We start from the raw sequence: 144,179 nt of genomic DNA, 5'->3' as shown, positions 1-144,179 counted from the left end.
TCCACCTTTCCTTTTCTGTGGAAGTTTGCCAACTGAATAGCTGACAATTGGTGCACTCAGTTATATCATCTATACCGGGAGAGAATAACCTGTATATAAAATCAGCCTCCTAACAAACCAAGGTAACATTGTTAAATCAAATCATCCCCCACCAGCTAGAAAGAACAATAAACTAATGAGTAAAATAATAGGTTATTCAAATTGAGGTTCAAATTCATAAAATCTGTTTCTGCAAAAAGCAGAATAATTTATAGAAAATCCCAATAGATGCATGGAACTAGGCAGTTTTACGTATCATTTGTGATGTTTAATGTCCATTTTTATTTGTTAAAGAATCATATTCAAAGAATCATTCTCCAGACCTTTCTGGTACAAACCCAACAACTGGAAAATGTAAAATATGCATCAAATTCTGAAACAAATCAAGATCTTCAAATCACCTACAATGACTGAATGGATAATATACCCCACGAGAAGAGCACCATTGTGAAGATATGACAGAGGCCAGTGTACACAACTAATTAACAGAAGAAAAGACATGCTATCCAAAGAGTTATCTATCCTGTGTCTGGCAGAGGGCTGGCTCAGATTACATCGTTAGCCACTAGCAACTGTTGCTATGTAAGCCAGTCTTTTTTTCATCTGAGCTAGTTTCTCTCTATTCTCAGCTCCTTGGAAACCACAGGGTTGTCATGGTAGCTGTTCTCAAGGAGAATGGAGTGAAAGGATGCTGGTAACACCCTGTTTCTTTTTTTTTTTTTTTTTTAATGAGGTGTAAGGCTAGGTGCTCCCTCTGTCTACACAGACACTATGCTCCTTTTTGCTATAAGTAAGTTTGGCTAAGTTAGGGCTTAAATAGGCCTTCGCCATTGGGGTCAGTGCTCTCTTTCTATAGGTGAAAGATCCTTGCTTTGACCCCCTTTCCCAGCTGCCATAGGTAGATTTGGGCAAATGCTTTTATTGTTTTACTGGCCTTCTTCTTCCTCCTCCTCCTCTTCCTCTTCCTCCTCCTCCTTTTCTTCTTCTTCTTCTTCTTCTTCTTCTTCTTCTTCTTCTTCTTCTTCTTCTTCTTCTTCTTCTTCTGTCTTCAGTGGTAATAGGTAGAAAAGACTGAGTTCTCTGTTTTGCACATCAAGGAGAATATATTTTGTCCCTATAGTGGCAATGGGGCCAGGTACATTCCTTCTATCTGCCTGATCATCTTTCTTTCCATTCTGTTTCCATAAGTGGAAGTGCTCTTTGAGAAGAAAACACTCCCTGGTCCTCAAGAGATGCTTGAAAGTTGAATTAGAGCCTTCATTTCTTTGTGATTTACAGTTGGGGGGTCACCATCTTAAGCATTTCCCATTTCTAACAGGAACCAGTTGTGAAGCAAAATGACTAAAAAGGTACATAAGATGGGAGAGTCCACAGAGAGACATCAATCACAAGACTGTCCTTTCTTGTTACACTCATCAAGTAAGAAGAGGGCCAGTCAGTGGCAAAGGCAAAGAGTTAACATGGGAGATGCATCAATGTAGGCTGTGTGGTTAGAGCCTCGCTATTAGAGAAAGGGAAATTTCTACAGGCAATCAGAACTTGGTGCCTCGGCCCATGAGTTTAAGGACGGCAAAGTTGTAAGTGGCAGCGATCATGAAGGTGAGCTGTAGGGAACAGACAAGAGAATAGGAGTGAGAGTAGAAAAGGAAGGTCTCTCCTTCCAACCATTTTGGGAAAAAAGAAAATACAAAGTAAAATTATAGCTAAATAAAGGAAAAACCTGTGTTTTATAAAAACCAGCATGTCCCAGGCTTTCCTTCCAATGGCCCCAGAGAACCAATTTGACAGGATTTATTCCATACTTGTGCTTGGCCTTGCATTGAGTTTTCCTTAGGAAAGTGAACAATTCATGTGCTCTGCCATCATCCTACCCACATGTCTGAGTGACCTGGAATCATAGGGTGCTTGCTGCAGCCACACCATGCCATATGGATCTCCAGTGCTTACTGCAGCAATTTATTTTACAAAATGAGAAACAACCAGACTTTATAAAAATATCAGCAGTAGGGGCCAGGAGTTCCATGAACTTATTCTTGAACATAACCACTTATTCAATGACTTCAGATTAAGTGCTTCAGCCTCCATTGCCCTGGGTGTTTAATGTGAACAATGAATGTGCTACATTGATACTGTGCTGTATAATATGACTTGAGACATAGAATTACATTATAGTAATAATAATTTTCATACTGTTAGGAGGCTCTTCTTTTATTTTTAGAAGAATAACTAAAACCCTTGGAAAGTGTCCAAGATGGAGTCAGAGTTACAGTATATAATATTCTAGACTTTGGAACAGTATGTTTAGTAATGTTTCAATTGTTTCTGACACTGATCTGACCAGAATGTGTTGGGAATTAACTGCAATGCATGACTACAAAGCATTTGGCAATACTGCATGCTCTGTAAATGCTAAATATTATCATTCTTGACTATGAATCTCTTACCTCTTTTCCTTCACGTCAATTTTCTTCTTCCTGTCTAATTTCTGAAGATTTTATGCCTTGCTAACCCAAAGTATGCAGTTTCTAAACTTCGCTGTCGCTTTCCAGTAGCTTCTCTCCACATTTTAAGGTAAGAAAGAGTCTATCTTTTTTACTTCCAGCATAGCTGGACCCCAGCTACCTCAGGACCATTTATTTGCCAAGATCATTTAAAGATACTCACCAGTGAAACCAGTGTGGCTGCAGCCCCCACAAATGCAGCAATAAACAGATGGAAGGTCATTTGGAACTGTGAGAAAATATAAAAAGAAGAACTGTTTCTTACAACAGCAAAAATATGTTCTGCTGTAGATCATGAATGCAGCTTCCTGAATATGTGTTTATATCTTTCTGTGTGTTAATTCTGCATCTCTTAATTGTCACTTCCCTGAGTGGAGGTCTTCCCTTCCATTCTTCAGTGTACATCAAAATACCTAACCCCATAGCACCGAGAACACAGAATACTCATGAAATACTCAAAATATTTTAATCGACTCTTGCATTAAAATTGTGCCCTGGATCCCAAAATTTAAAATCAACATTTTGTTTTCAAGTAAATTATTCCCTCCCTTCTTCCTCAGAATTACTTTTATTTCTCTCCTTTATTTGTGTATAATATCTATTCTTAATACAGTGTTTTCTTTTCTCAAATGTACAGTTTTTACTTCTCCTTAGAGATTGAGAAGTTCCAAACAGAAAATATGTTGTAAAACCTATAAATATCTCTATGCATTACCCATTTTCTTCATAAGGTTTTTAAATAAAAGAACACTTTAATTTGGGAGATTTTATCATTAAGCTCTATACCTAAAGCTACAAATTTCTCTTTTATGGCAGGAAGTCTTGGAATGGAAGGTTTTCAATGCAGTTCTAGGTAACAGATATTTTACCATCTACCATATTTCCCCATGTATAAGGTGCACCTTTATTCAAAATATGTAGGGTCTAAAAACTGGATGCATCTTATACAGTGGTTGTAGATTTTTTTACTTGCATTTCCCACTTTTTCATGCTTGTTTTTATGCTCATTGTTGAAGACAGTTGATTCGCCATCAGACACAAATGAGGACAAGCTAATGGATGGGAATTTTGACAGTAATGAGGAGTTGTATGAATTTTATAATGAATAACACTTGAGTTCAATAACGTTATGTAATACTTTTTTTCTTCTTCAAATTTCAGCCCCCAAAATTAAGGTGCGTATTATACATGGGAGCGTCTTAATCATAGGGGAATATGGTATGGTCACTGGCTCAGGCATACTAACACAATATTTTATGGAAGACAATCTGTTAACTCAAAATCCAGCAAAGATAAACTGCGATCCTTAAAATTAAAGGCCATGAGTACAAATTTGTTTTTTACTAGCCATTCCACTTTAAGGTAACCCAGAAGGCCTACTCACCTCAGCTGTTTTGCAGATGGACAGAAGGTTAGAGCCACACACCTTGCCAGGGAAAGCATTCCATGGAAGAACACCTAAGTAAGACACACAAGTCAACCAAAATGAGCTTCACAGAGTGAAGGGATTACATGGAGACTTTTCTTCAGAGCCCTTCTTCCATATTTAATCATCCTGGCTGAAGATTTAGATCCTATTAACAATCAGAACCCTCTTTTCTAAAGATTTACCAAAAAATAGAAGGTGGTATTGAGCACTTGTGAAATCTCGTGTTTGTTATTGAAATGTACTGCTTCTGGGTTGAAAACAGCAGTCAAATAAAGTAGAGCAGTGTGTACAGCCAAGAAATCTCCCCCCACTTCCAAGAAGTTTCCTTTCAAAAGAAGAAGTCTCTCCATTTTAAGTGGAGCAGAATTAACAAACTATGATCCACGCATCCCTTTTATTTTCCCCCGCAAATTACCACCCTCCTTACCCTAAGTAACAACCAAATTTATAGTGCTTCCATAAGAGGGTTGAAGATTCAAGACACCCATGCACTAACTCACCATACATTCTGGCATCAGCACAGAGGCTGCCTATACTGGCAGAGGTCTTGCTGGGGAAGGCAATGGACTGGCAAGTGGTCCAGGTGTTGAAGTAAATGTATACAGGCACAGCAGAACAGGCAAACACCAAAAGCCACACAATGGTCAGGGCATAGGTGATGCCCACAAACTAAAACAATTGACATGGAGGGGTTAGAAATGAACATTACTAGCTTGTACACATTGAAACACAACTGGGAGATCCTGGAGTGGCATGTGCCAGAAATGGAACCAGATTCCAGGGCTCTCCACCAAATGAAATTAGTAAGCAGGGCATTTCTGCCAAATGTCATTGGCAGTATCTACTAGAGAACTGGCCCTGAGTGTAACGGAGGGTGGCAGGAATGGGTTGGGGTTGGAGTGAGAAGGATCCCTGGGTTAGAGAGGCTTCAGGAGAATTGTTGGGCAGATAAGGTGTGAAGAAATCAAAATTGATCTTGAAAGAAAGTCGTGCCATTTCGTGCCTTAGGCTGAGCTTAGACAATGTTTCCTGTCATGGGACTTTTGATCTCTAGTCATTGAACAAAGCCAATAATTTAAATTTTAGATTATAAAAAAAACTTTTCTAAGCCAAATGTTGGCCACAACAGACAGCCATCAAAGGACCTTTAACTCTAAATACTGAAAACCAATATGTGCCTCAGCATAAGCATGGATAACCCTCAATCAAATATGAAGTATTAAACATCCAGATTTACCTTAGTTCCCTCTGGGACCTCCAAAGTGTAGGATCCCAGAATATTGTGGATTCAGCCTTGGACTCAATTATTTAATTGCCATGATGATCCACCCTCTTTCTCAGATAAACTACCTATGTCTCAGTCCCATAGGTAGCATTTTAGACTCTTGGGCAGTCAGATATATTCTTGTTGTGGTCCCTCCCAGGAAGGGAGTAAAGGGATACCAACAGATGGCTTAGAAAAAGTCTGTACAAAGCATCCCACAAAACTCATGCTTTTCATTTTGAGATGAAAATTTCTAGGAAACTTTTCAAAGATAAGGCTAAGCCGGCTGGGCACCACGTTCTTCCTGACCTCGTTCGGCTGTAGCCATCACTTCCTCACTAAAAGGCCAGGCACCTGGAAAGGACCCAGCCTTAGGTGAGGGTGAGGCCACAGACTCACGCCCAATTGTCCCCCACCCCTTGTTATTGCCACAAAATCCTGAGGATGATCACCTTGTCGGGATGTCCTAGCCATTTTCCCAAACAATGACACACCCGCTCCAAAGAATGAGCTTGATGTTGGCCTCTGGAACCCCTCCCCTTCTGGCCCCCTGTTACCGTTGCGCTCAGGCCCTTGCCGCAGATGGTGGTCTTGTAGTCGCCAAAGATCTGCCTGACTGCACCGGTGGTGTAGAAGCCCTCAGCCAGCAGGAGGGCCCCATAAAGGAAGAAGAAAGAGGCAGTTCCATAGATGACATACTGGAAGGCATGGATCCTGCATTACAGACAAATGAGACCACAGAAGCTTATTAATTGAGGAACCAGTTCCCTTCTTGCATAAGTGAGGTGAACACTTGAGTGGGCATCTGAACAAAGCTAGGGAATGTTTAGCAGGATCGCTAGGCTCCACCTCTGTGCTTCCATCTTATCTGAATTGAAGTAAAAGAAGACAGGGAGTATGTGGCCAGAAGCACATTCTGCTCCACCCAAACTTTGCCTACCCTTTGACCTGAACAACCATATTCTCTTCTGCCTGACCTCAGAGATGCTCCGTCAGAAGAGAGAGGAGTGAGGAGCTGGACAAGAAGAAGGATAAAAGAACAGTAGTCTAACTAGCTCTAAATATAGGAGAAGTTAGTACAGAGCTTGAGCAGACTTGAGTGGCAGTTCAAACCAAGAGCAGTGGCCCTACTCTATTCAATCATTATGCCTCCCCTGAGTTCTCTATACCTACTACTTCAGAGGCTCCAACTCAGTGAATGTTAACCCAACTGAACAAAAGTTAGAACGCATGGGAGAAAACAAGGGTTGGGGAAGTGGGTTGGGAGGCAGGCTTTGTACTTTCCCCTTATTTAGGGGTTCAGATGTGGCATAGGTGGAATCTGCTCAAAGCAAAGACTCAGGAATCTTTTATGGTGCTATACCAATCCCTTACTTGTCATTAAGGGATTTATGAGTTCCGTATCTCCAAGATGGAAAGAAGGAAAAGAGAGGGGTTTGTGTGGGATGACAAGGACTTACACATTGATGAGATACTCATAGTCCTGGTAGTTTTTGGAGAAATAAGTCTCAATTAGTTTTTCTGTACCAGTGAGGGCTTCATGTCCACAACCACAGAACAGTGCCACTCCAAAGAAACACAATCCAGTGGCCACCAAGGAGGCAAAGGGGGCCCCTACAAGACATCTTGCACAGCACTCTAACAAACCTGGGGAAGAAGGAAGGGAAACAATCAGGGGTGTACAACGGAAAAGTCATGCTACTCATACCTCTTGGCCAGTCCAATCAGGCTCCAGGCTCGTATGAATGGATGAAGTGTCACCCCAGAGTCCAACGTAGGAAAGTCTAAAGCTTTAGGCTTTTGAAATGTGAGATAGACTCCCAAACTAGATATTTTTTCCATTCTTGAAAATAAATCCTTACCTTTAATTCCCAAAATTTATAGCGTTTTTTAAACAACAAATAATTCAAGTAGCAAGCCAGAGAGATTACGCAATCATTTTCTCCTGTCTTATCATTCTGATTTATTTGCTTTAGTCATTCATCGACTCTTATGCAGTACTTAGTATGTGCTTAATATTGTGTTAAGTGTTACATGAGATGTGAAGACATAAAAGATTCAGCCACATGAGAATCTTGTTTACTGAGGAAGAATAAGTTAGGTATATCTAATATTTTCAACTAACAATTCCACACAAAGAAGTGGTCACAAATGGTTAATGTACTTAGAGTTCCAAGAAGAAACAAATGCAGTGCAGATATATCAGTCGTATCAGACAAGATTTGGGCCTTGAAGAGCATTCCACTTTGGGGAGCTTGGAAATTGCATGCTCTTGAATATTCCTGAATATTGTGTGAATGTGCTGCATGTAATGTTTGATTATTCTTAGTCTAGATATGTAGAGAGCAGTTTAAAGGAATAAAAGGAAATGACAGATGATATGAGATGGTAATAGGAGGATTACTATTATTATTCCCAGTAATAAAAATGCCTAATGATGTTTAGTATTTTCAATGGCTGATTTGTCCCCAACCTCAGTCTAACACTACACTTCTGTCAAAACAGCTACAGAGACTTTGTATAAGTCAGCAAAGCATGAAACGTCTTTCTGGAGTGACAAAAACACACCACAGCCTGGGAGCACAGGTGTCTTAAAGTGCTAACAGTCTCTGAGATCCGCAGACCTGCTGGGAAACAAGAAAGATGCACAAGAAGTCACAGGCTCTGAGAGCAGTTGTGCCCCAAGTACTAGGACTACACACTCTAAGGTGCACGTGGAATAAAACTCAACAGATTTCAAGTAGATAGAGAAAGGATGGCTCCCTCTGACCATCTTTTATATATTTCTTTATATAATTATATATATAAATTTTATATATATACACATATACAAATATACACATTGATTTTAAATATCTATTCATATATAATATATAGATACGATATATGAATTGTTCTGTATCTTTGTACATTACTATAGGTATGTATGAATTATCTATATACACACAAATAATCAGCAAGTGTGCTGAAAAACTGATATTTTTGAAGATCATGTTGAGACTTCCTATAAAAAGAAAATATATTGTATATATTATTTTTAGTTTTGGATTTTTATACAAAGCTCACTTGTCTATCCCAGGGTACCAGGGACTGGGGGAGTCCTTTGCCTAACTCTTTTAATAGTAGTATTGTTTCTTTTTAGTCCTGAGTGCTTGACCATCTGGTGATTTGCATGGCTCAATTTCATCAATGTGAGCAGATTCTGAAAGACAAAATCATTTCTATCATGGGAAAGTTGAGATAGAGGCATTTGTCTCTTTCCCAGAGCCACAGAATGAATGAGTTCTATACCCACCATACCTTAAAATGACAACCTTTCCTTGGTCCTCAAAGAACTTCTTCCTCAATGATTCTTATATATCACAACAGAGATTAGGCTTGGAAGTCTAAGCCAAGCAAAGTAAGTAGTTTACATTTGTAGCTAAACAAAATTTCTTTTCTTTTCCAAGAATTGAAGCACTGCTTTCAGAAAACATGGCCTCTATTGGAAGCAATTTGTGGCTGTGCTGCCATAAGTGAAGGCAGAGTTTACTCAGCACGAACTTGGCAATAGTGCTTGGTAATGGTGTCTCATTAGAGCTGGCCCATGTGGTGTGTGTGTGCGCGTTTGTGTGCATGTGTGTGTGTGTGTGTGTGTTCATGGGTGTAAACACATGCATGTATATACCAGAGAGAAAAACATAGCATTTGAAATTGATCATTATTCTCAGGAAACACTCCAGAAATTGATCTTCCTGTTTCACAACAGTTTAAGATACTGGATGCATCCTGTAAGTCAAGAAAAGGAGCTTGGAAATAAACAGTGATGCTATTTTCCTTCTCTGCTTGTCCAACTCTTCCCCACCCCCAAACTCTTAGGCTCTTGTAGTAAAGAAGGTCTCTGAAGTTTGGGGGTGGGAGAGGGAAAGGCCAGTGACCCCACTGTTCCCTCTCTCCCTACCAGAGGGTCAGGGCTTGGACAGAGCCCTCCATAGCTTTCCTAGACAAAGAAGCCTTGTTTTTCCCAGAGATCTCAGGAGCCTCATTGATATTCTGCAGGGGCCCACAGGCCTGGGGATAGGGAGGGGGTCAGACTGAGGGAACAATGACCAAACTGTTTGTTTAGAGTAAGGAGAACCATCCACCCTGGCAAGTGACTATCCTGTGCCCACTCACTCACCCTAGCTTTTTCTTCCTAGGAAAGGCTAAATGGTGGTTCAGGTGTGATCAGGAATGGAGGAATTTGAACTCTTGTCAGCCAGAGAATTCCACTCTTAAGTTTCAGCTGATGCCCCTCGAGGGTTGTAAAGATGAAGGAAAATCCTCTTTAGTGTATCTAATCCCTTGATCATCATACACATAACCAGGGAGTGTAATCTGTATGGTTCTTACTATGTGATAAAGGGCTAAACCTTGGGAGCAACTCTGAGTCACCAATTGCTATTCTTCCTTTCTACATCCATTTTTACTCCATTTTCTTAGAGCTCAAATAACTTAGCAAGTCCTTTTCTGGTCTACTGCCACTCAAAGCAGGGGGGAGGGAGGGTATAGGCTTTAATGAATCTCTAACATGAAGTCAGAAATAAATAGCTCCAGATAAATCTATCACTGCTGAACTATAAACAGTTCAACAATATCAGCATAAACATCAGAGGTCCATCTCTTCACAATTGAAATAAAATGTTTGTTCTAGGGGCATTTATGTTCATCAGAAGTGAAGACTCTGTCGATCTGTCCAAGTAAAAAATCAAATTTTGTGTTACACTTGGGAAAAACACAGAACATGCAAGAAATTGCATTTTCATCAAAGTAGCTGACAAGCAAAACATTCTTAGAAAGTTCCACTGGGTTCACTTTCATTTTTCACAGCTCCCCAAAAATGTCTATGGGAATTTGGGAACAAGAGCTTAAAGCCACAGGTTCGCCATTTCAGAATCCTTCATGGTTAGAAGGGTACTGGTGTGATTCAGGAAGGCTGTGAGGGATTCTGGAGAGTTCTTTGTCTCTCTCAAGAGGCAGTTTCACATTTTCCAGGCTAAGTACTGCCTGCAACATAGTAAGGCTGACATTAAAAAAAAATACTATAATATATAGTAATAATATTACCCAATGCAACTCAGTTGGATTAAACTTATTAACTTTGATGAAAGGTCATGAGAAAAATAATCACCCTTCCCAATGTTTTCTTTTCATTTTTGTTTATATGGATTCAGTACAGTTATTAAGCACATTAGCAGTAACCTAGATCCTATGAGAAAGAAAAGGAAATTATAATGCCCAGTCCCTTTCTTCAAAGACCTTTCAGTCTTGCTGGGAAAAACAAACTTATGTATGGTAATTAAAAATCAAAACTATCTATCACCTTGTGTTAAAATGTATATAACAAAGTCCTGCAGACAAAATGTAAGCAAGGGGGAAAATATTCAGTGTTGGCTAGATTTAGCTACAAACTCCCAAAACTAGTCTAATCAATCTGTGGTTGAACTTCAAGCCCTTCTCACCAATGGTCTTCACAGGAGTCTGACAAAGATTGACAGGACTGTTGTAACTCTTATCCAGAACCATGTCCATCCAAGAGATTGTGTTGATTCTGATGCTGTCTCTTTAAGCAAGCACCAAGAGCTCCCAAACCCTCCTTCCTTTCTCATGCCTGGGCACGCCTCAAGGACCAGTTCTATGATGGAAATTCAGTGTGAATCTGGGAACTTATCAAAGGGAGGAGAGGAAGGGCTTCATCGAAAAGGATGGTAGAAAGAGACCAATTGTGCCTTGTACAATTCCCACCCTGTCCTTTCAATCCAACTGACAAAGGGAGAGATAGAATCCTATACAATAGAGCTAAACAACAGGCAGGCTCATTGAGTAAAAAACTGGCCCTATCTTTCTCAGTCTCTAATCTGCACTACAGTCTTACCCTCCTCTCAGAACCCACCCCTTAACCTCACCCCATGAACAGAGGCTTCCTTGATCAGGGCCCATAAGCAGTTGACAGGGCCAAGATGCTAGAACAGCCGTGACTGGTACTGGAGATGGAGGAGGATCAGTGGGTGGGTTCTAGGAGTAAAACAACAACCATCAGGAGGTACCAGCGACAAAGACTTTTGCTTCTGTCTTTACCCTCATCAGACAAAGCCCTGTTTATAATCTTATCTTTCCTACATGAAATCAGCCCTTATACCACATTCAAAGGCTGGAAAGGGGCCCTGCAGCCACTGAGGCATAGAAATCCAAGCCCACTGAATAGACAAATCATGTGGACAGAGTTAAATCAAAAAAGAATCTCAGCCTCTTATTTGAACAGGTATTACTATTACCATGGCAACAGCAGCTGGACCAGCTTGTTTCCTATACTCTCTGTTCCTCTCCAATACACACACAGAGAGAGAGAGAGAGAGAGAGAGAGAGAGAGAGAGAGAGAGAGAGAGAGAGAGAATTTATTCCCAAACATTAGGAAGCTGGGGTAAAAACTTGATTGTTACACTCTATCCATGATACACTGTCCACCTTGCCCTCATATGGGAAGGTGAAAAACAAGCAACTTACATTAAGCTAAGAGACAACAGCTTCCATACCTTATCCCTTAAGTCAGTCTCCTACCAATTTCTCCTCTCTTTTTGGTTGAACTGTACAGCTGTTCTGAGGAACTTCGTTGTCTTCCTTGGGTTATCACTAATTCTTTTTCAGAATCTTGCCTGGCATAGAGCTCAAAGGCCAGCACAGAGCTGAGAGATCACCTTTAGGACCATTTAAAAGTAGCCAGGGAAGAATTAATCCATCAGTACTCACTGAGTTTTCAGTGTAAGTTTGACACTGGGTAGGCCCTGAGAATGGGAAAGGAAGGAAAGACCTCTCTGTTTGCCAGTCATGGCTGATGTGACCCTTCCTGATCACCTTACCCTGACTAGATCTTCCCTGAACTTGAATTTCTGTGGGCAAGGAGGGCATTTCTACTGTTGCTTTCTTTAAAGACTAGGAACTATACCCTGATGATGGTTTTCAGGGCTTCAGGATAACACACAAGAAAAGCAGCAAGAAAAAAAATAAAAAAGATGCCACTGGCTGGGGTTCAGCCTTGATGTGTTTGAAGACTATTATTTTCCCTCCCACCCATCTCCCAGGGGTTTCTTGAGCTTTGTTACTACTTAGATAGCTTTGAGAAAGTAGTTCCAGTTGTCAGACTATTGAGTAAACTGGCTTTCTTAGCAGAGCCAGAATGAAAGCCTCTTGAAGCAGAGCAGATTTTTACTTGCTGGCTCTCCAAGAGCTTCTCTAACTCTACAAGTCCAGGGTGAAGAGTGGGGTGCAGAATATATAGTACATGATCATTTCAGTAACTGTCTCTAAGAAGATTAAGTGAATGTGCTGATTTGGATACGGTTTCTTTTTAGCTCCTGGCATTCTTGCAGCAATCTTGGCAATCAGGGTGGGATTCAGTTAGTCCTCAGGCATTTTGTAAAACTGGACCCCTTTTCTGCCTCCACACTTTTCACTTGGGTTCACTTACTCTTAGCCAGCCAAAACTATACTGCTTGGCAAACAGCCACCTTTGGAGGGAAACATCACATTCTGGTTACTAGGGTAACAGCCACTGTTCTCAGACACCAGGCTTACAGGAGCCAACATTTTGCTGTTTCGTAATGACATTGTGTTACTGAGCAGAAAATAATCAGCTACTGCTTTTTGGCTTTTTTCCGGTTCCATTGTTATACCAAAGACTCATTCGGAACATTGTCCTCCCAAGTCAGGACAAGGTTTAAAGAACTATCATTTTTCTCATAAATATTTTGTGCAGACACTATGAATTCAGTGTTTCTCTTTACTTCAAATCCTACAGGATTCTATATGGTTGAAGTAATGAGCTCCCTGTTCCTGGAGGTGACTAAGAACAAGCTATAGGAACATTTAATTAGCTATTGTAACAGAGACTAACGTATTAGATTTGGTTCACACAGCCTCTAAAGTTTCTTCCAACAACAGATTCCATGATATAATTTGTCCACTTCAATTGTTAAACAGCCACACACTTTCATCCCCTGAAGAAGCAATATTCAGCATTCTTCTTTACTCCCTCTCCATTTTTAAATCACAACCTACCCAAATAGCTGCTCTGACATCAGGTATGTTTTCTAATGAAACCTTGGTCAGGAATTGAGTTTCTCCAACATTCACCTCTCACCTGGCCACACTCAATTAGTCAAATGATTCTTTCGCAAGTACACAAAGTACAGACAGAGAAAATCCAATCACTTTGGAAAAAATAAGAGTCAGCTTATACATGAGTAATTGTATAATAATTGGTATTATCATGATTTATTGGTTATAGAGCTTGGCCATTTTCAAAGGACTTTCACACCATTATTATTTAATTTTCACAACCTTGAAAGTAGACAAAACAGTTATTATGATCTCCATCTTCCAGATGAAGAAGTGATAATTCACAATGACCTCCCCAAGGTTACAAAGTTCATATATGGCAGATCTGGGATTTAAACTTGATTGTATTGACTTCTAATTCAGTGCTCTGCCCTATTAATTATCCTACCTGAATACATGCTGAAAAGAGCTCTCTCAATGTTTCAGGATAAAACAACCTAAGGGCTGACACCAGCTTAATAGAGTTGAAAACCTATTTTCCTGGATGCTACTGGAGTCTTCTAGGTACTACATTTGATGGTGAATACACAGAACAATTGATTCTCATTTTATTTAACATGCATTCAAGCTGTTACTCTTGTTTTGCCACATGTGAGCAATGTCTACATGTCTCTGTGGCATCCTGTATAGACAAAGACCTTTGTACTCTACACACCTTGCTCTGAGTAGACACTACCAAAGACCATACCTCATATTTCTCTCTTTGTTCATGGAACCTGGAGAAGCCCTCAGTACTCAAACAAGTCAACAAGAGACCTCTGGTTCCAGCAGCATCTTTGTCATAACAGGGATTTAGAGTTTGGGCTATGCCTTCAGGAAGGCTAAGTCTGGTATTTGCTAGATATGGCCACCCATACATGTACACACACACACACACACACACACACACACACCTACTTATATGCATTCGTTACGGTAAAACCATTGAAGACTTTATCTTCACTTTCTGAACTCAAGATTGGCTTCCTTGGCCATGTCCAAGCCTGAGTCCATCTTGCCTAATTTCTCAATTTTCTACTGTTGTCAAACAGGGTCCAGATTTTGTATCAAGCAATCAGTTATTTAGTACATCTGAGGAGTACCCAACAATCAGTTGCCTCCAGCAGAACCAGGAATGTCAGCTGACCTGGCCATTACCAGGGCCTGGGAACCAGAGGAGAAGAGAAGGTAGAAGAAAGTGAGTGCGTAGGAAGACACATGACCACAACCAGCTTACTGGACACTCTCACCAAGGACCTGTAGGATTCTCCACATGCTGTTGGAATTCTTTGGCAATAAAGCATCGATCTCAATACAGCATAGAAGGAGTTAATTTAATTGAGTTCTAAGGAATTAAAAAGAAAACAAGTGCCAAAACACAACTTTATTTAAACCATTGAAAACCCAAACCCCAAAGTTGGAAAATCTCTTCACATTCCTGTGCCTGTTTAAATCTTATGTGCTAAAGTTTTGAAACTCACCCATGTCTTTGGGACTCTGACTCCAACTGTAGCCGGCTGGCTAGTCTGCTTTGCGGCTAACTTTGTTCAGCTGGAAGGATCCTGGTCTCTCCAGTCTCCTTCTTCGGTCCTTTACTTTTTCTCTCTGAGTATCTTTGTCCTCTTCTCCAGCAATGAAAAGGGCTTTCTGATTGACAGCCAACCCCCTTAAAGGGACAGGCCCGCTTTCCTCCTCCTCTCCTCCTCCCCTTCTCCTCCCCTTGTCCCCACCTCCTCAGGGATACTCCCTTCTCTAAGGACTTCATCTTCTCTTTTCTGCCTTTCACTGACAATATTTTTTCTGTTTTTCTAAGACTTGCCTATGTAGAATTTCATTTTGCTGTAGAGACATCTGGAAATATGGTTTGAGGTTGGAATTGAAAAACAAAGTTCCTGGAAGCCTTCAACTGTACTTGGATCTAGTAGGTATAGGATGTGGCTACACAAATGTCAAAAATCCATGGAAGTGGTAGCTCTGAGGAGGGGGTCAAGGTCAAGACCTAATGTTATCTTACAGAGCCTTTCCAACTCTGTCCCCAACCCCAACCGCCATGTACAGCTGTCCCTTGGCCTTGTCCACCTTTCCCCTTATCCACTCCTTGGCAAATAAGCACTTTCTCCTACCCAGCTTCAGAAACACAAAAGAGAAAAAAAAAACTTGTCTTTTAAAATAATATCCTCTAAATCCTCCAACTGAATGAAGACAAAATACAAGTTGTTGATTCCATGAACAGATTGTGTCCAAGCAAGGTGAGGCTAGCATTGTATAATTTTATCAAGAGGATAACAAAGACCCAGGAAGGGGGTGAAGGTTCACCAAAGACACTAAAGAAAAGATCAGAGCAAGGAATGTAGGTGATTTCCAAGGAAGATAATTCACTTTGAGACAAGTCAAGAATATGATCTGGGAATCAGGTAGTCAATATCCCATCCTAAGAATGTAGTATCATCAGAGAACTAAGGTTAGGCTGGTGAGAGGCAGGGAGGACATGGGTTGGGTTGAAGCAGCGGATGCCAGTGACGATGGAGAGAAGGAGGAAGGAAATACAGTGCTTGCCTCAGAGAAAGAAACACTAAGAAAAAAATGGCCAACCATCAAAAATATGAGACTAATATATGAAATCTGCCTTACCAATAATAGTTGTTTCTAAAGATTGTGTGGATACTTGAGTGCCAAGAAAGATTAGCCAAGGAAGGTTTTATAAAAGAGGTGAATCTTAACCAGTGTTTATCTAGGCACCTTGTTATTGTTCTTTACCCTTTCAGGAGCCTCAGAAAGGCATAGCTCTCTTGAACTTGCAGCCCACAGCCTCCCATGGATGGCCTGTAAGGAAGCAGTTTGGTATATACCTGTTGGAAGATTCTGGGGAAAGAAGGTATGGGCCCCATAATTTTTCCTATGGCATCTGCCTTGGGGTCAGAAAGAAGAGGAAGGAGGTACTGAGCAAAGTCTAGACTCTTCTTGTGGAGGGAAAGATGCAAGATTGTGTCTTACAGTTTTCTCTTTGAAATGTGACCTTGAACTTGTTTCTGGCTTGGGCTCTGCTGTCAGGAAAGCAATGAGTGTTCTAAAGATGCCTTTGTGGGTCTACCAGGGTCCTGCATCCTGCAGAAGTTTGTGCAGAGTCTTAGAACTCTAGATCCTTTGCTCTTATACCAGCTCCAAGGAGAAAGGATCCTTGTAAATGCTGCCCCTATTGCAGAACGGTATAAAAGTAGTTTTCCAGAGCAGACCACACTAAGGCTATATGACAGGATAGAGAGTCCCAGGACCTCTGATCTCATCAGCCCTGCTTTCCAGCCATAGACTCTGCCTGCTGAAAAAGCTGAGTTGTAGGTTTGTGCCAACAATTAACTTCTGATGGTTCTTGTCATAATGGCCCTGAGGAGAGAGGGGAGCAAGAGCAAGAAGTCCCCAAATGTTTGCCGTCAGCTCACCAGACGACAAAAGGAACTGATCCAAACTCTGGGGACTCTGATTTAAGAATGAGAGAGATGGTTTTTCACAGCGTGAATGGGTGAGATAGCCCTGCATGCAAAGGATGTTGTCCAATCTGAGCCCTCTCATAAATTTGCCCCTGGATTCTCAGCAACAGTTATAGGGACTGACTGCTAGGCTACTCAGAAGGAAAGATGTGTTCCCAATAAATTCAGAGATACCAAATTTTCAATCACATTTGCCTAACACACATTTCTCTTCTCTTTTTCTCCATTTTTATTGCTTTACTATGCATTTTATCTTCTCTGCAAGTTTCAATCTCTCTGTGTCTCTGGTTTTCTGTCTCCATCTCTGTTTCTCTTCCTACATCTGTTTCTCTCTTTCTTTTTCTCTCTCTACATTCCTTGATGGAGTATATCTTTTTGTCTCCACCTTGTTCTTATGTCAAGGGATGGGAAAGGAGGACGGCCAGGTGTCTGTGTCATGCTCATTGTCCCCAGTGCCTTCAAGTTCCTAGCTCCCCACAATCTGGTGCATTGCAGTCACTCTGTAGTCCTAACACTCCGCCTTAGCACTCACTAACCACCCCTCTATTGACCCTTTCTCACATCCTTCACAGGGTTTCTTTCCAGGCCCCCAAGGTTTTTTTTTTTTTTTTTTATCCACCCACTCCCACCTATTTCTGTGAATCTGCTTCCAATGGTTCTGTTGGGTGCCCTTGGCAAAGTGCTACCTGGCAGTGCCCAAGGATTCCTCAAGAGGGCACTGCCAGCTTTCTTGGATGCAACTTGCTGCCTGCATTTTGTGCCTGTGGGAACAATGCAGGATTGTATGAGACTTGTAAACAGTTTGCTTCTTGCAATTCTGATGGTACCTCAGAGTTATGACTCCCTTGATCATTACTTGCTTTGGTTTTGCAGCTTTCTTGCAGATGGCTGTGAAATACTTAGCTCTGTGATCCTACAGTATCTAATTACTGAAGGCCACAGGGCAAATGGGTTGGTTCTCTTTGCTTTATTATATAGACTGAATTCTGAAACTCAGGGAATTCCAGTGAATTTCTCCTAGAAAAGTAAATAAGGGCTCAAGTGCCCAATTTTACAGTCCACTTCCCCATGTCCACATAGAAGATCATAAAGGGAAACAGAGAATGTTTCACATGGTACCAGAGAAAGTCAGGGGTCACCTGCTAGCATTTGGGCTTCTGGAGCTGAGGCTTTGCTTGTTATCCACAAGGTAAGGTCCTCTTAGAACAAATTTAGAAAAGCAAGTGGCTTCTTCTTACAGATTTTCTAGGCCTGGGATAGAAGGCTGGCTGCTTGGCAAACAAGCAATATATTATGTCCCGTGTAATTGCCAATAGAACTTCCACACACAACCCCATTCTGACTGGCTTGACCATGTCTTTTTGGCCAAGAGAACTGAGGGCTAAGGGCCAGAGATGTCACATACTTTGGGTTGGCATGGGCGGGGGTGCAGGAGGGGAGGCTGCCCTTCTTCCTCTCCTGAACTTTCAGGGAGTAGTGCAAGGGTGGATGGAGGCAAATTATGAGATGAATGTGTATTTGGGAGGGGGAGATGCCCATGGCTTCTGGTAGCATGAAGGGCAAAGTGGAATGCAAAACAATTAGATTAATAAACTCAGGGAAGGAGTGTCTCGGTAGCACCAACAGCTACTAGCAACATCATGAAATCAGATGTCCACATAAACCACCATCACCAAAATGAAAGCTCAGCTAACTTTAGCACAGTGGCCATGCAGAGAGGTAGCATGTTTGATACAATCTCTGAGCACAGTAGAAATACTATTACTATCTTTGGCTGTCAAATACTCACTTAACTCCTGAAGACCAAAGTTATATGTTCCATATTTTTATGGAGTACAGCGACAGATTTCCCATGCCACCCAGCAGGCAAGGGATGGGACCACCTCTAGAGTTGCTTGGAAGATGGTTCTGCTTCAAAAGAATGTTTGAACAGAGAACCTCTTCCCTGAACCAGAAGAACCAGGGATGGGATGGACAGGCGTCAGGCTGCTGTGACCTGAGTTTCCAACTCTCTGCACTTCTCAAGCTAAGCAGGAGGCCACGTTAGAAATCCAGGCAGGGCAAGTTGCATGCAGTTTTTAGGATCAATAGGATTCAAAATCAGTCAGTGTGCATCAGATAATACTAGGACTTTGTTATAATTGCTAAGTATGGTATTATCATGGTGATTATTGTTTTTAAAAAGTTCTTTTATCAGTTACACATGTACAGAGAAATATTTGTAGGTGAAATGTCATGATGCCTGAGAATTTTTTCCTCTCCAGAAAATTCTAGTAACAAGGTTTGATAAAATAACATTGGTCAAACATTGAAAAATTTTAAGGTTTGTTGATGAGTTCATAGAGTTTTATTATATTACGTCCTCGTCTCTATTTTGTGTATGGCTAAACTCGAAGTCAGAAAGGAGAGGTCATGACAGTTAAGATTGAAACTAGCCCAGGAGAGAGAGAGAGAGAGAGAGAGAGAGAGAGAGAGAGAGAGAGAGAAAAGAACATTTCCAAGAGATATTTCTGGGAGGTTGCATACAGCCTGGTAGGAATGGTGTTTCTGAGGAAAGGGACTGGTATCTTGGAGTGGGAGGGAGACTTCATTCCCTGCCCTTTAGTAAAGTGTGGATTTGTAATTTTATGCATTTCTTACATTTTCTATGGGAAAATGCCATTTGAAAAATCCTTCAGGCAGCAGTCCACAGGCACTTGGGCTTTGCTTCACTGTGGCAAGTAAATCATGAGAGGGAAGTCCTCACCATGGCAGGTTGACCAGTCCACACTCCCCAGCACACACACCACCCAAACTACCTGTATCCTTCTTCTGCCTGTGTCTCTGAAACACTGACCTATTTCAAAACATGCTCTATCTCCAACCATAGGAGAGGACTCCTAAGACCCCTTTGCAAGGCACAACTGGATGGGAAAGTGGGATTGCTCTTGGCCTGTTCCCCATAGTAGGAGAACTCATGAACCTTTGAAAGCAAGAAAGGTCCCCAGCTCAAGAGGTCACTCCCTCTGCCTTCCTCACTACTCTTCTGTTGACCCTACAAACAGTGCAGGCTACGTCTGCCACTAACAGGACTTGCTTGGGTAGCTGCTCAGGCCTCCTCTTTTCAAAGCCATTGCCCAGGACCGCTTTTTCAGAGATGTAATTTTACCCTCTCTAAATCACCATCATTGTCAAAGTGTGTTGTCTTTTTCAGAGTAGCCGGGCCAACTCCTTCATCTCTGGCTGCTTGGCTGAAAAGGAGTCACTGTAGTCTGTGCGGAACCCTTCAACCTAAAGCTAAGCTCCTAATGCAACAATTGTCTAATGCAGTCAGGGTACCTTCCTTGGGAAACTGTGCCGGCAACCAGGTTGGAGAAGAAGTTCTCCTTGCTTAGAGATGTGAACTCCAGTAAGCACAGATCATGGTGCCAGGACTTAGAGCAAATGCCCTTAAGGAGATCCATCTTTTCGCTAAGGTAATCATCCTCTCCCACCCTGGCCAAGCCCAGGAGGAGGCATGGATTCCTCCTGTCACTAAGTAAGATAGGGTAGTAGGATGGGGAGCCCCCTCCCTCTAACTATTCCTCCCTTAGGTGCTTCATTGCTATAGGACTTCTCTGTGATAGCCAGGAGGTCATGAGCGGTGCTGGGCCCTGGAGTTGAGGCTGTCGGTAGGCTTCTTCGAGTTACTGTCTCCTCCAGCCTCCAAAGCACAGAAGAGTGACTGCATTTCTTCATTTTGGCCTGCTCCTTCCTAAACTACAGATATCTTGGCCCTCAAAGGAAAATGGGTTCTTTTATTTTATTAGCACAATTATTCCTGAACCATAAAGTCTAAGAAGCTGTTCCCCCGAGGACTCTTCAAAGATGGTTTAACATGTTCCTTGGATTATCCTTGAAATTCTTTCAACATTTCTAAAATATTGCCATTATCTCCACAGGTTGAATCTAGCAGTGTTGTGAAAGGTTTCAAAGGGTAGAGGGGCAGCGGCTCCCCTTAGCCTTCGTTCCCTCCACACAGCAGAAACAGTCAGAAAAAGAAAGAAATCTTCACTTAGCCATAAGCCTAAGTGGCAATCTTAAAGAGCCAGTAAGGCTCTCCATTCTGGGTCAAGGGCTACCCAGCTGTCTTCAAATTTCTTCAAAAGGGGAGACATGGGGGTGGCTGGTGGATGCTGGGGTGGATTGCCATCCCACTTAAAGCTGGGTTTGGAAAGAGTAGCTAGTCTTTGGTTTCCTGGGAATAGCCAGCCATTCTCTCTCTGCTGATAACTAAGCAAGAGGGAAGTCATTAGAATTGCAGCATGAAGAATTTTAGCTAGATATTAAGTAGGACTTCCAGATGATCAAGGCTTTCTATGAGCAGTGGAGTACAGTGATTAAGAACATAAACTCTGAAGTCAGACATCTAGGCTACCAAATACCAGCTCTGTTACTATGGGTAATTCAACTTTTCTTAGTCTCCATTTTTCATTCCTAAAAAAGTGTTAGTAATAGTAGTGATCTCATAGGGTATTGAGATGATTACACAAGATAATGAACATAATATACTTAGCAAAATCCCTATGCTAAGGTACAATAACAACAAAAATAATAACAATAACCAGGTGAAGTGACAGCGTATCTTTAGAAATGTTACATTTAACAAAAGAGACTGAACTTTAATGATCTATAGAAGCAACATCTTTGAAATCCAGGATTCCTAGACTTCTCCAGAACCTGTCTGTTTTAAACGGCCCCAAGGAAATGTGCTTAGAAATATTGAGATTCTCTGAGACTTGCCTAGCTATTAGTCACGTAGTTGTCTTCTGGCATCTCTAGCTCCTCTATGTATGTCTCTCATTAGAGTAATCAACCACCCCAACTTGCCAAGGTTTCCCGATGTGGAAATTTCAGTGTTAAAACTGGTTAAGTCCCAGGAAAACCAAGACAGGTTGGTAACTCTGTATCAGCACTCTAGTGCAGCCAGAAGCACTGCGCTTGAAGCAATTTCGTCAAGGTCTGCTGAAAAAAAAGCAGGGAAATTCTAAAAGACCCCATTTCTCACTCTCTGAAATAGTGTCAGATAAAATACACAATGCCCAATTAAATTTAAATTTCAGCTAAACAACAAATAATTGTTTATGATAAGTATTGTCCCAAATACTGCACAAAATATACTTATACTAAAAAATTACTTACTATTTATCAGAAAGTCAACTTTAACTGGGAACCCTGTATTTTTATTTGCTAATTATAGCAACCCTAAAAGCAAAGGAGTCTTCCTGATAAGCCAAGCTGGCTTCTGGGAAGGGAGCCAGGGGAAATGCTAGGGCAAATCTCAGACAAGAAATTATGGTCCCTCATGGACACACCTTCTATTCTGCATCTTGGCCATGAATTCCTTCATCTTGTGAGCCTTGGAGGGGGGAGAAAGAGCCACACCTAGCTCCAAGAAAGATCATTTGGGGTAAGGCAAGATGCCATGGGCCCTGAGGCAGGCTGCATAATGCAGTGCTTAGGGGTTCACGTTTTGTAGCAAGTCAGATTGGATTCAAAACACACCCCAGTCCACGACATAGTGGCAACTGTTGCTAATATTTAGAGCTTGATCTTTCCCCTGTTTATTTTCTCTCTTCTTTTCGAATCCTGCATCTAGCACTTTGTTGGGTTTTGAGGGGAATAGAGAGAAATGAGAGTATTTCTGGACACAGCCTTTCCTGGGGGGCTTTATAGCTTCTTCTGGGATATATATTGGAGACATTAACCAAATGAAGACTCAGACAAACATTGAGTGCTTACCTGTGTTTGGCCCACCCTATGTGCATATGTAAGCCAGGTGTCAGCAGAGAACCAGCCTGTCCTTTCAAAGTCATATAAACTGGCTCAAGTCCTGATGCCACCCCCTGTCAGGGAAGTCCATTGTCTTCCTCAAGATTTCTAAAAATTTTGAGAGAGCTCAAAATCCCATGACTAATTCTGGTTCTGAATTTGTGCTCTTAATAACTTTTGATTCGCACGTAATTCGTCTTCCATGGCCACTATGTTCTTTCTACCTTTTCCCCACATCAGATTGGGAATGGTGTTTTTCTTCCTGGATTTCTATTTAAAAACACTCACATGGCCTGACCTGTGGTGGCGCAGTGGATAAAGCGTCAACCTGGAAACACTGAGGTCGCCAGTTCAAAACCCTGGACTTGCCTGGTCAAGGCACATATGGGAGTTGATGCTTCCTGCTCCTCCCCCTTCTCTCTCTCTCTCTCCCTCCCCCCCTTCTCTCCCCTCTCTATAATGAATAAATAAAATCTTTAAAAAAATTTAAAAATAAAAAATAAAAACACTCACATGAAGGATTTGTGCAAGTAACAGAATTAATCAAGATTTGGGTTGATGTAGGGGACATACATATGTTATAGCAACACAATTAAAAATGAATCACTGGACATTCTGTATTTAAAAGTTCTTGGCCACATTACTTCTTGGAATCTGTCTGAAAATTCCATCTTCTTGCTTGTTTCTTTCTCCCTTCTCCCATTTCATCTTTTTCTTCTCTTTTTCATCCCAATATCATGTTTATTTCTTATGAAGAGCAGCAGTACAGCTACATATGTGACATCTTCCAATTCTTCCCATCAGAGCTTCTCCTTCCCAAAACTTGCTTATCAGAGTATTTTCCTTTAAAAAGACTGACCCCCTTCTTAATAGAAACTTTGATGTCAACTAAGAAATCATTTTATCACCCCCTTCTCTTGTACAAACACAATCTCTGTTAATCTCACAACACATGAGGTAGAGTTGTTATAACTATTTTACATATGAGCAAATTGACGCTAATGAAGCCCACAGCTAGCACTGGAAGAGCTAGGATTCAAATCTAGTTCTTCTAAGTCTGACTCTAGTGTTCTTCCCATTACTCAGGGTGTTATTGCAGAGAGAATATATCAGAACCTGCTAAATTGAGTATACAAACAATTAGAAAACAAATATACCAGAGATGGTGTGATTTGATGCCTTTAGCAAACTATTTTGGTTTGTTTCTTATAATTCAAACTATCTAAATTTCCTACATTTGCTTTATGAATTAAATAACTTACCAGTTTCCACCTGACCAGGTAGTGGTACAGTGGACTGGGAGCGTTGGACTGGGACATGGAGCACCCAGGTTCAAAACACCAAAGTCGCTGGCTTGAGTGCAGACTCATCTGGCTTGAGCGGAGGCTCTCCAGCTTGAACAAGGGGTCGCTGGCTAGAGCGTGGGATCATAGACATGACCCTATGGTCGCTGGCTTGAGCCTAAAGGTCACTGGCTTGAAGATCAAGGTTGCTGGCTTGAGCAAGAGGTCACTCGCTCTGTTGTAGCCTTCCACCCCTGGTCAAAGCTCATATGAGAAAGCAATCACTGAACAACTAAGGAGCTGCAATAAAGAATTGATGCTTCTCATCTCTCTCCCTTCCTGTCTATCTGTCCTCTCTCTCACTGTCTCTGTCGAAAAAAAAACTTACCAGTTTCCATAACTTGTTAAAATTAAATGTATAAAAGTACATTCAGCTAAATAAAATGATAATGAATACCTTTTCAAAAGTTTAATTTTATGAAATTATTTAAATGCTATAAATCATAAGAATTCCGTGTTAGATAAGTTGTAATTTCCAGATTCTTAACTAGCTTTAATATCTTAGACCTAAAGCTAATTATAAATAATCTTTGGATGTCTAGGCAGTTCCAAAAAGAAATAAATAAACCAAATACAAAAATAGTTTTATTCTTATTTTTTAAATGGCAATCAACTAACAAAATAGGAAAAAAACTTTGATGGTATTTTACATATTTTTTGCTTCCTAAAACTGTTAAGATGATATAGAATAATTGGTTATGGAAAAATATAGCTAAACAATTCTTTATTTTCTGTTCTCTTATGTTTGAAGGAAGAAAAAAATTGGTTACCTTGATTTAAGATAAGAATTAATACAAAAGATTAGTTACACTTGGTACAATAATTACAGAGAAATATGTATACAAGATAATGACTATTCAGTTTGCTTATTTAAAAACTTGTCGGCCCTGGCCGGTTGGCTCAGTGGTAGAGCATCGGCCTGGCGTGCAGAAGTCCCAGGTTCGATTCCCGGCCAGGGCACACAGGAGAAGCGCCCATCTGCTTCTCCACCCCTCCCCCTCTCCTTCCTCTTTGTCTCTCTCTTCACCTCCCGCAGCCAGCTAAGGCTCCATTGGAGCAAAGATGGCCCGGGCGCTGGGGATGGGTCCTTGGCCTCTGCCCCAGGCACTAGAGTGGCTCTGGTCGCAACAGAGTAATGCCCCAGAGGGGCAGAGCATCGCCCCCTGGTGGGCAGAGCGTCGCCCCCTGGTGGGCGTGCCGGGTGGATCCCAGTCGGGCTCATGCGGGAGTCTGTCTGACTGTCTCTCCCCGTTTCCAGCTTCATAAAAATACAAAAAAAAAAAAGTTGTCATAGTTTAGGAATATGATTAATTTAATATAATATTGAATATATACTATATTTAATATACTAATTAGTTAATTTTATTTAAAGCTATAGTTAAAAGCTTGAGGTTATTACCTGTTTTCATATTTATAAATCTATGTGTACATAAACATATATATTAATAAATCCTTTACTATAATTCGTTACATGATTAATGTAGCAATTCTAAATTTGGGTTTGGTTTTTTGTTTGTTTGTTTTTAGTGAGAGAAGGGGAGATAGTGAGACAGATTCCTTCATGTGTCCCAACCAGGATCCACCGGGCTACCCCCCTCTGGGACCAATGCTTGAATCAGCCGAGTTATCCTCAGTGCCTGAGGCCAACACTCAGGCCTCAGTGAGCCCCTGGCTGTGAGAGGGGAAGAGAGAGAGAAGGGGGTGAGACAGGTGAAGAGAAGCAAATGGTCACTTCTCCTGTGTGCCCTGATCAGGGACTGAACTCCGGATAGCCACAGGCCAGGCCGATGCTCTATCTACTGAGCCAGCTGACCAGGGCCTAGAATTTGGATGTTTTTTCTACAAAATGACTAAGTTATTGTATGCTCAGATTAGTAGAGGTTCCTTTTTGTCACCAAATTATTCTGTTAACTCTCAAATATTGTGACATATTCCAAAATTATTGGGTTTTTTTTTTATTTTAGTGAGAGAGAGGAGGGAAGTAGAGGGGGCAGACAGGGACAGATAGACAGGAAGGGTGAGAGATGAGAAGCATCAACTCATTGTTGCGGCACATTAGTTGCTCATTGATTGCTTTCTCATATGTGCCTTGATGGGGGGGGGGGGGCTCCAGCCAAGCCAGTAACCTTGGGCTCAAGCCAGCAATCTTGAATTTTAAGCCAGTGACCATGGGGTCATGTCTATGATACCACAGTCAAGCCGGTGACTCTGGGCTCAAGCCGCTGAGCCCACACTCAAGCCAGTGACCTTGGGGTTTCAAACCTGGGTCCTCAGCATCACAGATCGATGCTCTATACACTGCGACACCACCTGCTCAGGCCCAAAATAGTTTTGTTTGTTTTTTAATATTCCTTACTTTAAAAAAAGTAAATTCTCTGACAATGTTGTTTAGTGTTGGGTAATTTTGCAATGTTAACTAAATATTCCTTGCTTGAGGTATTTATGACTTACATCTTCTCTCTTCTAACAACTATTCTTAATTTTACTTTTCCTATATGAATTATTATAAAACTATTAAGATCTTTTTTATGCCTGAATAAACTTTAAGTTTCCTAAAATGGTCATTAGGTAACACAAAAATTTGCCCTTATACAAGACTGTAAGAGTAATTAGGTTTGTATAAATGTCTCTAACTTTTAATTAAGCCAGACTGTTATGAAACTTTGCCTACCAAACCTAGTGTTAAAATAATCTGAATAATAATAATTAATAACATTGATAATAATCATTTGACAAATTATGCCTTGAGCGCAGGTGACTAGGTGTGCCCTCAGGGGTTGGAGGCGGGATGGGGGAAACCAGAGAGCGGAGTGAGAACGCAGGACTCTTCAGGAGACAAGGGGGCGAGGAACAGCCTAGCTGCCCCTGCTTCCACCGCCTGGGAAGGGGAACTGAAGAGCCCACATCCTGGCGCAGCAGGGTCAGGCAGAGGGAGAGGGAGCAGCGGCCAAGGGGACTCCAGAGGAGCCCCAACAGCAGTCCCCTGAGGAGGCTGCAGCGGCGCCTAGGGGACCACTAGCAGCCATGAGTTGAGGGGAGGACGGGACTGGTGCCGCCGCTGTGTCCCGTCAGAGGAAGGCCGAGCATCCCCGCCGGTGGAAGAGCAGCACCAGAGCCAGGCCTCGGTACACCCCAGAGCTGCAGTCCCAGGCCGGGAAGCCCCCACCCACATCCCGTCTCCAGCTCAAGGCAAGAAGAGTCTCAACCCAACCTGTATGGGCAGAAAAAGTAACAACAGACAAAGAACCATTTGACACTTGAAGCAGAAATCCCTGGTAAAAGAAAAAACGAAGCAGAGGAAACCTAAGGTCCTGACTAGGGAAACACATATTCATCCAATAAGAATCAAAAACCCCTAAGAAACATCCATCTCTACATGAGTACCTAACGTTATCTTCACGCTGAGATAATACGGAGTGAACAAAAACTTCTCATAAGAAAGGAATTAGTTGCCTGATCAGGTGATGGCACAGTGGACAGAGCATCAGACTGGGACATAGATGACCCAAGTTCCAAACCCTGAGGTTGCCAGTTTGAGGCGGGCTCATCTGGCCTGAGTGAGAGCTCACCAGCTTGAGCACAGGGTCACTGGCTTGAGCATGGGATCATAGACATGACCCGAAGGTTGCTGGCTTGAGCAAGGGGTCACTCGGTCTGCTGTAGCCCCCCAGTCAAGGCACATATGAGAAAGCAATCAACAAACAACTAAGGTGCCACAAGGAAAAATTGATGCTTCTCATCACACACACACACACACACACACACACACACACACACACACATACACACAGGAATTAGCTCTGATTTATACTCTCTGACCTTTTAAGCCCAAGAAGGATCAATCTCTTCTCAATTAAATCTAGCCAGATTGTTCTAACTGCATCCAAAGACCCCTTTAGCTTCAGTGCAGTTAATTCCCATACAGGTAACTGTGACTTAATCTTCTGCCTGCTTACCTCATTAAATATGACTTGCTTCTTTGGTCCTAGTTAAACCTGTGTCCTGACTTCTTATTGACTGTTTTTATTCGTTGTTTTGCCTCTATGAGAATTTCTAAACTCTATTTTCTTTATTTTGACTCCTAAACTCTAAACTCTAGCATCAGTTATCTATTGCTATATAACAAACCATCTAAAAATTTTATGGTTTAAAATATAAAAGTTTGTTACTTTCTAGTTGGGCTGTTTCCTTTTCTTGTTGGTCTTTTTATTTTTTTAAGACGTAATTTCTATTTTTATTTTGCCTTTGCTCCTGGGCTTATATTGAAGAGTATTTTATAATTTCCCAATGGTTAAAATTTTTATTTGTTTTCTTTTATCTATTCGTTGGGAATATTATCTTGTTGGTCTTTCAATCCAGATCCTTGCATGTCATGATGGTCTGAGAGTAATGTTCCAAAGGCTAAAGGTAAAAGCTGCAAGGCATCTTGAAGTCCCACCTACATGATACAATATTCACATAAAAAAGTCAATTGTGTCTGTATATTGGCATCAAAACATTGAAATTATAAAAGTTTAAAATACCATTAAAATATTGATAGTATCAAAAATATGAACTACTTAGGGGTGAGTCTGACAAATATGTGAAAGACTCATACACTGAAAGTATAAAACATTGCTGAGTAAAAATAAAGACCTAAATAAACAGAGCAGCCTGACCTGTGGTGGTGCAATGGATAAAGCGTCGACCTGGAAATGCTGAGGTTGCCGGTTCGAAACCCTGGCCTCGCCTAGTCAAGGCACATATGGGAGTTGATGCTTCCAGCTCCTCCCCCTTGTCTCTCTCTCCTCTCTGTCTCTCTCTCTCTCCTCTCTAAAATGAATAAATAAAAATAAAATAAATTTTTTAAATAAACAGAGCAATGTACTTCGTTCATGGGTTTTAAGGCTCAGTGTTACGTGGTGTTGGGAAAACTGGACCACTCTTTTACATCATTTACAAAAATAAACTCAAAATGGTTTAAATATTAAATGTAAGGCCTGAAACCATAAGACTCGTAAAAGAAAACAGGAAGTAAATTTTGACATCAGTCTGGGTAATAGCTATTTGGATACATCCTTTTGAGCAAGGGAAACAAAAACAAAAGTGAACAAATGAGACTATATCAAACTAAGAAGCTTCTGCACAGCAAAGGAAGCCTTCAACAAAGCAAAAAGACAACCAACTGAATGGGAGATTTTATTTGCAAAACATATCTGATAAGGGGTTGGTATCCAAAATATATAAGAAACTCATACGACTCAAAAACAAAAAGATAATCTGATCAAAAATAGTCACAAAACATGAAAGGACATTTAAAAACATTTCTTCAAAGAAGACATTTTAATGGCCAAGAAACATGAAAAGATGCTCAATATCACTAATCATCAGGAAAATGCAAATCCAAACCACAATGAGATATTATCTCATACCACTCAGAATGGCTGCTATCAAATAGTTGATAAATAACGTGTTGGCAAGAATATAAAGAAAAGGGAACCCTTGTGCACTGTTGGTGGGACTGCAAACTGGTGCAGTTCCTATGGAAAGATAATGTAGAGGTTCATCAGAATAAAAATAGATATACCGTAGGACTCAGCAATTCCACTTCTGAATATCCAAAGGAAATAAAAACACTAATTTGAAAAGATACATGCATCCTTATGTTCATTTCAAGCATTGTTTACAATACTAAGATATAGAAGCAACCCACCTGTCCACTGATAAATGAATCGATAAAGAAGATGCGATACATATAAATATCTACATACAATGGAATATTATGCAGCAATAAAAAATAATGAAATCTCCCATTTGCAACAACATAGATGAATCTAGAGGGCATTATGCTACATGAAATAAGTCAGGCAGAGAAAAATAAATACTGTATGGTTTCACTTATATGTGAAATCGAAAAACCAAACCAAACAGACTCAGAGAAACAGAGACCAAAGGGATGGTTATCAGAAGGGAAGGAATGGAGGATGAGTAAAAAGAGGAAGGGAAATATAGTTAATGATACTGTGATAAGTTTACACAGTGATGGATAAACTAGAATTAATAGGGTGATTATAGTTTAAGGTATAAAAATATTGAATTGCTGTGTTATACATCTGAAGTTAATATAAGCACTATAAGATTGCATATCAACTACACTTAAATTATATTTTTTAATTAAATTTTTTTCTAATTAATTCATTTTCTATTTAAAAAAGCTATTTCTCTCCATATTGACCTATACAATTTAATCAAAATCTCAACAGGTTTTTTTTTTTTAATTTAAATTTACTTGTTCTTTATTTTTTCATTTTTTTATTTTTTAAAATAATTTTATTTTTTTAATGGGGCGACATCAATAAATCAGGATACATATATTCAAAGATAACATATCCAAGTTATCTTGTCGTTCAATTATGTTGCATACCCATCACCCAAAGTCAGATTGTCCTCTGTCACCTTCTATCTAGTTTTTTGTGTGCCCCTCCCCCTCCCCCTTTCCCTCTTCCTCTCCCTCCTCCCCCCTTAACCACCACACTCTTATCAATGTCTTTTAGTCTCACTTTAATGTCCCACCTATGTATGGAATCATGCAGTTCCTGTTTTTCTCTGATTGACTTATTTCACTTTGTATAATGTTATCAAGATCCCACCATTTTGCTGTAAATGATCCAATGTCATCATTTCTTATGGCTGAGTAATATTCCATAGTGTATATGTGCCACATCTTCTTTATCCAGTCATCTATTGACGGACTTTTTGGTTTCAACAGGTTTTTTTCTGGAGAGTTTTAACCTTGAAAATGTGAAAAGTTCTTGGACTATACAGACTATACTTTGAAAATCATTAACTCCCACTAATCAGGAAACTCCCTTCTTGCAAAGAGTGGGATTGAGTCTTTAAGGAAAGAGGAAGAGGTGGAGAGCTATTTGGGGGGCATCCAAGCATGACTACTACACATGTGTATTTCATAATTTAATCATACCCGATTGAAGGACATTTGATATGTCAGTATTTTTTCTGAGATTACAGGTGATTTTTTAAAAGAAAATTTATTAAGATATTCAAAAGTGCAATTATCATAAATGTACAGATTTGTGAATGTTCACAAGGTGAGCCTAGTCATAGAACCATCACCTAGCTCAAGAAAAAGAACATAAACATCATTTTGACTTTCAAGAGCAAAAATTCATTTTGCCAGTTTTTAAATTTTATATAAGTGAAATAGTACAGTATGTACTCTGGTATAGAGTTTCATTACATCACAATCTTTTATGTTGTCTTTGTTATAGGTTATTTTCATTGCTGTATATTGCTCCATTGAGGGAATATATCAGTGTCTATTTTACTGTTTCTGGATACTTGGGTAGCTTTTAGTTATTGGCCTTTCTGACTAGTGCTGTGATGCATATTTTATTATTACAACCTTATTGAGACATAATTTATGTACCATAAAATTTGCCCATTTAATGTATATAATTCTATATATAGATTTGCATTTTCTATACATTTTATAAATGGACTTGTACATACCAAATCAATCAATAAATAAAATAACCTGACAAATTAAAAATGGAGTTTATATATATGTATATATAGATATCTTTCCATGTTTAATACCTTTGAAATGAAAAGAAACATACTTGCATTTATGCACAAAGAGGGATAAAATAGCTATATACCAAAAGATTTTTCCAGAGTTCTTGATTCACAAAGTATTTTTCCTTTTTTGTTTATAGAGTTTTTGGATAGACACTAGGGGCACTAACTTAATTACACAGAATGGTCAGAGGTATATTGCTTATTTCTTTTATTATAACCAGTAGCTAAGACATAGCACTTTGTCTAAGAGTTATGACAGCAATAGAAAAAAAAACATGTAAAAACTTGAATTAGCTTAGTTCTAGATCTTCACTAACCTCAATGGTTCCTGATGCTGTGCAAATTCTTTCATTGACAAAAAACACTTACCACTTTTTAGCTAGTGGCCTAACCCCTAGGAAACATTGCTTTGCCCTTCACACTGTCAGTTGCTGTGTGACACTAGAACCCAGTCAGGTTTCTCCATTTACTGAAGAAGGGAAAACCTACAATTGCTTCCTCCCTTTGGGAAATTTTTCATGTCTCGTAGAGACTTCAGAGACACTTCAGCTTGATTTGTAAGAACTGTAACTTGATTCAAAACACTCTGGTAAGTTAGAATAACACAAAATGGGCTCACTGCTATTGTCACAAATGACACTTTTGCTCCCAATGCAGTCTGTGCCCCACTGAGGTACTTACTACTCCATATGTAGACATCAGACATCAATGTCACACACTAACTTATCCTGCATATTTAGGATCATTTTTAGAGACTTTCAGGTGTTTAAAATTACTACTTTTTGAGAGGATCATGTTTCTCTTGAAATAATTTTTAAATTACCCAAAATTATTCAATTACCTCCAAAACATAAGATACTCAGAGAACTCCCAGAAAGAATAACTGATTACCTCTTCATGTATATATATTATCAGAGCTGTTAGTCTCACTAGTAGGAATGATACTGCTGGCAAAGATGGCCAAAAACTTGTTTCTGACTCTAGAAAAAGTCATAAGTAACAAAACCTTTATTCTGAAGCCCAGCACTAGTCTAAATTCAGTAAGCAGGGCTGTTACAGACAATCACATTTTCCTTGATTTCCTCTCAACTAGTCAAGGGGAATTTTATGCTGTGGTAAATAACTTCTTGCTATGCTTATATATTACAAGATAAGTAAAACAGCTGAAAGGGAAAAGTCACTTGTTTCCTTAACTAATCATCACTTTGTTTCTAATAATTGTTAGTGTAACAGTACCCTATTTCATGTTTCAAATGCTACTGCCCAACCATTGTACCTCAAAAAAATTCAGCAATTCATCCTGAAATATAATGAGCAGAACAGACTAACCCTAGTCCTACTTTAGTCTACATCCGCCAAGAAACCTCTTGATCAGCAGAATCTTAGCAATGGTGAAAATCTGGACATCATTGATTAATGTCCTGCAGCTTGACTTTGTCTACCCTTGCCATATGGGAGGCACTAAGAAAGAAACAAGCAGTGCCTGACAGCTAAAATCTGGCGTGGTACTATCAGTTGGACCTTGCTTTTATCCTGCTAAAGTTTCACAGAATGTAACATTAGACACGGCCACTCTGACCATAATAGATCAAGACCAAAAAGTACCACTGTTGGAGCTGAAATACCTCATCAGGTGGGAGAGTGTCAGACAGAAAAAAAAATCACTGTGTAATCAGATCTGAACACAGACAAGACAAGACATGAGCATTATCTAAACCAGGGGTCCCCAAACGTTTTACACAGGGGGCCAATTCACTGTCCTTCAGACCGTTGGAGGGCCGGACTATAAAAGAAGAAACTATGAACAAATCCCTATGCACACTGCACATATCTTATTTTAAAGTAAAAAAACAAAATGGGAACAAATACAATATTTAAAATAAAGAACAAGTAAATTTAAATCAACAAACTGACCAGTATTTCAATGGGAACTATGCTCCTCTCACTGACCACCAATGAGAGGTGCCCCTTCCAGAAGTGCGGCAGGGGCCGGATAAATGGCCTCAGGGGGCTGCATGTGGCCCACGGGCCATAGTTTGGGGACCTCTGATCTAAACCATAGATATGAGTGACAACTCTTCCTTTAATTAAATCTTTATCTTTGCTTTAATCTTCCTTCTTTTTACGTAATAGTTATTGAGATACCCAATTATAAGATTACTCCTGGTTTTTGACAACATCCAATCCAGCACAAAGCCCAACTTCTTTAAACCCTCTCCAAAATCATTTAAGTTGAAATGCTGAAGTGCTCCATGATCCGCACAGTGTGCATGCTCCCTCACTTAAGTGAGTAAGACATACATTACTTCATTTTTATCCCACAAAGAAGAAATTATAATCATCACCATTTTACAAATAATGAAACTGAAACTCTAAAATGTTAAATAACTTTTCCAAGTCTACCTAGCTAGTAAGCATAAAAGAGTGCCTAAAGGAAGGTGCTATTAGATTCCTGGCAATTCCTCTGTAGGAAATTCTGTTTTCCAATACGTTGGACCTCACTCTTAGTTGATACATTGGTGTATCATCCCCATTGATTATTCTATCCATGAGAAGTTGTTCATTAAGTTGTGTGTGTGCTTGTGTATGTGAGAATGGCAGTGGTTTGGTTGTGATGTATAGCAGTTCCCCCTTATCTGAAGCTTCTCTTTCCACAGTTTCAGTTAGCCAAGTTCAAAATATTAAATGGAAAATTCCAGAAATAAACAATTCATAAGTTTTAAATTGAATGCTGTTCTGAGCACATGATGAAATCTCATGCCATCCTACTCTGTCTTGACCGGGATGTGAATCATATATTTGTCCAATGTCTCCACACTCTAGATGCTCCCAGCCCCTTAGCCACTTAACAGCCATCTGGGTTATCAGATCAACTGTCAAGGTATAGCACACAGTGCTTATTCAAGTAACCCTTAATTTTACTTAATAATGGCCCCCAAAGCACAGGAGTAGTGATGCTGGCAACTGAAATATGTCAAAGAGAAGTCATAAAGTGCTTCCTTTGAGTGAAAAGGTGTGTGTGTGTGTGTGTGTGTGTGTATATATGTGTGTGTGTGTGTATGTGTGTGTGTGTGTGTGTGTGTGTGTATGTGTGTATATATATGGTTCAGTACTAGCCACAATTTCAGGCATCCACTGGATGTCTTGGAACATATTCCCTCCAGATAATGGAGAACTACCATATGTTGATGTGTTTTGTGATTTGTCTTGAGGTCTGCACCTAGTAACTAGAATCGTCTGGCCATATCTGGTATATAACAAAACCAGGCAAACCTCTTTTCTTCAAGTCTCTTCCAGGATGAGATGCTGAGGCCTGGTGAGGCTGCTCGCTCAGTCCCCAGATTGAGAGGGAGCATGAAGGGAGGAGCCAGAGCTGCCAACTGAAGAGCTTCTGCCTAGTGCTGACAGCAGAGAATGGGCCATCAGTCAGTCAGCAAGAGATGAAGTGAAGTCTTACTGCTGTCAACTTCCTGCCCACCTTGTGCTGGGCACAACAGTACAAGGAGGGGATTCAAAAAGAGTGTAAGGAATGGCTTCTGTTCTGAGGAACTTTCTTTAGCCTCCTCATATGAGACTGCCTCCTGCCTTCTCTTCTTTCCCTTCCATCTAGTTCCTTGCATTGAGATGCTAAAGGAAGCACTCTTGGGGGCAGGGGCAGAAGTGTTGGCTGATGTGGGAATGAGACACAACCCTGAGAGCCCTCTGATGAAGAAGAGGAAACATTCATTGACCTAAGTATGTCTGTTCTCAGATAACTGCCAGATAAGAATGTCTCAAGCAGTGGTGAGGAGAGAGAAAATGAGGAAAACCAAGATTGCAAGCCTGTGTATGCAGCAGGGCTTTAAGGACGGTGATCTGAAATGCTAAGGGACAAGGGGAATTTGGCTGGAGGCTCCATCTGCTTAAGGGTACTTTTAGATTATGCTTTCATTTAGGGTGGCTTGGTGAGCAGGTGGCAGTTTACAGCAGAGCTAAAACTGCTTTTAGCCACCCCTACTTTCAGGTGTGGTGAGAGGGGTTTCTTCCCTGGGCCAAGCAGGCAACAGAGGGAGCAAGAGAGATGGAACCAAAGAAAGGGCTGGTGGGGGGGGGGCGAACTATTTCAGATAGCGTTCTATTAAGGTGACCAACTTTTTTACAATGAAAATGAGGACAAAAATAAATTAAATGAAACAATATGGTAAATAAAATAAACATTTTATTCATTGTAACAATAATACAATATAATATGATAAATGCAAAATAAAATATTTGTAATACTTTATATTGTAATTATGCTTACATGCCTATTAATTTTTAATAATAACTGTAAGAAAAAAGTACTCATTTTGATACAAATACGTCACATCACATGCAATAGATCGACTCTGCATCGATCGAATATGGACATTTACAGATTAGTCTTCCAATATCAAAAAGGAGGACATGTAGGAGGACACTTTTCAAGGGAGGACAGAACTTACAAAAGAAGGACTGTCCTCCCTAAAGGAGGATGATTGGTCACCTTAGTTCTATAAACTTCCCAAGACCACATACAGGCCTTTCCTACAAGAGCACTGTGGCTGGCAGGGGCAGAGGGTGTGCTAGCTGGAGAGGAAAGACCAGCTATCCTCTCCCCACAAAGACCTAGCCTACTTTGTTTGTGGCTGGGCTTTGATAGCTCATCAGAGAACATTTTTCCATCTCTACTCAAAGATTTGTGAGGGGAATAGAATCATTGGAATGATCCATGGTATTCTTGACATTTGATCTTCCCAACTTTGATCTGGAAGGTTAGAGTGGAGAGTTGACTTGGTCCATCTGGACTTTCATCCTCTTGTTTATCTCACAGCCACCAGAGCCACCAGCCAAGTTTCTGCTCCTCTTAGAAAGCCCCAACGTCAACAAAGACACAATGACTCTTTTCCTGTCCCCAGCAGCCAGCTGACACGGGCTGGCATTTTAAAGAATAACCCCCCTCCATCCCTCTTCCAAATAAGAGATAATGAATTGGAAAGAAAGCATTTATAACATCAAAATGAAAACATCTCCAAAGAACTGACACATTTTATTAGACTCCCTCACTGGAAGGAGAGAGGAGTTTCCCAAAGCATGTTTCAGAAGGTTCCAGTCCCACTGGATGTTGAAAGGTGTAATGTAAGAGAGAAGGCTCTGTGGGCAAATATGTTTGGGAAAGGATGAATTAATCAAAATTAAAAATAAAGTGTTTCTACTTTGAGATTTCTCAGAACCTCCAATATGCTAATGTGTATCCTGGTCTCTAAAAGATGGAGGGAATTAAATATGTGGTAAGATGTCATTTATAAAGCACTTACTGTGTTCTAGGCTCTGGGCTAAGTGATTCACATGTATTAATGCTCATGTAATCTTCATTACATAAGGTAGATGCTACTGTTCTCTTCAATCTATACATGAAGAAATGAAGGCAAAAAAAAGGTTAAGTATCCCATCTAAGGTCACAAGCTAGTAGTCAGCATAGTGGACACTTTGGGGGACTGCACTCCAGAGTATAAGGTCAGAGTTGCAAAGACCATATAGATGCTCACTGAACCCATTTCCTCTTTTCACAGGGCCCACCATGAACATACATTTCCCGGACTCCCTTGGAATGAAATGATCAGTTCTTATTTTTGGAATGTGAGCAGAAATCATGTGTGTACTGTTCAGGCTGAGGCAATTAAAAAATGAGTGTGCCCTCTCTATTTACTTTCTTTTTCCCTTCACCTATTAGCAGAGTGCAAAGAATCCCAATGAAAGGTGGTTAAGTCATGCTGTGAAATTAGCTTGGGACCCTGGATGACTGTGCAGATCACAGCCCACGAGCCCAGTCTACCTTGACTCTTTCTAAGCAGTACGGGACTGTGATATGGATAAAAAAGAATCATTGATTGCATTAAAACCACTGGGCTGTGGAAGCTATTTGTTACAATATTTACCTTATCCTATCCTGACTAATATATTCAAGAAATTCTTTTTTCCTAGAACAAAATCTTTTCTTAAGACAAAGATTCAGAGAGTTTACACTGAGGAATGGCTATGTAGTCTGAGCACCAACTCCCAAGTTAGTCAGAACTAGATTCAATCTCAGTTCTGTACCAGCTGTGCAACTTTGGGTAAGTCATTTAGCTCTTATGACTTTCTGTTGCCAAACTTAAAAGTAAAGATAATAATGCCAAACTCAGACAGTAGTTGTGAAGAGTAAATGAGGTCATGTACAGAAGGTGCCTGACACATAGTAAGTACTCATTAAAAAGTAGCCATTATTATTCCAAGAAAGCACAGGCACTCTGCCTGACACATAATCATAAGAACCTAATAAATAGTAGTTCTCTTTCTTTAATTCCAGCCCGCATCCCCAGAGCCTAAGGACTGGTTGGACTTGGCAAGTACCTTGTCTGGATTTCCAGCTTCCCATCTCCCTCCCAGCCAGTGTCCTTTACCTCATCATCAGGAGCTGGTCCATGCTTCAAACTCATCCTAACCCAGACAAACGCCAAAGCCCCAAGTGAAGCAATTCTCTACTTAAGACTTTCCTCTTTAAAGGGCTTGGTAGGGTGAAAAATGTCCCTCTTCAGACTCAAGCCCTCAGCTCTAACCTCTTCTGGAGTCTGAGCTGACTTCATCACTGAGATGGGCCAGGGCTATGCTGCTGCTATCCACCATCTAATGCTAATTTCAGTATGTAGGGACCAAGTGTAGATTCTTCAAGTGTCAGCCAACATGGTGTTACTGAATCTTGCAAAAGGGAATGCCCAAGCCTTGGGAAGACCAGAAGTTGCATCAGCTGGGGGTAGAGGGCTGGTACGAGGCAGAAGGGTGTGGCCACTGCAAAGAGAATTCTGGTGGCAAACAAATCCTTGATGTGTGGTGCTAGGTGACTACTTCTGGCAGTGATCCAGAAAATAATTCACATGCACTCACCTCTTTCTGTAGCAGGAAGAAAAAATGTTTCTTGCATCCTGTCCAGCTCCAACACCCTTCTCAATGCCCCACCACCACCAAAAGAAAAAGAAAAGAAAAGCTCAGTTATTTTTTAAATCTGTTTCTTCAAAGTTGGCCTGGATCTCTCAACTGTTTGTCCTCTTCCTTCTGTGCTCGAGCTTTCATTGATTTGAGACTTTCTTATTCCCTTTGGCTGATCAACCTTCCACGGAAACCTCTACAAAGGGTTGCACTAATGGGTATCAGTGGGGAGAATGCTCTAGTTGGGGTCATAGAAGACCTTCCTTCCACTGTTCATTTCTGCTCTGTCATTTCCTGCTGTTCTTGACTAGGATGCTCATGGGCACCTACCTCCAGAATGTAAACGATTTTCTCCTGTGTGTGAAGTAGGCCTTAAACCCTCAAAGAATGACAATGTTGGAGCTAACTTAGGCAGCACTTCTAGAGGTCTTCAAGACTTCAGGTCTGATTATCCTGGGCTGAGACTGAGCCAAATATCACTGGAGAGAAATTGTCACAGCCACTCATCAGGGCAGGTGTCTAATAATGACACCTGGCATCTTGGGAGTTGGGAACAAAATTCTCCTGCCTGTCCTCTAGAAGACAAACTAAAATAACATCAATAGTAATTGGATGTTGGTGCAGCAGACAACACATTCCAAGGCAAGCTCCAGCCTTGGGAAAGTATGGTTAGCCAAGGGATTGTTTATGATCCTCATCTTGCTTTGACTATGGGTGGGCAATGGGAGAGGGAAATAATCAATACAGCTCATAGTTGCTGAGTGCTTAGTGTATGTCCAGCACTGTTCTAACTACATCATAGACAATAATGTGTTGAATTTGTAACATACCACTATAACGAAGGTATTGTCATCATTCCCATTTTAGGAGCAAGGCAATAGTGTACCTCTGTGTAGATGAGCCTTCTTCCCTGCCCTCGACCTCCTGATTTAGCCCTCTCCACTCAAGACTTTCTTTCCTATGCTTGGGGTTTCCATCTACTTCAGAGGCAATCCTAATGTTTTGCCATAGTAAGGCCTTGGGCCAGTGTGGTCTTAGATCACAGAGCAGGGAGCCCTTCCTAAGAATTCTAGGAGCACCAGAAAAAGAAAGCAGGGAAGGTTGCTAAATCAGATGTATGGAGGAGGAGACAGCTAGTAATGTAAATGGAAGGGGAGAGAATCACCTCCCCTCACCAAACAATGCAACTGCTCCCCTGCGCCCCCCCCACACTCATACATCCTACTTCTGTGCTCAATTGTTCCAGCAGTAGGGCAGAACAGGGCTGCCAAAGAAGAGATTGCTTGTGAGTGAGGGAGACTGGCAAATGTGCCCTTCAGCTCTGCTGTTGAAAGCTGCCAGAGCATTGGGGGTTGAGCAACCCGCAGAACTCCTGAGGCTTAGTGAGTGAGGAAAGATGTTAAAAAGACACTGGCTGTTCTGCAGGATTGGCTTATTGAAGATTCAGTGAACAAAGATTTGTGGCTACCCTCCCGGACTCCCAATTAAATCCTAAGGCTCCATTCTAGAACCTTCCTAAGGCAGACTGAACAGAGATATCCAGAGGCAGCTTCATTTCCTTTGGATTCTACTTACTCTGCAGAACTCATCCATCTTCTCAACCAGGTGGCTGGCTACCTAAAGAGGACACTCAGGTTCTGTCAGCTCCCTAGGCTTTGATGCCTCTGCATAACAGTACAGTCCTGGTGACTGACCCCTCAGTTTCCCGAGAATGAGCTTGCTAAACATCAAGCAAAGCCTTCCCATGGTGCTTCTTTCTCTGGATCACCATCCTCTCATTAGAACCTGTCCACCTCACAGAATCCCACATCTCTGCAGATGCCATCGACTCTTCTACTTTTACAGGCACATGGTCTGATGTGTACTGATATGACTCCGTTTATTCATCTGTAAAATAAAGATGATACTTCCCTGTGTCTTTCCCAGAAGTTTTGAAAATTTGATGAGCTAAAGTTCTGAATGCCCTTGTAGTGTCCACAAAGTGCTACATGTGCTAGGAGACTCATAAACTGGTGTGTGTTCTATTCCTCATCCCCCCCACCATGGGGGAATGCTTTTTTGTTCTTTCATATGCCCTAACCCATTTGATCTTCATGATAATCCCAGGAGTTGGGCAGGACAAGGACTGGTGTTCTCACTCTCTGCCAGAGGAAAGTGAGGTCCAGAGAGGTTTTTGAATCAATAGCCACAAATATTAGTGGCAGTGGCAGAAAATAACCCAGTGTTCCTGACAAAGGGACTGAATAGTTAAGGGCACCACAGCTGCAGTCAGAAAAACCTGGCTTTGACTCTTAGCTCCATAGATTACTGTTCGAGATCTTAAAGAAGTTATGTATCTTATTTGGGCCTTAGTGTTCTTGACTATATGCTGGGGAATGATAATAGTACTAACCTCAAAGGCACATAGTAAGTATTCCATAACTCTTTGTGATTCTTCCTTTCTCTCTGAACCCTCCCACTAACCTTAGTGCCTCTCTTTTCAGAAAGAGTCCAGTGGGAGGAGGGGGGGTGGCAGATGATAGCCAAAGCTGAGAGAGTGGGCTTTGGAACACATGACCATCAGTGTTCCCCTATCACCTGGCCCAGCTTCTCCTCCCTCCCTCATTCCCCAAGGACACTAGACAAAAGAGTACTCAAAGCTGACTGGCACTCCCTATGCCATTTCTGTTCCTGGGCAGGCAGCCTGCAAAGTCTTTAAATACAAAGTTTTGGAAAACTAATAAATCAGCAAATCCCAATTGCCTGACCTTGGAAGCAAAGAGACAGACAGATAGACAACAGATGTAGAGGAATGAGCCAGGAGGACTGAGAGCATCACAGCTTAGGTTTGGGGGAGGAGATGGAGCTGAAGATAAAATGAAGGCAAGGCAATAACTATGCATAAATATGAATGCTCACCTCGTGCCTGAGTCCCTTTTCCCCCAGACAGACAGCCAAGCAGCTTTGTGGCTTGATAAGACCAAGCCTCCATCTCCCTTAGCACCACAAAAACCAAGGTTAATGTCAAGTCCTGACACTGGCTCAATGGGAATCCCAGCAAGCAGGAGTTAGGTTCAACAGAGGAGAGTAAATAGTAGACAATGGCTCTTTTGTGAAGCCCACACCCCTTATGCCCCCCCATGTCTAATTGTTCCTTTCCCTTCCATACCGTTTACCTGGTACTTAGAACACTGGCCTGGTTCTGTCTTGGGACTTCTATAAGGGAATGTTATCGCTCAGCTACAAAATAGGTCAGAGCCAGACTGGAGATTTGAGACAATCCTGTCTGGTTGCCTCCATTGTCACGTCTCAAGTCTCATAGATTGCTCTTCCTAAACGATGCCCTTGGGAGTAAGTCTTTTCCCACTCCTTCTCTCACTTTTCTTCTTTGGCAGCAGGTCCATAAATGCTACTGTCTCCAGAGCTGGCCCTGTTCAGGCTGAGCTGGGCTACAGAGTTAAACTGATCAGCCTCCAGAAGAAATCAAGGTTGAGGCAAGTGAAAAGCAGGTTTTCTGAACACCTCCCTGCTAGATAGCCTTCAGCTCAGTGTGTAGGCTGTCTCTTCAACAGTATCACTGCCTTGGGCTTTATTCTCTCTGTCCCTATACTGGGAGGGCGGTTTCCTTAAACCAGCTGTCAGATATCTTGGTCCTTGGGTTCCTGAGCTATGAAGCCCATTTCTCAGAGCAGCCAGGGGGTCTCTAGGCAGGTGTAATGTTGGCTCATTCAGGAGAAGAGGTAAATCTCACCACCCCTGAGCAAACAAGGAAGCTAGTCTCATTGGATCTAGGACTGCCGGGCTGGCAAGCTTACTAATTGGGATTCTTGGGTCAAGTTCTCAATACAAGGATTTGGGATGGGGGACATAAGAACATGTATTTGGCTTCTGGGGTTTTTGAACTTCCTACTCACCGCCACTTTCCTCTCAAGGAAGAATAAAGATGAAACAGAAAAGAGGAAATTCACATTTTCTTTGCCAGAAACTGTCTTGGACACTATCTTCTCCCCTCCCTCCCTCCCTCCCTCCCTCCCTCCCTCCCTCCCTCCCTCCCTCCCTCCCTCCCTTCCTTCCTTCCTTCCTTCCTTCCTTCCCTCCCTCCCCCTTCCTTCCTTCCTTCCTTCCTTCCTTCCTTCCTTCCTTCCTTCCTTCCTTCCTTCCTTCTTTCCTTTCCTTGAACACTATCTCCTCCCATTTCTTCCTTCCCTCCTTCCTTCCTTCCTTCCTTCCTTCCTTCCTTCCTTCCTTCCTTCCTTCCTTCCTTCCTTCCTTCCTTCCTTCCTTCCCTTCCCTTCCCTTCCCTTCCCTTTCCTTTCTTTTCCTTTCCTTTTTCTTTCCTTTCTTTTTCTGAACAGAGTGGGGAGTTTGTGGTTCAAATGCAAAGAATGACATTGACTGGAATTCTGTTATAGTCACACTGTCATTTATGTGTGGCCCACTTTATTTTATTTCTATTTGTATTCATCTTATTTTATTTCTTTCCCTTTTTAACATAGTTTCTAGTCCTATCTCCTTTCCTAGTGGATACCCACTCCTGCATACTAGATAAGTGATATTATTCTGTACATCCTTTTCTGCTTCATTTTTCATGCAGCATCACAATTACAGAGAGCTAACTATGTTGATGTGTATGGATGTAGTGTGTTCATTTTGACTACTGCATAGTATTCCATGATTTGCGTATTTTTCATTTTATCCATTCCCCTGTTGATAGCCAGTTAGATTGTTTCCAACTCCCTTTTTCCCAACATTGCAATGAGCATTTTCATAAAAGCCACTTTGTGTACCTGTAAGAGTAGTTCTTGGAAGACTTATACTCAGAAATGGAATTGCTCTGTCATAGGATATGCACGAAATTAAATTTTCTAAATACTTCCAAATTCCTCTTCAAAGTGGCTGTATCCATTCCCATAATTTTTAGCAATGTATGAAGATCCCTGTTTTCCTACATTGTTACCAACACTTGTTATTACTCTTTTTTAATGTATTGCTAGTCTGGTGGGTGTAAAAGAGTATCTTCCTGCTATTTTACTTGTTTTTTTCCTAATTATAATGAGGTTGAACATTCCCTCGGATGCTTATAATTTGCATATTTGAGTTACCCCTTCTATAAGTTGCTTATAGTATATTTGCTGTTTTTCCATCAGAGTTCCATTCACTTTCTTGCCATGCATATTCTGGATATTAATCTTTTTTGTTCTATACAGTACAAATATTTTCTCCAAGTCTGTTATCTCTCTTTTTGATTTGCCCATTGTATCTTCTGAAGAAAAAGACATCTTCATTTTTGCCAAACTTTAATAAAATCCAGTCACTTTTGCTTTTATGATTTGTGCTCTACACATCTTAAGAAAACCTTCCTATCCCAGTGATGCAAAAATATAATCTATATTTTTTAATGAGCTGTATTGTTTTGTCTTTTATATCTGTCTTTACTATCTCTAGTTTATTTCTGTATATGACATGAGATAAGCATTTAATTTTATTTTTTTCTATATAATAACCAGTTTTTTTCCTGCTATCACTATATTATTTGGGTTTTATATCACATTACATCTTGTGACCTTCAGTTCTTGAGCAGTAAGTCAAGGTCTATTTATCAAGTTCTTACTGTGGTCAAAAATCCTGAAAAACTGAGTCTAGTGGAGTTTGTGACACAGAACCTTCTTTCAGGAAACATACCATCTGCTGGAAGAATAAAACATGAGACAAGGACGTGAGAGTACAGAATACACAAAGCAATGCTTAACTGAGGACAAATAAAGAACTCATAAGCTGAGAATTTTGGAGAGTCAAAAAGGGAGCAAGGTCTCTATTCCCAGGTTAGAATGGGTAAAAGTTTGGACTAGGGGTTCAGGGACAACATTTGATACCTTCACTCTGAGATGTTCATCCAATCAAGCTAGTTTTATGCAGTTACCACAGAATGGAAAAGGAAATAGGAACCACTGAAACTTCCCCATTTGTCATAATCTGGGCTTGCTGGTGCATTTAGTGTTTTCTTCCTATGTTTTTCTCCCTTCATATGGCTTCTCAGCCCCAGGGATACCAATTAAGAGAGAAGCAAAGCCATTTCTTTCTTTCTTTCTTTTTTTTTTTTTGTATTTTTCTGAAGTGAGAAGCAGGGAGGCAGAGAGACAGACTCCCACATGTGCCAGACCAGGATTCACATGGCAAACCCACTAGAGGGCAATTCTCTGCCCATCTGGGCTGTTGCTTCTTTGTAACTGGAGCCATTCTAGCGCCTGAGGCAGAGGCCATGGAGCCATCCTCAGTGCCCAGGCCAACTTTGCTCCAATGGAGCCTTGGCTGTGGGAGGGGAAGAGAGAGACAGAGAGAAAGGACAGAGGGAAGGGTGGAGAAGCAGATGGGCACTTCTCCTGTGTGCCCTGACTGGGAATTGAACCCAGGACTTCCACATGCTGGGCTGATTTTCTACCACTGAGCCAACCAGCCATGGCCATGGCCATTTCTGACAGGAGTCCAGGCACCTAGTCAACAAAATCTCTCTGAATCAGCTGTCTCCCTTTTCCGAGCCATGGATTTAATTGAATGGAACTATTTATAAGATGATGATGATGATAATAATAATATAATACCGTCAATGCCTTTCTGGAACACATTTTCTCCACAAATACACTATACCTTGGTTACCAGTGGGAAGAGAGGCAGACAATGGAGGAAGATTTGTGGACTAGATGTCTGGACTCTAGTCTAAAAGACCTTGGGGTGTGGGAAACACAAGACAGGAGTTCCCTGACCTCCAAAAAGGAAAAACTATCGAGGTTTCAGAGAGCTTCAGTGAACCCTTCTCTTCCATCAGTCCCACTCTGCCTTAAGATGCTGTACCACACCACAAAGGTATAACATCTTATGTTTCAAAATTGGCCTTCCCAAGACTGCATTGCACAATACATGCCAATTATCCTCAGCAGAGCAGCCTGTATTTGGTATAGCCCACATCAGGAGCTGATTTCACTTCTAGTAATCTGCTTCTGCTTTAGTGATTTGAGACTATGGAAGGGTGAGTGGGAGGGGAACAGAGGAAGCTGGGTAAGGAAAGAAAAGCAAACAAAACTTACCAAAACCAACAACAACAAAAACCCTCAAGCTCCCAGCGCCTTAATTCTCTCAGGGCCTACTCTTCACCATGGCAACCAGGAAGCCTCCAGGCTTTCTCAGTCTTCAATTCAGTTGTTAGTGAAGAGTGGAGGTTGGTTGCTTTGCCTGAGATTATTTCAATACTAGGCAAATTAAACTGGCCCTAGGAAGATGTAGACGTTGAAAGAGGTGGAAGTGTCAGAGAGGAAAGGAAATGCTGAGGTGAGGAATGGAGGTTTCCGTTAGGCAATATCTCTCAAGAACTCTCTTGAAAAGGTGGGGAAGACATCCAGTGCCAACTTGTATCAACCCTCAAAGGTCCTGTTGAAGGTTAGTCCTCTCACTCTCTTCCCTATTCCCCTCAGGCAAGCCTCTGCGATCTAAGAGATCCTTCAGGGTACGGGGGAACTAGTCAGCTCTTTGCAGCCCAAAGTGATTTGCTCTTTCTTTGGCCAAAGGCAGAAAGAGGAGACAGAATGTAAAAGTCAGCAGGGTATCCACGTTCCCCGTTCACCTCACCCATGAGCCAGCTGGTCATTGGTGAGAATGCAACTCTCCAAAGAAACCGGGGACATGCTCTTTAGGAAACGTTCCTGACAACTCAGCTCCTCTGACCTCCGACTCTGCCTTGCAAGGCCTTCCGATGGCACCACTGCCACAGCCCCCATTTGTTTCATTCTGTCTAGTAAAGATGACTCAGCCCCATGCATGGACAGCCAACTGGCAAGGTGGGCATCCTTTCAGGTCATATAAAAGGCTCTAAAATTCCCACTGGCAAGTGCTTTGGCCACTATCCTACTTAAGAAATTGAGGCTGGAACTGGGTGTGGGACTGGACCAGAGTCACTGACCCACATAATAAGCTGGGCTTTGACTCAAAAATCAGACCCAGGGCTGGTCCCCATGCAGCTCACTCTGGCTCTGCACCACAGCAGTGGGGATTAATTCTTAGGGCCTTTCTTTTTTTTTTTTTTTTTTTTAAATTATTTTATTTATTCATTTTTAGAGAGGACAGAGAGAGGGAGAGAGAGACAGAGAGGGAGAGAGAGGAGAGAGAGAGAGAGAAGGGGGGTGGAGCTGGAAGCATCAACTCCCATATGTGCCTTGACCAGGCAAGCCCAGGGTTTCGAACTGGCGACCTCAGCATTTCCAGGTCGACGCTTTATCCACTGCGCCACTGCAGGTCAGGCCTTAGGGCCTTTCTTAATGCACGTTTTGACAAGGAAAGGGAAGCAATAAGTTAGAAAGGAAAGAATGGGGGGGGCGTGAGATTTTTGCTCATGTCTATGGCTAGCTACTTGCTCAGTTTGTTCTTAGTGGGTTTGGTTTCCCGATTGAAAAGGGAACTAGCTACTTTTTCCTCCTTAAATACACTACTTTCCTTTCTCTGTATGTTCCTTTGTGCTTGACACCATCTGAACACTCTTCCCATTACCTTACTGAGAAATTGAGTCCCAGACTCTACAGAACTAATCATGTCCCTTTCAGCTTTAACCTCCAAGACCTTAATAACTAAGAGTTATTGATTTCTGAGCCAAGGTAGAGTCTTACCTTCACTCACTGAACATATATTGCAAGTTACTAGACTAAATAAAGAACAGTAAGGCAGGTGTCATATCTGATTTGTTCAACATTGCAGTTCTAGTTCCTGCAGGGCATGCAGTAGGTATTCGGTGAAGATTTTTTTTTAATGAAGCCTACAATCAGAGTCTATTGATCATACCAAATAACAGCAGCATCTAAAGCTTCCCTTTATTCAACAACTATTATGTGCTAGGGCCCATATTAAGTACTTTATATATACACTCTAATGTAAACCTTATGATAACACTGAGGGGTAAAAACTATTATTTAATTTAATTCCATAGATGATAGTAATGAGGCTCAAGGACATTAATTAATTTTTACAAACACACATGGTTATTAATGGTGGAGCCTAGTACCAAACCCAGGTCCATTGGACTTCAAAGCCTGCCTCCCTATAAATCTGGTGTTAGGAAAGTGACATTGAGATTAAAGTCACAATTCACTATTCAGCTCCCCAAAATGCTAGTTAGCCTTTTTTTTTTTCTTTAACAGAGACAGAGAGAGAGTCAGAGAGAGGGATAGACAAGGACAGACAGACAGGAATGGAGAGAGATGAGAAGCATCAATCATTAGTTTTTCATTGCGCATTGCAACACCTTAATTGTTCATTGATTGCTTTCTCATATGTGCCTTGACCGCAGGCCTTCAGCAGACCGAGTAACCCCTTGCTCGAGCCAGCAACACTGGGCTCAAGCTGGTGAGCTTGCTGGCGACCTCGGGGTCTCGAACCTGGGTCTTCCGCATTCCAGTCCAACGCTCTATCCACTGTGCCACCGCCCGGTCAGGCTAGTTAGCTTTTCATAGTACCCTGGCTACATACTTTATCCAAACTGGCAAGTCAGTCTGTCTCCAGGGACCCAGGTGAGAGAGTATGGGTCGCTAAATGTGTCTTTCTACTTATCAGTGTTCCTCACACAGGTACAAAGGTTTACAGTTTACAAAACGCTTATCTCTCCTATAGTCCTCACAGAAATCGTAAGGAGTTCTGTTACCAATATCCACTTTAGAGAAAAGGACACTGAGGTACAAGGAGTTGATACAAATTGCTGAGGTCACACATTCAGGAAGTAGCAGAGCTGGGAATAAAATCCACTCTCTTCTGACTCTCAAACCACAGAACATAATACACTGTGTTTCCTTGGCAATGAAAGCATGGGAAACCTTGCTTTGGGTCATGTGCCAGTTCTCACTAATGAACTGCTGCCTTCTATTCAGACAAGGATAAGGCCCTGGTGCTGTGTCCCAAATTGCCAACTGGGAAGAAACTTGGCATTTTTCATGCTCTATTGGAAGTATAAACATATCACCTTGCAGAAAAAGTGTTTGATGTTTTCTCCTCGAAGGCTCTACCTGAGAATTAGACTCCTCCCCCACTCCCCCATCACCCTAAAGTACGTAAGGATATGTGCTCAGATGTAATGCAAGCTGGCAAGGGCTTCTGTGAGTTTGTTCTTTTCCCCTGGCACCTAAATGAGGACCAGGAATGCATGTCACTCCTTTCCTCCATCTGTTCTCTTTCTCCTCTGAGCACTCCAAATCATTTTTAAAGTCCAATGAATACAGAAAGCAGGCCACCACTGACCCGTAGAAGTCAGCATTGGTCATAAAGACATCACGGCTTTATGGGGCAAAAGTCAACAGTTCAATGGGGATTGGCACCAGCCTAAGTAGCTTTAAGTCCTAAAAGGTAAAATGGCTTTAACAAAAATCCCTCAGAATTCTGTTTGTGACTTCTGTGTAGTTTTCCTCCTCTTCCTTTTTTGTACCCCTGTCATCTCACCCTTCATTTGTGCCATAATAAGATTCAGTCTTTCTCTGCCTCTCCCACTGTCAAGAGACTCTTCTCTGAAGGAATAACATTTCCTAGGCTTCTTTCACTGAATTATTCATCTTTGCTGCCTGGGCATGACAAGACTTCTCATTAAAAGCCCTGGATGGGAATGACCTACCCAGCCCTAGCACCCACTACTAGCTGGAGGGAAAGCCAAGGGGAGGAGAGGTGCAGCTGCAGGAGTAAGAGATTTTTTCCAAGGGCCTGTGAGAGACAGTCCCTGAGATCCACATTATAGAGGAATGATGGGAGGCTCTTGTCTGCAGGGTGATCATGGTGGTGTTTGGCTGTGACAGACTTCTCAACAGCTTTGGACATACACAGAATGCCTAATCTCGTCATGATTCCCAGCCTTCCAGTGCTGAGCAAAGAAAACCCAGTCATGGGATTGAAGCAACCTCAATCTCTGTCTATGCATTTGGGACTCTGCTTGGTGGTTAAAGTAGGACAAGTTATCCTATTGTAGCTAGAGGGATGGGGCCACAGAGAGAAGAGAGCCAGTGTGGGATAAGAGACCAAATTTCTGGCTGCAGGTCTGATGTGAGCTAGCTGTGTAACCATGGGCACAGTGCTTGGACTCTCTGTGTCTCAGTCTTTACTTGTACAAGGGAGGTGGAGATTCAGGGCATGGGGTTTGGAGCCAGGCTGCCTGGGTTCACATCCCAGATCTGCCTCTTCCAAGTAAGTGACCATGAAAACTGGTTAGCCCAGGGGTCGGGAACCTTTTTGGCTGAGAGAGCCATGAATACCACATATTTTAAAATGTAATTCCCTGAGAGGCACACAATATGTTTAACACTAAATATACATACAAGTAAATGTATGCATTTTATGTAAGACCAACACTTTTAAAGTACAATAAGTCTCTGAATTCTTTTTAATAACGTTGTTAAGCTGTTGCTAACCAATGATGAATAAAGTACTTCTTACCATTGATGCGACTTCTGGTGCTGCTTGGTTTTGCTGATAGCTTTGTAGTCTGGTTGATACGTGGTGAGGTTAAGCTTCATGCAGGCGTTGAGACTTCCATTCGTTAAACATGATCGTAGGTTGGTCTTAACGTTCTTTAGATGTGAGAAAGACTGCTCACATACATACGTAGAGCCAAATATTGTCAGTACAGCAATACTCACAGGCTGCAGTGTGTGGTATGTGATGGGAAGCACGTTCCAGATTTTGACAATCAGCTGGTCTGTGGGTTGAAGTATTTTCATTCCTCCCCACTTGTGTTTGCTCGCCAATTCTGCTTGCTGTCGTGCAAGTCTTTATAAATCTTCATTCAGTGACTTGAACTTATTCACCCACATGTCTGAGGCCTTCAGGTCAGCAGCTTGTAGCTCAAAATCTCTGACGGAGACACTGGGGATGTAACTCAGGTTGGCGCTGGCCACTGCACACTTGTGTGGATGGGTGATGAACTTAAAAAGAAGACTGTGCTCACGAAATGACTGCAGGAGATTAGATGTGAAGCCCGCTAGCTGCTGGAGATCAAGATGTTGAACAGGGTCACTTGCTGTGCATGCATCTTTAATCTCTCCTAGTTTTTCAAAGTGTAGTAAACAACCTGTTTCAATGTCGGAGATGAAGAGTTCCAGCTTGTTTTCAAATGCAAACACTGCTTTTCGAACGGATAAGACTGTATTTCCAACGCCTTGCATTTTCACATTGAGCCGGTTCAGATGTTCAGTCATGCCCACGAGATAGTAGAACTTCAGGAGCCACTCAGTGTTAGCTAACTCAGGATGCTCGACGTTTTTCATTTCAAGAAAAGTCCAGATTTTGCTCAGACAAGCCACAAAATGGCTGAGCACCCTCCCTCTTGACAACCAACCCACATTGCTGTGCAGAGGTAGACCAAGATAATTATTCCCAACTTCATCCAGCAGTGTTTTAAACTGGTGATCATTTAAAGCTCGGGCAACAATAAAGTTGACCACCTGAATGACCAGCGACATCACCTCACCAAGCTGCTCCCCACACATCTGAGCACAAAGCAACTCCTGATGTAGGATGCAGTGAAAACTTAGGATGGGTCTCTTTTCATGTTCATAAAGAAGCGCTACAAATCCCCCGTTTTTCCCCACCATGCATGGAGCTCCATCAGTACACACCAAAGTAAGTTTATCCATTGGTAGTTTTCTTCTTTAGTGAACTCAGTGAAAGACTTGAATAAATCCTCCCCTCTTGTTGTCTCTTTCATAGGCAAAACAGCAAGACTTGCCTCACATAGTGTGTCACTGACAGCATACCTTGCAATCACGGTGAACTGGGATAAATGGCTTACATCTGTTGACTCATCCAAAGCGAGGGAAAAGAATGGTGCTGCATTTATGTCCTTCACTTGTGTTGCCTCAATTTGATTTGCCATCATGATGGTACGATAGTGAACAGTTCTTGCTGACAGAGGCATGTCTTTTATTCGTTTAATTATCTTGTCTTTATCCGAAAAGTCATCAAAAAGTTCATTGGCAACATCAAGCATGAATGTTTTGGCATACTCCTCATCTGTAAATGGCTTTCCGTTTCTCACAATTGCTAAAGCACCAGCAAAGCTAGCTGAATTCCAGTCACCTTGTTGGGTCCAAACACGGAGTTGCTGCTGACTAGCTTACACTCTGCATAGTAGTTCTTGACATGCTTTCTTCCTGCTGTCTCCTGCTGGATATTTCATGCAAATGTAGTATGGCAGGTGTTGAAGTGCCGCTTTATATTTGACCATTTCATCAATGCAATTTTATCACTGCATATTAGACACACTGCAGAACCTGCTCTCTCCACAAAGGCGAATTCCTCTGTACATTCCTGCTGAAAAGTACAGTACTCATCTTTTTTTCTTTTAGCCATCTTCTTCGTCAAAAGTGTTTCTGCAATTAGCTAGCTGACTACTTGATTAAAAGGAGGGAAGTTTACTTCCTGACCTCACAACGACCCATGTATGTTACACATTATCCAACAAAAATTTGGTGTTGTCCCGGAGGACAGCTGTGATTGGCTCCAGCCACCTGCAACCATGAACATGAGCGGTAGGAAATGAATGGATTATAATTCATGATAATGTTTTATATTTTTAACGTTATTTTCTTATTAAAGATTTGTCTGCGAGCCAGATGCAGCCATCAAAAGAGCCACATCTGGCTTGTGAGCCATAGGTTCCCGACCCCTGGGTTAGCCCAACCAAGCCTCTGTCTCCATCAACATTTGTTATTTGCCTTATGAGAGATCCTTGTTCTCCAGAGTTGGAGCTGTTGAACAGTGACCTTTTAGGTCATATCATTTGTTCCAATGTTCAAGTCATTGGGACCTGGATTTTCATTACAACGGGAGCATGACATTCTGCAGATAATTTGGGGTTTGCAGATTGCCTAAGCTAGTTGTTCAGCATACATGCAGATAGTTGCACATCACAAGTGATTTCATGCAAACATACATGTGGCCCTCTTTATTTTTTTTATTATTATTAATTAAATTTATTGGAGTGACACTGGTTTACAAAACCATACAGGTTTCAAGTGTACAACTCAATAAAGCACCATCTGCTCCCTGCATCATGTATCCTCTTCCCCAAGCAAAGGCTCTTTCTGTCTCTATTTTCCCTTGCTTGGATCACTTTCATTTACTCCTCATCCCATTTCCCTTGGCTATCACCACACTGTTGCTTTTTTGTCTATGTGTTATGTACATAAGGGTTTTGGTTAGTCCCTTCACCTTCTTTCCTCCAGTCCCCTCACTCTCCTCCCCTCTGACTGCTGTCAGTTTGCTCCCCATGTCCATGCCTGTTTCTATTTTGTCCATCAGTTTATTTTTTTTTTACAGAGACAGAGAGAGAGACAGAGAGAGGGATAGATAGGGACAGACAGACAGGAACGGAGAGAGATGAGAAGCATCATTCATCAATTCTTCGTTGTGGTTCCTTAGTTGTTCATTGATTGCTTTCTCATGTGTGCCTTGACCAGGGGGCTACAACAGACCGAGTAACCCTTTGCTCAAGCCAGCAACCTTGGGTCCAAGCTGGTGAGCTTTGCTCAAACCAGATGAGCCCATGCTCAAGCTGACAACCTCGGAGTCTCGAACCTGGGTCCTCTGCATCGCAGTCCAATGCTCTATCCACTGTGCCACCGCCTAGTCAGGCTATTTTGTGGCCTTCTTCATTTTCAAGGCACCCTTGGGAACACTGTCATAGAGACCAATGTCCCCAGGCTCCTGAGGCCACCTCTACACTACTCTGCGTACATTAGGCAAAGAGTGCTGAGAGGTGGGTGCGGGAGGCAAAGGTGTGTGCTGAGACCTCAGGCCAGGGCATTTCCAAGCCTTTTTTTCTTGGCAGAGTCAGGTTCTCTGAGCTCTAAACACCTGTTGGCTTCAACTTATCAAACAAACTCTCTGCCACGCAGGGTTTTCAATGCCCAGCCTTCAGACCATGTGCATCAGAGTTAGCTAGAAAGTTAGATAAAATGGAGATATCTGGACCACATGGACCTTCAGTGACTTAAACTAAGCAGGTTAGGGTGGGACCCAATAATTTGCATTTTCAGCAAGGTCTCCAGATGATTCTGATGTTACTGGAACTTGGGGTACCTCTTTATATCCTATAGTATGGGGAAGGTGATTAGGTTGCAAAAATCAAGCTGTGAAATTATGGCCCATGATCTTGGATTAACTAGTGACTCTTTCTCAAGAGCCTTCTTGGCCCCTGAAAGTGATATTTTAATGTAGGCTCTAAAGAGCATGGGCTTCCTTCATCTTGGACTTTATTTTGTGTGTGTGTGTTTGTGGGGTTTTTTGTTTTGTTTAGTTTTTTCTTCTTTTCCTAGTGAGAGGACGGGAGATAGAGAGAAACTCCCACATGTGCCCTGACCTGGATCCATCTGACAATCCCCGACTGGGGCTAATGTTCTGCCCATCTGGGGCCATACTCACAACATAGCTATTTTTAGCACCTGAGGCAGAGTGCTGGGGGCTGATGCGCTTGAACCAATCGAGTCACGGTTGCAGGAAGGGAAATGAATGAAAGAGAAAGTGGACTGGGGTGGTGAGGCAGATGGTCACTTCTCCTGTGTTCTTGACCAGGAATCTAACCTGGAACGTCCAGAGGCTGGGCCAATGCTCTACCACTGAACCAACCAGCCAGGGTCCATCTTGGACTTTCTGAGTCGATTTTTTCCTTAGGGTTACCAACTATCCCAGTTTGTCTGGGATTCTCCTCATTGTATAACTGAATGTTTTATGTCCCAGGAAACCCCTCGAGATGATTGGTCACCTTAGTTCTTAAAGCGCCCACCTAGATTCACCCTGAAAAGGGAAGAGTCACTAAAAGTCCCCTCCCTGCTCCCAAATCCCTCTGGCCAAAGTGCTTCATACCTGCTAAATTGTCCTTCTCATCTATCTGGAAAGCTGTACAGAGTGCTTCTCCCTCCAGCAACCCAGCATGCACCCACTCTCTTTTTTATTTCTGAACAGGTATCGTATCAAAATGGAGACCTGAGAATAAGCCAGTAGGTACTGCAGCATAACCAAAGTGCTGGACATGGAAACACCAAAGCTTCACCAGGGACTAAGCCCTGGACTTAGAAACTAGAGCATAAAAAAAAACAACCCCACAACTATCAGCTGCCAGATTCACAGTGTAATAGCAAAGAAGACATATAGCATCACTATGGCAACCAGCCTTCAAAGGCCCCCAGCACCTGCTGCTTTCTACATAAGATTTCCCCAAACAGGGCTATTTCTTCCTTCCTTGTTTTTCTTTTCAATAAAAATGTTGATTTTATTTCCCCTCATTTGTGCTTAATGTTCCAGTAGCAATTTAGTTTCTCCTCAGCTCTCCAGCCCCTCCTGGTCTCTCCCAAACTTTTTCTTCCGCTGTTTCCCCATTCTTCCTTTTTCTTCCATCTCCTCTGTTTATTCTGTCTGTTCCCAAATATCCTGCTCCCCTCCCCCACAGTCATATTTTTAACCATCTTTCTCCCAGAGCTAAGCACTCATCAGCTGCAGTTCTATAAGTTTAGTAACTGTTGGTCTTTGCTCTGGAACATTCCCTGCAAAGCCCACTTCCTCTGTCTGGTACCTCCAGCTGAGGGACAAACTGCAGTAAAACCACTTCAGTCCACAGAGAAGATGAAAGGCAAGAAGGTGCTCCAGGACAGACAATAATGATGGTTTGTCCAGTGCTGACTATGTGTCTGGCCCTACATTAAAGCTGTATGTTTATTACCACATTTAATCTTCATGACCACCCTGATGGCACAGATCTTATTATCTCACTTAACAGATGTGGAAACAGAGGCTTAGACTGGTTAAGTCATTTGTAAAATGTCACACAGCTAGTAAGTGGTAGAGCAAGGATTTAAACCCAGGTAGTCTAGTATTAAAGCCTGCCTCTTTCACAACTACTTTCAGAAGAGGTTTGGGAAGGGACACCAAGTCCAGACTCACTAAATGGAAACAGGGTCCCAGCAAGTCCTATAATCAGCATTATTTGGAGAGGCTCTGGTCAATAAATAAAAAGGTCTTGGAAAACAAACACATTGCCTTTCTGTTTAGGTCCATGGGCAGCATGGAACAGAAAGAGGAGCACCAGAGTTGAGGAGTCTTCACTGTGAGCCTCGTCTCTCTTCAAACTCAATTCATGTATTCACTCATTCTTTCATTAATTCAACACACATTTAGCAAGTATTTCCCATGGGCTAGGCTCCACTAAGCTTATCCGCAGGCTTCAGTACTATTGTGGAAAGACTGTTGGGTGCTAGGAAGCCTGTTTATGAGGCTGGCTCTCCACTTGCTATCTCTGAGCTGATGGAAATCATGCTTTTAGCAGAAGCTAAAATGGTGCTTGACACAATGAGTCAACTTTGTAGAGGCAGCACTAGTTCTACATGGGAAACAAAGTGGAATGGTGTGTCATTCTCTCAGAGACTGGATAGATGTGGGGGTGTTGTACCCTCTACCAACTCTCTTAGGAGCGGGATCTCTCAAAGCAAGAGAATCCAAGGCTGCCTACGGCATGTACCCACTTGCCTCTTGGAACATACAGCTTCATCTTCCCAGATGGCTTACTTCCTGTGGTCAAAGAAAACCTAGCCCTCTGAAAAACACCAATCTTAACACTGACAAGGGCTCTAGGTAAAGAAAGGCACTGCTAAGGCAACATTATTTTTATCATTATCATTTCTATAATGGAACAATGTGTGCCCAGGGTTGCAAGGGAAGTTGGCCCCACAGAACAGGGATTACAGAAATGGTTTGGAAAAGGAGTGGGAGGTGCCAAAAATTTCTAAGGATATCCACTCATTTCTGTTTCTCTGTTTTGTTCTCTCCTCTCTTCTCCACATCTCTCATTTCTCTCCTCCATTTCTTTGGGTTTTTTTTTTTGTTTTTTTGTTTTGTTTTTAGGAGAATGAGTTACAGAGTCAACAGTGGAGGAAGAAGCTTGTGTGTGCATAGTTTAGTTGACTTGTGGCCTAATATAAAGGAATTCCCTTAGCCCTACTGCTGAACTTTTATTGCCTGGGCCTGTGCTCTGACAGAAAGAGCTCCTGGCTACCAGGTGCAGTGCAGTGTATTGATGTACACACATGTGCCTGGTGAAGGGGAGCCCACAGAAAACGTCACAGAACCTAAAGCAGGTAATAATGGGGATAGCAAAGGATTGATTTGGATTTTGGTGGAAACAGCAATACGATGGGAGCAGCTGGCTGAGGAACAAAGTGTCTGAGATCTACTCCAAGCTTTGTACCAAATAGCTGAATCACCTTCAGCCTGCCATTTTACCCTTTTGGTCCTTTCTTTGGCTTTCAAGAAGAGGGAAGTGGGTTTAATCTGTAATATCACAGTCATTTCTAGCATTCTAAGACTTGGTAATTGTGCATGAGATTTTTCATTTATCTCAGTAAAGTCTCTCTTACTGAATTTTAGTCTTACCCCAACTCTTCACCAAATCAATACGTTTCAGGCACCAAATAGAAGCCATAAGGGCCTTCTAAACCACCTGTGAAGGCACTCAAGGCTGCTATATCTGCTCATGGTAGGAAACTTGAGAGTCAATAGCATTTACCTTCTACTCAACTCAGGTACAGAGCAGGTTTGAAGAGAGTTGGAGATGGGGCAGGAAGCAGTGAAGCAGAGCAGAGAAAAATCATGCCTTTCAAAAAACAATTATCTGCTGTGTGCATTTCATCCATAATTTGCTTGGTGATTTAAAGGATTCCCTCAATAGGATGCAGACAACTTCACCACTAACTGCAGCAAAATTTGATTTGAAAAGAAGTATTGAATGTGGATTCACTATTCACCAGACTTTCATGTTTTAAGAATTTAGTTTCTTTTCACTTGGCTAGAGCATCCAGTTGGGCGATAGACCTGCCTGGCTTTGTCTCCTGGCTTCATGGGCAACCTCTTTGACCTTTGGGAAGAAAGGTCTATTCCACAACCAGGTTCTGTAGAATGCAGGCTAGAGAATGTTTAATTTCTTTCTACAGAAGTCTCCAGAGTGGCCACAGATTCCTAAGAACACAAAACACTTTTCCTTTCTCCACTCTTTACTCATCTTCTAAAACCAAGGGCAGCTGCATGGCAGAATCAAGTTCCATGATGAATCAATCTCTCTATACTTCTTATTGCCCTATTATTCAAATGAAGAGACCTACCCTGACTCTCACTGGGCATCAGTAGGCTTCAGTTCATCTCAGGAAGATGACACTCTGAGTGTGCAGGTGAGAAGAGGTCTGAATAGGTGCAGAGCAGTGGAGAGGTCAGAATCTGAATATGGAATTGGACATGAGACAGACCTCTAAACATTTTCTAGACACGAACTATATAAAGAAGCCTAGTGTCATCTCAGCTTCAGTCTCTTATTGGTTGGCTTGATCTTTACCAACTTGTAAACATAATATAGGAAAGTGGAGGTAAAATGAGTGTGAAGTGAGAGTACAGGGGGTAAGGCAGAGAAGACAGAGTTGAACAATATTGTGGGTCTTCATTTTCCCACATGTAAAATGGATCTAGAAAGGACCAATAATAGCGGATCCGATTGAAAATAAAATAAAGACAGTGAAATGAATCTAATAATAATTATGAATCCCACCAACTTTGAACAAAAATAAATTCTTTAATTCTGACAGTTGGAAGCACGTAAATGCCAGAAACTTCTCTCTCACAGTAACTAAAGCTCTCTTGTCTCCATGGGGACAAGATAATCTTCTCAGAGTAAGAGGATGAGCAGGGCCCTTTGGTGTCACTAGGGTCTATGGTAGACTCAGTTCTGTGACAGAATTCAATCAACTTAACTAACATGAGCTAAGACTCCCCAGGTGCTGGCCTTCTCAACACTGATTAACAGCTTTCCAGAATTTGGTCTCTGCTCTGAGACATATCATTTTAGTTTTGTTTTCTCTGGGAATCTTCTGACTGCTGCTGGTTACTACTTGATCTTGAATGGAATCTAGCAAACTTTTTGACAGAATCTGAGCCATAAAAAAGAGCTACTTCAAAATTTTCTCCTCCCAACAGCTTATCCTGAGCTGTTCAAGATAAGCTGATCTCCCCTGCCCATGCTTCCATTTTTTTTTTCTGGGGGTTTCTCTGAGGTGTGAAAATGTTCATCCTTACTCAGTGAACTTTCCAAGTGGTCCTCTTCTCCTCCATTGTACAATTTTGTAGACCTGGCTTTGTACATGGAAAATAATTTGGTCTCCCAAGTACTTTTGCTGAAGGTGAAGGTGATGCGACTGAACAGACTTCCCTGGCTATGTGCCAATGCTTACCTAAAAATGTCAAGACCTCAGCATCCCATTTGTCTCTCCTGAAACTGGACCATAATTGAGGCTGGTTATACTGGGTTTGCAGTTGTGAAACAGCACCTGCCTTTGACTCAGCAGTAGGTACACTGCTGTGAAAAGTGAGAGGATTATAGAACACGTGAAATGTAATGCATGATAGAAAGGCAATGAGAAGGTTACAGAAAGGAACTGACAATGAATGGGCAGGAAAGAGAATTCAGAGTTCTCAAAGCAACAGTCCTCGGTGTTGAAAGATGATGTTGCTGACAGTGAGGGAGTGGGTGGCAGCAAAAGCTGGTGTGTGTGATCTGCTAAGGTTTGGAGTAGCCTCTTACCTGATTAGCATCTCTGGTGACTCTTTGAGAGTACCTGTCATTGATTAGAATCTGTCGCTTTGGGCCATATGCAGCATAACTTTCACAAAATGAATTAACCCATTCTGTGCAAAGAAACGTGATTCAATTTGACACCTTATCCAGGGATTCTAATTTTCTATGTAAGTGACAGTGGCTAAAAGGGCTTCATTAGTCCAGCATATGTAGAAACCACAGCCACAAACCAAAGAACAAGGTAAGATATACCTGCACTCAGGAGGAAAAGGACTACTCATCACACCTCAACTTCATCACACCACACAGTCACATTCTTGGATAATAATTACTGACAGCAAGAGGCATCATCTTCAGATTATCAGGAAGAGCTCTGTGTGGGGAGGTTTGTCTACATGCATACACGTGTGTATACTCAGACACTGAACACTACAGAAGTGCAAGATTAAACTAGTGCATCTTCTCTAATGTTAAAATTTTAACTCTTGCCATATAAAATTTGCTGATTTAACTATAACTATATGATTGGTACCATTAATGTAAATTCAGCTTTCTGCATAATTCTATGTAGTCATCAACTAAGCTTTTCTTTATTTCTGTGTCCAATGTCCTATTGCCACAGGCATTAGATTTATTCATGGCAAATCCAAAGGGGAAAAAAAGGCAGAAGAAAAGACAAGACAGAAGAGAAGGAGGGATGGAGAAAGGAAAGGAAGGAAAGGAAGAGAGAGACAGAATCTTAAGTAATTAGAGATCACTTAGAGAAGCACCATGGCAAGAGGACTAAGAGCACTATTAATCCTCCTAGCTCTTCTAGTAAGGAAGAGAAATATTTATGCACCACCAGAGATACTCATGGAACTTGAACATGTTTATTCAGTTTAGGATGGGATTATTGGAAGATAAAGTTCTTGGTAGGGTATCTAGCAGGTGATGACTTGTGTGATTTGACTAACAGACCAATTTGGGGATGGATTAAAATTAAACTCAATTCTGTCTTCTATAAAAGAGTCTTTTTTTTCTAAGCCATGTTATAAATGCCTAAAACAAATACTGTAAGAGGCCCTGCAGTGCTGCTGATGACCCATGCAGAACCTTCGTATGGAAGAAATTACAGTTGATCCTTGAAAAACATGGCTTGAACTGTGCAGGTCCACTTATACATGGATTTTTTCAATAAATATGTAGAAGTACTATAAATGTATTTTCTTTTTCTTATCATTTTCTTTCTTTCTTTTTTTTTCCTTAGGTGAGAGGAGGGGAGATAGTGAGGCAGACTCCTGCATGTACCCCTACCGGGATCCACCTGGAAACCTCATCTGGGGCCAATGCTCAAATAAACTATCGTAGCACCTGGGGCCATCCTTGAACCAATCGGGCCACTGGCTGCAGGAGGGGAAGAGGGGGAGGAGGGGGAGTGAGAGAGGGAAGAAGCAGATGGTCGCTTCTCCTGTGTGCCTGAACTGGGAATCAAACAGGGGACATCTGTACACCCAGCTGACATTCTCTCCACTGAGCCACTGGCCAGGGCTTCCTTATGATTGTCTTAATAACATTTCTTTTCTCTAGCTTAGCTTCTGTTAAGAATATAGTATATACAGGACCACAGACCAGTGTTGGGTACTGGTTGAAAGCCACTGGTATACGACATACAAAATATGTGTTAAGCTACTCTTCATGTTGTCAGAGAGGTTTCTGGTCAACAGTAGGTTATTAGTAGTTAAGTTTTTGGCGAGTCAAACATTATATACCAATTACAACTAGTGAAATTGAAGTAGTAATCAAAAACTCCCAGAAGACGAAAGCCCTAGACTACATGGCTTCTCAGGTAAATTTTACCAAACATTCAAATAAGAACCAACACCTATCCTTCTCAAACTATTCCAAAAATTTCAAGAGGAAGAAAAACTCTCAAAATAATTTTACAAGGACAGCATTATCCTAATTCAAAAACCAGATAAAGACACTACAAAGTAAGAAAATTATAGGCCAATTTTCATGATGAATGTGGATACTAAAATCCCCAAGAAAATATTAGCAAACTGGCCTGACTGGTGGTGGTGCAGTATATCAACCCAGAACGTTGAGGTCACTGGTTCAAAACTGCAAGGTCACCAGCTTGAGTGAGAACTTGTCAGCTTGAGCCAGGATCATCAAGATGATCCCAAGGTCGCTGGTTTGAGTCCAAAGGTCACTGGCTTGAAACCCAAAGTTGCTGACTTGAGCAACGGGTCACTGACTTGAATTGAGTCTCCTAGTCAAGGCGTGTATGAGAAGCAATCAATGAACAACTAAAGTGAAGCAACTACAAGTTGATGCTTTTCATTTCTCTCTTCTCTCTCCTTTCTTCTCTCTCTTTCTCTCTAAAATAAAGTCAATAGAAATAATATTACAAAATTAATCCAGCTATACATTGAAGAGATCATAGACCATGATCACATGGGATTTATTCTTGGGATGCAAGTTTGGTACAAGTCAATAAATGTAATACACCACATAAATAAAATGGGGAATAAAAATAACATGATTATATTAATCAATGCAGAAAAAACATTTGATAAAATCCAGCATCCACTGATGATAAAAACTGTCACCCAAATGGAAATAGAGGGAACATACCTCAATGTAATAAAGGCCATATATGACAAACCCATGGCCAACATCATACTCAATGGGCAAAAACTTAAGGGAAACAAATGTTTCCCTTAAAACCAGGAACAAGATAGGAATGTCTGCTTTTATCCCTTCTGTTCAATACAGTACTGGAAGTCCTAGCCACAGCAATCACACAAGAAGAAAAAATAAAAGGCATCCAAATTGGAGAAGAAGAAGTAAAACTGTCATGATTTGCAGATGACATGATACTGTCTATAGAGAACTTTAAGGATTCCAAAAAACAAAGCAAACAACAACAAAAAACCCCTACTAGATCTAATAAACAAATTCAGTAAAGTAGCAGGATACACAATTAATATTCAGAAATCAGGGGAATTTTTATACACCAACAATAATCCAGCAGAAAGGAAAACTAATAAAACAATCCCATTTACAATTGCATCAAGAAAAAATTAAATACTATACATAAAAATAAATTTAACAAAGGCTATAAAAGATCTGTACTTGGAAAATTATAAGACATTGAAGAAAGAAACTGAAGAAGATACAAATAAGTGGAAACATACACCATGTTCATAGATGGGAAGAATTAATGTCATTAAAATGTCCATACTACTCAAAGTAATCTATAAATACAATGCAATTTTTACCAAGATACCAATGAAATATTTCACAGAACTAGAACAAATATTTCACAAATTCATATGGAACCACAAAAGACCACAAATAGCCACAACTATCTTGAGAAAGAAGAACAAAGAAGTATCACCCTACCTGGTATCAAACTGTGCTACAAGGTTATAGTAATCAAAACAGCATGGTACTGGTATGAAAATACACATATAGATAAATGGAACACAATAGAGAGTCCCAAAATAAACTTACACCTTTATGGTCAATTAATATTTGACAAAGGAGGCAAAAAATACAATGGGATAAAGATGGTCTATTCAATAAATAGTGTTAGGAAAATTGGACAAATACATGTTGAAAAATGAAATGAGACCACCTTTTTACACTATACACAAGAATAAACTCAAAATGGATGAAATGTTTAAATGTCAGACTCGAAACCATAAAATTCCGGAATAAAACATAAGCAGTAAAATCTTGGACATTTCCTGTAGCAATATTTTTTTCTGATATATCTCCTTGGGCAAGGAAAATTATTTTAAAAATAGTACTACATCAAACTAAAAAGTTTTGCACAGCAAAGGAAACCATCAACAAAATGAAAGACAATCCACTGAATGAGAAAATATATTGGCCAATGATATATCTGATAAGAGGTTCATAATCAAAATTTACAAAGAACATATAAAACTCAACTCCAAAAGAACTAACAATACAATTAAAAATGGTGGAAGGCCTTAAGGAACTAGAAAAAGAAGAACAAAGACAACCCAAAACCAGCCAAAGAAAGGAGATAATAAAAATCAGAGCAGAAATAAATGAAATTGAGAACAGAAAAACTATAGAAAAAATTAATAGAACAAGGAGCTGGTTCTTTAAAAAGATCAACAAAATTGACAAACCCTTGGCAAGACTTACCAAGGAAAAAAGAAAAAGAACTCATATAAACAAAATCCAAAATGAAAGAGGAGAAATCACCACGGACATCGTAGATATACAAAGAATTACTGTAGAATACTATGAAAAACTTTATGCCACTAAATTCAACAACCTAGAAGAAATGGATAAATTCCTAGAACAATACAACCTTCCTAGACTGAGTCAAGAAGAAGCAGAAAGCCTAAACAGACCTATTAGTAGAGAAGAAATAGAAAAAACCATTAAAAACCTCCCCCAAAATAAAAGTCCAGGCCCTGACGGCTATACCAGCGAATTTTATCAAACATTCAAAGAAGACTTGGTTCCTATTCTACTGAAAGTCTTCCAAAAAATTGAAGAAGAAGCAATACTTCCAAACACATTTTATGAGGCCAACATAACCCTCATACCAAAACCAGGCAAGGATGGCACAAAAAAAGAAAACTACAGACCAATATCTCTAATGAATACAGATGCTAAAATACTAAACAAAATACTAGCAAATCGAATACAACAACATATTAAAAAAATAATACATCATGATCAAGTGGGATTCACCCCAGAATCTCAAGGATGGTTCAACATACGTAAAACGGTTAACGTAATACACCATATCAACAAAACAAAGAACAAAAACCACATGATCTTATCAATAGACACAGAAAAGGCTTTCGATAAAATACAACACAATTTTATGTTTAAGACTCTCAACAAAATGGGTATAGAAGAAAAATATCTCAATATGATAAAGGCCATATATGATAAACCATCAGCTAACATCATATTAAATGGCACTAAACTGAAGGCTTTCCCCCTTAAATCAGGAACAAGACAGGGTTGTCCACTCTTTCCACTCTTATTTAATGTGGTGCTAGAGGTTCTAGCCAGAGCGATCAGACAAGACAAAGAAATAAAAGGCATCTATATCGGAAAAGAAGAAGTAAAGGTATCACTTTTTGCAGATGATATGATCCTATACATTGAAAACCCCAAAGAATCCACAAAAAGACTACTAGAAACAATAAGCCAATACAGTAAGGTCGCAGGATACAAAATTAACATACAGAAGTCAATAGCCTTTCTATATGCCAACAATGAAACAATTGAGAACGAACTCAAAAGAATAATCCCCTTCACGATTGCAACAACAACAAAAAAATAAAATACTTAGGAATAAACATAACAAAGAATGTAAAGGACTTATATAATGAAAACTATAAACCATTGTTAAGGGAAATCAAAAAAGATATAATGAGATGGAAGAATATTCCTTGTTCTTGGCTAGGAAGAATAAATATAATCAAGATGGCTATATTACCCAAAGCAATATACAAATTTAATGCAATTCCCATCAAACTTCCAATGACATTTTTTAAAGAAATAGAGCAAAAAATCATCAGATTTATATGGAACTATAAAAAACCCCAAATAGCCAAAGCAATCCTAAAGAAAAAGAATGAAGCTGGGGGCATTACAATACCTGACTTCAAACTATATTATAGGGCCACGACAATCAAAACAGCATGGTATTGGCAGAAAAATAGACACTCAGACCAATGGAACAGAATAGAAAACCCAGAAATAAAACCACATATATATAGTCAAATAATTTTTGATTAAGTGGCCAACAATACACAATGGAGAAAAGAAAACCTCTTCAATAAATGGTGCTGGGAAAACTGGAAAGCCACATGCAAAAGAATGAAACTGGACTACAGTTTGTCCCCCTGTACTAAAATTAACTCAAAATGGATCAAGGATCTAAACATAAGACCTGAAACAATTAAGTACATAGAAGAAGACATAGGTACTCAACTCATGGACCTGGGTTTTAAAGAGCATTTTATGAATTTGGCTCCACAGGCAAGAGAAGTGAAGGCAAAAATTAATGAATGGGACTACATCAGACTAAGAAGTTTTTGCTCAGCAAGAGAAACTGATAACAAAATAAACAGAAAGCCAACTAAATGGGAAATGATATTTTCAAACAATAGCTCAGATAAGGGCCTAATATCCAAAATATACAAAGAACTCATAAAACTCAACAACAAACAAACAAACAATCCAATAAAAAATGGGAAGAGGATATGAATAGACACTTCTCCCAGGAAGAAATACAAATGGCCAACAGATATATGAAAAGATGCTCATCTTCTTTAGCTATTAGAGAAATGCAAATCAAAACTGCAATGAGATACCACCTCACACCTGTTCGATTAGCTATTATTAGCAAGACAGGTAATAGCAAGTGTTGGAGAGGCTGTGGAGAAAAAGGAACCCTCATACACTGTTGGTGGGAATGTAAAGTAGTACAACCATTATGGAAGAAAGTATGGTGGTTCCTCAAAAAACTGAAAATAGAACTACCTTATGACCCAGCAATCCCTCTACTGGGTATATACCCCAAAAACTCAGAAACATTGATACGTAAAGACACATGCAGCCCCATGTTTATTGCAGCATTGTTCACAGTGGCCAGGACATGGAAACAACCAAAATGCCCATCAATAGATGACTGGATAAAAAAGATGTGGCACATGTACACTATGGAATACTACTCAGCCATAAGAAATGATGAGATCGGAACATTTACAGCAAAATGGTGAGATCCTGATAACATGATACGAAGCGAAATAAGTAAATCAGAAAAAACCAGGAACTGCATTATTCCATATGTAGGTGGGACATAAAAGTGAAACTAAGAGACATTGATAAGAGTGTGGTGGTTACGGGGGGGGGGGAATGGGAGAGGGAAAGGGGGAGGGGGAGGGGCACAAAGAAAACAAGATAGAAGGTGACAGAGGACAATCTGACTTTGGGTGATGGGTATGCAACATAATGGAACGACAAGATAACCTGGACTTGTTATCTTTGAATATATGTATCCTGATTTATTGATGTCACCCCATTAAAAAAATAAAATTATTATAAAAAATAAATAAATAAATAAATAAATAAATAAAAACTAAAAAAAAAAATGGTGGAATGAACAAGAAAAAGAAAAAAGAAAAAAATGGTTTAAGGACCTGAATAGACACTTCTCCAAAGAGGACATTCAGATGGCCAATAGTCATATATGTTTAATATCACCAATCATCAGAGAAATGCAAATTAAAACAACAATGAGCTATCACCTCACACCTGTCAAAACAGCTATCATCAATCAATCAACAAATAACAAGTGTTGAGGATATGGAAAAAATGAAATCCTCATTTGCAGAGTGGAAAGCAGAGTAGAGTTACCTCAAAAAATTAAAAATAAAAATACCTTATGACCCAGTGATTCCACTTCTGGGAATATGTCCAAAGAAATCTGAAACACTCAAAAGAATATATCCCTATGTTCACTGCAGCATTATTTATAATAGCCAAGATTTGGAAGCAGCCCCAGTGCCCATCAATAAATGAGTTGATAAAAAGGCTATGGTATAGCCCTGGTGGGTGGTTCAGTGGATAGAGTGTCAGCCCGGCATATGAATGTCCTGGGTTCGATTCCTGGTCAGGGCACACAGAAGTGACCAACTGCTTCTCCCCCCTCCCTTTCCCCTTTTCTCCATCTTCCCCTCCCACAGTCAGTGGCTCAACTGATTCAAGCATGGCCCCTGAGTACTGAGGATAGCTCCCTTGGAGTGCATCAGCCTCAGGTGCTAAAAATAGCTTCATTGATTTGAGCATTGGCCCCACATGGGGTTGCCAGGTGGATCCCTGTCAGGGCACACGGGAGAGTCTGTCTCACTATCTCCCCTCTTCTCACCTAAAAAATAGTAATAATAAGCCAGTCAGAGAAAGACAAGTACCATATTGTTTCACTCATATGTGGAATCTAATGAATAAAATAAACTAACAGACAAAATAGAAACAGCCTCATAGCTAGACTGTGGTAAAGGTGAAAGGATTAAGAAAAAATAACTCAGCCTGACCAGGCGGTGGCCCAGTGGATGGAGTTTGGACTGGGTCACGGAGGACCCAGGTTCAAAACCCTGAGGTCTCTGGCTTTGAGCATGGGCTCATCTGGTTTGAACAAGGCTCACTAGCTTAAGCCCAAGGTCACTGGCTTGAGCAAGGGGGCACTCGGTCAGCTGTAGCCCCCCCAGTCAAGGCACATATGAGAAAGCAACCAATGAATAACTAAGTTGCCGCAACAAAGAATTGGTACTTCTCATCTCTCTCCCTCCCTGTCTGTCCCTATCTGTCCCTCTCTCTGTCTGTCTCTGTCATACATACACACACACAAAAAAATAAAAAATAAAAAATAACTCATAGACACAGACAACAGAATAGGTATTACCAGAGGGAAGGAGAGTTGAGGGGATAAAGAAAAAGGTAAAGAAAAGGGGGATAAATGGCGACAGAAGGAGACTTGACTTAGGGCGGTGAACACACAATACAATGTACAGATAAGGTATAATAGAATTGTACACCTGAGACCTATATCATTTTATTAACTAATACCACCCCAGTAAATTAAATAAAAAGTAAAATACATACATACATACATACATACATACATACATTCTCGAGCTCAGTCGTTCTGACATCCCAGAGTAACTTCTCTGAGTTATCTCAGTTGAAAAGCACATGGGCCAGTTCATCTTCCGAGACTGATATGAAGTGCACATGCGGAATGTACACGTTCACTTTAATTTGGAATGCTCCTGTACATCCTCTCTCTCAGAGTTTATTAAAATAGGCACTCTAGCATGTTCTTCTCATTTTGCTTCTATGTTCTTGTTTTTCTGATTTTTCTTATATTCTAAACATTGATGTTTTCTTTGATTGATACTCCATCCTACAAACAGGTTATCTTTTGAGCCCGATTTCAGTTGGTGCAAGCTCAGGTCATCCTGTATGCAGAGGTGGTTTCAGGCAATGTTTTCTAGAGCTGACTTCAGCACTTCCTCACCTCTTCTCATGCTCATAGTTACATTCAGCCCTGCACAGTAACATTTCTATGAGTTCCCATGCATCTTTGTGCCTGATTGGACTTTAATGGGTTTGAGCTTAAGGGAAAAAAATATTTTATGTAGCTATATCATGATTATTCCATTATGTTGAGAGTATAAAAATGATAGTGGGGAGAAGGGCACTGACATCTATTGCCTGTCCACTTTATTTTAGTAACTACAATACTTTATCCATTTTTTTTCTTTATAACAGCCCTTCAGATTAAAAACACACACACACACACACACACACACACACACACACACAAAACCCCAAAAAACCTAGATCAGAAATTTCAAAAGTTTCCCCAAATTGTTCAGTCAGTAAGAAGCTAACCAAGGCCTTACCTGTGGTGGCGCAGTGGATAAAGCGTCGACCTGGAAATGCTGAGGTCGCCGGTTCGAAACCCTGGGCTTGCCCGGTCAAAGCACATATGGGAGTTGATGCTTCCAGCTTCTCCCCACCTTCTCTGTCTGTCTCTCTCTCTCTCTCTCCCTTTCTCTCTCCTCTCTAAAATGAATAAATAAAGTAAAAAAAAAACTTAAAAAAAAAAAAAAAAAAAGAAGCTAACCAAGATGAGTCCAGATCCGTCTGGCTTCCAGAGTGGCAGAATTTTAAATTAATGCAATGTGTAACATCATAAATTGCATAATAACTTTAAAAGGTAATCACCCAGTCACAGTATATTACAGGATGTCAGGGAAAAAGCATGACGGTTATTATAGGAACAGAGTCAATCCCCAAACCAAATCTATACTGATATATTTATAAACTCAGATACAATATCTGTATCAAACTAAAGTGTATATATTTTCAAATGATAATGTTGGGTTTTTTAGCTAAACAAATGCACAAGCCTTTATATCTTTAGGATGGTTATAAATAGTTTAAAATATGCCCACTGTTTTCCTGTGTGGGGGTGTTGGCACCCCTCACCCCCACACTGTTTGAGAGTTAGCTGTACGATACTACCCCACTAAGCTACAGGACGGCACAGTGTTCATCTGTTTCATTCACTGTTGGATCTCTAGCACTCATATGATTTGCACTCAATAAATGTTTGTTGAGTGCACATGTGATTTATTGGAAAGCGATCAGTTCCAAACAGTAAATAGGTATTTATCTTTCCAAGTTCTGTTGCCTTTCTGTTATGTAAAGGCTTCGCACCTCTACATAGCACGAATGATCACCATTCCCAAACGAGTGAAATAAGATATTCATGAGTAGGAGTAAAAGCAAAAAACAATTTACTTTTTAGGAAAGATGTGATGTGGTCCTTATAATCTCCAAAAAAGAATGTTTCAGAGTTAGGAAAGTCAGTGCAAAGTCTGTGGAAACCTTAATGAAACTGTCCTGCACACCTAGTGGATTACTCTCCGGTGCCTGGTGGGATGAGTAAGGATTCTGAGGGTTGAGCAGGAGAGAAATGCTGCATACCTGGCTGCTAGTCGATACATCTTTCCTGGCTGGAGCCCCACTTCTCTCTTATGCCCTGGACACTAAACAGAGAGCCTAGCAACAGAGGCAGATCCTGGTGCTGATATCTGGTTTGTTTTTGAGGTCTGGGAGGATTTCAGTTAACCTCTCTAAAAGCTCCCCTCAAATTTAAATACCCCAATCTTTGTTTTCAAAACCCATGTCTGAAATATTCAATAAAAAGAAGGAAGGGGAGCCTGACCTGTGGCAGCATGGTGGATAAGGCATTGACTTGGAATGCTGAGGTCGCTGGTTCAAAATCCTGGGTTTGCCCGGTCAAGGCACATACCTCAAGCAATCAACGAACAACTAAAGTGAAGCAACTATGACTTGATACTTCTTGTTCTCTCCCCTCTTCTCTCTGTAAAATCAATCAATAAAATTAAAAAAAATTTTTTTAAAGGAAAGATAATCTTTAAAGCATCAGGCTTAATTACACCAATCATTCTCCAAAAGTCTTAGGTCTTAGGAGAACATTGAACATGTGTAAGTCATCTGCCATTTTATTCTTCTTTCTCCCTCCAGTTGAGTGAAGGACTGTGACACTGCCACCGCCTACTACTACCCACACTTACTATGCATGTCTTCTTGAGTCTAAAGGGCAAACGGGCTTCTCGCCTGAGCCAGCAGTGCTCACTCAGCACCAGAAGTTAAGCCCTCACCTTCAAGTAAACTGTCACATCATTGGAAGTTAAAGATGACCCTGAAAAGAAAAACACACACAGCAGAAAGATGCAGCCTTGCTCCTTGGAGAACCAGCTGAAACTCCTGGGTCCTCATCAGCAGATTTTTTAAAAGGCATATGCCTTTTATTTATTTAACACACGCGCACACTCACACACACACAACTTTTCACCCAAAAACTTCTGAAAAAGAGCTAATGCTCTGGGAATTTCCTCAAATTAGGGACACAACCTGCATCTTCGAGGTACCCTTCAAATCACCTCCTATAGCAATAAGTGGGATAGGCAATATGGGGCAGTTTGGCTCAGGAAAGTATATATGTCAAAAGATTCTCCAAGTTCGTCCCCAAAATTAAGCCCTAGAAGTCACTGAATTTGCCAAATAACACCTATCCGAACACAGATATACTGCTCCTTAGACTGAGGTTTCAGGAAGCCTTATCAGGAGAGCACCATTGCAATTTGCCTTACATAGGGCTGAAATGTGGTAGACCATTTCCTAAAATGAAACAGTAATGAAAATGTGTTTGGTCCACTTTTAGCAGCTCAATAGTTTTTTCATGATGAAATAGTACCTTTCATACTGAAAAACACTTGGTTATTGTCGCTTCTTTTTTTTTTTAACAGGGACAGAAAGTCAGAGAGAGGGATAGATAGAGACAGACAGACAGGAATGAAGAGAGATGAGAAGCATCAATCATCAGTTTTTCCTTGCGACACCTTAGTTGTTCATTGATTGCTCTCTCATATGTGCCTTGACTGTGGGCCTTCAGCAGACCAAGTAACCCCTTGCTCGAGCCAGCGACCTTGGGTCCAAGCTGGTGAGCGTTTTGCTCAAGCCAGATGAGCCCACGCTCAAGCTGGCGACCTCCAGGTCTCGAACCTGGGTCCTCCACATCCCAGTCCAAAGCTCTATCCACTGTGCCACCGCCTGGTCAGGCTATTGTCGCTTCTGTACAACCTCAGCTCCATAGTACAGCCAGCTCTTGGGCCAGTGTGCCATCCAATTGCAAAACAGAAAAAGAGTACAATACATTTTGGAACATGAAGATTTATATATAACATAGTTTGATAATAAAAAGATAAAATGGTAAGGGACGGGTGTACACACAGCTTTGTGCCCTTCTCAGAGCAGAATGCTGAGATCATCTTGGGAGAGTATGACTTCCTGCTGGTATAGAGGACTTTTGAATGGGCATCTTCTCTGTCGCTTGTCAACTGCTAGGAGCAGCTTACCCTGTTTTTTGCCCTTTTTTCCTCCTTTCTTTTCTCAAGAGTCTGCTTCCAGCATCCTAGGACAGCTGTATCCCTTTTTCATGCCAGCCAGACATTTGGTCATTGCAACAGCTTCTCATAATATGGGATTTTCCCTCCCAGCAAGCTGTCCGTGCTCTGCTCTCAACAATCAGGGATCCCATGGGGTACACAGGAGACGATACCAAAACAATAAACCTTTCTTCCATTAGCCAAGAATTCCAGGTAACTGAGTGTGAAGCCATAGGCCTAAGGGACGAGGGAAGGAAAACTGCTTCCTCCTTTCTCCTTATTATCATTAATTACTCCATGCTGGACCTCTCTCTGTCAAACTTCTATCAAACTTCTCATTGTCATGTCAGACTTCTCATTCTTGTTTAACAGAAAAAGATGCAGAGGCACAGTACTTAGAAAAGCATCTCCAGGTGCTCAGGATGCATCTTTTAACAAACGTTCACTAATTGCCAAAAATGTGCCATGCTCTGGGCTTGGCCCCAGGGGATTTGGTGGATAATGCGTCTCTGCCCTCAGGGAGTTCGTGGTATAGCCTCGTGCTATATGGAAGGAGGGGTGCAAGTTAGCTAGCTGGCAACTGTACTTGAGTGTGAGGGATGTTGGAAAGGGAGAAGGCGAGAATGCTGTGGGAACATTTTGAAAGGTCTCCTAACCCAGATCTGGGTGGGGGTGGGGGTGGGGGTGGGGGCGGAGGCACTGTTCAAGAAGTCCTCCTAGAGACAGTAGCAGCAGAACTTAATCTACGAATGAGTAAGAGTGGAGGAAAGAGTGCCTTGGTAGAAGAAACAACATGTGGAAGTACGTGGAAGCTGGAGAGACAGACAAGTCTAGATGCATCAGGGGGACAAGCAGAGCGGCCAACTCACGCAGCACTTTGAACTTCAGCCGGAGAACAATAAGGAACAGCTGAGGCAGCGGAAGTGACATGATTAGGTTTGTAGTTGGGAGTGAGGGAAACAGAGGAAACAAGTACCTCCTAACCCCGTACCCACACCTGCCCTGAGCTCCCTAGTGCGGAGCCCTGCCTGCAGACATTCTTCTGTAAGGCTTGCTTCCTGCCTTTGGAGTGAGGATTATGACGCTAACAGAAAGCAAGGAGGGAGGGAGAACAGGTAAAAAGGCTGCTAACAGTGTTTTTAAGAAAGTTACTACTTGGTATTTTGTAATTTTTGGTCTTATAGGCATTATTTGAGGCCTGTCCTCCTCCCAGTGCCAATTCCAAAAGCCCAGCTCCCCATCTACGTTTTAGTGTGTATTCTTTAAATCATCTTCTTTCCCTTTCATTTGTGATTTTAAAATTCCTCCCCTTTAATAATAGCACAGCCACATATTCCCCCCAACCATCATGGCCCTGTCATCATTAACCCGTCTAAGTACTCAGCGGGCCCCTAGAGGAGCTGACAATTCCCACAAACCCCTCTCTGCTGAGGCTGAGGGAGCTGCAGTTAGCTCTGAGACTGAGCCCTGGAAGTGGCAGCACTGGGTCCCGCTCAGCACTCAGAACTCAGCGGAGCAGATGTGTGAGTTTCCAATGAAGAAGAAATGAAAACCCTTGGCTTTTCACTGTTGTGATTTAGGAGGAGAATGTGAGAGAATGGAGATGACAGGGAGGTTGAGAGAGAAAATAGGGAGGGAGAGAAATTGGGGCAAAAGAAGAGGGGGAGACAGACATAGGTGAGACAAAAAAAAACAGGGAGGGAAATGGAGATGGAGAGAGAATAGATCAAAGAAAGGTTCAGGGGGGGGAGGAAGAGAATGGAGAAAAAGAGGAAGGGAGGGCCGGAGGACGAGGCACTTGGGGAACTCCCAGAGTGATTCGGTGATGCAGGAGGGAGTTTGGGGAAGGCTTCAGCAGAAGACATGGAGCTGCTGAAGCACCTGGATACTGTAAGCAAATGGGCAGGGGCGAGGGAGGAGAAGGCCCACCCTCCCTGCTTCTCTCCTTTGTCCGGGGCTGCCAACTGCCGGGGGTCGTTGCTCCGGGCCCCCTTCATTCCTCTGAAGCTTGCAAAACCTGCCGTGCGCCAGGCCTGCCCTGCCTCTGCCAGAGCCACCTACTAATCTCTTCCCAACCGGGAGCTGGGCAAGAGAAAGGGTGACAGGGAAAGGGGGACTCCAAGAGCTACAGAGAGCCGACCAAGCTCCTCAGATGACCTGAGGGAGGGAAGCAGGAAAAGGATGGGCATCCACAAAGATGAAGGACCTGAGGCAGTCAGACAGACAAATGGACAGACAGGCAAGCAGAGCACAGATGAGGAGGACTCTGAAGTTCCTCTGTACCCTCCATCCCTGGTGCTGCCCCTGCCCTTGGCCACCTCCTCCTCGTCTCCTCTCAGACCTGAAGCTGTCAGCTTGAGAATACCCAGTGGCTCCACCTAAACCCTCTCAGGTCTTTTCGCCTTTATAAAAATCATAGGGCTTTGCAGTTCGGCCCCAGTGTAGCTCCAGGGTAAAAGAGAGGTTGCAGGGGACCAGGGAGAGGGCAGCAGGGGAGCGCGAGCAGGGCGGCCAGCACTCTCTCCTCCAGCTGGAGAGTTAGAAGCTGGACAGAACACCTCAGGCCCTCTCCAGGTGGTAACAGCAGCCCCAGCCCCTCCCCAGCATGCTGATGCGCTCCAAACCCCACTCCAGCTGCCAGTGACTGTGCCTTTAAATTGCTGCTTTTGGAGGGTGCATCTGGGGGGAGGTGAGAGGGAGGGAAACATCTTCCTCGCAGTCTCCCTCCTCCCTCCCCTCCAAGACTCTCCAGGGTTTGAAGACTGGTTGCTGCCCAAAGAGAATCTCTCCCAGCTCCTGCCAAGGCTGGGGCCCTCCCAGAGTCCCGGCGAGCCAGAGCAGGAGTCGGTAGGGTTATCTGTGTCAGGGTCCTTTCCAGGGGAACACTTCTGGCCCCTGACTGAAAGCAGCAGGGCAGAGAAGAAGAAAGCAGAAGAGAGACAGGGAGGGGGGGAGACAGAGACAGAGACAGAGAGAGACAGAGAGAGGGAAGGAGGGAATAAGGGGAGAGAAAGAGAGAAAGAGAGAGAATGAGAACGAACAACCCCTCGCCTGGCCCCATGGGCTCCTTGTGAACTGACCCAGTTGGAGGAAGGCTCCGTCCTTTCGGCAGTCCCCACAGGACATCCCCTCACTTTGGCAGCCAGGCTGAGAAAGGGCTCCAGGTTCCCCACGGAATGACAACTCGAGTTCCTGCAACCTTCTCCTTCCTTCTCCTCTGGACCCTGCCAGGGCAGGGCCTCCTCAGGTGAGCTGAGTGGGGGCGAGAAGGCGGTGCATGCAAACTCTGGCCGGGGGTAGCAGGGCCATCTGGCACAGTTTCTTCTAAGTGTGCAAAAACCCCACATTCTCAAGGGCTCCAGGGAAGGACACATCTTCCCCCAAACTGGACCCAGGAGCCTTTCGTGAAGTGGGTCAAGGCCTTGGAGCTGATGGAAAGGCTTCTACATGGGTGGGAGCTTTCTGGGCCTGGGGACGGGTTAGGTAGCTAAGCCCCACAAAAGAGGCCATCTCTCCTGCCATCCAATTCTATCCCCCCTACCAGCTTGGTCACACATTACTCAGATCCCTGAAAATGACACCATCGTCAGCCAGCTGCCCACCTAAGAGGCTTCGAGTAGCAGGAATTTGCCCCCAACCATGTCAGAATAAATCGAGGCTGACCAAATCTTGGCCCTCGGCAGTCACCCTGCCTGTGTGCACAAGGCTGCTCGCTGTCCCTGCATGGGCACTAAGTGGGAGTCATTTCCTGGCTTTGGGGAAAAGATATGCTTTGGGCTCCCTATAAATGTCTCCTGAGCCATTCTCACTTTCCCATTAAGCCAGGAACCAGTCTAGGTGGACAGGGTGTGCTGAGGAAGAAATATGGCTGTGGCTTGGGCTGGACTGGTCATAAGAACAGTGCCTCCAAAGCGGAGGGGGTGAGGGCCACCACAGTACCGCCTTCCACCTCTTGATTCAAGGAGCACACCAGGGCGGCTAGCCTCCGAGGAGCCTCTGGCCTTACTGCTTGCAGAGACATCGGCTGGCTCGCAGACGGGATGCAATATGTGGGGGGTGATCAACTTCTGAAAAGTGAAGAGCAGCCTGAAGTGGAATGGCAGCTCAGCTGGAGTTGACAGGAGGATGTAGGCAGGAGTGGGCACCCAGCTGGGCCTTGCTGGACCTCCCTGAGGGGACGCTACCTCAAGGCCCAAGCTTAGGCGGCAGGCAGTGTTTCCGCTTGTGCAGTTAAATCAAGGCAGGCCCTTAGGAAGTCTAGAGTCCAAGACCTTTATTGTATATACGGAAACCAAGGCCCAGAGAGAGGATGTGCCCTGGCCAAGGTCATGCAGGTACCCAAAAGCAGATCAGAGTTCTCTTCCCACCCCACTGCAGGGCCTTGCATGAGCAAGATTTTTAACTCTGAGACCTTCCCCGTCTGCCAGCATTTGGGACTTTCCAGGAATGCAAGGGAGGAAGGAGGAGCTCCACACAGTCACTGTGCTGTCAGGTCCACGAACAACATAGCCCCGGAATAAAGGGGCTGAAACGGGGGGTGAAGCCCAAAACAGCTAAACCTATGCCAGAATCCTGGGGCTGGGGCTAGCAGGAGAGGTGACCTGAGAGGGGGCTGAGCAGAATGGCAGGGGTCTGGGTGCTCCACGTGCAGGGCCATGTGGCCTGCCAGCAGGCAAGTGGCCAGTGGCCAAAAGCAGCACCTGGCTGGTGTGGACACAGTGTGGTGAAGCCATGGACTTCTGCTTGCTCCAGCACCACCAGCCTTGTGGGATTTTCCGTCTCCTTGGGGCTCCTGCTCCAGCAGCCTGTGCTTGGGGCCAGAGTGGCCCTTGTGCCAGGGTAAGGGCTTCCTCCAACTCAGGGTATTCAAGGAGGCAGGACTTTAGGAGGTCTTCCTCATTCTGGGTCCTTGGCAACCCACCTGGGCTGGCTTGCATCATGGTATTGTGCTAAACGGACTTAGTTTCGAAGTAGATAGCTCTGGGTTTGAATCTTGACTTTACCATTTACTAGCCCTCTGATTGTGAACAAGTTGCTTCACCTTGCCGATCCTCAGTCTTCTCATCTATATAATGGGGATAATGATAGTACTTATTGAGAGGATTGATGTGAGAACTAAAGTAGTTAAGGTAAGTAAAGCATTTCGTATGGTGCCTTAGCTATTTTTATTATTGTATCCATTACTGTGGCTGCAGGGATTACTGGGGAAGAGGAGCTCACTGGCTCAAAGGAGACTCATACCCAGAAGGACAGTCACCCTGCCGCCAGTCCCACAGGGCGGCAGTGGGGAGCTAGCTCTAGACAAGGAGCAGTGGTGATGGCAGAAGGAGCAGGAGGCACAGGGTCCAGCCAGGAGTCGGACCTGAGCTCAGGCCTTTGCCACACCCTTGTCCACAGGCTTTGCTAAGCTCCAATCTTCTGTATCCATATATCTATCGATGTACACTTAGGTGGCTTCCAGAACTTGGCTATTGTTAAATAATGCTGCATTGAACATAGGTGTAGATATTTCTTTTCCAATTAGTATTTGTTTTCTTTTGATAGATACCCAGCAAATGGAAGTGATAGATCATGTGGTAGTTCCACTTTTAATTTTTTGAAGAAGCTCCGTACTGTTTTCCATAGTGAATACACCAATTTACAATTCTGCAAGTCCCTTCTCCTTTGGAAGCCTCAGTTTTCTCATCTGTAATATGGAAAAAATAGTCTTCACACCCATCACACTGAGAATGGTGAGGGTAAAAAGATCTAATATATATGAAAGCCATTTTCTAGGACTAACTGGTGAGCTGCCTCGTTGGGGTATGGCTATTTCTGTTCTCCTCATTTTGCTAATGGGCACCCAGAGGCCCATCCTCGCCCATCCTCCACCTGATGGGGAGATCAGCCAGAGAGGTAGTTAGGGACAGGGAAAGGGAGGATCTGTGATAAACACAGAATACAACTGGCCTCAGATTTTTCTATTTGTCCTGCCCAGGGTAGCCTTGGCCAAAGAGGAAATCAAACCTGAGACCAAGGGGTCCCAGCTCATGTCCCCTTCTGATTTCCTTGACAAGCTTATGGGGCGGACATCTGGGTATGATGCCAGGATTCGGCCCAATTTTAAAGGTAAGAAGCATCAATCCTACAAAACCCCTTCCACCCCACACATTTTGGGGGATGCACTGCCTGCCGAGCCAGCCCTTACTGCCTGCTCCAAAGACAGGAAATCGGAGCTACAGGCCTAGCTCTTACAGCTCAGAAGGAGCCTCGCCTCTCTGTTGCCCATGGGCATGTGTAGCTGGCACTGCCCTCTCCCAGTAGCGTTCTGGCCTCCAGCTCAGGGCGGGAGTCCTGGAACATGTTCCCAGCCACCTGGAATGCCCTGCCAATATGGCTGTGCTTTTTAACCCTTAGGCCCACCTGTGAATGTGACCTGCAACATCTTCATCAACAGTTTCGGTTCCGTCACTGAGACTACCATGGTAAGGTCTGTCTGTTCCCCACTTCCACTCCAGTGTGAATGGGTGAAGCCTTCCAGATAGCCAACCGTTTCTCCCTCTCCTGTTTTCTTTTGGGCTCACAGTCATGACTAAGTCCATGGCATGTGTGAAGTTGGTCACTGGGAGGAACACTTTCCCCAGTCTGGGTTTCAGTGCTAAAGGCAGACTAGCCTAAGCAGCAAATGGTCCAGCCTGGGAGGTAACCTGGTGCAGATCATAGGCTTTGCAATCAGAAAACCTGTGTTCAAATCCTGATTCTACCGTTGAATAGTGTGACCTTGGGCAGGTCACTTACATCTCTCTTTGCCTCAGTTTCCTCATCTGTAAAATGGGAGTCATAACAGCACCCCTCCTATAGGGTAGGTATGACATTTAAATGAGACGAAGCACATAAAAAAAAGCACTTAGCAGAAAGCCTGGTGCATAATAAGTGCTTAATAAATGTCTTTTCCCTTCCCATCTTTGCCATATCAGTCCAAGGAAGGCTCCTTCCCTGGTGGAAAACGCCCATTAACCCTGAGATGAGCTCCCAACATTTACACCTCATGGCCCCCCATCCATGTAAAGCTTGCTGGGCCCCTGGAATAGCACTGCCTTTCCCGGGCCCGTCTCTGCACCCCCACAGGACTACCGAGTGAATGTCTTCTTGCGGCAGCAGTGGAATGACCCACGCCTAGCCTACCGAGAATATCCTGATGACTCGCTGGACCTCGACCCTTCCATGCTGGACTCTATCTGGAAACCAGACCTGTTCTTTGCCAATGAGAAAGGGGCCAACTTCCACGAGGTGACCACGGACAACAAGTTATTGCGCATCTTTAAAAACGGGAATGTGCTCTACAGCATCAGGTGTGCCTGGTGGGAGAGTCTTGGTCAAGGGGAAGAAGCCAGATGGAAGCTAAGGGGTGAAAGGAGGGCTCCCTCTCTTGTATTTGGCCCCTGTAAACCAATGTCACTTCTTTCTTTCTGTCCCCACCAGGCTGACCCTCATTTTGTCCTGTCCCATGGACCTCAAGAACTTCCCCATGGACATCCAGACCTGCACAATGCAGCTGGAGAGCTGTAAGTGTCCCTTAAAGAGGCGCAGAGCAAGGCCTGGGATCCTAGCAGGTTAAGGGCTTCCCTGATATTACCAACAGGAAATGGGCATCCCAGAATAAGGACGGACAATTCTTGGCACAGATGAGACTAGAAGTCAGGGCTTGCTAACGCCGAACCCAGTGTGTTCCCATCCCCACACAGTTTGCTGGCATGTGCTGGGTCTAGAGCAGGGGTCCCCAAACTTTTTACACAGGGGGCCAGTTCACTGTCCCTCAGACCGTTGGAGGGCCGGACTATAAAAAAAACTATGAACAAATCCCTATGCACACTGCACATATCTTATTTCAAAGTAAAAAAACAAAACGGGAACAAATACAATATTTAAAATAAAGAACAAGTAAATTTAAATAAAAAAACTGACCAGTATTTCAATGGGAACTATGCTCCTCTCACTGACCACCAATGAAAGAGGTGCCCTTTCCGGAAGTGCAACGGGGGCTGGATAAATGGCCTCAAGGGGCCGCATGCGGCCCGCGGGCTGTAGTTTGGGGACCCCTGGTCTAGAGAATAAAAAAACCCCTACTTTACAAACAAATTTGCTTATGATGGATGTGGAAGGGTGTTTGAGAGGCTCTCCCTCTGCTCAAAGATATGTTTCCTCTCACGGTGGCTGATGTAACTCTACCTCAATTCCCCCTGAGTTAAAACATTCAAGATACCTATAAAACTGCCAGAGTTGGCAGAGACGGGGTACTCCTTGAACCCTGATTCCTACTGAAACTTTTGTAGAGAGGTGGAAGAGGAGAACAGTTCTAGACATGGACAGTGCCCAGGTGGCACAGTCAGCCGAGCGCTACTCTCTGGCAGAGGTGCCAGCCTGCAGGGTGGCCCCAAGTGCAGAGAAGCTGAAGGACAAGGTTGAACCATCCCTTATGTCCACTCCTTTGCCATCTCCTGGGTGAGGCGAGACTGAAATCAGCAGACATCCATTCAATCCTCAGAGAAGAAGGCTTGTTAAGCTGTTTCCAGCATGTAATAACTTGAAAGCTAGAATGTGCCATATGTGGTCAGCTCATTAGAGTTCATAAACCACTTTCATGACCAGTTTTCCATTACTCTCTCACAACAACTCTGAAAAGTAGGGTGAGAGTTTTACAGAAGGGGGAGTGACCAGCCCAATGTCACACAGTCACTCTGGGTCAAGGCCCTAGCACGGACACTTGTGAGCCTTAATGTTTCTGCTCCTAACTCTACCTGCCATGTGTGAATATGGTCCCAGACGTGGCAGGAGCCTTCACAAACTACTAGCGCTCTGTGAGCAACTCGGCATGTTCAGATGTTAGCTCTCAATTTTACCCGGCTCAGGGCCCTGGCAAAGAGTCTGTGCCATGCACATTGTTGCATGCATGACTGGCGGGGTATAAATAGCTCTCTCCTCCCTGGGGTGAGGTAGCAGAAGCCCTGGTTCTGAGACCGGCTTGGCTCAAGACATGTGGTCGGTACACATGCTTACTCCCCTGGCTTTGAGATAGGGCAGGAGGTTCCCAGCTGGGATCCTTGACATCTTTCCAACCTTTTTGACCTGCTTTCTAGGTCTGCCAGAATAATTTCTCTTTGGGCCTTACTAAAGCTTGAGAACTAGACAGGAGAGGCCTGACCTATAGTGGCGCAGTAGATAAAGCCTAGAACGTTGAAGTCACTGGTTCGAGGCCCTGGGCTTGTCCGGTCAAGGCACATACAAAAAGCAACTACGAGTTGCTTCCTGCTTCTCCCCCTCCCCTTTATTTTTTCTCTCTCTCTCCTCTCTCTAAAAGTCAATAAATGAAATCTAAAATTTTTTTTTAAAAAGAACGAGGTAGGAGTCTGGAAATCTTTCTCGTTTGCCCACCTAGGATTGACCATTTGCCCTCTTCAGAAAGGTTTCCCTTTCTAATATAAGCGTGGTGCTCCTAAAACCTAGGTCTTACTCCTCATTCGTCATTTCCCGCCAGTTCTAACCCTCACCCTACCCCTATCCAACACCCACACTCTGCAGCCCTCTGCCATCTCTGTCACTTTCAGTTGGCTATACCATGAATGACCTCGTGTTTGAGTGGCTGGAAGATGCTCCTGCTGTTCAAGTGGCTGAGGGTCTGACTCTGCCTCAGTTTATCTTGCGAGATGAAAAGGATCTAGGCTATTGTACCAAGCACTACAACACAGGTAAAAACCCAGGATCTTTTGGCTGTGCGTCCCCAGAGGGCCTCCAGATGGGAGGGAAGAGGGAAGGCAGCCAGTCTCTGTGGCAGGTTCGGTCTGTGCCCCAGATGTGGTGATAAGTGCTTCATGTCCTCATCTCTTTATGGTAGGGGTTGTCAGCCCCACTTTTCAGAGAGGGGAAACTGAGGTTCTAAGAAGTTAAATCAATTGTCCGAGTCACACAGCTACTACATGGCTGATTTAGAATTCAAATTGAGATTGGTCTAATTCCAAAGCCCATGTTCTTGTCCCTGTCACATGCTACAGAGCAAATGGGTCTGTGCCACTGAGTGGAAGGAGCATTCCCCCTGTCTTGGGGCCAGCTTCATGGAAAAGTGGGGAACCTACACCGGGGACTAGTCTATGGCTGCGGTGAACCAAGTGGGAATAGGTCTCAGGGCATTGGCCAGCTTCTTGTCCACACCTCCTACTGCTGCCACCGCTGCCCAACCCTCTTGAACTGGCTTGTCTTGGCAGATGTGAAATATGGGCCAGGAAGTAGACAGGGGCTGGCGGAGCACCTGCCCCTTGCTGCTCTCTCACTCCCCTGGCTATTTGGCCGCCAAGAGTTATGACCCTGAGACAGGCCACAGGATGAAGAAGGGGATATCTTAGGTACTGCTTATGGTGTGCTGAGTGGCTCTGGGCGCCGCCCTGTAATATGTGTGTTTGTCTATGTGAGGGTGTGGAGACTCAAGGGAGGAATGGGCCACTGAATTTAAAAAAACACTGGCAGGAAAGGAAACTGGTATAGCCTTTATTGCGGGGGCGGGGGGGGGGAGAACCTGGCAATTTGTATATAGTCCCTTGGGGAGCCTATTAAAATGTTGATTCCCGGGCTCTATCCCTCACAGATTCTGATCTTCATGTGAATAACCATCTTGAGGATTCTGATGCAGGTGGTCCAGGGTGTACTTTTTTTTCTTTTTGTTTCCTTCTTTCTTCCTTTCCTTTCTTTTCCTTTCCTTTCCTTTCCTTTTTTTTTTTTTTTTTTTTTGAGATATCTTCACCCCTTAGAATTTATTAGAATTCTAAAATATCATATTGACTTTAGACCTCAAGAGGGCTCCTGGGTCACAGTTTATACTAACAAAAACTTGAAATTGTTGCAAATATCCACTAATAGAGCAGAGGTTAAGTAAATTACATAGTGCATCTGGCTTGGTGGGATATTATCCAGATATTTAAAAGGATGCTTGCAAGTTGTGTATATCAACAGGAGAAAGTACAAGTGGAAAAGACTTAGATTCAAAGTTGTATACACAGAATACTTAAATTGTGGTAAAAGAAGCCAATCAAAAGTATGTGGTTTAAAATCTTGGAAGGAAAGAACACAAAATGTTTTTAAAAGTAGTGTGGTACACTGGGTAAGAGCAAGGACTTTGGTGTCAGAGCTGAGCTCGAATTCTGGCTCCACTGTTTTCTAGTTGGGTGCCCTTGAGAAACGTAACTTGATCTTTTCAAGCCTCAGTATCTCTATCTGTAAAATGGAAAAATCACTTCTCTTGCTCTGAAGAGTTCCTATGGAATTTAAATGAGACAAACTTTATAAAGTCAGGGCACTTAATAGGGGCTTGGTAAATGTCAGCTTATGAATATTATTATTCCTTCTCTACTTTTCACTTTTTTGTACTAAACAAGTGTGAATCTTGTCATTACAAATATAGCTGCTATTACCAAAATGAAAAACAAAAGAGGAAAGGAAAGAAAATATGGATGCATAGCCAAAGGATGTCATGGCAAGAAGCCTGCAATGAGGTGGGTGGGGCGGACTAAGGGAAAAGCAGGAGATCACAGTGTCACACAGCATTGTCAGAGCCATAATCAGTCATTCATGAAATCGCTAGCCTTTAGGAATCAGACCGGCCGGATAACAGTGAGCCTAGGCCAGAATAAAATAACGGTATACACAACTCGCGCTTTTTGCTTTGGTTATCCTGAGCCTCTGCTTCTATGAGAAGCTCTGAGCTAGTGTTTTCTTAGGCTCAGGGCACAGGAAGCAGGATAAAGTAAAGGTGGCTGGCAGGGGAGGCAGAGCATAGGTCCATGTGCCAGGAGCCAATGCACTTTTGGCTGGTGGGCTAAAATGCTGCCGCCTGATGTTCTATGGGGACAAACCTTCTGCACACTAACCACAGCTAGTCTCTGTCGGACATTGTTTTTAGATGTTTTCTATTTGGCTGCTCTCACTTGCTTAAGACACAGTATTGATTTCAGTGGATGATTGTTGCTAGAGACCTTCTGGGGTACCAGCAAGCCCAAGCAAAGGCTGCTGAGATATAAATGGAGTCTAAGCTCATTGCTTTCTTAAAAATGATCGTAGTACCAGCTGCCTGTGTGCTCAACACCTCAAGTACATTATCTCATTTAATTTCCACAACAGCTCAGGGATGGAGTTGATATTATTACTACTCTCTTTTACAGGCAAGGAAACTGAAACTCAAAAAGCTTAGGTGTTTTTCCTGAGGCCACATAGCTAGTAAACGGAAGGTTAAGGATTCAAACCCGGCAGCCGGGTCTGGAGCCCTCTCACTCTCAATTCTGTTGCTGTGCCGTCATGTGGAAGGCTTTCTGCCGGAAACTAAAGTGCTGGGAACAGGGGGTCAAGTCCTTGATGGCTTCTTTGATAGCTTCCTCAAAACACATCTGGGACTCCCTGGCGCCATTTTGTAGGCTCATCTATTAGTCCAGCCGCGGAGCCCAGAGGCTGGCCCTCACTGATACTACCCTGGTCCTTCCTTTCAGGCTCAGCTGCAGGCTGGGGACCTGGGTCCTCACACTTCACTTATTTCCTTGCAGGGAAATTCACCTGCATCGAGGTAAAGTTTCACCTGGAACGGCAGATGGGCTACTATCTGATTCAGATGTACATTCCCAGCCTACTCATCGTCATCCTGTCCTGGGTCTCCTTCTGGATCAACATGGATGCTGCCCCTGCCCGCGTGGGCCTAGGCATCACCACCGTGCTCACCATGACCACTCAGAGCTCTGGCTCCCGGGCCTCTTTGCCTAAGGTGAAGAGACATGCAAGGGAACTTGCTTGCCATTGAGCTTCCCATTTCCTATTCATCCCCTGGTCCCTCCTGCTCACTCTTTTCCTTGGATTTGAGGTAGAGAAGAGCCCTTGAGCAAGAGCAAGTGACTTACATGCTCTTCCCCCACAACATACTGCTAATAGTATGGAAGCTGGGATTTCAGATACTGTCTGGCTAGGGAACGGGTAGAGAAAGTACCCAACTTACTTTGACTCTCACCAGGAAATACAGCATATCCAAAAGATCAAAACCCTTAGCAAGTAGAATTTCTCCCTCTTTCGTGATACAAAGGAGGACAACACAGCTCAAGACAGAAGGACCTCCTCAAGGTCATGGCCTACAAGAAACAAAGTAATATAAGCATTTTAAACTGACACCTGTCTCTTACTGTGTCAGAAATCAGATACTATTACAAAGAGATTTAGAGACAATGTCTGTTCTCTTGGGATGAGAAAATGTTTAGGTAGCAAATAGCAATTAAAGTCAGTGGACTCTGATCATCTGGGGCCTGGTGATGTTTTGACTATGCTGAGAGATTTGTGCTGATAGGACTGAGCCAGGTTCTCCCTGCCTCGTGTCTTCATGTAGGGAGTTTAGAGGTCACCTCAAAGTCCTTACAGTCAGCAAGACTCTGAGAAAATCAGGGAGCAAGCCCATTCACTCCATAAATATTTACTGAGCATATGCTATGTGTTAGGCACTGTACTAGGCCTCACAGAAATCATAGCAAGCAAAAGCAACACAGTTCCTTATGGATCTTATAGTGAACATCGTCCCTCTTGCTCTGATTTGATGAGAACCAGACCCTGTGATCTCTCATCTTCTGTGCTTATTCCTAAGAAGATGTTTACTGGGGACTTAAACAAGTGGTAATCTGGACATTCATAATGAATTTTCCAATTTGCTATATGAGGATGACTAGTGGTTAGGAGGAGATTCAAGTCAGGCAGATTCGGGTTTAAGTCCCAGCCTCAACATATTAATGGTGACCTTAGATAAATCTCTAAACCTCGGAATCTCCTCTCTTGTAAGGTGGGAATAAGAATATTACCTCTTCCACAGGGTTACTGCAAAAAATAAATAAGGCAATATATCGACACAAAAGAGTGGTTGGTGAATAATAACCACTCAGTGAGTGCTAGCTATTATTTTAATTATTAGGTGTCAGGGTGCAAAGACTTGAGTGACGGATCTAGGGCTAAAGCAGCTGGTGAGAATCCCAGTTGTTTTGAGATGCCAGGAAACCTCTGAGGTGGTCAAACACCTTTAGGGATAATTGGTGACCAAGTTCAGATCAGGATCAAGTGTCTGAGGGGAAATTGTCAGATCTTCTCCCATAATAATGTTTTCTGAATGGACAAGGGTACTGAGGAGAAACTATGATGGCTGTGTGTTGGTAGTGGCCTTGTATGAAAACCAGAGGCTGAAAAGTAGTTCAGACCTAACAATCTTGCCCTAGTTTATTGCCACTGCCACACAAGGAGATTCTTCTCTAACTCAGGAAGGTGCAGCAATTTATGCCTTATTCTTACCAAGAGTATGTCCTTCTCCAGTTCCCTCTTGTGAACAAGCACAATCCATCTACTCCCAGGAATCACTCAGTTTCCTCATTTGGAGGAAAAAAAAAAAAAAAGGACATTGATGGAGGGTTTTGTTTTATTTATTTTTTTACAGTATTACAGTGCCCTCTCATCAGAGTTTGATGACCTTTTTGTGGCCTCATTGTCCAGTAAGCAAAGTATAAATGCATGTTCCCCGAATAAAAGAGTTTTATTGACCAGCCTCACAAAACAAAGGACTGAGCAGGTCAGGGACCGTCTGCTCACTCTTGAGTTTGTACAACATTAGATTTGGTGGGAGCCCCAAGGAAAGAGGTGGGGCCAGGTCAGAGGCTTCTGAACATGACACCAATCCCACTCCCAATACAACTCTAGTGTGAAGAGGAGAGAAGCACAGGCTCACTTTGTAAAGGAACTCAGCTGGGACAGCCATTCTCTGTGCTCCCAGGAAACCACTTCTTTGCTGTTATGGGGGCTCCCAAAGGCACCGATCTTTGTCTCTTTGACATTTTTTACCTAAACAACTGCAGGTGGGTCATTGCAGAATGGAAGGGCCGAACGGAAGCTTCTACCAGAGACTGACAGATTAGACCTAAAGTCGCAGCAGTTGGAGGGGTGACCCAATTCTCTCAAGATTCTACAATTTAAGTGGCCCATAATTCTTGGAGTAGGTAGTAGTGAGAAGGGAAAAAAGAGAAACCATAAGCCAGCAGAGACAAATACATTGCTAACCCATCCATCTACCTACCCATTTATCTATCCATTCATCCATCCATCCATCCATCCAACTATTCATTCAAAAATTATTAATATGTGCCAAGCACTCAGCTAGGCACTGGGGATTGAACAGTGACATGATATAAAGTCTCTTCCATCCACAAGCTCACAGTTTAGAGAAGGAAATGGCAAATTATATTTGATGGATGCTAAGAAATTGTAGGCAACCTGGGCACATATAGCAGAGTCAACCAACCCAGACTGGAGTGATTAGGAAAGACTTCCCAGAGACTGTGGTATCCAAAGTGAATGGTAAAGTAAACATTATCAAGGTAAAGGAGAAAGAAAGAGATTGTCTGCTTGGGAGATTACTGAGATAGTTCACCATGGCAGGGTCATAGGTTGCAAGGGGCAAGATGAGGCTGAAGAAGTAGGCAGGGGTTACTAAGATGTCATGCTATGGCAAGTATAGACTGTATTTAAGAGTACTGGAGAGCCAACAAACGGTTGGTAGCAGGGGAGGGATACGATCACATTTACCTTTTAAAAACAAAACTCTGGCTGCCAATCGGAGAACAGATTGGAGGCAGCAAACGCAGATGCAGGGAGACAATGTAGGAAACTATTGCAGTCCTTCAGATGAGCTAGGATAGTGAGTGGGTGGGTTCCAGAGATATTTAAGATGAATTATTGACACACTCATCCTTAACAATACTTTCTTCCTGCTGCTTAAGGTGTCCCTTTCTTTTGATGGTCCAAAGCCCTTTATGGACTTCCCTTATCATTCCTTCATTGCTTAATCTGTGTAGCAGTTACTAGACATCCTTGGGGGCACAAGGATGGGACTGGGAGGTGATGAATGAAATAGGATGCCCTTTCAGTAGTAGGTGGCAAAAGGAAACACCAAACAATGTTTAATCAGGGTTGCCTAGCAACCCACCACCACCACCCACCTCAGTGAAATTTCTTTAAAAGAGATAGAGTAGGGTTTCTCAACCTTAGCAATGTTGCCATTTTGGGCCTGACAAGTTCTTGCTGTGTGTGTGAGGAAGATGGGGATGAGAGTCCATTTTAGCAGTGTCCTTGGCCTCTACCCACTAGATACCAGTAGCCACCACCATGCCCAAAATTGTGCAACCAAAAATATCTTTAAATACTGTCAAATTCCCTTGGGGGAAGGGCTTATCGCAGGTTAAAACCACAGAGGTGGAAGGTTTATCCATGAGATCTGCTCCTCACCTGGAGTCTCCAGTACCTTCCTTCACTGTTCAACACAGCAGAAGCTGGTCAAAGAGGCTGTCTGTCATCAATTCAGCTCTCGCTGGGGAGCCCCTAGGACAAGCCCAGCAACTCAAAACTATGTAGGGAGTTGGTGAAGTTGAGGAGGTAAAAGAGCTTCATAAACCTGAGTTCTGGACTCTCTCTTGGGCCCACCCAGCAATCGTCCTGTTCCAGGATGAGTGTTCACTGTTCATAAAGGCAGGGAGTGAGAGGACAGCACTAAGGACTGGGTATGTGATGCCAAGGGTGCCTTGAAATTAGAGAAGTTTCCATAGCCAGGAGTGGAGAGCGCTCCTTTGGGATCCCTTCCCTGTTCTGCTGTCCAGTAAGGGATATGAGGCCCTGGCTCACCACTGCGTTCAGTCCCTCAGCAGGGCCTCTCACAAAGAGCACCAGGAAAAACCACAGGGTCAAGGGAAGAATAGGGGTAGTGAAGGGAAAGGAAGGAACCCCTAGTCTGATATTGAGACTGAAGCCCAGGTAAATGACAGAGCCATTGACAAAATAATCTCAGAACCCCCGACCCCAAGGTTACGCCTTCTCACTGGGTAATCTTGGCTAAGACTTATCTCTAGGCTGCAAGTGTCCTGATGCGTCCCATATGGGAATAACGAACCCTGCCCAGTCACTACAGTGGCTGTGAGAACCCTAGGAGGTAGAAGGGTCAACACATGTAGCACTCATGTCTATTATTTATTAGAAAAAAAGAAACAGAAGAAGGTAAGAATGAAAAGAATAAAATGCAGAAGTACAAAAATAATAAAGAAAGGAAGAAAAAGGAGTGTGGGGAGGAAAGGCAGATAGAAGTGGAGAGTGGACAGTGCAGAGAGGTGAAGGATCTCTTTGAGATGGGACTTCAGACAATGGGACCTATCATGGTAAGCTTTAAAAAGCAGAAGAAATTCAGGATAAACTGAAGAACAGCAGGCTTTGATTGGGCTGACAACCCACTGGATAGAGCATGGAAGGACTCCAGGAAGGCTGACTGCTCTGTTGATGGATGTTGCAGGTGTCCTACGTGAAGGCAATTGACATCTGGATGGCTGTGTGCCTGCTCTTCGTGTTTGCTGCCCTGTTGGAGTATGCTGCGGTGAATTTTGTCTCCCGTCAGCATAAGGAATTCATAAGACTTCGAAGAAGGCAGAGGCGCCAGCGCATGGTATGTATACCTAGGGAGGGACCCACTTCCTTTCTTCGCAGGACTCCTTTCTCCCTACCACTCCTAAAACCAAGACCAAACCTGGGGCTGCGAGGACTAGACAGGCAATCAGAAAGCCTGGATTCAAGTGCCAGGGTGGTCACAGATAAGCTAAGTACTTTAAACCCCTTCTATTCTATTTCTTTATCTTTCCACTGGAACACTAATCCCTACAGGGCAGTCTACTAGAGTGATTAAGATCGTGGGTACAGACTGACCAGGCAGTGGCACTGGGATGAGCATCAGCCTGGGACACAGAGGACCAAAGTTCAAAACTCCGAGGTCACCAACTTGAGTGCAGGGTCGCTGGCTTGAGTGCGGAATCATAGACATGACCCCATGGCTTGAACCCAAAGGTCACTGGCTTGAAGCCCAAGGTCACTGGCTTGATCCCAAGGTCACTGGCTCAAGCAAAGGGTCACTTGGTCTGCTGCAGTCCCCCTATCAAGGCACATATGAGAAAGCAATCAATGAACAACTAAGGTGCTGCAACAAAGAATTGATGCTTCTCATCTCTCTCCCTTCCTGTCTGTCTGTCTCTATCTGTCCCTCTCTCTGTCTCTCTCACTATAAATAAATAGATAGATAGATGATAGATAGATAGATAGATAGATAGATAGCATGGGCACAGAGCCTGGCACACGAGCACTGAAAAAAATGATGTTAGCCTGTATTAGGACCTTATCAAGTCAGTCAATACGAGATTGCTCTGAGAATTAGTAGTGGTTGCTCCTAGCTTTCCCCCACCTTAGAGAAAGGTGCCCCAGATCATCATATACTGATTAAGACTTCCCAAGTCAGGCATTGGTGTCTTTCTAGGGGAGCATTACAAAAAGGGTCCCCATAGCTGGAATTGAAAAACTATAACTTGCCTCTTCTAGCTGCTGGATTTCTTCACCTTGATCTTCATTGGGCACATTAGAGTTGTTTGGTGTGAGCTGAGCTCCCTCACTCTTGTTTGTTAACCCCATTTCTTCTGCAATAGAGTAATAACCTGGGGAAATTGAATAGGGATCTTGTCGTCATGACAACGGAGGCAGTTTACCCCCATTTCCCAGGCAATAGGTGCTAGGTACGTTGTCATGGCAACAGAGGTGCCTGGGCCACTCTCACAGAAACAAGTGCCCAATTATGAACAAAGCCCTTGCCGAGCTACATACTGCTCGCTTAATCATCAGGCACAGAGTTCTGGTCTGTTTGGAGCTCTGACTCCTTGCTTTCTGCCTAATCTGAAGGCTCTAAAACACAAGAAGCAAGCACATATGATCTCTGGGGTGGGGGTGGGGGAAAGTAGAGAAAACCATGATCTGAACCTCTCTGTTGGGGCCACTTTAGTTCTAAGGCTTTTCTCTCCTCCCAACACCCCACCTCTCACCTCAGCTGCTCCTGAGGTGTCCTACCACATGTCTGCACTAAAAATATATCACAAACTCCTGACCCTTGTAAGGTCCCTTTCTGCTGAGGGCAGGGCTCCTGTCTCATCGAGCAGCTTTTAGGAATTTCTATTTCTTGCCCAGCTTTAATTGTTTAGTTGGGCCCTGAGAAGTCTGCCCTCTAGTGGAATAATCCATAACTGCGTTTCCTTGAGTAGGACCCATTCTTCTACAGACTTCTAAGCCCTTCCCAACCCATGCTGAGGGGTAGAAAAAATATACAGACTAGGCAGAAGGGCAAGAGGATGTACTCTTTGCTAAGCTAACTGTCCCTACCCCCCCCATTTAGCTATGTCAGATTTGCCTGTAGGTACCAAAATCTTACCCTTATAGGAGTTTTGATCTTGATGCCTTCTCAGTGCCTACTCTGGAAAACAAAAGCAGGCTGCCAAACAGTTCCAACTAAATTGCCTATGTGGGTGTTCCAGCCACAGAAGACTGCGGCAGTTAACATAGAGCTATTTCAGATTGACACTAGCCCACCACCTCCCTGGCACCTCTCCCTCCCCTGGCTGTCCACAGCCTATCCCCTCCTGGTAGTATATAGGTTCATCCTGATCTCATAATAGGGTCTGTCATAATCAGCACTCAATTATGGCACAGTTATAACAGCAGCTCAGGCCCTGCTCAGCCTCCTGGACCCTGCCTAAAAGTGGGCATATTAATGTAAACAAAACCTGAAAATCCAAATCTGTGCCATTAGTCCATTTCCTACTTCAAGCTTCCTAAAGCCATTGCTACCCCAGTGGGACAGTAGCAGGGATCCTGGAAGTTACTGAGCAGGCTGGAAAAATTGATGCAGAGTTAAGCCACCTCTAAACCTCTCCCTGGGCCCTGCTGGAGAAGGGGCAATAAGTAGTCTGAGGGGAGTCCTTTAAGGGAGGGAAGATAATCCATACACTTTTCTCCGAACCCTTAGCCAAGAGCAAGTTAGGAGTGTTCACCTAGCCCCCGGCTTAATACTGTTCTTCTCTAATCTTTCCTCGACCACCTATCTCCACTGCATGGTGGTCTTCTTCCATGTCACTGTGTAAACTAGTTTACCTTTTCTCCCATATGTAAGGCCAAGGACCACTGCCATCGTGGCCATGCACATGCAGGCTCCCATTGAATTCGGACAGACGATAAAGAAAGTGGAGCCAAAAACTGGTGGGCCATTCCTTTATTAAAGTCTCACACTGGCCGACGAGCAAACAAACACACAGGGCTCCCAAAGTCACTGACACACTCTCCGGTTCCACAACCAGGAGAATCTTCTCCAGTTTCTTCTAGAATCAAAGGCCCCCACCAGTCTCAGTGGAACTCACAAAGCCCCTCACCCCTGGTTCCCCATCTGCACACCTTCCCTCTCTCTGCAAAACATGGCTTCTTCTTCAGCACTCTGCATTCCTTCTGCTCTCTTTCCAAACATGGCTTCTTTCTGCCTCTCCCTCACCTCCCTTTCATTTCCTCTCCTCTCTCTCTCCCTCTCTATCTCTCCCTCTGTTTCTATCTCTGTATTTCTGTCCTTAAACTTCCTGGTTCTCAACTACTTAAAGTTGTCAGCTGAGTTAGATAAATGAACTTTATTTATTCTGCTATGTTATTTAATGGTTATATATAATTTACTTCCTCCAGTGGCAGTGGCACAGTGGATAGAGTCAACCTGGGACACTGAGGACCTAGGATCAAAATCCTGAGGCTTAAGCACGGGTTCATCTAGCTAGAGCACGGGGTTGTTGGCTTGAGCATGGGATTATAAACATGACCCCATGGTCACTGGCTTGAGCCCAAAGGTCACTGGCTTAAGCCCAAGGTCACTGGCTTGAGCAAGGGGTCACTGGCTCAGCTGGAGCCCCCCAGTCAAGACACAATTGAGAAGCAATCAATGAACTAAAGTGTCACACCTACGAGTTGATGCTTCTTGTCTCTCTCACTTCCTGTCTCTGCCTTTCTCAAAAAAAAATTTACTTCTTCAGCATTAATGTGTCATCATAATGCATGTAGCGTAGATGAAAGGAATGTGTATTGGGTAACAAATGTTAACCCAGATGTACTGACTCCTATGTCAAAATCGGCTGGTTTGCAGAGAAACCCACATGTGGATCTGCAATAGAATAATCAGCTTTACCCTGATTTAGATAATGCACTAAGTTACTTAAAACTTTTGGAATTTTCAGCTTTGAGTTGAAAAATAAACAATTTTTTTAAAGATATGATGTACGTGGAGGATTAATTCTGCAGCTCTTGAAAGTCACTGAATTCAAGTTCAACAAGTCTAAAAATCTCAGCTGTGCTTTCTAAAGGTTTCATTTTTCCTTGAGTTGAGATAAACAATTTTTTTAAAAGATATTATGTACATGGAGGATTAATTCTACAGCTCTTGAAAGTCATTGAATTCAAGTTCAACATGTATAAATATCTCAGCTGTGCTTTCTAAAGGTTTCGTTGTTCTGTTTATTCCGTTTGTTATCAGTCAGAGATAACTTGACATTGAAATGTTCCTCTCACAGTGGATTGATACTTCAATGGGTTTTAGATGGCTCTAAATGATGTCATTCATTTTTAAAAAACAGCTTGGGGCTTATCTGCAAACATAAATGGAATTGTAACACACTATATGTACCATGCATAGCTACTTACATACATGTATCTCATAAGGAGTTTTGTGGCCATAAAAAAGCATGCAAAGGGCCTGTGTATCCAGACACCTCATGTACATAGCCTCACCTGAGATATCTGTATGGCCTGCTCCCTATCCTTCTGCCTTAGAACTGTGATTTAAAATTCTGCCTTTTCTCCCATGTAATTCCAGGAGGAAGATATCATACGAGAAAGTCGCTTCTATTTTCGTGGCTATGGCTTGGGCCACTGCCTGCAGGAAAGGGATGGAGGTCCGATGGAAGGTTCCGGCATTTACAGCTCCCAGCCTCCAGCCCCTCTTCTAAGGGAGAGAGAAACCATGCGCAAACTCTATGTGGACCGAGCCAAGAGGATCGACACCATCTCTCGAGCTGTCTTCCCTTTCACTTTCCTCATTTTCAACATCTTCTACTGGGTTGTTTATAAAGTGCTGCGGTCAGAAGACATTCACCAGGCACTGTAAAGATGGGGCCTAGCGAGTCCAGCTGTTGGCTTCCTGCTTCCCCCTGGGTGGGCTTCCCCCCTCTGTTAGATTCCATCAAGAGGCTAAACAGGTCCTTCTGATCTCCACACAGAACTTCACTGGCCAATCCCAAAACAACATGGGTCTACACTACATAACACCAATGGCAGCTGCACAGGATGGTTTGTCTACCCAAACCCAGATTTTCTCCATGCTATCCCGCTTCTCATGAGATTAAGGTTTGTTCCTGGGGACAGGATGACCTTCTTCCCTTGCTGCAGCTTCTCTGTTTTCCATTTCTCCAGTGGACACTGTTCAGGCCACTGCTGCTGATTCCAGCTTTTGTCATCTGAATCTGCACCCCTCTTTACCCTGCCACCTCCCACCCAGAGCCTAGCCTCTACTGTGACCTCTTTCCCTCCCACCACAGGCTCAAATGAAGATTTGTTCCCATCCACAGGTGCTGCCTTGTGTGAGCCAGTCAGGTTTCCTTGACTGTTGTAAAAAGGCAAAGTGACAGGATCCCCACCTCTCCACAAGGCTGGAAGAGTCCTGGGCTGTACTGCGGTAGGGCGTTGCTATATAACCCAACAGAGAGGTCTTCAGGTTTCCCAAGATTCTCAGCACTGTCAGAATGGGGTCAGGAAGTTTGGACTCTCGGGAAGACCACCCTTCCAGACCTATCTGAACTTCCTAGTCTCAGAAATATGTTTTATTACCTAACTTAACTAGCATGGTGACAGGACATTTTTAGGTGCTGGAGAGTATAAAAAGAAAAAAAAATGCTTACTCTTTAAGGAGCTTACTTGATGATGTTAGAAAACTTACAAAAAAAGTGAAATCCAATGTAGTAGGACCCAGGAGGGTTAGACTGCAGAAACTATCCTCAGAGAGTCTTTAGTTGGCCAATCCTCAAGTTGGTCTTTAGTCTTTTATTTGTTTCTTCCTTTTCTCTCAAGTCTCTTTATTTCCCAGGATCCCTCATTTCCAACTTGCTCTTTCACCTCCCTTCCAGGATAAAGTGGGCTTCAAGGTGTCTGGGAGGAACGAGGCATGTAGAGAACCCCTATCTTGCACAAACACTGACTTGGCCAACCTCACAGTAGTAGTTATAGAAGTTACAAATCATAAGTTGGAATTGTTTCTTAATGTTTCTCTTGCTTTCTTTCTCCTCCATTGTGGAGGAGTAGCCATCATTTGAAGATATCAGAAATGCCAGAATAGAGAGGATGTAGAAGAATCCATTTCAGTGCTGACATACCACATGGACATGGGGAAGCAAGGCCCTGGTACACTGAGTCCTTTGAAATGACTCAACTGTGAGGAACTGAAAAAGGGAAGATTAAAGTGCAGGGCTAACAGCTGGAAGGCAGAGGTGATCAAATGATCTCTTAAACATCTTGGCCTTTTTCCCTGGACCTAAAATAAATATGCATATCTAATCCTGTTCTCTCTCTCTCTCTCTCTCTCTCTCTCTCTCTCTCTCTCTCTCTCTCCTTTCCTTCCTCCCTCTCTCCCTCTATCCCCCCTTTCTTTCTTCCTCAAAATAGTGTTCCAAATTGAAAGTCAATAAATCTAGTGACCAAAGCAAATCCTATATTCAAACCAAGAACTCAGCTTTCTCCCCCTTTTCCTATTGATCTTATCTGCTCTTTCCTATTCACTGAGATACTCCCCTTGTCTGTCTCTTGACTTTGAAGAGAACTAGGACTAACTAGGATAGCTGGACCAGAAGTTAACTTGTCGACAATATTAATCATGACTCTGGTGCCAAGGGAGATTCAAAACTAAAGGACTGGCTTAATGGAGGAGATTGAATTAAGGGGCAGAGAGCCCGTTTTCCCATTTCTGCCCAGGTAGTGCCAACCAATGAGAGGCTACAAGCAAACCCTTTTGAAAGAAGCAGAGAGTATCTCTTTGATACTCTCTACAGCAGGGCTGGGGTGTCAGGCTGCTGCAGCCCGAAAGCGGGGGTAGCGGGGGGTGGACTATGGAGATGAGCTGATTGCACAGAGCTCTACTTGTTATAGATCTTGTCCAGATGGGCCAACTGCACAAATCTGCCCTGTTGGAAGTCTCAAGAACAATGCCCTGGAGCACTGAGCAATAGAGACTGCCCAACTGGGACTCAGCTCACGGCATCAGCTGGTGCTGAGAGCCAAAGAAGCCAAAGTACCAACCAACATAATAATCCAAAGGAGTTCACAAAGCTACTCAGAGGCAATGCCAGGTGGAAGGTACTCTCCCTACCCATCATAGCCCCCAAGTGGAGAAGGGAGACACATGGTGTCAGAATCAGGTACAAATGACTTTCATTTCCCTCACCCTTCCTATGCATGTATTGGGAAGGGGAGGAATACTGGGTCCTGTTGGAACTGTCTGATACATATAAGTTCATCTAATCACGAAATTCTTGAACTTGGACCCTTCTCACGACAGTGAGTTGGCAGGAGGTGGTATAAAGAGACTCATTTGAAGGTCACTTTCATTAACCTGCATTCTTACAGTACTCACCCTCCAGAGACCCACACTGCTTTCTGCCTGGACCAAATATGAAGTGATTTTGAGATTTAAAACAGCATATTTTCTAAAGGAAAAAAAAACTTCCTACATAAATAAAGTATTTTGGATGTTTTCATTGATTCATTGTAATTATTTAATGCCAGTTAAATATTTTATACATATAATTTTCCAGAGAAAGGGCTTTATTTATTCAGTTGAGGGTATCAGCACCTCCATCTTTTCTTCAGCTTGTTCTACTCTTTGAAAAACCAGTAATTTGTCTTCCTCTTGCCCCTCAATCCTATAGCAGGGCCTCTGGCTTTCCCAGAATTCAGTCAAATCATACAGAGCTTTCTGTGTGGAAGAAAGGTAGGAAATGCAATTTATTTCTTTCACTTTTTCCCATAAACCTTTCTCCCCACTTAGCACCAAAAAATTGACACTCTTCTAGTTTAAATGTTAAGTTGACTCTTTTTAAATTTTATTTAGACAATTAATTTTAATGGGGTGACATTGCTCAATTAGAGTACATAGATTTAGAGAAAACATCTCCAGATCATTTTGACATTCGATTATGTTGTATACCCATCACTCAAAGTCAAATCGTCCTCCATCACCTTTTATTTGGTTTTCTTTATGCCCTTCCTCTTCCCCAACCCCACCCTCTCCTCTCTCCCCCCCACCCTGGTAACCACTGTGCTCTTACCCATGTCCATGAGTCTCAATTTTGTGTCCCACCTATGTATGGAATCATACAGTTCTTAGTTTTTTCTGATTTATTTATTTCATTCAGTATATAATGTTGACTCTTGGAAGTTTTTTTTCTTTCTCCTTGAGCCATGCAAATATCTCAACTTTGTCCAGAACATATCACCTCCTGGGAATCTTTATATATGTCTCCACTTGCCTCTCTCCATTTCTGATTTCCTATCCTCAGTGTTGTAATAATAATTATTATCTTATCGTTTCTGACTGCCAAAATTTTAAATTCAAACTATGTTGGGATTAAAGATAGTCCCAGGCTACTCTGCTAAAGAAAGACAAATCAGCCAAGCATGGGATTAAAAACCCAGGTGGTATGATCACTGCTGATGGGATGAAATGTAGAATCAGCCCTTTGAGAACAGAAATTACATTTTATACAACTTTTTAGTCCACACAGTGATACATAGCGCATATATAATTTTCTACATATATATGTAGAATAAAAGTATGACTTCTTACATAATTTATTATATACCATATTTCCATTCATTCTCTTTCTTCTTCTTCTTTTTTTTTTTTTTATATTTCTGAAGCTGGAAACAGGGAGAGACAGTCAGACAGACTCCCGCATGCGCCCAACCGGGATCCACCCGGCACGCCCACCATGGGGCGACGCTCTGCCCACCAGGGGGCGATGCTCTGCCCATCCTGGGCGTCACCATGTTGCGACCAGAGCCACTCTAGCGCCTGGGGCGGAGGCCACAGAGCCATCCCCAGCGCCCGGGCCATCTTTGCTCCAATGGAGCCTTGGCTGCGGGAGGGGAAGAGAGAGACAGAGAGGAAGGCGAGGCGGAGGGGTGGAGAAGCAAATGGGTGCTTCTCCTGTGTGCCCTGGCCGGGAATCGAACCCGGGTCCTCCGCACACTAGGCTGACGCTCTACCGCTGAGCCAACCGGCCAGGGCTTCATTCTCTTTCCATTCACCTGTTGATCATAGAAAAACAGACTTGGAAGGGAACTTACAAAATCAGATAGCCTGGCCGGTTGGCTCAGCGGAAGAGCATCGGCCTGGCGTGCAGGAGTCCCAGGTTCGATTCCCGGTCAGGGCACACAGGAGAAGCGCCCATCTGCTTCTCCACCCCTCCCCCTCTCCTTCCTCTCTGTCTCTCTCTTCCCCTCCCACAGCCAAGGCTCCATTGGAGCGGAGATGGCCCGGGCACTGAGGATGGCTCTGTGGCCTCTGCCTCAGGCACTGGAGTGGCTCTGGATGCAGCAGAGCGACGCCCCGGAGGGGCAGAGCGTCACCCCCTGGTGGGCATGCCGGGTGGATCCCGGTTGGGCGCATGTGGGAATCTGTCTGACTGCCTCCCTGTTTCCAGCTTCGGAAAAATGGAAAAAAATCAGATAGCATGTATAATTTATTCCTTTCACTTGCACAGACATATACACACACACACACATGCACACACGCACACGCACACACACACGCACAGGTTGGTCCTTGGGTATAACAGAACCAAAGTTGCAAAGACATCAAAACCTAGTAAATTACATTACTGAATAACAAGTAATAATGTTCTGATTTAATGTTAGTCATATTCCAAATATAAAGACCAGTATCAAGTTACATTTAAAAAATCAATCACCAAATGAAAACTCTGGCAGTGACAAGCAAGTGCAGTGTAGGAGTTTTTGGCAGTACAACCACCTGTCTCTTCCTGCTGGTCCCACAAAGAGCCAGTCATGCCTGAAAAGACGGCAATTAGGCTGTTCTTCCCAGCCCACACTCCTTGCTCCATTATACTTCACATCTAGCATAACATTTACAAGCCTACAGACTTGGCTGGTGATATCAGAACAGCATTTTACAAAATATTAGGCTGGGGGAGGGAGGACAACCGAGCCACGGTCTTTCTCACAGAACATTTTCTCTACGGAAGAATGAAGTATGGCTGCTGTCGGAAGTCACCTGGACAAGTCACATGAGAACTCAGTTATTGGCACCCTGTCCAAGCAGCTCTGTTTTTCTCTACTTTCACCATATGGCTTCTACCAAAGTCTTGGCTGCATTATACTGGGTGGTGTCTTATCAAGGAAGTACATGCTCTCACTATCAACTCCCTGCAACAAGGGAACTTCTTATTATCACTTAAGTCCAGGGAATGTTTTGCTTTACAGAGCTGGATCTAGAAAAATATGCACATATTCTCTAGTTTAATAGCTCCCATTCATGACGCTGTAGTGATTAAGAGCATGGCTTTGGTACCAGAAAGAGCCTGGGTTTGCATTACAAGCCCAACACTCACTAAATATGGGCTCTTAGACAAATGACTTCACCTCCCTCAGCCTCAGTTTCCTGTTCTAAAGGGTCATGTGAAGGTTCTGAAAGATTTAGCACACAATAACTATGTGCCTTTGAGCAAACCACTGGATCTTTCTGTGGTTCATTTTTCACATATGTTAAATGAAGGTGATAATAGTACCTATCTCATAAGGTTGTTGTGCAGAAAATAAAAGCCTGACCAGGCAGTGGCACATTGGATAGAGCATTAGGCTGGGTCACTGAGGACCAGGTTTGAAACCCCGAGGTTGCTGGCTTTGGCACGGGCTCATCCAGCTTGAGCATGGGATCATAGATATGACCCCACGGTTGCTGGCTTGAGCTCAAAGGTTGCTGGCTTAAGCCCAAGGTCACTAGCTTGAGCACGAGGTCACTGGCTTGGCTGGAGCCCCCCAGTCAAGGCACATATGAGAAAGCAATCAATGAACATGTATCTCTCTCCCTTCCTGTGTCTCTCTCTCACTAAAAAAAGTAAATAAATAAACAAAGAAAACACAACAAAAAATAAGGTGGTTGTGGCAATTAAATAAGAGTATGCAGGAAAAGTGCTTAACTCAGTGCTTGGCGCAGAGTAAGTGCTTAAATGCCCTGGCCAGCTGGCTCAGTGGATAGTGTGTCGGTCCAGCATGTGGACGTCCGAGGTTTGATTCCAGGTCAGGGCACACAGCAGAAGCAACCATCTCCTTCTCTTCCCCTCCATCTCCCCCTTCTCTCTCTCTTCCCTTCTCACAATCAGTGGCTCAATTGGTTTGAGCATAAGCCCTGGGCACTGAGGATAATTCGGTTGGTACAAGAATGGGCCTCAGATAGGGGTTGCCAGGTGGATCCTGGTTGGGACACATGTGGCAGTCTATCTCCCCTCCTCTCGCTTAAAAAAAAATGAGGAAAAAAAAACACTTAGCTATGACATGAATAGACCACATCTTTGTAGTCTCTCTTCCACACCTGTCAGATTTCTAGCACATGGGCCTGGTTGGAACTTCAGATTTCCATTTTGTATGTCACATCTTGCTGAGTTCACACTCACAAAAGCACAAAAGGGGTTAAGTTAGTATCACTTTTATATGTTCGCTGTCTCAACTGCCAGTGACTGGGTTCTTCCTACCGGTGTATAGCATGCTTACAAACTATGTCACCACGACCCTCCTGCTTAATCTCTCTGAGCGTCAGCTTTTCCCAAGAGAGAGAGAGAAAAAGAGAGGGAGCAGGGGAGATTAGAAAGAGGAGAAGCAGGAGGAGGTAGGGAGGGGAGGATCGGGAAGCAGGGGAAGGGCAGGAATAGATGGACCGTCTCTCTCATTCAAAATGAACATTAAAAACTACCTTACATTTGACTGTAAATCTCTCTCTAGCTATTGATTTATTGCCCTCCTTCCATCAATCACCAAGTTTCTTAAAAGAGGTATCCTTAATAAATGTTTCTGCATCTTCATGACAACCATTGAACTCCTGAGCACATTGTAATCTGTCCTCTGCCCTCTTCTCCCTAACTCCATCCTGAAAATGCTTTTCCCATGTTCATCACGCTGCCTTCTCAACTGCTATATCAAGTCAGCACTTTCCTGTCCTAATCTTTCATGATTTCCCGTAACACTGCCTGGATCTGTCACACTTTCTTTGAAATTCTCTTCTCCCTAGGTTTTCATTCTGTAATTTTTTTAAAAAAAAAATTTATTTTGAAATTAAATTCAATGGGGTGACACTGATCAATAAGAGTGCATAGGTTTCCAGTGAATAGCTCTAGCAGGCGTCCCCAAACTACGGCCTGCGGGCCGCAATGTGGCCCCCTGAGGCCATTTATCCAGCCCCCACTGCACTTCTGGAAGGGGCACCTCTTTCACTGGTGGTCAGTGAGAGGACCACTGTATTTGGCAGCCCTCCAATGGTCTGAAGGACAGTGAACTGGCCCCCTGTGTAAAAAGTTTGGAGACCCCTGCCTAAAGCATTTGAACTGTTGTTGATTGTATTATGTGCCCATCACCCAAAATCATATCATTTTCCATCATGTATATTTGTCCCTCTTTTCTCCCCTCCTCGCAGTGAATGGGTAACCATTTCACTTCTATCTCAGTCTCCCATTTCTCCTCTCACCCTTATGGCCATTGCTTCTTCATGTTCTTATTCTCCAGGATTTGCTCTTTGGCTTTTGCCTCCCCTCACTGTACACCTACTGCTTGGCTATTGTTCTCAATTGTTTCTCTGGCTATGATACAATGATTCGCAAATTTCTACTTTCAGTTCAGATTCCCCACGGCTCTAGTCCTATTTTCGAATTCTCTGTCGAACATTTCCACCTGTACATCCCACGAGTACCTCAAACTCAACATGTCTAGAGCCAAACAATTCACAATCATAGCCTTCAAACAATTCATAATCATCTCCTTCAAACCTCCTCCTGCACCACCTCCTCCTCTAATCTTGCCAGTCTTGATGAGTGGCATTTCCACCTACCCAGCCACCTGAGCCAGAAAATGGAGTCAGCCTTGACAACTCCTTCTTCCACAGCCCTCAGAACAAATCACTCACCACTCCCATTGAGTCTACATTTCAAATACTTCTGAAATTTACTCCATCTTCTCTATCCTCCTTGATCTCATCTTGGTTCAGATTTTGATTCCAGCTTCATTTCCTATCAACCATACTATTGTCAATATGGCATTTCTAAAACATAAATCTATTCTTTGAGTGTGACAGAAACAGAAAGAAAGACAGAGAGAAGGACAGATAGACAGGAAGGGAGACAGATGAGAAGCATCAATTTTTCATTGTGGCACCTTAGTTGTTCACTGATTGCTTTCTCATACGTGCCTTGACTGGCGGGGGGGGGGGGGGTAAAGCAGAGCAAGTGACCCCTTTCTCAAGCCAGCAACCTTGGGCTTCAAGCCAGTGACCTTTGGGTTCAAGCCAGTGACCATAGGGTCATGTCTATGATCTCACACTCAAGCCAGTGACCCCGCACTCAAGCTGGTGAACCCACGCTCAAGCCGGCGACCTCAGGGTTTTGAACCTGGGTCCTCTGCATCCCAGTTCGATGCTCTATTCACTGTTCCACCGCCTGGTCAGGTGACATAAATCTATTTATGACACTCCCTTCTTTAAATCCTTCAATAGCTCCCTACTTACTGTCTTCAGGAAAAAGTCCACATTCCTTAAATTGACCTCCAAGAGATTTTCTGCTCTGGCTCTGCCAGCGCCCCCAGCTTCTCTCATCACTCCCCTAAGTGCACCCTGCATTTGGTGATGCTGACCCACCTACACACCCTTGAACCCAATAACTCATCCTCTCTAATGCTGTGACTTTGCACATGCTGTTCCCAAGCTTTTAAATGCCCTTCTCTGTCCACATCCTCTCTACATATCTGTCAGGACTCTAACCAGGTATCACATTTTCTGTGAGATTTTCTCAAACCCCTGTCACCCTAATATCCAGATAGATTTGGGTTCTCCGATAATACCCTGTACATAGTTGTATATAAGTACTTATAAGATTATATTTGGTCCTCTTGTTTCTTTCCCTCACATATAAACATGAGTTTGAGGTCAAGAATTATAATGAATTTACCTTTGAATTCTTCATACCAAGCTTATTGCTAGATAATTTCTTTAAATCGTGAGTACTGTAGTTCAGTGGTCTCCAACCTTTTTTGGGCCACAGACCAGTTTAATGTCAGAAAATATTTTCACGGACCAGCCTTTAGGGTGGGATGGATAAATGTATCACGTGACTGAGACAAGCGTCAAGAGTGAGTCTTAGACGGATGTAACAAAGGGAATCTGGTTATTTTTAAAAAATAAAACATCGTTCAGACTTAAATATAAATAAAATGGAAATAATGTAAGTTACTTATTCTTTCTCTGTGGACCGGTACCAAATGGCCCACGGACTGGTACCGGTCCGCAGTCCGGGGGTTGGGGACCTGCTGTAGTTCTTTAAAATAAAATCTTATCCACCCAACTGCAGCATTAGTTCTCACCAACTGTACTTACTTTGCAAGGGTTGTATCATGAGAGACTCTAACATGAAGGTAAGAAAGCATCTTTTTATTCTTTTCCTTTTCAAAGCATTGAAGTAGTATATCATCCTCAGAGCAAACCTCAGAAGTAAAATAACCATATATCCATGCAGGAAATGAGGCTCAGAGAAGTTAAGTAACATACCCAAGTCTCACAGAGAGTTAGTGACAGTGGCCAAACTGAAACCCAGGTTTCCCATTTCTTAGTTCTATGCCTTATCTACTAGGCAAGGGATTTTCTTTTTTATTTTTTTTTTTTGAATTTATTGATTTGAGAGAGACACATCAGTTTGTTGTTCCAACCATTTATGTGTTCGTTGGTTGATCCTTGTATGTGCCCTGACTAGGGATCAAACTTGCAATCTTAGTGTCTCAGGACAACACTCTAACCAACTGAGCTACCCAGCCAGGACTGGGCAAGAAACTTTCAAAGTCAACTTCAAGGAGTCTTAGAACAGGCAGCCACCCCTGCCACACACACACACACACACACACACACACACACACACACGTGCGCGCGCGTGCGCACGTGCGCACATACACTATACACACTTTTCAGCCAAAGTAACTCTACTTTAAGTTGACATATTTACTTCCTTATAACATTTTGTTTGAGGTGGGGAAGGGGCAAAGGAAGAGTTTATTGCTGCTTTAAATTTTCTGGAAAAATACTGCATCAGCTAAACATGCAGAAGTAATCCATTTATCGGGTCAAGGAGTGTTACAACTGTACTCATTGGGTAATAGTATAGAAACACCTTGATTTCTGAGAATAGGCCAAAATGAAGGGCTATCATGACAAAAGAATCTAAGAATTGAACATTTATCTAAAAATAATTGAGCACTTATATGAAGTTCGTCTTCAAATCATCAACCTCTATAAGCCCTAAATCCTATCAGTGCACTTCCCATTACACTTACTAACAATGCCTTGCTGACTTAACAGTCTTCACTTTAACACTAACCCTTAACTACTTCAGGCCATGAGAATCATTGTGATAAAGAAATTCCTGACCACCACAAGGGTAAGACTGCTTGGGACCATCCGTCACAGCAGAACATTTGCTATCTTGACTTCATTTTCCACTATTCCCACACAGAAAGAAACAATTAGCTCTTTTAGAAAACTTATCTCTCACAGGATTCCCACAAGGCAACTGGGTCAACCAACGGGTAACAATGTTTTAGGATTCTGAAACCTGAAACCTGGCTCAGCAGAACTGGAAGGACCTTACCAGAGCTTTTAGTCTGGTCTGCTCATCAGACAATATGGGGAAACTGAGGACATAATTGGGCAAAGCCTAGGCCCTAGGTGGAATTCCTTTATTTCTGCAACTTAGTTGAAGCTATAAAGGTAAAAAATGAAACAGAAAGTGAAAAACAAAAGCATCTCATAATTGATCAGCTATAATGGGTCACTTCTGAGACTGCCACATCCTTGTGGCAGATTCAAGGACATAGTTGAGGAAACTGTTCCATTGATGACTGTTCATTCCCCAACCTCTGCCATGTTAAAGTTGGCTGATACCTGTATTAGATGTCCACAGTCCCCATAGAAAGAGGAAAGCACAAATCTTGACAACAGTTATATTACAGGTGTGAAATGGTCATGCCAAGCTCCAAATTCTAATTCAGGGTATCCTTCTCCAGAGTACCTTTGCGAATTTATTTGTGAATCCCTTTATTCTAGCCTTTCCTAATAGAAACAGAACCCGTTATAACAGTTTGATTGGCTTAAAGCTTCAGGCTGTTCCTTTAAGGAAGGACACAATGTGGTTTTTATTAATATATTGTTAACTTTCTATTAAATACAGTCCATTGATTTGGGAGTTATCCCTTTCTGTCCTGTCTCTCGGGATTTCAAATTCCAGTGGATGAACCCTCTTCACCCAGAGCTGCCTAACAGAGTAGAGCAACAGGTGATGAACATTAATCTCATTCTTGTCCAACTGGTACTTATGTAATCTCTCTGCCTGACATCCTGGTGGTAGATTCGTGTTCAGGGTTAAGGATTCAGGGAAAACAGTAAGTCAAAACGAATGAATATATCTTCAAAGCATCACTAATACCACATGCAATTTATCCCTCAGCCAAAAGAAAAGCAGCTGGGATTGCAGCTATACAACAGGACCCATTTCTTCCCTTTATCCTTCCTCGGGGAGGGAGCAGGGGGCATACTGCCCCCTGATATCCTCAACTGCTATCTCCCCAACCATGTGGGATCTGAATCAAAGATGAAAAGAAAACATCCCCTGGCATTACTGTCTACCCGAGGGTGAGGGTCGTGCTTTCTGGTTATCTTTGAAAGGTTTCTTGGAGCCACATCTTTGTTTCAGCCTCCCCCTCAGGAGACAGGACAGCTCCTCAATTTTTATTGGGAAGTCCAATTCATTTTCCCGTCATTCCTGGAGTTCATACACTCTGCTTCACTCAAGAGGTGCGTCCTGGAGGCCTAGCTACCTTATTAGGCACAGACTCATAAGGCTGAGGAACAGCTACCGCCTGAACGCCCTTCTACAGTATAGATATAGACCATCCCCGCCCTGCCAGTTCGCCTCCTCATGGAAGTGTCAACGTAGCAGATTGGCATAAGCGCCCATCCTCTGAATCTCACCGAGTCCCACTGTTCTACTGAGGCCTGACCCCTGAGATTAAGGCCCTTTTCTGGTTTATAGTGCCCTAAAAAGTTTCCCTGAGTCCACATAACGCAAAGCCTTTCACCAGAAATGTGAAGCCATCAAGTGATTGACCAGTAAGTGGGGTTTCTCTCTATTGTGAACTCCATTAAGGCAGGAAAAATGGTCTTCTTCCTCTGTGGATAAGAGCACAGAGCTTGAAACCACAGAGGTGGACAATAAACGCCCGCCAAGCAGACCATTGCATATGCAGAAGTAATTGCATTTGGCCCGACTGTCCAATGTGTCTGGTTGCAAAAACCAGTAACCATGTTTTCTTGTGGTTTTGGAGGAGTGATGGAGGGGAATAGATAAGGAGAGAACACAAGTCTACATGATAATTGGGAGGCTAGGGTTTGGGGTAAGCTGAGGATGGAGTTCTCTTTCTTTTGTTTGAGTTGTTTATTTTTTTTTTTCAAAAGTCAGTGCTGTCTAAGGATTTCTTCATCCCATAATCACTTTTAAAGGTTTCCCTTTGCCCACATGTAAAAACAATCTCTTCAGGCTAGGTTCCACTCCCAAATTGCCTCATCTCGCTTGCACTCATCCAGATTTTTGTGCTGCAGCTACCAAAACATGCCAGCACTGTACTCAATACAAAGACAGCTCAGTGAAGAAACAGAGCCGCTGCCTCAGATGGTGTATATGCTGGTGTGGAAGACAAATTTGAACGAAGTTACTGGAGAAGAGAATGAAGAAAATGTTACCTGACCTGTGGTGGTGCTGTAGATGAAGTGTCGATCTGAAATGCTGGGGTGGACTGCTGGAAACTCCAGCCTTGCCCAGTCAAGGCACATATGAGAATCAACGGCAACGATTTGGTGCGTCCCACTCCTCTACCCCCCCTCTCTCCCCCCCCCCTCACTTCTCTCCAAAATCAATCAATAGAATCTTTTTGAAAATGGAGAAAATACGGAAGTACTATGGAAATGTATAAGAGGGAGACTTGACCTAGTTGTAGTAAGTTGGGGGAGGAAATGTCACGGAAGGATTTCCTCAAAACAGAGACATTAAAGATATGGCCTGATCTTTACAAGCAAGGGAAGTAGGAAGGTCAGAAAGGGAAGCAAAAAAAAATCCTGACCGGCCCTGGCCGGTTGGCTCAGTGGTGGAGCATCGGCCTGGAGTGCGGGGGATCCAGGTTCGATTTCCAGACAGGGCACATGGGAGAAGCGCCCATTTGCTTCTCCACCCCCCCCCCATTCCTCTCTGTCTCTCTCCTCCCCTCCCGCAGCCGAGGCTCCATGGAGCAAAGATGGCCCGGGCGCTGGGGATGGCTCCTTGGCCTCTGCCCCAGGCACTAGAGTAGCTCTGGCTGCGGCAGAGCGACGCCCCGGAGGGGCAGAGCATCGCCCCCTGGTGGGCAGAGCGTCGCCCCTGGTGGGCGTGCCGGGTGGATCCCGGTCGGGCGCATGCGGGAGTCTGTCTGACTGTCTCTCCCCATTTCCAGCTTCAGAAAAAAAAAAAATCCTGACCAGTGGCGTAGTGGATAGCGTATCAGCCTGAGACGCTGAGGACCCCGGTTTGAAACCCCAAGGTTATTGGCTTCAGTACGGGGTCATCGGCCTGAGCACAGGTTCACCAGCTTGAGTGTGGGGTCATCGGCTTAAGCACGGCCTCACCAGCTTGAGTGCAGGGTCATAGGCTTAAGCATGAGCTCATCCAGCTTGAGTGCAGGGTCATTGGCTTGAGTATGGGATCATAGACATGACCCCATGGTCTCTGACTTGAGCCCAAAGGTCACTGGCTTGAGCAAGGGGTCACTGGCTCGGCTGAAACCCCCTGGTCAAGGCACATATGAGAAAGCAATCAATGAGTCGATGCTTCTCATCTCTCTCCCTTCCTGTCTCTCTCTCACGCACCAAAAAAAAAAAAAAAAAAAAAAAAAAAAAAGAAGTGATGTAACAGATCTGCATTTTGCAAAGAACATTGTTCCTGCAGTGTGGAGAATAAATTGTAGGAAGATAAGAGTAGGTCATTAGATAAAAATGGTGGTGGCTTAAAAGGGGGAAAGTCATAGGCACTAGGGGGACACAGGAGTAAGCAACGGTATTCTCCCCGATGTAGGGACATTTCAAATGAGACTTGGTGGCTGGTTCCGCCGCGGTGAGAAGTTTGAGAGAGTGAGAAGTTGAGAGAATCTCTGGCTCAGTAATCACTTGGGCCAAGCCAGTCACTTTTTGCTAATGCTGTAAAGCCGTCCTATGTGCCGAGTGCCTATCACTCCTAAGCAAACCATGCCTAGGTTTCTAAGGCCCTCTCAAATCCCACATTTTATGATCACATCCAGATACGGTTTCTCTGATTTCTAGACTCCTAATCCATATTTGACACTTGGCATTTAAAGATACACTATCTATCCACTGTTGTTACCTAACTTGACGCATAATGCCAAACCCCTTGTAAGCTCCTTGAATTTATGAACTGTCTTCAGTTACTCTGGCATCACCAGGGTACCTAGCATAGTGACAGGCACTGCTCAGTAAGGTACTCATTGAATGAATGAATGAATGAATGAATGAATGAATAAAGCACTAGAGTCCCTGCAGGCCTCCTTTAGTAATTCACTATAATCTGTGAAGCTGACAAGGAAAGGGGTCTGCTTTTCCTAAGATTCTCCTACTTGTATCCAAACTCTTAAGATTTGAAGTCAACAGCTCCTCCTCACTGGTCACTGCTCACCCCTTACAGTCCTGCTCCCCTCCCACCCCCACCACCACCTTCTATTGTTTCTTCTGTCTTCTGGTTGTCAGCCAGGATGAGAAAATGGTCTAGCTGTCCTCAGAGACTTACACCAGCCCGGACTGCTCCACAGTGCCATGAAGGGCCAGGACTTTTGTTTACAGCTGGGATCGTGGTGAGGCGGTGAGCACAGCTGACAGCCCCACTCTGGAGCAAACATAAATCTTCCTCTGTCCTCTCGGCCAAGTTTCACAGACCAGCTCTATTGAAAGCTGGCTACACCCGCCTGGGTCTCACTGAGTCCCGCCCACGACTCTGGCTTGGGAGCAGCTGAGTAAATCTCAGCTTTGTACCTTTTAGGAACTGCCCTGGCTCTCTTCTCTGTCCCACTTCTAATCATGTTACCTCAACCTCGGGGCCTTGCAAGAACATGTCTTCCTAGGTCCCCACACCCAAAACAATGAATGTGCCACCTCTCCAACCATATCTCCTCTCTCAGCAGTGAGCCAGTAGCATTACTGGCTCAGTCACACAGTAAAAATACCATGTAAAAGGACCAAACCAGTTTCCAATACAGCACGCACTTCATGGAGCCTACCTTTCCAAGCTGAGCAGATAGGTTGGAGGTCCTTGGACTGCACAAACGTGTGTGTATATGTAGGTGTGTGTATCTAATCTTCGACTTCAGAAAGCTTTTCCACTATTTTAAAACCTGAGGCTTTCAAAGAATACCCTTTGAGACCCCAAGTGAGGGCCTCTTTGCCACATTCTGTTCCCTGGTCTCCTCCTTCCTTAGCAACTTTGCCTCCTCCAGTACTCACCGGGGGTGAGAACCAAGACATCTGACACAACTAACTGCCTCTTGTCCCCAGGCTCCCTTTGCCTGTTTCTCTGCCTGCTGGCTAACTCAGTTTGTGACAATTCACTGAGGCCTGTTTCCATGGTTTCCAACTGCCCCAGCTCCCAAACGTCCAAGGCCCAGTGGCTCACTACAGCGGGGCTTCTTCTGGGGTCTGGTGGAGGGGGGACTCCAGGCTGGAGGCGACTCCCCTTCTAGGAGATCTTATCAGAACTTCTGGTGCCAGGCTTTTTCAATCCAAAACACCTCCCCTAGATTTTTACCTGGTACATCCCTACTAAAGGGGACTGCATTCCACCCAACCCCTTGCTTAATAAGTATTCTAAAGAGAAACCCATGTGCTCCTCCTCCTCAGGACTGGTGAAGCACTTTTAATTTTGTTTTTGTCTTTTTAAAATATTTTATTGTGGAAACCTTCAAAAATACACAAAAGTAGGAAGAACAGTAAATGAAGTCTCCATGTACCCATCATTAAGCTTCAACAATTTAAATCAAAGATGCAATACTTTAAAGTGCTCTTGGTTTGTCCTCTTTACTAATGACAGTTGAAATCTTCAAAAGACATAGCTTTTATCATCCCCAGAAAAAAATGGGGACTTTGTATGCAGGGTACAAGTGTGATCACAGTTACCTCTGGAGAACTGGCTTACAGCATCCTTGTAGGCAATGCTCGGATTGCAGGAGTCAGTGTAGACGGGTAGAAATCAGTGGTCTCTCTGTTCGCTGATGTGTAACACAGACGATCTGACATGATCGTTCCAAGTCAAATCTGCAGTTTGCAAAATCACACATTTCAGTCAATTGCATGCTAAAGTATTGACTCAGGAAGGGGAAACCAGGGGGTTGTACGCAAGTGTAACATCCCAAGGTTACCCAAGCAACACACTGATTAGGTTAAGGGTCTCAGGAATTTGAAGTAACCTGTTTCTGCCAAATGGACGGGCCAGCTGGAACAGGAGGCAGGGAGCTGACTACAGGAGAGAGGAGTTAGAGGAGGAGATACCCCTGCAAGGATCTAACACTTTCCCATGACCGTTTGCACCATTTGCCCTGGCTGTCATGGGCTAGCTAGACTGATCCAGAATAATTTGCTGAACTGGTTTTAGGAAATCCCTATGGAATTAGGCAGGTATAAACAGGTAAGGAAACACTGTTATTAAAGAAATACCATTTTGCTTAGCCTTGAAATATTAGGTTTTGTTAACTTTTAAATTAAGCAAATATTCTTTTAAAAAAAATCATCCAATAAGTTAGTCAGAACCAGATGAAAAAAGCTCAAATTGACTTGAGAACAGAGCAATTTTAGCTACTGCCCAGACGCCGTGGGAGGAGACTGGCGTCCCTCTCCACTTTCCAGAACAGACTGACCGCTACTCTCCAGGACTAGGAAGGCTCAATTAGCCATGTGATAAGCAAGGCCAGCACATACTGTAGAGCAGGGCACGTTGTTCCCTGTACAAGGTCACCCAACTGAGAGGGAACAAGTGGAGGTAAAATTCATGCTTCAATTGTCCTGATGAAATGTCAACAGCTGAGAAAGAAAAGTACTTTTCTTACTGTTCCACTGGAGTGGAACACTTCTTTGCAAATTGTCTACTCCTGAGTAGCACATGTTTCTAATCAGCACAAAGGCACTGTATAAGGAGATGGTGGCCTTGAAGATGAATATAAGAGATCTTGGAGCCACTGCATGTCCTGCAAAGGCTTTGGGCCTTGAGTCCAAAGAAACACTGACCTAAGTTATCCATTTCCCCCTTACTTCAGCTTTAAGTTCCAACGGAAGAACAGTAACTCCCATTTTCTGAGGGCCCTGCTGAAACTTTGCCCCACTAGTAAGTGGATGGGACAGGAGAGTATTCACATGTGTGAAGGCAACAGGGCATTTGGGGAAAACATGGGCTTTGGAGTCAGAAGTCAAAGTCTTTGTTCTGATATTTACTCTGACAATTTGGAGTATTTAACTTCTCCGGGTTTCAGAGGATTCACTAAGACAGGGGTAGTCAACTTATTTATACCTACTGCCCATTTTTGTATCTCTGTTAGTAGTAAAATTTTCTAACTGCCCACCAGTTCCACAGTAACAGTGATTTATAAAGTAGGGAAGTAACTTTACTTTATAAAATTTATAAAGCAGAGTTACAGCACGTTAGAGCATATAATAATAATTACTTACCAAGTACTTTATGTTGGATTCTCGCTAAGTTTGGCAGACTAAATCTTTATAAAACAATTTACTATAGTTAAATCTATCTTTTTATTTATACTTTGGTTGCTCCGCTACTGCCCTCCATGAAATCTGGAACGCCCACTAGTGGGCGGTAGGGACCAGGTTGACTACCACTGCACTAAGATAATAGATGTAAAGAGTTGAGCACAGTGTTGCCTGGCACATAGAAGATACTGTCTTTTTCTGCTACTACCCTGATTCCAAAGTTAATTTACATTATTAACATCCCTGGCCTTGATAACTTACTCAGTAGAGTGCAAGAATTAGTCCAGAATACGGAAGCAAGAGTCAGAAGATATGGGTACCAACGTGGGTCCCAATGCCAGACACGTACCCTATTACAATACTTTAGGTAAGTTACTCCGATATCCTGACCCCATTAATAAAACAAAAGAACATGCTTAGCGCTGATGCTGAAAGTAAAGACAGGCAATCACCTTTCCGGGTACCTGACATGAATATGCACTATGCTTGGTCCTTTTACATACCTTCTATATTCTAAATCAGCACTGTCCCATAGAACTTCCTGTAATAATGAGAATGTTCTTTATCTATTGGTATCTAATTCAGTCCTGTCAGGGAGACGAAGAATTCCCCACATCTACCCTTCTTTAGTTCTTACAACTGGACAAATAATAAAATGATAAAATTGACAGAAGACTAGAAGAAGAAACAAGCAATTTTATACGTGAGTACGGGAGAATCACAGTATGATGCTCAGGTCATAAGTTAGGCTCAAAAAATAATCAAACTACGCATCTCTTTACTTTTGAGACAAAGAAACAATAAATTTGTGAGTAACTGACAGGACAAAGAGAACTAGTGCTTAGGGAGTAAATGAGTAGAAGCTTTCCAAGGTTTGTTAGAGGCTTTGACTCTGGATTGTATAACTCTGGTGATAAAGTTGTCTCTTAGCCCTTGGGAGAAGGGAGGGCACCTATCATGGCGATTTATTTCCTGCTTTTACGGAGACAGAGGAGGAAAAAATTAGAGAGAAGAATCAGAGAGAGCTCCTCCCATTTCTGCTGCTTTTCCAGTGATTTCACGATATACCATTGTGAGGTATCTTGGGGAGGCCTGCCTTGGCCCCAACAGTACTAATACTAGCCAGAAGTAGCTATTGAACCCCTGAAATGCAGTTCGTGTGACTGAGGAACTGCATTTTTAAATTAAATTAATTCAAATTTAGGCAACCACGTATCTAGTGGCTACAGTATTGAACACTGCAGCTCTAAGATTAACAAAGCAGGAATAACTTTTCCCACTTAATATATAGTAAAACTAAGGCTCAGAGAAAGTTAAAATAATTGCTGAAAGTTTGGAAGGAAGTATGCTGGTTACTCAAAAAATTAGGACTAGAACTATTGTATGACCCAGCAACCCTTCTACTAGATATCTACCTGAAAAACTCGAATACATGGGTACGTAAAGACACCTATACTCTACGGTCATCGCATCCTTATCCACAGTGGCCAAGACATGGAAATAACCAAAGTGTCCCTCAATGGTGGATTGGATAAAGAAGATGTGGTACATATATACTATGGAATACTACTCAGCCGTAAGAAGTGATGACATATTGCCATTTACAACATGAATGGACCTTGAGAACAATATACTAAGTGATTTATAATAAGTAAATCAGAAAAAACTAAGAACCATCTGATTTCATACATAGGTGGGATATAAAAATAAGACAGACATAGATAAAAGTGAAGTGGTTACCAGGGGGTGGGGGTTAGGGGAGGGGAGTAAAGAGGGACAAATATAGAGTGATAGAAAATGACTTGACTTTGGGTGATGGACACACAACACAATCAACAGTTCAGATGCTATGGAGATGTTTACCTGAAACCTATGTTCTCTTACTGATCAATGTCACCCCAGTTAATATAATTTTCTAAATAAAATTTAAGAAAAAAACTGGCTGATAGTCACATAAATAATAAGTAACTAAACCAGACTAAAAATGAAGCAGTAAAAAGTTTAGCAGATATACCAGGAATTATCCAGGCTCTACTACTTACACATTATATAACCAAAGAAAAATAATTAGTCTCTAGAATTCACTTTCACTATCTCTAAAATGATCATTGTCACCTAATTTACAGGCCCATTGTTGGGAATTAAGGGATGTAGAGCCACACAGAGAATGGCCCATAACAGGCTTTCAACAACCATGTTTCCTTACCACCCCGAATTGAATCCCTTCACACATACAGAAGAGGTTCAGAGATAATCTAAAAAAATAACTTCATGGTAGAGAGAGTATTTGGGAAATATTAAAGCAAGAAGAGAAGTACGTACGAGCTTTTATGTAATATCTTATTATAAATTAAAGATGAGGGAGGGTATGAAATCACCCAAATATTTCCCTTATTTTCCTGCCCTTTGCTTGATACTCTACAGTCAACATGTCAGCCAAAGCAGGGAATAAAGTATCTGTAATGTATTTTGAGGCCCAAAACAACAGTTGTTACAGCTAAACAACAAAGTACTATCAAGGTCTTGGGCTCTAGAAGCAGGTAAAATTCATACCCTGGTTCCCATACTTGTATGCACTGAGAAAATAATTTGACACCTCTACACATTCATTTTTAATCTGTATAATAGGACTGATAATTTGCACAGTATCTCAATAAAACATGTATATTATTGTTTTGCTTGACATTCCTTAGCACCCTCTAGTGGAGCATACAAAAATAAGTATGGCATCTCTGCCCTCCAAAACAGTGATTCTAACTTCAGTGTACATTAGAATCCCATGGCCAGAACCCTAGCCCTAGAATTCCATTTGAAGTGAAGCCTAAGAATCTGAATCTAGTAAAGTTCCTGAAAGGTGTTAATGATGCCATTGAGGTGTCTGGAAAATACACTTTGAAAACTACTGCTCTAAATCCCACCCCAGAGTGTGTGTGTGTGTGTGTGTGTACACCTGTGCGTGTATTGATAACTGAAAGAGATATAACTTTTGTTTTTGATTTTGACTTATTAATACTCACCTAATAAGGATTTTGTAAGTAATAAAAAGAATATCCATGTGAAGAAATGTGACACAGCATCTGAAATATATAAAGCATGCAAAAAAACTAAGGATCACAGAACATAAATCATTTGCCCAGGCCTCGGAGCTAGTAAGCGGTGTAATTGTATTTAAATTTAGATTTCTGACTCCAAATACATAATAAAGTTTAGCTATACCATTACAGACAAAAGGGTGCAAACATGCATATCAAATAAAAATTTCAAGAGGAAAAGATTAGTTTTCAATACCAGGGTCCAAGTTCTTACCTGTCTATATATATATTGTGGCAGAGAGAGAGTCAGAGAGAGGGACAGACAGACAGGAAGGGAGAGAGATGAAAAGCATCAATTCTTCGTTGCAGCTCCTTAGTTGTTCATTGATTGCCTCCTCATATGTGCCTTGACTGGGGGGCTACAGCAGACCAAGTGACCCCTTGCTCAAGCCAGTAATCTGAATTTTTTGCTCAAACCAGATGAGCTCGTGCTCAAGCTGGTGACCTCGGGGTCTCGATCCTAGGTCCTCCACATCCCAGTCCGATGCTCTATCCACTGCGCCACCGCCTGGTCAGCTCTTATCTGTCTTGATTGACCAAAGAGCCATCTGTATTTTCCAATTTTTTTTTCAGGCCCTGGTGGGGGGTGGTGTTGAGATTTGAAAAGGTGCACAGAAAGGGTTAGGATCTTCATCAGCATCAGTGCCTAAGGTGATTCATCAATTCTGACCGCCCCCCCTCCCACAAAAGGCAAGGTAGAAAGAAGAGAGGGATGGAGGAGGGATTTTTTTTAAAGAGGAAAAACATTTGGATATAGGGCCATAGTCCCCTGCCTCGTAGGGCTATTTATAGAAGCTAATTTGATTTTCCCTAGCAACAAAAGATACATAGAATCTCTATAGATTGGAGAGTTCAGCAAATCAAAAAGGGGTAGAAGTAAAATCCCATCATTCCAGGGACCAAACAGCCAATCCTTTGCTGGAATTTGGCGGCATCTGGTGGTAGACTCAAGATGTATAATAAACCTGAGAACTTTCTGGAAAATTAACTGCGTAGTTGCCTGAAGGGCACTGTGCTTGGAAGATCTACGCAAAAAGGTAAGAGAGCTTCAGCCCGCACAGAAACTCAAGAGTGCCACAGTGGAGGGGAAGGCTGGGTATATAGATATTCTAAGCAGGAGATTTTGTTTGTGCAGGAGAATTGCGTGTAACTATGTGGGAAGGGGGGTTTGAGGAAAAGCAGGGAGGAAAGGGGAGAAAGAGACTAGGTACAGGAAAGAAGCTGCTTCTTGTAATTGCTAATATGTGAATGCGAAAGCTTGCCTCTTAACCTTCGGGACAGGACTGTGGCACGGAGAAGAACGTGGGAAGAAAGTGTATTTTTAGGGTCTAAAATTAAATTAATAGGCGAGATGGAAGTACTTCTACCTAAGGCCCTATATTTCTGGGATGAACGCCTTGGTTTAATTATTTTACATTTCATTAAAACAATTTTCCAATATAAAAGTACAGACCGTTTCCTATAGAGCGCGCACACGCGCGTACACGCCCACACACACTCACGCCCGCCATCTTCCCGGTACACTTAACGGCCTCAGCCGCTAGGGGCGCGCCCCCGCGCCCGCGGACGCCCACCGCCTCGCGCGCCTTTAGCGTTGGCACGCGCACTAGGGGACATATAAGGGCCTCAACCGCTAGGGGCGCGCGCCTGCGCACGCCTACCGGCTACTGCGCCATTAGGGCTGGCGCGCGCTCCGGAACCTAAGATGGCCTCAACCGCTAGGGGCGCGCACCTGCGCACATCCACCGCCTCCAGCGCCATGAGGGCTGGCGCGCACACACCTCAACCCCAGGGCCACGAAGCTTGCCTGCGCACATCCCCGCTGGCGCTACCACCACGCGCCCGCAGTGCCCACTGTCCCCACTCACACATACATCAAAACTACTACTCGGCCTTTTTTTCCTCCAAGAGCTGCGCAAGTGGCTTGGGGGCGTGGCCCCGGAGTTGACCTCGGGCTTCCCACTCGCGGGAACCTTAGCTCATTTCCGCCCACCCTATTTCCGTAGGCCACGTAGACACTTCCTTTCCCACTGGGGAAAAAAAGCCCATAATGCCTCCCTGCAGAAAAAAAAAGAACCTCTGGTTAGAGGAACTCTGGGTCGTGAAAAGAGGCCACGTGAACACCCTGCCCTATAGACTTATGACCCAAAGCCTGTCGCGCTCTTGGAGGGCGGGCTAAGATCCTAAGAGGACGAGCGTCATTGGCCAGGGCCCATATTAAAGGAGGGAGGTGATTGGTTTGCTTCCAGCCTTAACAGTGGAGAAACAGGTTGCTCTTGCCCCCCTCTTTACTGCGGCGAAGTATCATTGTGACGTGATAGGCGTCGTCCAATCATTAGGTTATAGAACATTCTAAAACTTAGGCAAGACGATCGTGATTGGCTGACGGGCGTAAGCCCGCCTCCAGGGTGACGTGTCTGCCTATGGATATCAGTTGCCAGAGAAACCTGGCTTTACTATGGCTGTTGGAGGGTCGGCGGTGATCACCCGTCGGCTGCTGGAGAGAGCTGGATTCTCGTTTCAGGTTTCGGGGTGGGGGTGGGGAGAAAGGGTTGATGATTTCCTCTTCTTGTAGTGTATATAGCAAAGAGTAACTAATGGCTCTATGCTCGGGCAGAGCTGAATTCAGGTTTCTACGCCAACGCCCAGCTTGGGCTGGCTCCTGTTCTTTCTGTCTCTCGGTTTCCATGTTGGTAAAATGGTGATAATAAGAAGTACCTCAGAGACGTGTACCTCAGAGACGTGTATTGTATATTATTGCGTAGTAAGCATTTCATAGGAAACCTAGCTGTGAAAAATATTAGCTGCTATTGTGGAAAGAAAAACCCGCGTACTAGAATGAGGAAAAACAAATTATGTAAATTCGGTCATTATAGTGCTTTTTCTGCTCGTCAGTTTCTTTCTTAGAAGAAATTAGAGATATAAGAGAGATATTCATCTTTACTGATGAAATAATAGGCTGTTTGGGAATTAACACAATAGCAGGGATTGGAATTTTCCGTATTGAAAAGTTTAAAAAAAAATGGAGGAGGGGGCGAAAGAGATGGAGGGCGAGAGCGAGCTGGAGATGAACCACATGCGATGAGTAGGCCTTGTGTGGACCCTGATTCGAACACACCTACAGTAAAAAAAAAAAAAAAAAAAAAAAAACCTTTAAAATATTTCGGGAAAAATTTGAAGATGAATTTGTTATTTGATGTGTTTTTGAAGGAATTAATGTCGATATTTTTTATACGTTTTAATGGTATTGTGGTTATGTTTTCAAATTGTCTTTATCTTCTAGAGCTACGTGTGAAAATACGCATTAAGTAACAAAATGTCTGGAATTGGCTTCAAATGACGTTGATGACTAAGATTTGTTTCAATATAATCTCAGCAGTAGAGAGAAATGGGGAGGGGTGTAGATGAATCAGAACTGTCCCTAATTTAGTCATCATTTAAGCTAAGTGGTGGGCATATTATAGGGTTCCTTATATTATTCTGGTTTTCTTGGTATATGACTGAAAAATTCCATAATGAAATACAAAAAATGAGCTATTTGGTGAGCTTTGAAAAAAATCGGGGTGGGGGGAGCAGTGGGTGGGGTTATGGATGAAACAAGATGGCCTTCAGTTGGTAATTGTTGAAGCTGGATGATAGATTCGAATGTGTTTATAACATTCCCTCGACATTTTTAGCCATTTGATATTTTTCTTAATAAAAATTTAAATATAAAGCAAAAAATAAATTAGCTTATCAAAAATTAGGCTAAATGCACAATGAAGTAAATTTTAACATGTAAGCACAGAAAGAAAAAAAAGAAACACTGGTACATTATTTATCAGCTTTGGTGTCCTTTGTGCCTGATAAAACAGTACAATGCTTGAGGGAGGAGAAAGCCATTATCTCATATCTTATTTTATGTCCTTTCCCATCCCCTTGTGTGACCTTCTAGGCCATTATCAGAAAAGCTAAGTTTGCTGTGTAGTCGGGATCAGAAGATCTGATCCTCGTTACAGAATCTTGGGTAAGTGTTTCCATTTTCCTGGCCTCAGTTCTCAAACAAGATAATTCCCCATATTCTTCTTTATGATCCAGAGATATTTTAAAGATTAGTAAGTGTCTATCTGGGAAAGCTTCTAAGGGGGGAATGCACCTGAATCCATTGGTGCTTTCAGTACATAAAAGTGCCTAAAAAACTGAGGGCATGTAATTTTATATTCCTTAATAAAGGATACAGTTGATCCCCGATAGTTCCATATATTCATTTATTATTTTTCTTTGTGGCATCCCATTTGCAGTGTAATTTAGTGGTTAAGAGCAAATACTGACTTCCCAAATTTAAATCCTGGCTCATTCACTTAACTGGGTGATCGTGGGTAAAATAAAGATAATAATTCTATGTACGTCATAGGATTGTTAATGGGTTTACATATGAAGTATCAGGACAGTGCATGGCATATATGTGTTTGCTTTAATAATAATTATGGTTCTTCAGGTACATTTCTAAAAGCAGTGGACCTCTTCTTGGAATTGTAAAAAAAAAAAAAAAATTAATAATGTTGGTTTCTCTCCTGATTTTCCAGAAGCAACAGTTACCACTAGAACTGAATTCCGAAATTATAACTACTGGCTTGTCCTAACAACCTAGAGAGATATTGAGCAAATTGATAAGGGAATTTTCCAGGAGCTATAATTTTAACCAGCAAGTCAACCATATTCAGTATCTTAGCAGCTTTTGTATTATTCCTCCTTTGTCTCGGACTCAAAAGAAAAAAAAAATCTGTTAGACATAAAGAAAGTAGTCCAGCCTGACCAGGCGGTGGCGCAGTGGATAAAGCGTCGGACTGGGATGCAGAGGACCCAGGTTCAAGACCCCAAGGTCGCCAGCTTGAGCGTGGGCTCATCTGGTTTGAGCAAAGCTCACCAGCTTGGACCCAAGGTCGCTGGCTCGAGCAAGGAGTTACTCAGTCTGCTGTAGCCCCTCGGTCAAGGCACATAGGAGAAAGCAATCAATGAACAACTAAGGTCACAGCGAAAAACTGATGATTGATGCTTCTCATCTCTCTCTGTTCCTGTCTGTCTGTCCCTACCTATCCCTCTCTTCTGACTCTATCTCTGTCTCTGTAAAAAAAAAAAAAAAAAAAAAAAGTCCAAATATCCAAAAGAGAATTGATAGAAATGTAATTAGCACATATAAGTGCATTTAAAGGTTTATTCCAGCAAACTGTATAAGATGTTTACATTCATTTGTCACACATCCATGCATGGTGTTAGCATTTGGAGTCCGCATTACGAATGGTCTCCTTGCAGGAGATGAAAGAAGGTTTTTTTGTTGTTTTTTTCCCTGGTCTCGGCAGTTTCATTTTCCATGGAATCGCTATTTTTCTTTTGTTGTGGTTTTTTCTTCTCTGAAAGCTAGGTTGCAGAAGAGGGCACTATTTGGTGGAAAATGGGGGGGGGGAGTGCAATAGAGAGGTAGGCACAAAACCCCTTTTACAGGAGGCCATTGGAGAATGATTAAGGGCTGGTGGGAAGGAGGGAGGGAGGGAGGGAGGGAGGTGGGTGGGTGGGTGGACTGTTAGGGCTGGTCAGACGTCAGAGAAGGCAAGAGCCAAGGTAGCCTGAATGGATAATGCCTGGGAGGGGGGAGAAAGGACCTTGACCTTGGCTTCTGAGGGTGGGCAGGACTTGAAAAGGACGGAGAGACACCATGGGAACCGTATGCCTACAGAGTATATAATACAGCATGATAATTCAGCTATGTGTGAAATCTACGGATATGAATAGGTCAAAATCATTGTGGATTTTTAAATATGTATACTTCAATATAAAATTTTAGTCACAGAATTGATTATGTGAATACATTCTCCTTGTAATACAACAAAATGTTATAGAGTAGGCTCAGGTTTTCTTCTCTCGCCACCCCAATTCTCTTACTCTCCCGGAGGTTAATCATCTATAATAGTTCCTTCTAGAACTCTTAAGTTATGCACCTGTTTAAAAAATGTATATGCATGGATATATATATATAATTTTACTCAAATGTGGTATCACACATAGGCACTGTTTTTGAAACTTGCTATTTTTAATCAAAATGTGTGGAGTGTCTTCACGTCCATTCATAGGATTCTATTTGATTCTTTTCACATGCATTCCTTAAACCAGCATGATATCCATATTATGGATAAAGCCCATTTTATTTTGCTAAGTCACTGTGTTGACTCCAGTATTCTGCTACTTCAAATAATACTGCACAGAAATCCTTGGAACCCATTTACAAGTGTTGCTCTAGGGCAACATTTAGGTCTTTAAACTAGGATAATTAAATCAATGTGATACTGTTGTGAGAACAGACATATTGCTGTGACAAAACAGGCGACCTTAAAAACAGTGACACCTTTTAAAATGAATAATTGAAAATTATTGAAAAGACAGAACCTTAAAAGAGACCTGTATACCTTTAGGGATTCAGAATGCTATAGAATAGCATATCAATAGGGAAAGGATGAACTCTTTAACATTAGGAAAAATGAGTTACATACTTGGAAGAAGCTATACAAATACCAAGAAATGATTTAAGAAAATTATGTTTAGACCACTTTTTGGGAGCATATTTCCTACAAATGACATAAATACCAAAGTTCACAAAGGAAAAGGTTGATACATTGATATTTTCGGCAAAATATTCCCAGCATGCCAAAAGAAATAAAAAGTAAACAACCGGTATTTATTTAGGGATGAGGAAAAGAAAACATCCTAGTAGAAAAGGGGATAAAAATATTTACATAAGAAAAAGGTACATAAAAAAGGTTCAATATCACACAGATTCAACTAAAATATATGATCGCATATTAGATTGGCCCCCCAAAAAAACAAATTTTAAAAATACCTTTATCCAGTTTTGCTGAAGGTGTGGGTAAAAGAGCTATGTTTTTGCTGGGAGTATAAAATAAAGCAGTCCCTTACAAATTTCGATCTACCTCAACAAAGAGGAATTATCAAATCTTGAAACAGTTCCAACTTAATGCTCTTAATAGCTATACACTGATGAGCATTACAGCATTTCTGTAAAATGAAGTATTGGGAACCTGAATATTCATTAACATGGGACTGGTTAAATTATGCTATGCAGAAGTTATGGAACGATGACATTAAAAAGCATGAGCTAGGTATGTGCAGGCAGAAGGTCTGTGATAAAATGTGAAAAGATGCAGAGAAATAGGTATTTCACCTTTACCAAGACCAAGTAAATGGATGATACATATTCACTTACGTATATAATATCCACAGTTTTAAAGGTATGTTATTTGTGTAAATGTGTACATAAAAAAAATCTGAAAGCATATACATTCTGGGATTGGGGGGGAGGCAATAAGAATGCCCACTTTATGTATTTGGTATCTTTGAATATGTAAAGGAAAGATGATTCAATAAAAGCTGCCACAAAATAAATTGGGGGGAAATACGTAGATTTCCAGTTCATAACTTAATAAATTCTAGGTAGATTAACCTGACCTGCGGTGGCTCAGTGGATGGTGTGTCAACCTGGAACACAGATCACCGGTTTGATCAAGGTGCATATGGGAGTTGATGCTTCTTGCTCCTCCCCCTTTCTCTCCTAAAATGAATAAAAGTCTTTAAAAAAATTTTTTATTCTAATTTTTAAAAATTCTGGCTAGATGAAGGAATTAAAATATAAACTATAAAAGTATGCCATATTAATTTCTAAACTCTAAAAAGAACTACATGTCACCATATAAAATTTAACATCAGACATAAAATATCTGAGCTACAAATGTTAAAATCACTAAGAACCAAATGAATGGGCAAAGAATAAGCTAAAAATGGCCAACACATTTTTAAAAGATGTTAGAACATCAGTAATACAGAAATACAAGCTAGAAAACGAAACCCATTTTCTTGACCAAATTCAGAAATTGAGATAGCCGGTACTGACTAGAATAGAAGGAATATTTGTAAAGCTTTTGGGGAAAGAAATTTGGCAATATTACCTCTTCACCCACTAAATCGGCATCTGAGAATCTTACAAGAACAATGTGAAAGGGCAAAAATGGAATTGTAGGATAAATTGAGGGGGTGGGAATAGCACTTTTTTAAAAAGGAAGATCTGAGATCTGATATCCAGTAAATGCTCATCTCTAAGTATTTACACACAAATTAAAATAGAAAATAAGGCAAACACCCAAGGACACTAGCTTGAGCAAGGTGTCAGCGCCTCAGCGGGAGCCCCCCAGTCAAAGTACATATGAGAAAGCAATCAGTGAGCAACTAAGTGCCGCAGCTTACAAGATCATGCTTCTCTCTCCCTTACCTGAATCTTCGTCTTTAAAAAAAAAAAAAGACTAAGGCAAACACAGGTGTGTTTTCACGATGTCTGGTGCACCCTAGCGCCTGGCCTGTAGAGAACAAGTGGGTAAAGATTTGACGACTTGTCCCTAAAGTGTGCCTTCATTTCCCCCATTAGTTGAATCACCTCACCTTGATTCACTAGTATGCCCACCAGGGATGTGAGTGTTGCTCTAGAAGGTTCAAGATATTTTCAACACAAGACCTATGGCGTGGAAGCGGATGTCGTTCCCTAAGCAAGGCTAATGTGGAACATTGAATACCAAGCTTTGGAATGCTGCTGCCAGCCTCATACGGTATTGCAGGTGGCAGAGGAAATGGGACTTGGGTGGTGTGTAGATGAAGGAACAAAAGGAGGAAACCTGATTGGAGCGAAGGGTAGGGATAGTGTTCTAAGCCAGTAACAAAAGCCTTTCACTCAAAGAAACTGGCAGATTCAAAATTTAAACCGGCTCTCGAAAGGAAGCACTAGAGAATGCCAACCTCTTTAGTGAGGGGTGTGCCGGGCACAGCTGTCACCAGTCCAGGTAGGAAGTATGAGTTGGGAAGGGAGGTGCAGAGTGCAGAGACCTGAGTTAAGCTGCCCATAACATGCATGACAAGTAGAAGCCACACATCTAAAGGATGGGTATTCCTTTCATGTCTGGCTTCTGACTCAGGTAGTAATAGTTATTTGATCTGTAGGATACTTGGGTAAAAATAAAGTACTAAAAACAATTCTTTAAAAAAGGCTGCTTACCTGGCTTTATTTACTGGGCACAAACCTTAACCAGTTGGTGCAGTTATTTTTCTGTCCAGTGTCAAATATTTCAACTTGGAAGTTCTATGAAAGAAGTAATTGTAGAGGGTGACAAAACACTCGAGAGCCAGACAGAATTCCTTTTCATAGGTACATCTGTGTGTGGGTATATATATATGCATGCAGTTGATTCAGCTCATTAAATTCCTCCACTAAGGAATTGTGGATGACCAATATGGCTTCCAAGATAGTTCCTGCCCACCCTGGCTGTACTTCTGTGTATTTTACAGTCTGCTTGGTACTAGACCATCTTTAGTTTGTAGATTAATCCCTTGTTTTGTGGAAGCTGTATGATATTAGTCTCAGGTGTGTTTTCTGGATTTCACCTATATTGCGTAACTAAATTTTCTGCTAGCCTCAAATACTATGTCCTCATGAGAATTTTTTTTAAGAAACATTTTGTAAGCATAATAGCTTAATAGTTTCATAGCACACTGGTCAGTGTTCCTTCACAGAATATATGTGTGTGTCCCTCAGCCAGAAGGCTTCAGATTCCTAGAGGGTCATTGTATTCACAGATTTTGATGCTCTCTGAGGATTACAGTTGTCCTTTAATTTCTGCTTTGTGCCCTTTCAGGTAGAAGATATCATTTACTTAATGAAAGTACTAGCACCCAGACCTCTATTCCCAATAACTGGCTTCCCTGATTCAGGGCTGGAGTTTTCTCGCATTGCTTACCTCTTATTTGCCCCTAATGGCTGCCCTAGTACCTGCCCACATGGTCTTAAGGGCTAGGGGTTGGCCAAAGGCTTTTTCTGTGGGTGAAAGTTGTTTACTGGAGAAATCTGGTTTAATCCTGGTCCACCCTCCCCCATTCTTGCCTAGAGGTTGCCTTGACCTTAACAGTCTGGTATTTCTCTGTCAAGATACTTTTCTGTGCATTTGTACACGTCGGTTTAAAGCACAAAATTGGATTACATTAGAACTGGGACTACTACTCCTCCCTGTGGTGTCTGTGTCTTTGGGATCCTATTATACATATTATTGTGCAACCTATGTGTTTACCTGATAAAATATAATTGAATATCTTTGCATAGCAGTATATGGATCTCTGCTTAATTCATTTGAATGTTCTTTCATAGTGTGCATACATAATTTATTGCCATTTCCCTATTGAATATTTATGTGTTTCCAGTTCTCTACTATTAAAAACACCATTGGAGTGAACACCTTTGTGTCCTTGTTCACATGTGCAGGTATTCCTGCAAAGTACTAGACTAGCTATTTAGCCACATCATATTTATGAAATTCTAAACGTGAACCTGTGAAGAAGGCTACAGGTAATTTGCTACATCCGTGGTTGAGAAAAAGGGGCTAAAAGCTTGAATATCTTGTCTAAGGCCTAACTCATTATAAATCAGATTATTTTTTTCTGTATTTCACAAAAGTTCATTGCAGATAACTACTTTACTTTGTAGATTGCGTCTCCCATCTCATCCCTCCAGACCACAGAAAATCTATCCTATTCCATCTGGGAAAACTCTAGGAGTTCTTGGAAGAGCAAGAAGGAAGAGGATTATGTAAGTCAAAGAAATTGTTGAATCTGTCACACCATTAGAATCATAGAACATTATTTTTTCATCTTACTAGCTCTCTCTGCTGTATTTTGTAAGCTGATTTTAAATAACAGTTAACTGCAAATGCCCAAAACCCCTAGGAGAAAATTATACATTTCTGTTTTATCTCGAAGTTATAAATTTTCCCTGTGGCATTTTATAGTGTAGAACGTTCCTTTTCCTTATTGAAACTTTCACCTTCCTTGGCTTCCAAAGCAATATTCTCCTAGTTCCGCTGTGGCTGCTTTGACCACTTTTGTATTATTCATGGTCTCTTTCTGCCCACCCCTTAAATATCATTTTTCCTAGTTTTTTCAAGAGCCCCATACTTGGTTCCATTTTTCTCCCTTTATTTTCCATTAATGATTTTGTTGGCTTCTAGTTTCTGCTGCCGTCTATATCCTGATCACACTTAGATCTCCATTTCTCGCTCAGGCCTCTCACCCGAGCTTTTAGGTGATGTGTTTAACTGCAAAGCCCACACTTAATGGATCCAGTGCTGAACTGCACTCCTCTAATCCAGGTCCTCCTCTCGATGTGGTCTCATTCGGTGATGATACTCATGACCTAATTACCCATTCTCAGAACCTGGAGTCATCAGTGACTTCTCCCTCACTGATTTATCTCCAGTGAGCCAGCAATGAAAGTGGTCTCTCGTACCATTTCTTGTTTGCTCTCAAAATAGTTCGCATCTATAACTGTTGTACTCACCTTCTTCTTTTTTTTTTTTTTTGTATTTTTCTGAAGTTGGAAACGGGAGGCAGTCAGACAGACTCCCACATGCGCCTGACCGGGATCCACCCGGCATGCCCACCAGGGGGCGATGCTCTGCCCATCTGGGGCGTCGCTCTGTTGCAACCAGAGCCATTCTAGCGCCTGAGGCAGAGGCCACGGAGCCATCCTCAGCGCCCGGGCTAACTGCTCCAATAGAGCCTTGGCTGCGGGAGGGGAAGAGAGAGACAGAGAGGAAGGAGAGAGGGAGGGGTGGAGAAGCAGATGGGTGCTTCTCTTGTGTGCCCTGACCGGGAATCGAACCCTGGACTCCTACACGCCAGGCCGATGACCTACCACTGAGCCAACCGGCCAGGGCCTGTACTCACCTTGATTTATGTTTAATTATTTAATTATAGCAAGTAGACATTTATATATCTTAAATGTGATCACCACAATAAGAAGTCCACTTTCCATCTGACCGCATCCGTAGTTATTGACTGTAAGAGCAGGCTGCACGTGACAGCCTCATGACTAATTTTATAACTGGCGGTTTGTACTTATTAACCCCCTTCGCCTTTTACACCCATCCACCCACCCCTTCCCATCTGGCAGCCATCAGTTTTTTTCTCTGTTTATGAGTTTCTTTCTGTTTTGTTTGTTCGTTGATTTTGTTTTTTAGATTCCACATATAGGGTGGGGCAAAAGTAGGCTTACAGTTGGTCATATGGCAAATGATGCAATAAATAATAAAACAGGAATAAACTTTCATGTATTCACAACTATAAACCTACTTTTGCCACCTTCTGTAAGTAAAATCACATGGTACTTGTCTTTGAGTAATATTTAGCGTAATAACCTCTAGGTTCATCCATGCTGTCGCCGAGGGTGAGATTTAAGTCCTTTTTATGGCTGAATAATACTCCATTGTATATATGTACCACATATTGATCCATTTGTGTACTGATGGGCACCCAGGTTGTGTCCACATCTTGGCTATTGTAAATAATGCTGCAGTGAACAGAGGGATGCATCTATTCTTTCAAATTAGTGTTTTCCATTTCTTCAGATTAATACCCAGAAGTGAAATTGCTGAGTCACATGGTAGTTTTATTTTTAATTTTTTCAGGAATCTTCATACTGTTTTCCATAGTGGCTGCACCAGTGTACAATCACACCCCTCTCCTTGTTGTTTTATAATTGTCACTTTAAATATTTAAATTCTTGGCATGTAGTATAGTACCTGATTTGAAGCAGATATACAGTAACATATGATGACTGAATAGTTTAATGAATAGATGAATTACGTATTACCTATTATTTTATTACTGATTCCAAAGTAACCATTAAAAAATCAGTGCTTTTATTAATTCACTAATGACCCAAGCTTAAAATTGCAGAGCCACTTTTAACTCCTCCCTCCTCAATTATCAAATGCTATATTTAATTTCTCTTGACTCTTATCACTCTAGTTGAGGCCTACCTGGACTTCTACAAAACCCTTCACTGTTTTCATTCTGCCTTCAGTTAACTAAATCTTTCTTATTTATTTCACATTGTCGTTTTTCCGGTTGGGAGATCTTGAATTTCAGTATCACTGCCTTTCGTAGTTTCTTTACCATTTAATTTATTTTTGTATCCAAAATTACATTCCTGTCTTTAGAATGATACCAAAAAAATAATCTATGCGCAGGTCTGATGAGGTAGCGGATGGTAGTGAGGGTAAAAGAGAGAGAGAGGAGGTAGTAAGTCACTTAAAAATGACCCTGAAATAGGATTTAGAAATTCAGATTGCAAGAGTATATCATGTGCTGCGCTTTTGATGGGCTTTTACAAAGTGTAGTGTGTTCAGGTTAGCCATAAAGCAAACAAACAAAAAAACAAAAACAAAAAAAAACAACCAAATGAAACACTTTATGTATTACAGTGGTTGAAATAAAAACAGGGTTGAATGAGTTCCAGAAAGCAGGGTTCTCAAACTCGTGGACAACAATCTGCAGAAGAAGACAACTTCAAAAAGCCCACTAGAAGCAACATGCAGAGAAGCAAGATGAGAGGGGCCTCATCAGGAAAGAAGACAGCTGGTCCACAGCAGAAGAATCTGGAACCAGCCCTCCCAGGAAGATGGGGGGGTCGCTCTGCTGAGAATCCCCCTTCTGGATCCGTGAGGAAGACCCGCAAGAACAAGCAGAAGACTCCTGGAAACGGAGACGGAGGCAGTACCAGCGAGGTGCCCCAGCCACCCCGGAAGAAAAGGGCCCGGGCTGACCCCACTGTGGAAAGCGAAGATGCATTTAAGAATAGAATGGAGGTCAAAGTGAAGATTCCGGAAGAATTAAAACCCTGGCTTGTGGAGGACTGGGACTTGGTTACCAGGCAGAAGCAGCTGTTTCAACTCCCTGCTAAGAAGAATGTAGATGCCATCCTAGAAGAGTATGCAAGCTGCAAGAAATCGCAGGGAAATGTCGACAATAAGGAGTACGCCGTGAATGAAGTTGTTGCAGGAATCAAAGAATACTTCAATGTGATGTTGGGCACCCAGCTGCTGTACAAGTTTGAGAGGCCTCAGTATGCCGAGATCCTCTTGGCCCACCCTGACGCGCCGATGTCGCAGATTTATGGCGCACCGCACCTACTGCGGTTATTCGTAAGAATCGGAGCAATGTTGGCGTACACGCCCCTTGATGAGAAAAGCCTTGCATTATTGCTGGGTTATTTGCATGATTTCCTAAAATACCTGGCAAAGAATGCTGCATCTCTGTTTACTGCCAGTGATTACAAAGTGGCTTCTGCTGAGTACCACCGCAAAGCCCTGTGAGGGTCTACTGACCACTCACTACTCTGTCTGGTATCTGTAAACTCTTTTTGTTCTTAGTCTTTTTCTTGTATAATTGATGTTCTTTAAAATTGTTGATGTATAACAGGGCTTATATTTCAGTTGTTCTGTTTTGTTTCAAACAGAAAATAAAAGGAGTGCAAGCTCCTTTTCTCATTTCGAAGTTGCTACCAGTGTATGCAGTAATTAGACAAAGAAGAAACATTCAGTAGAACATTTTCTTGCATAGTTGACAACATTTGCTTGAATGCTGGTGGTTCTCTATCCCTTTGACACTACACAGTTTTCTAATTATGTGTTAATGCTATGTGATAAAACGCCCTGGTTCCTAGTGCCAAAGGTTCAACTTAATGTATATACCCGAAAACCCATGCATTTGTGCTCTTTTTTTTTTTATGGTGCTTGAAGTAAAACAGCCCATCCTCTGCAAGTCCATCTATGTTGTTCCTTAGGCATTCTATCTCTGCTCAAATTGTTGAAGGATGGTGATTTGTCTCATGGTTTTTGTATTTGAGTCTATTGCACGTTCTAACATGATAGAGGCAATGCATTATTGTGTAGCCGCGGTTTTCTGGAGAAGTCGATATTTTAGGAACTGTATTTCAGATCTTAAATAAAATGTTTCTAAATTTCAAAGCAAACAATGTGTAGTGTGCCTTTACTGTTATGGAGGCAGACAAATCAACGGGCTCAGGAAAGACCTAGGTGGTATCAAAGGAGTGGGTCTTGTCAGAACAGTTGTCCCCCCCCACTCCCAATGAGGTTTCTCACAGTGGGCTTCCTTGGTAGGTAGTGCTGCTTGGAAGAACCATCTCTGTTCTCTGCTCCCTGCCCCTATGAGCTGGACTGGTAATAATAGGATACTTAGTGGGTATTATAACAGTCCCTTAAACTAACACTATGCTCCTTCCCACCAGAGGAAGCACAGACAGCCCCCTTCAGTGTTACATCTATCAGAAATACTTTTAGGTTTTGGGCCAAGGATAGCAGCAGCATCTAGTTTCAGCATTAATGTTATGTTCCCTGTTTTTTATAATCCCTTGGACATAACGTTGGGAATCCTTGAGTAGGGGATCTGTACAGGAGAAGATGATGGTAAAGGCCTATGCTTATGACTTTTTTATTTAATTTTTTTTTGTCTGGCCAGGCAGTGGCTCAGTGGATAGAGCATTGGCCTGGGACACTGAAGACCCAGGTTTGAAACCCTGAGGTCACTGGCTTGAGCCCAAGGTCACTGGCAGGGGTCCCCAAACTTTTTACACAGGGGGCCAGTTCACTGTCCCTCAGACCGTTGGAGGGCCGGACTATAAAAAAAAAACTATGAACAAATCCCTATGCACACAGCACATACCTTATTTTAAAGTAAAAAAACAAAATGGGAACAAATACAATATTTAAAATAAAGAACAAGTAAATTTAAATCAACAAACTGACCAGTATTTCAATGGGAACTATGCTCCTCTCACTGACCACCAATGAAAGAGGTGCCCCTTCTGGAAGTGCGGTGGGGGCCAGATAAATGGCCTCTGGGGGCCACAGTTTGAGGGCCCCTGGTCACTGGCTTAAGCAAGGGGTCACTTAGTCTGCTGAGCCTCCCAGTCAAGGCACATATGAGAAAGCAATCAATGAACAACTAAGGTGCTTCAATGAAGAATTGATGCTTCTCATCTCTCTCCCTATCTGTCCTTCCTCCCTCCCTCCCCTCTCTCACTAAAAAAAAAAAAATAACTTTTTTATTTCTTTTATTTTTCAATTACAGTTGATATATAACATTAGTTTCAGGTGTACGACTAGTGAGTAGACATTTATATACCTTACAAAATGATCACCATAATGTTTGGTAACCATTTGATATAGACTATATTCCCTATGCTGTATATTATACCCCTGTGACTTATAATTAGCCCTTGGTACTTCTTAATTCCCTTCATCTTTTTTGCCCATTTTTCCACCCTCTCCCTCATGACAGTTATTTTTTACTTCTTTAACATGGTTACTGCGAAAATTGTGGAAAATCTAGTAAGAACAAATCTAGAAGTAAGAATCATGTATAATCCTAATCCTACTGATCCAGTTCAGGGTCCCAGCAGGAAATAAGTGAGACTCAAACTGGATGGTGTAAGGGGTTTGATAATGAATTTTTTTCAAAGTTGTCCACAGAGGAATAGTAGGGTCATAATATACATTGATCTGCTAGGTCTGCAACATTAAAGTACCACAGACTTAACAGAAATTTATTTCTAGTTCTGGAGGCTGGAAGTCTGAGATCAAGGTGTTAGCTGATATGGTTTCTTCTGAGGCCTCTCTTCTTGGCTTGTAGAAGGCCACCTCCCTATGTCCTCACGTGGTCTTTTCCTCTGCCTGTTTCCTAATCTTTTCTCTTTTTTTGTTTTGCGACAGAGACAGAGAGAGGGACAGATAGGGACAAACGGACAGGAAGGTAGAGAGATGGGAAGCATCAGTTCTTTGTTGTGGCACCTTAGTTGTTCATTGATTGCTCTTTCACATGTGCCTTGACTGGGGAGCTACAGCAGCAGACCGAGTGACCCCATGCCCAAGCTGGCAACCTCAGGCTCTCGAACCTGGGACTTCGGCATCCCAGTCCGATGCTCTATCCACTATGCCACCGCCTGGTCAGGCCTAATCTCCTTTTCTTATAAGGAACTTGGTAATTAGATTAGTTCTCACCCTGATGACCTCATTTGAATTTCATTACCTCTGTAAAGACTCTACTCTAAATACAGTCACATTCTGAGATACTAGGGATTAGGACCTGTACACTTAAATTTGAAGGTGACACAGTTCAGCCTGTAACATGGCGTGAATACCTCTAGGTGAAGAAGAGGGAAGAGGACAGGAGGGAGTGGGGGGGTGAGAGGAGGAGCAGAGGGAGGAAGAAGTGGGAGCAGCGGAGGGCTTACTGGAATGGTAGACAGCTGTAGAAACTGCCCCCTAACAGAGGCTGTGATCTTAAGGGTGTACTGGGCTCACAGAGACCTTAAAGAGAATCATAGAGCAAGTCCCGCATGCAGGGCATAAATACCCGACCTCACTCTTCCCTCCTCTTTTATCTCCTGCTAGCTATTTCCCTTTGACCAAACTGGAAGCCAAAGGACAAGGAAGACCTTTGATGTAGTCTACATGGCACAGAGCAGGGAGGAAAAGTAGATCAGGGGGACAAATGAGAGATTTCTAGCACACACATTCCTGAAATAACCATAGTTCGTAATTTGCCATATATTCTTAGAAGAATTATGTCCTCTGTGGGACCCAGGGCCTGCAACTGGATGAGTTCTTAGGAACATTTATCAATGCAGAAGGAAATTATAAAATAGCTGGTGACACTCATGAAACACTTAAGGGCTTGTTTCCTTTGTTATTGAAACTTTGAATAGGAGGCCTAGCAAACAGATGGATCTTAGCTTACATGCCTGAGCATGTTAAAACTATCACATTTTAAAATTGCCTTTCAGTGAACATAAATCTGACCCGGAGATCCAGCCATAGCATGTCGGTGGGATATCTACTTAAGTTATTGGGGACCCCCATCTCCATTAGCTGTACAGACATCCTATGGTGTTAACCTAGCACCAGACCCTGAAGAGCTCCCCACTGTCCTCAGATGTCTGTCCACAGTGATTAGGAACACAATGCTCATTTACATATCTGCAGCCCCCTCGTCCCCACCGCCTCTATCCAACCCTCTGGGTAGGAGAATCATTGGCAAAACTTGGTGCCCAGCTTCCCTGAGATGACCAGAGTCCCTTGGGTCCTGACATGGAGAAATACTCCTATCTCTGCTACTGGAAGGAGCCACAAAACTTGACCTCTCCTCTTAATGCCCTCAACTGTCCATTCCCATCCACGACCGTCGGGCTTGGTTTTGTCAAGGAATAGAGTCCTTTCCCAAATATATAAAGACACTGAGTTCCAGCAGCGTCTGCTTCCAGCTCTGCCACAAACCTTCCTCTTCTGGATCTCTGCAGGAAATGGGAGAGACAAGAAATACAAGAACACGATACACGTTAGCATCCCAATGACTGATAATTCAGTGTTGTCCAGTTAAGTTCATAAGTGGTTTCTTTTTATTTTAGCTGATTTCTTGTTAATTGTTTCATCTTTAGCTGATTCCTTTTTTTTTTTCTGAAGCTGGAAACGGAGAGACAGTCAGACAGACTCCCGCATGCGCCCGACCGGGATCCACCCTGCACGCCCGCCAGGGGCGACGCTCTGCCCACCAGGGGGCGATGCTCTGCCCCTCCGGGGCGTCGCTCTGTTGCTACCAGAGCCACACTAGTGCCTGGGGCAGAGGCCAAGGAGCCATTCCCAGCGCCCGGGCCATCTTTGCTCCAGTGGAGCCTTGGCTGCGGGAGGGGAAGAGAGACAGAGCGGAAGGAGGGGGTGGGGGTGGAGAAGCAAATGGGCGCTTCTCCTATGTGCCCTGGCCGGGAATCGAACCCGGGGCCCCCGCACGCCAGGCCGACGCTCTACCGCTGAGCCAACAGGCCAGGGCTGATTTCTTAATTGCTTCATTTTCTTCAAACAACTTAGGAATATTCAGGAGAGGCTGAAGTACTTTTATTAGGACTGAAATCAGGCCACCCTACTGATAAAAGAAACAATTATAATAAGTATACCCAAACTGTTACCTGAATCTGTTGATTTAGCACCTGTCTCAATTCTGAAACTAAGCAGGTAATATAGTTCCCTCTAAGCATCTAGATTCCTGTATGGCTTCCCGTCTGAAACTAAAGGGTGGTTTGGAAATACTGTATATTTCCCCATGGGGCTCAGCCCCCAGCTGACATGGTGGCTCCATAATAAATAGCTGTTATAATTCTTATTATTTTCATCAATATCATTATGAACATAAGCCTGTTTTCCATTCAAGAGAATGTATGTGAATTGGTACAGAAGCATGTTGTGAAATAACTTCATGACACCATAGAACACCCAAAAAGTAAAGAAGTTAGCCATTAAATATAAGGCTTGTCTTGCCTAAGACAAATTTCTGGCACAGAATAAATGTTCAAAAATGATAATTTTCAGTCTGAGGTCCACTCACTTAAGGTTTTTAAAGATACCATTAAGAACTAAAGACCTCTTGTCTTTCCTCGTATTTTTTTTTTTTGGACAGAGATAGGAGTCAGAGAGAGGGATAGACAGGAAGGGAGAGAGATAAGAAGCATCAGTTTTTTTCAATTTTTTGTTGCAGCACTTAAGTTGATCATTGACTGCTTTCTCATATGTGCCTTGACCGGGGGGCTACAGCAGAGTGAGTGACCCCATGCTCAAGCTGGTGAGCTTTGCTCAAACCAGATGAACCTGCACTCAAGCTGGTGACCTCAGGGTCTCAAACCTGGGTACTGCATGTCCCAGTCCTACGCTCTATCCACTGCACCACTGCCTGGTCAGGCTTTCCTCATATTTTTTATTGCTAATTCATTACAAAGGTAAAACTTAGCTGAACTTTCTCTAGAATCAAATGAGATAATATATGTAGAAGTGCATCATGAACTGTGAACTATAATAATGGTTAATGATTTGCTTGCTTATATAAATACCAATTATCAGAAGTTGTGTATATTTATTTGAAAAAATAATTTCAAAATGTGAAAGTCCATATAAGAGAGAGGATAAAAGTTAGAGATAGTCACAATTTTGTTAAAAATAAAAAGCCTGACCTGTGGTGGCGCAGTGGATCAAGTGTCAACCTGGAATGCTGAGGTCACCAGTTCAAAAACCCTGGGCTTTCCCGGTCAAGGCACATATGGGAATATGGGAGTTGATACTTCTGCTTCTCTTTCTGTGCCTCTCTCTCTCTCCCTCTCTCCCTCTCCCCCCTCCCCCTCTACCTCCACCTCTCTAAAATGAATAAATAACATTTATTTATTTTTTTTTTTGCATTTTTCTGAAGCTGGAAACAGGGAGAGACAGTCAGACAGACTCCCACATGCGCCCGACCGGGATCCACCCGGCACGCCCACCATGGGGCGATGCTCTGCCCATCCTGGGCGTCACCATGTTGCAACCAGAGCCACTCTAACACCTGAGGCAGAGGCCACAGAGCCATCCCCAGTGCCCGGGCCATCTTTGCTCCGGAGCCTTGGCTGCAGGAGGGGAAGAGAGAGACAGAGAGGAAGGTGCAGCGGAGGGGTGGAGAAGCAAATGGGCGCTTCTCCTGTGTGCCCTGGCCGGGAATCGAACCCGGGTCCTCTGCACACTAGGCCGACGTTCTACCACTGAGCCAACCGGCCAGGGCTGAATAAATAACATTTAAAAATATATAAAAATAACTGAATGAAACAGCCTGACCAGGCAGTGGCACAGTGGATAGAGCATCGACCTGAGGTCCCAGGTTTGAAACCCCAAGGTTGCCAGCTTGAGCACTCATCCGGCTTGAGCAAGGGGTCACTGGCTCTGCTGGAAGACCCCGGTCAAGGCACATATGAGAAGCAATCAGTGAACAACTAAAGTGCTGCAACTAGAAATTGATTCTTCTCATCTCTCTCTCCCTTCCTATCTCCCTGACTCTCTGTCTCTCTCTTTCTCTTTCCCTCTTTTTTTTTTTTTTTTTTTTTTTTTTTTTAGTGAGAGATGGGGAGAGAAAGGGGCAGACAAGGCTCAAGCTGGATGAGCCCAAGCTCAAGCCCGCAACCTTGGGGTTTCAAACCTGAGTCCTCAGTGTCCCAGGCAAATACTCTATCCTCTGCACCACCGCCTGGTCAGAGTCTCTCTCCCTCTTGCAAAAATAAATATATAATATTTTGAACAAAATGAAAAATAAAATGTTAGATAAACTATTTTAGAAAATTCTTAGGATAGGACTAAGAGTAGAATATATAAATTCCAAAATATCAAAGAGAACTCCATTGGCCAGACAAAAGGCAGGAAAGGAGAGGAGGAGGATATACAAAGCAAAAACATGGTAAACAGACACAAAGGAGGAAGGTAGAAATATATCTACAGTATGTCAACTGTAATAAAAGTCCACAAATTAAAATCATAGTAAAAGAAAAACCTCAGGTTGGATTTTTTTTTTTTTTTTTGTATTTTTCCGAAGCTGGAAACGGGGAGAGACAGACTCCCGCATGCGCCCGACAGGGATCCACCTGGCACGCCCACCAGGGGGCGACGCTCTGCCCACCAGGGGGCGATGCTCTGCCCCTCCGGGGCGTCGCTTTGTTGCGACCAGAGCCACTCTAGCGCCTGGGGCAGAGGCCAAGGAGCCATCCCCGGCACCCGGGCCATCTTTGCTCCAATGGAGCCTCGCTGCGGGAGGGGAAGAGAGAGACAGAGAGGAAGGAGAGGGGGAGGGGTGGAGAAGCAGATGGGCGCTTCTCCTGTGTGCCCTGGCCGGAAATAGAACCCCGGGACCCCTTGCACGCCAGGCCGACGCTCTACCACTGAGCCAACCGGCCAGGGCCCTCAGGTTGGATTTTTATCAAAGCACAGAATCCAGTTTCATGCTTTTTCTCTGAGATGCTCTAAAATTATCCAGAAATGTTTAAATAAAGGAATGGAAAATATATATAGTGTACATTTTATATTCAATATATAGGCAAATAGTACTAATGGAAAGAAAATGGTTTAGCAAAATTAATGCAAAATCAGTAGTAGTATTCACCCACAGGATGTGCATATCACAAATACCATACCATGCAGATGCAGTCAACATACTGAACAAGAACTACCAGTGAAATACAATCAAAGTGCAACCTGAGTTTTGTCTAATACTGTACCTTTAAAGCCCTACATTCTCTTTAAACCACAAATTGAGTGCTCGCTTCAGCAGGACAGATACTAAAATTGGAAAAATACAGAGAAGATGAGCATGGCCCCTGCACAAGGATGACACACAAATTCGTGAAGTGTGTTCCATATTTTTAATACAACACAATCAGCAGTTCAAATGCTATAGAAACGTTTACCCAAAACCTATGTACTCGTATTGATCAGTGTCACTCTGTTAAATTTAATTCTCTAAAAGTTTTTTTTAAAAGGAACTGAAATAAATTAGGCATTTATTTTTAGAAATAATTAAGTAGGAAATAAAATTCAGAAATAAAAAACTCCCGGCCTAACCTGTGGTGGCGCAATGGATAAAGCATTGACCTGGAATGCTGAGGTTGCCAGTTCGAAACCCTGGGCTTGCCTGGTCAAGGCACATATGGGAGTTGATGCTTCCAGCTCCTCCCTCCTTCTCTCTCTGTCTCTCTCTCCTCTCTCTCCCTCTCTCTCTCCTCTCTAAAAATGAATTAAAAAAATTAAAAAAGAAATATAAAACTCCCACAAATTAAGCCTCAATTAGTGATTACAACCCCCAGCTCCAAATGATAAAGAACTCTGAACTTGATTTAGAGTTAAACCCTCTTCCTCAGCTAGCACCGGCTTCACGTGGACCTCCTACTTTGGGGGGAAGAGATATACTGGGTTTCTTCTCCCCCCTCCCAAGGCCCAGCTTGATGATTCTGACTTCAGGACCGTCTAGGGCTGAAGGGAGCAGCAGCGCAGTGGATAAAGCATCGACCTGGAACACTGAGTTCGCCAGTTCAAAACCCTGGGCTTGCCTGGTCAGGGCACATATGGGAGTTGATGCTTCCTGCTCCTCCCCGGTATCTTCTCTCTCACTCACTGGTGTGCGCTCTCTCGTTCTCTCTCTAAAATGAATAGTCTTAAACTACAAAGGTAGAGTATGGGCTTTGGAGTATGACAAACCTGAGTAGGAATACAAGCTGTGCAACTTACTTAGGGCCTTGGAAAATATACTTAACCTTGCCGAGTTGTTGTTGTTTTGTTGTTGTTTTTTTCTTGTTTTTTTTTTTAAGATTTTTATTCATTCATTTTAGAGAGGAGAGAGAGAGAGAGAATGGGGAGGACCAGGAAGCATCAACTCCCATATGTGCCTTGACCAGGCAAGCCCAGAGTTTCGAACCAGGAACCTCAGCATTCCAGGTTGACACTTTATCTACTGCGCCACCACAGGTCAGGCCCGAGTTGTCTTTTCTTAGTTTAAGGGAAATACTGCTACTTCCTCCCAGGACTGTTACTGGAATTAAAGAGAGAACCAACCTAAAACACCAGACACTGCATCTAGCTCTTAGTGGACCCTCAAGCAATTGTTAGTTCCCTTCATACCCTGCCTCTTTTTAAAACGTTCTATTCATTGGGGTGACATTGGTCAGTAGGCCCATATAGGTTTCAAGTATACATCTCTGTGGCACATGATTGATCTGTATACAACTGCATGGTGTGCCCACACCCAAAGACAAACCATCTTCCGAACACCCTGCCTCCCAAAGTCCTTGAAAAACATACCTTTGACTACAATAAAGAGCATTCATAAATGTAACATGAAGAAGGGGAAACGGATTCAACATTCAGTGCCATTTATTCGACAATAAGTTGTCTGATGACTATCATACAGGGAAAAGGACAATATTAATACTGTTCTCACTTGGAGAGATACCTACCCAACGGAGTCAAAGGTAGGAGACATGATCATCATGCCATTTAACTGGTTCGTGTGTTTTCCTGAACCTATTTTAGCTTTTGGGTTAAAAGTCCACAAAGCAGAGGATATACAAGACATTTACTGGGGAAACAATGATGAAAGGTAAAGGGAGATAAGGGGAGCCTTCAGACTGGGATGTCTGTCTCCCTTCTGGGAAAGGAGAGAGGGAAGGAGGAAGGTTCAGGCAGGAAGAGGCTCACACAGCAGCGCGATGAGAAAGTCTGCACCAGGACAGTGGGGGGGGGGGTAGGACAAGCAACAATTAAAGGAGTCTTCCAATGAGCAGAAATGGCCTGACCCTAGGGGACTGACTGTGCTCAGTTACAGTGTGGGGGGAGTCTGCAAAGGTGTGACCTGAGAAGTGTCAAGAAGATGCAAAGGTTCTGTTGATGAAATATCTGATCTGTGTGACTCTGTGGCCACCAGAGAGAGACCTGGTGACTTTATCTTGGCAGTTATCCACATACCTTCTACTGACTGGGGCATGAGCATTTTGTAAAGATCCTAAACCCGATCCTTCTCCGCTGTCTCAGCACAGGGCTCCCACTCTCAGGCACTGTCTCCTGCCAGCCACGGTGTCCTGGTCAGCAGAGGCTCTCTCTCCAGGGTCCCAGACCCTTGATGCTTTCTGCTTTCAGTGGGCCAGGCCAGCTGCCCCTTGGACACATGATGGAGATACCCGCTGTGAAGCCAGTAGCCACGGTCACCATCACAGCCCCCTGGCCCGTGCAGGTTCACATTTGATTTGGACAGATGGTAATGAAACAACGGAGCCAAGAACTGGTGGGCCATTAGCTTTAATCCTAGCTCGCACCCAGCGGAGAAAACACTTCCCTTTCCATTCAGGGCTTCCAAAGCCACTGACTCATCGAGTTTCCTAGAATCAAAGGTTTCTACCTCACCAGCCTTATTCACCTCTGTTCCCCATCTCTTTCCACTGCTCAAACTCTGCACAAACTGGCTTCTCCTTCAGCACTCCGCCCTCTTGACTGCCTCTCCTATGCAATGCTAATTTCAGGAACTGAAAGCGAGCAAGCCCCTGGTCTGCCCCCATTTTATAGTTTAGAACCTTTTTTGGGCCACGGACCGGTTTAATGTCAGAAAATATTTTCACAGACCGGCCTTTAGGGTGTGATGGATAAATAAATGTATCACGTGACCGAGACAAGCGTCAAGAGTGAGTCTTAGACGGATGTAACAGAGGGAATCTGGTCATTTTTTAAAAATAAAACATCGTTCAGACTTAAATATAAATAAAACGGAAATAATGTAAGTTATTTATTCTTTCTCTGTGCACCAATACCAAATGGCCCATGGACCGGTACCAGTCTGTGGCCTGGGGGTTGGAGACCACTGGTGTAGAAATCAAAACCTTTAAGCCAATGTACAAATAAGGAAGTCTCTGATACAAAGTCACTTATCTGAGGCATAATGGGATTCTTCATAAGAGTGCACCACCCCACATCATGCAACAGTCAAGGGGTGTGGGGAAAAGCTTAGTTTTGAAAAGATCTTAGTATTAAAAGGGTGGGAAAGGCTTAGTCTTAAAACTAAGCCTTAGGCTATGACTTTGCTGGCTTACAGCCTATCTCCCACACCCAATCCAAACTATAAGTGAGCAGACGTATATATCATATTTACAAACTTATTTGACTGACACCCGCCCTCTGCCGGGCAGGGGGAGGTGGTGAGGGACCCAGAGAACCAGGCTCTGGATCAGGGGTCTCCAAACTTTTTGCACAGGGGGCCAGTTCACTGTCCCTCAGACCATTGGAGGGCTGCCAAATACAGTGGTCCTCTCACCACCAATGAAAGAGGTGCCCCTTCCAGAAGTGCAGTGGGGGCTGGATAAATGGCCTCAGGGGGCCGCAGTTTGGGGACGCCTGCTGTTGCTAACCCTCTGCCATCAATACCTCCAAATGCGTCTTCATACCAACTCATAGCTCGACAGGCCTGGCCCCAAGTCGTGGGCTGGACTTGCAGTGCATAGGGGTGTTCACATAGGAAGTGACACCTTTCCTCCTAAGGTGAAGGACCACATGATTTTGCAAGCTCTCTTACCTGGGGTCTTTTGTGCCTCTGGGCCTGGGCTGACACAGACATCACAATCACCATGCCAGGCACACACACAGCTAAAGTCACCACAGAACCACCCGCCCATGCTGGGGCACATCCACGGCCCTTCTGGGAGTCTGAGCAAGGTGGGTAGGAGAGCAATGGGTGAGGTCTTGTCTGAAGTACATCCCAGTTTGAGGGTGGAAGGTTTACTTTCCTGGGCTCAGATAAGGGCCAACCCTGCCTGCATCAGCCCCGTTACCTGGTCAGGCCCAGGTCAGATGCTTGCTCAAGGATGATCCCAACTAATGTTTCCTGTTAGAAATCCTTGAGGCTTTATCTCCTCCCCTGCAAAAAGTTCTCAGAAGGAAAAACAGAAGGAGGGAAAGGCAGAATGCTGTGACTTCAGATGGGGACAATCTTTGTCCTCCAGGTAAGGACATCCAGGACTGCCTGGCCATCAGACTAGGAGAGCCTGGTGTCTGCTGCAGGCGGGCGCAGAGAAGCCGAAACCAGATCTTGGAGAGGGGTGTGGTTACGGTGAGTCCTACATCCTCAGAGCGCCGAGGGATGGGTCCATCCTGTCTGGGAAACTGGCACAGTGAGCCCCTGGACCCTCGTCTCACTCTGGCTGGAATCCAGCCCGACCAGCACCCATCGGGATGCCATAACCTTTAAGACTGGTCTGGAGACATGAACATCCCCAAAATGGTATCACAGAGAAAAAAGAAAAGCTAAGGGCACATTCAGTCTTGTTTTGCTTCATAGAACCCTACTTTTCTTGTATTACACTTGTCACTTTTTAATTTTTCATTTTAGTGCTTCCTTTTAGATTCTTAAATTTTTTATAGTTTCTTTTTTTTTTCTGTCTATAGTTTACACAACCTCTGAGCACACAGAAAACTGTTTCCTAGGCTCATAGGCACCCCTGACCCTTGCTGTTAGGTATGTGACTAGTTCGGGCCAATCAGCTGAACACACACACACAAACATCAAGGCAAAAGAGTGTGGCAAATGTACACACACAGGAGAGGGTTGCTGTAGGGAATGCACACTCAACAGCAGGGCAAGAGTAGAAAATGCACAACCATAGTAGGGCGAGTGTGGGAAACGCACACAACCATGGCAATGCGAGCATATAAGGAATGCACGCACACACACACACACAGCATGAGAGTGTGAGGAAGGCACATATACAGAAGGAGACTGGGGAATGAATGCACATGGTAGGATTAGCATGTGGGGAACGCACAAAACAGCAGAGTGAGTATAAGGAATGCACACACATGGGTTGGTGAGAGTGGGTAAAACACAGGAGGAGAGTATAGGAAATTCACACATGGCAGGGTGAGGGTGTGGGAATACACAGACACAACACAGAGCAAAAGTGTTGGAAATGCCTCACAACAGGGTGTGTCAGAAATGCATACACACAACTCAGGGTGAGTGTGGAAAATACAAACACGCGTGGAAGGGAATGTGCACACAGCAGGGTGAGTGTAGGGAATGCACACATGTAGTGGGGCAATAGTGTGGGGGACACACACGCCAGGGCAAGAATATGGGGAATGCATACAAATGCACACAGCAGGGCAGACTGTGCACATGGCAGGTCAAGCGTGTGAGGAATACATACATGCACGTGTAAAGGCGAGAGTGGGAAGTGCACATGTGAACACGGCAAGTCAATAGCATGGAAATGTAGACACAGGCACACAGCAGGGCAAAACCAGGGAATGCACGTACAACTTGCACAGAGCAAGGTGCCAGTGTGGGATATGCGCACTCACACACGGCTGGGCGAGAGTGTGCGTAACACTCATGGCAGAGCCAGTGTTTAGGGAACGCACACAAGTGGCAAGGCAATGGTGTGGAAAGTGCACACACAGCAGGGAAGTGGTGTGGAAAGAACAACACATGGCACGTTGAGATTGTCAGGAGTGTTCACAAACACAATGGCAAGAGTGTGGGTAATGCACACACATGCAGGGTGACAATGTGGGGGAGTGACATTCACAGGAGGGTCAGTGTGTTTGGAATGCACACACACACACACGCACAGGGCAGGTTGAAGGTTGTGAAGAATACACATATGCACATGCTGGGTGAGTAGGGGAAGGCACACACATGGCAGGCCGGGAGTGTAGGGAGTACACGCACACAAGGCACAGTGATAGTGTAGGGAATGCACACAAAAAGGCATGGTGAGAGCTTCCAGAATGCACCCACAGGCACACAGCAGGGCGAGAGGGCAGGGGATGCACGCAGACAGAGCAGAGATAGGGTGTGGAAAATGCACACACATGCACACAGCAGGAAGAGCGTGTGGGGAATGCACTTACTGCAGGGTGAGTGTGTGGGTAATATACACATACAGGGCAAGACGAGAATGTACGGCGTGTACACACACGGCAGGGTGAGAATGAGGAATGCACACACACACACCCCATACGACGTGGGAGTAAGAAATGCACCAACACTGCGCAAAACGGAAATTGGGGAATGCACGCGTGACAGCGAAGGGAATACACACGTTCACTGGGCAGGGCGAGAGTGTGAGGAATGCGGACACACACACAGGGCAGGGCGAGAGTGTGTGGAATTGACACGGCAGGGCAAAAGTGTTTGGAATGCACACTAACGCACTCGCCAGGTCTAGAATGTGCGGCATCCACGCCCACTCGCACACCACAGGGTGAGATGGTGCGGAATGCACACACAACGCACACGGCAGGGCGAGAAGAGAGGGCTGCAGTCCCTGGGAAGATTCGCGTCCAAGTCGACCCCCCCCCAGAGGCCGGCAGCGGCCACGCCCACGCCCATGCCCGGGCGCCGCTCACCTCCCGTCCTCCATCTTTCCCTCTTGGGCACGCGCACACCCTCCGCAATTGGAAGCTGGAGCTTCCGCAGGACCCAGCATCACTGCTCACTGCTCACCATTTTGTGAATCAAAATGGTCGAGGGCGTGGCCGTGCTGCAGGCAGCTCACCGACCCCCTTTTCCTTTCCGGTACTTGGCAGGTGGCTGCCACCTTCCCACCCTCTTGCAGGGAAGCCTCTTGTTTCCCTGGGCCAGGGGCCAGCCTGTTCTTGCAATAGAGAGCTCGTACCCAACCTGACTGCCAGCCCCTCTCGACCCCTCCCCAAAATGGACCCGAGCAGGGGCAGGAAAGGGATGAAGTCCGCGCTGGGCGGGATCCGCTTTGGTGTTGCCCCTCCCGACCTGCTCCGATCCCTGGCAGGCGGGAGCCCTCCTGCTAGTCTGGTGGCCAGAAGTGTGCCCGCCAGCTTCCCAGGCAATAAGATGACGCTCGTGTGGGAAAGGACTCAGGCTGCACAGCGACTTGCCATCACGTCAGCCCTTTGTCCAGCGAGGCCCGTGTTAACAGTGAGCTTGGGACCCAGATGAACCCACCCGTGCTGCAGCAGGGGCCGGGTGATCCCTCCCTGCCCCGCCCCCGGCCACCTTCACACTGTTCGTCTTCTCAGTCTTTGCCAGAAGCATGAAAAATGTGTCATCTCCCTGCGATTTCTATTTGCTTTTCTCAGATTACTAGAGAGTGTCAGCCCC

At 43.1% G+C, this 144,179-nt stretch overlaps 3 protein-coding genes, 1 long non-coding RNA gene and 1 other non-coding gene across 9 annotated transcripts; 3 read left to right on the top strand and 2 right to left on the bottom strand.

Moving 5' to 3' along the window:
* Window positions 1-744: 744 nt before the first annotated feature.
* On the bottom strand, window positions 745-14,981 carry PLP1 (proteolipid protein 1). 2 transcript variants are annotated; one of them, XM_066249615.1, is made up of 7 exons: window positions 14,827-14,981; window positions 6,694-6,880; window positions 5,686-5,947; window positions 4,470-4,638; window positions 3,925-3,998; window positions 2,704-2,769; window positions 745-1,643 (listed from the first exon to the last, which is right to left on the bottom strand). In XM_066249615.1, exons 1-7 carry the CDS (start codon window positions 14,828-14,830, stop codon window positions 1,572-1,574), a joined length of 834 nt encoding a protein of 277 aa, XP_066105712.1. In that variant the 5' UTR covers window positions 14,831-14,981; the 3' UTR covers window positions 745-1,571. The 2 variants fall into 2 exon arrangements, with proteins under 2 accessions (XP_066105712.1, XP_066105713.1); XM_066249616.1 differs by having other exon boundaries at window positions 5,791-5,947.
* Window positions 14,982-68,565: 53,584 nt separating this feature from the next.
* LOC136317498 (uncharacterized) lies at window positions 68,566-116,840 on the bottom strand. 3 transcript variants are annotated; one of them, XR_010727881.1, is made up of 7 exons: window positions 116,663-116,840; window positions 114,714-114,773; window positions 110,116-110,253; window positions 90,949-90,990; window positions 85,968-86,041; window positions 84,643-84,772; window positions 75,741-76,704 (listed from the first exon to the last, which is right to left on the bottom strand). It is a non-coding gene; the product is annotated as an uncharacterized lncRNA (long non-coding RNA). The 3 variants fall into 3 exon arrangements; XR_010727882.1 differs by lacking the exon at window positions 90,949-90,990; XR_010727883.1 differs by lacking the exons at window positions 75,741-76,704; window positions 84,643-84,772; window positions 85,968-86,041; window positions 90,949-90,990 and adding exons at window positions 68,566-68,724; window positions 69,893-70,051.
* Window positions 74,434-96,248, top strand: LOC136317494 (glycine receptor subunit alpha-4). The gene is made up of 9 exons (XM_066250215.1): window positions 74,434-74,886; window positions 77,617-77,747; window positions 78,036-78,103; window positions 78,747-78,970; window positions 79,101-79,183; window positions 81,224-81,364; window positions 84,200-84,414; window positions 89,002-89,151; window positions 93,418-96,248. The coding sequence occupies exons 1-9, from the start codon at window positions 74,816-74,818 to the stop codon at window positions 93,706-93,708; spliced, it is 1,374 nt and encodes a 457-aa protein (XP_066106312.1). The 5' UTR covers window positions 74,434-74,815; the 3' UTR covers window positions 93,709-96,248.
* On the top strand, window positions 115,708-129,435 carry MORF4L2 (mortality factor 4 like 2). 2 transcript variants are annotated; one of them, XM_066250218.1, is made up of 4 exons: window positions 115,708-115,825; window positions 118,723-118,794; window positions 125,356-125,457; window positions 128,132-129,435. In XM_066250218.1, the coding sequence occupies exon 4, from the start codon at window positions 128,156-128,158 to the stop codon at window positions 129,020-129,022; it is 867 nt and encodes a 288-aa protein (XP_066106315.1). In that variant the 5' UTR covers window positions 115,708-115,825; window positions 118,723-118,794; window positions 125,356-125,457; window positions 128,132-128,155; the 3' UTR covers window positions 129,023-129,435. The 2 variants fall into 2 exon arrangements, with proteins under 2 accessions (XP_066106315.1, XP_066106313.1); XM_066250216.1 differs by lacking the exon at window positions 115,708-115,825 and adding an exon at window positions 117,174-117,312.
* Window positions 129,436-136,819: 7,384 nt separating this feature from the next.
* LOC136317954 (U6 spliceosomal RNA) lies at window positions 136,820-136,928 on the top strand. Its single transcript, XR_010727943.1, has one exon. It is a non-coding gene; the product is annotated as a U6 spliceosomal RNA (small nuclear RNA).
* Window positions 136,929-144,179: the final 7,251 nt, after the last annotated feature.

This window comes from Saccopteryx bilineata, chromosome X, assembly GCF_036850765.1.
Source record: "Saccopteryx bilineata isolate mSacBil1 chromosome X, mSacBil1_pri_phased_curated, whole genome shotgun sequence".
Lineage (NCBI taxonomy): Eukaryota > Metazoa > Chordata > Mammalia > Chiroptera > Emballonuridae > Saccopteryx > Saccopteryx bilineata.
Note: the sequence above shows the minus strand (reverse complement) of the source record. Positions and strands in the feature narration are given on the sequence as shown.

Bases quoted from the DNA above. Each gene is read 5' to 3' on its own strand.
- PLP1 (XM_066249615.1), bottom strand. The intron at 4,639-5,685 runs GTGATCATCCTC...CAATTGTTTTAG, and splicing joins GGCTAGGACATCCCGACAAG to TTTGTGGGCATCACCTATGC. The intron at 1,644-2,703 runs GTGAGTATCTTT...TGTTCCCTACAG, and splicing joins CAGCCACACTGGTTTCACTG to CTCACCTTCATGATCGCTGC.
- LOC136317494 (XM_066250215.1), top strand. From the start codon at position 74,816: ATGACAACTCGAGTTCCTGCAACCTTCTCCTTCCTTCTCCTCTGGACC. The intron at 77,748-78,035 runs GTAAGAAGCATC...TTTAACCCTTAG, and splicing joins GATTCGGCCCAATTTTAAAG to GCCCACCTGTGAATGTGACC. The intron at 78,971-79,100 runs GTGTGCCTGGTG...TGTCCCCACCAG, and splicing joins AATGTGCTCTACAGCATCAG to GCTGACCCTCATTTTGTCCT.
- MORF4L2 (XM_066250218.1), top strand. From the start codon at position 128,156: ATGAGTTCCAGAAAGCAGGGTTCTCAAACTCGTGGACAACAATCTGCA.